Genomic DNA, 121,896 nt, shown 5'->3' on the forward strand with positions numbered 1-121,896 from the left:
TGTCTTACCTTTCCAACACCATAAATTTTGCTTGAATCGGAGTTCTATAACTCCAAATATAGTTAAAAATATGAGGAGAGGTGAGACAGTAACAGTTGGACAGTAACAGTCCAAGTGTTTGTTAATGAGCGATTTTGACTATCTTAGAGGCAGAAATGGGTTCTTCCCGAAACATAGAATTTGTAGCCTTATGTCTTTCCTTTTCAACGTCATAAATTTCGTTTGAATCAGAGTTCTATAACTCCTGATATAGTTAAAAATATGAGGAGAGGTCAGACAGTAATAGTTGGACAGTAACAGTCCAAGTGTTTGTTAATGAGTGATTTTGACTACCTTAGAGGCAGACCTGGGTTCTTCACAAAACATAGAACTTGTAGCCTCATGTCTTACCTTTCCAACACCATAAATTTTGCTTAAATCGGAGTTCTATAACTCCAGATATAGTTAACAATCTGAGGAGAGGTCAGACAGTAACAGTTCAAAAATGAACAGTAACAGTCCAAGTATTTCTTAATGAGAATTTTGACTATTCTAGAGGCAGAACTGGGTTCTTCCCAAAACATAGAACTTGTAGCCTCATGTCTTACCTTTCCAAAACGATAAATTTCGCTTGAGTCGGAGTTTTATAACTCCATATATAGTTAAAAATCTGAGGAGAGGTCAAACAGTAACAGTTCAAAAATGGACAGTAACAGTTGGACAGTAACAGTCCAAATATTTGTTAGTGAGAGATTTTGACTACCTTAGAGGCAGAACTGGGTTCTTCCCAAAACAGAGAACTTGTAGCCTCATGTGTTACCTTTCCAACGTCATAAATTTCGCTTGAATCGGAGTTCTATAACTCCAGATATAGTTAAAAATATGAGGAGAGGTCAGACAGTAACAGTTGGACAATAACAGTCCAAGTGTTTGTTAATGAGCGATTTTGACTACCTTCGAGGCAAACTTGGGTTCTTCACAAAACATAGAACTTGTAGCCTCATGTCTTACCTTTCCAATACCATAAATTTCACTTGAATCGGAGTTCTATAACTCCAGATATAGTTAACAATCTGAGGAGAGGTCAGACAGTAACAGTTCAAAAATGGACAGTAACAGTTGGACAGTAACAGTCCAAGTATTTCTTAATGAGAGATTTTGACTATCCTAAAGGCATAACTGGGTTCTTCCCAAAACATAGAACTTGTAGCCTCATGTCTGACCTTTCCAACACCATAAATTTCTCTTGAGTTGGAGTTCTATAACTCCATATATAGTTAAAAATCTGAGGAGAGGTCAGACAGTAACAATTCAAAAATGGACAGTAACAGTTGGACAGTAACAGTCCAAGTATTTGTTAGTAAGAGATTTTGACTATCTTAGAGGCAGAACTGGGTTCTTCTCAAAACATAGAACTTGTAGCCTCATGTCTTACCTTTCCAACGCCATAAATTTTGCTTAAATCAGAGTTCTATAACTCCAGATATAGTTAAAAATCTGAGGAGAGGTCAGACAGTAACAATTCAAAAACGAGGCAGTAACAGTTGGACAGTGATAGTCCAAATATAAAGAAAGGAATGATAACTAGGATTGAACAAAGAACGACAGTAATAATGAGTGAAATGAAAAAAACATAAAGTACTAAGAAATGACTGAAAGAAAGACTTATTGGTTGTTGATATGGTTATTATAAAACATATCCTTGAGTGAGGAAAATTTATTAGATAAACCTGTGATTTGCAGGAGGCACCACAGACGTGGTGCAACAGCAGCAGCAGGGGAGCACGAGTAGAGCTTCTATTGCAGGTAAATGATTCACACCTATGCTTTCTAGTTAAATTCCATGATTTAATATATTTTAATGTGAAATGTGAATTACTGAAAGTATGTGTATTCAAGGTGAAAAGTTGTTATGTGAATTGCCAAGTGATGAAATTATCATTGACAAAAAAAATATGAGAAGTGTGATTTGAGGCATAAACTAGCATACATTGAGTGTATGTTAGGATCCCGGGTAAGGGGATCACCATGTATTGTCTAGCATACATTGAGTGTATGTTAGGATCCCGGGTAAGGGGATCATCCTGTATTGGCTAGCATACATTTAGTGTATGTTAGGATCTCGGGTAAGGGGATCTCCACATATTGGCTAGCATACATTCAGTGTATGTTAGGATCCCGGGTAAGGGGATCACCATGTAATGGCCAACATACATTTAGTGTATGTTAGGATTTCCGGTAAAGGGATTGCCTTATATCGACTCCTATAGGGTGGTGATGACGATACCAGTGAAAGTGATATCGGTAATGTGATAAGCAAAAGTAATCACGTTGATCTTATAAGGTCTAGAATGAAGGTTGATTGTGGCAGAGGGAACGGTTATTAATAGTTTGAATAAGGAAGAGATTTTATGGGAGAAGTAAATGAAATATGAATGCATGTTACCCTATTGAAATTATTAGATATTCATATTGTTATATTTATGGTGATATTCACCTTGCAATAATATGTATTTTGTTTCAGGATCATCGCATGCACGACAGGAGTAGATCCTAGCTTATGTTCTTTTTTTGAAGTCTAGGTTCTAGGGAGTATACCCTTGTATTTTGTTAACATGAAAATGGTTGTATAACTTAATTTGTATAATAAATGTTTAAACTTGATTGGATGAATTCAACGTTGTAGTTTATATAACCATATTTCATGTATATGTATTTATATTTATTTAAATTATCCATCCATAATGATATTTTTGTTATATCATGCATATCATAAATATTATGGTTGATAGGTGTGAGTATAATTGTGGAATTAAAACCCAAGTTGATTGGGTCGAGAATTAAGTTATGAGATGAGAACTGTTAGAAGTGTAAACAGGTTACATGTCAGTAATTTGGGACCTTCTGGTATAGTGGGGACTCCATCGAAATTCCGGTAGATGTTAACATGAAGACCATGAATATGTATATATATATATATATATATATAAAAAAAATTAACTACTTTGTTTTTCTATTGACATGAGATTGTGGTTTTATCCCAGAAATGGGGGATGTTACATCCTGGGTTTCAATTCCACAAATATTCTCACACCTATCAACCATAATATTTATGATATACATTATATAACAAAATATCATTATGGATGGATAAAAAAATATATAAATACATAGACATGAAATATGGTTATATGAACTACAGAGTTAAATTCATTCAATCAAGTTTAAACATTAATTATACAAATTAAATTACACAAACATTTTCATGTTTACAAAATACAAGGGTATACTCCCTAGAACTCATATTACAAGAAGGGAACATAAGCTATAAACAAATCCTTAAGTGAGGAAAATTTATGAGATAAACCTGTGATTTGCTAGAGAGACCACATGCGTGGTGCAACAGCAGCAGCAGAGGAGCACAAGTAGAGCTTCTATTGCAGGTAGGTGAATTGCACCTATACTTTATAGTTAAATTCCATGATTTAATATATTATCGATGTGAAATGTGAATTACTAGATGTATGTGTATTAAAGGCGAAAGGTTGTTGTGTGAATTGCCAAGTGATGAAATTATCACTAATAAAGAAAATATGAGAAGTGTGATTTGAGGAGTAAATTAGCATACATTTAGTGTATGTTAGGATCCCGGGTAAGGAGATCGCCATGTTTGGACAAACATATATTTAGTGTATGTTAGGATCCCGGGCAAGGGAATCACCATTTATTGGCTAGCATACATTTAATGTATGTTAGGATCCCAGGTAAGGGGATCACCTTGCATCGACTCCTACGGGGTGATCATGATGATACCAGTGAAATTGGTATCGGTAATATGTTAAACAAAAATAATCATGTTTGATCTTATAAAGTCTGGAATTGAGGTTAACAGTGAAAAAAGAAACGATTATTAATAGTTGAATAAAGAAGAGATTTTAATGAAAACTAGAAGGGAAAAGTGAACAAAATATGAATGCATGTTACCATGACATTGAAAATCATCAATAAAAACTAAGTCATTTTGACATTGAAAATCATTAACGAAAACTAAGTCATTCTAACTGTAACGCCCCATACTTTCATATGCGTTTATAGTTATTTTCCTATGATTTGGTACGTAAAAATACGGGTAATTAATTAATTTTTTTTACAATTCTCATATAAAAATCTACCGAAATTTCCACTGAAATTTTGGCAGAGTCTCCTCTATACCGGGAGGTCCCAAGTTATCGACATATATCCTGTTTACACTTCTAATATCTCACATCTCATAACTCAGTCACAACCCAATCATACTGGGTCTCAATCCCACAAGCATCATGATCACAACCATAATATTTATAACACCTACCAGTTCAATTGTTTCTCCTTTCGATTCTTTCACATTGTTTCTCACAATTCATCTTATATTCTTTCCATTTACTTAAAACATACATATGATGGATACACACGCAAACACACACGTACACATAAAAAAAAAAGATACAGTAACCAAATGTTAGAAATATAATCATACCATTTAGTACATTTCAAGGTGAAGTTATTAACACAATTTTAAGTATTCATAGTACATAAAAATAAGTGCCTAACAAAATTATAAATAGTAAAATGACACAAAAAGTGCTGGCCCATTTCATTACATAGACCTCCAACATATATAGCATTATAAGAGTTATGAGTCGTTAAGAAGACTTATGCTCATGATTTTTTTATGAGGGAAATTAATCATTATATCTACTAGCACTTTTAACAATCTTGCTCAAAACATTCAACTAAAGTTTAATAATACATTAACTCATATGACAATACTTGTTCTCATCATTTCAACTAAAATAACATTACAAATTTAACATCTAGCCATAAAATACATGCACGTGGTTTTTCATAAAAAGGAGAACAATATGTTTCTTCAAAATTCTTTTAGCATTGATTGCATCATATACATATTGAATTACACACTAGCTGTTATGTCATCTAAATTCATATTTTTCACTTTCGACATTACCTTCACGACGAGATGAGATGAGATGAGATATGATCCAGGATGAGATGAAGTATAGTTATGTGGAATATTGTATGATGAGATGAGATATGATCCAGGATGGTTGGATCAAAATGAAAGTTTTGAGTATTGTGATTGAATGAAGTATAGTCGATAACTTGGTAACATCAGAAAACAAAGGAAACTCTGCCGAAATTTTCAAAAAAAAAAAAAACAAAATCCCACAATCTTAGACATATTATTCAATACTTAATATTAGTAAAGAAATGGTTGAGATTTCATGACATCATAATTTGAGGGTGTTACAGCTAGCAATTGAATTTGGCAAGGATGCAATTGCATTGATTTTTACAATCAACATTGCAATTGAGGACTCGATTGAACAAATCACAAATTAAGGACCGATGTGAACTTTGACACATTTTTGCCACCTTTTTCTATTAAATGAAACTGTACTTTTTGTCCAAAACAACGTCGTTTCATCCACTGTTCATTAAAAAAAAGCCCGAAACGGTGTCGTTTTGAACGGCACTATGGGTCTTCTTCTTCCCCTAGACACGCAAGGTAGGGGAAGAAGAAGATTTTTTCTCCCCTGCTTTTCTCTCCCTCTTTCTCTAAAATGCTCAGAAAGACGCTGACCAAGGACCCCCACTTGCCCAAAGCTTTTCACGTGTTGGAGAAACGGAGGAGACGTGCCTCCTCGGGCAGTCGTGGGGCGGTAGACAGTGGTCGCTCCATCCATATCTCTCCCTTATTTTTGCCTATAAATACAAGGGAGACGAGGACAGAGAGAAAGAGAGAGAGAGAGAGCACATGAGGGGCTGGAAGATCAAAAGAAAGAAAAAAAAACCCGAAGAGGAAGAAAGAAAGGAAGAACATAAGAAAAAAAAAAGGAAAAAAAAAAAGAGAGAAAGAAAATAAGGGAAGAAACAGGGAGAACCGTCCACCGCCACTGACAGCAGCACCGCTTGGAACCACCGCCACCAGCGAGCACTACCGTGAGCCTCCACAGCAGCCACCGTAGGTCAATTCCCCTGCCTCTCTCTTCTTCCTTCTTCTCCTTCTCTGCTCCATCTCCCTTTGCTTTCATTCGCATGCAGAACGTGAGCAATTCATGTTCTGCAGCAAAATGAAAATAATTAGTGGGTTACTATGTTGTGCACGGTAACCAGCTAATTATAATTTTTGGGCCGGTGATGGCCCATTTTTATGTTGGGCCGGTGATGGCCCATTTTCTTTATGTTAGGTCAGTGTTGGCCCATTCCAATTAAAAATATTTTTAAAAAAAATGTTAGTGATTTTTTATCCATTTTGGTTAATATCGATTTATATTTTTACACCGTAAAGATACAAATCTGGTATTAAAATACTTAATTTTTGTCAAAACTTCCAAAATACAAAAAACATTTGAAAAAAAAATATTTTTATGCGTACGGCCAAGTGTCTCAAAGCTAAAAAAATCATATTTTGTTTTTCATACACCAAAAAATAATGTTTTAGCATGCATTTTGGCTTTAATAACCAGTTTATTAAAGTCAAGACAACATTGGCCAAAATTTCAAAAACAACAAAAATTTTATTTTGTTTGTCTTTTAGTATCTAGGGTACGACATTACACGTAATACGTATTTTGGATATTAAATTATTTTTTTTTCGGACGCTAAAACGGTTAGGTTTAACCTCATTAAGATAAGAACCTCCTTATTGAGGAGAGCTTTTCTTGAATCTTAGACAGACAGGGCGAACAATTAGAAAACGTGACCAAACCTTAGATTTTGATCAAACAAATAAAACAATGCAGTTTACATTAGGTATGGCGTATTTGGGGTGCTAATACCTTCCCTTTAAGCAACCAATCTCCGTGCTCAATCTCTGAGACTAGTTAGGGTTCCTAATGACCAAAATATTAAGTGGCGACTCTCATTCCTTTGTTACTAATAAGAGACAAGAATTCCTTATCTCTCCATATTTTCAAAATAGACCTATACACCATACATGTACCCTGAGATGGTAGACGATCGTCGTGACGCCGCACACGTGCGACACCTAACACAATTTTTGGGTTCCTCTTTGCCTTTTTCTCTCTTTCTCTCCTAAGCTTTCTTTTCTATCCTTTTCTACTCCTATTTTTCTGTCCAACCATCATGTTCTTTGCATTCCAAATACGAAGAACTACTAAATATGTTCAAGGCTCATATTCTTTTCCATAACTTTATCGAGCTCATCATAATGTTGTCAAGTACTATACAATCAAATTCAACATGTACATTCTCAAGGATTCTCCCATCTAAATTTCTATAGGCTGAAACATGGGTATTAACATTAAGTGTTCATTTCATTAATTTGTTCTTACATCAATCCAAGTGTTAGAACCTTTAATCAACAACAAAATCCAAGTAAGGATTAGAGGTTGATTAGTTCTAGCTGATTTAGTCCACCCAACCCCGAACATGGTTTGGTGTTTTAATCATAACTAAAGTTTCAAAACTTTTTTTCTAGTGTGGTTTGTCTCTATGGAAAGCTAATACATAAGGCTACAACTTTCATGGGACACAGCACCCAGTTTTGCCATCTAAATGTCTAAACTCACTCAATATAGTAGTATAAGAAATTTGTCCAGTACTATATCAGTCTAGACCCTTACTCAGTGTTGTTCTAATATCTGGAGTTATACAACTCCATATAAGTCAAGACTAGTTCCATTTCAAATATAACCTCCATACCTACACCTTTTATAAAAATACTAGCTCCAAATTACATCATTTTATGGCTCAAAATTAACAATTATAGTAGCACCCGAAACCTATCAAGTGCTATGTTGGTCTGGACCTTTACTCATTGTTTTTATCATATATGGAGTTATACAATTCCAAATAGGTCGAGACTAATTCAATTGAAAAGATAATATCCATACTTACAATGTTTATAAGACACTAACTCCAAATTACATCGTTTTAAGGCTCAAAATTAACAATAATTATAGCATTCAAAATTTATCTAGTTTTATGTTGGTCTGGACCCTTACTCAGTGTTGTTCTCATATATGGAGTTATACAACTCCAAATAAGTCAAGACTAGTTCCATTTAAAAGGTAACATCCATACCTACAACCTTTATAAAGATACTAACTCCAAATTACATTGTTTTCAAGTTGTAATTTTGACTAGAAGTTAGCTAGTGAAACTGTCAAAATGTTTAATTACATGAGAGATAAATTTGACAAGCACACTAAGTGTTTTCATGCATCACAACATCCATTATCATTACTCGTTCAAAGAAACTCTCATTTCTTACACATTTTTAAAAACCCTAGAATCACAGCATTTGGGGGTTTTTCAATTATCATTTACTAACTATAAAATCAAGGAGGAAAACTAAGGTATAACACTTTTATCAATAATTTTGAGTTCTTACCAATTTCTTCTTCAATTGTTCTTTCTCTTCATCACTCATACTTGTCCCTCAAGTTCCTCTCCTCCAACCAAGCTTTCTAATTTCAACCTAAATGTGTTTCTCTCCTCATAAACCTATTTTCATGCTTCAATCTCATAATTTGAAAAGATTTCTCAAATGATTTATGGAGAGAAGCAAGAGAGAAGCCTCTTCCTCTTTTTTTAGCTATTGTTCCACGTGAGCAGTAGTAGCAAGCATAGTTACATTAGATTTTATGGGTCAATTACTATTATACCCCAACGTATCCCCTCCTAAATCTCGATTTATTGCACTGAATTGACATTATATCTTTATTTTCAAGGCCTTCTTGAACTCTGTCCGACCTCAAATATTATCCAAAGTAAAGCAGTGTGTCTTAAGATCCCATGTAAAATTTCAGCTCGATCCAACAATCAGATTGAGAGATACGTTCAATTATTGTAAAACTGGACAATTGGAAATTTCACACCAAAAATCTGAATTTCATATACCATATAATTTACTTAAATCATCTTAGGTCTTAGACTAATTCTTTAGAGATTCATATTCATAATTATCATAAAAAATTTCTCTGAGTTTCTTACCACTTTCAGTCCTAATAGTGTGATTGTGCATAGAGATTATACTGAAATTTGATGTTTCTCGCGCAAAAGGTCATGCATTGATTTATTTGACATTTCCTTCTATTTTACACATAATATCACCCAATTTACAAAATTTCCTCCTTCAAATTATTATTTTTACCTGGTTAGGGAGTTTTCATGATTTATCTTTAACTAATATTTCGCACACTATTTTATTACTTTAGCTTCTCTAAATTTAAATTAATCTCCCAGAAATGTTCATCCCAATTCATAAGATTTTCTCCCTAATTTATTATTTTTCAATTAATAGTTACCCTTTTTAACCCAAATTTATCTATTTTTGACTGGGGCTTTACAAATGGTATCCATGTTGGATACCCGGAAATGAATGATGAGATTAGCTTTGGCTAATGGTATCCATGTTCAATAGCCAAGAATTAATGATGAGATTAGTTTTGGCTAATGGTATCTATGTTTGATAGTCGGGAATTAAAGATGAGATTAGCTTTGGCTAATGTTATCCATGTTAAATAGCTAGGAATGAATGACGAGATTAGCTTTGGCTAATGGCATCTATATTGGATAGCCGGGAATAAGCATTGAAGATTAGCTTTGGCTAATGGCATCTATATTGGATAGCCGGGAATAAGCATTGAAGATTAGCTTTGGCTAATGATATCCATATTAGATAATCAGGAATAAAGGATGAGGTTAACTCCGGTTAATGAGGTCCATACTGGATTACCGATAATGCGTGTTGTGAACCATCTCATTTGAAAACATTTACTGATATGATGAAATAAAGAGTATAATGTGTTATTGGCAATTAGAATTAATGTTTAAAGAACCACTTACAAAATTGATCATAGTTTGGAATGAATAGTTATACATAAAAGAATTTTATATGTACAAGGATTCCTATGCCATAACACATGTCATCAATTATTTGTTGAATATAGCTTAAATAAAATAATGCAACATAAGGTTGTATGAAGATGTAAAGTAAAATATTAAAGATGGATTTGGTACGAAGTTATTAACAATTAGATTTGTTGGCAATCAAATGGATTTCCTAGAATTATTGGCATTTGCAAGGGGATGACTAGATTATACCTAGTGGTCGCGGTGTCAGTGACTAAAGATAAGAAAGGAATGATACCTAGTAGCCGCGGTGTCGGTGACTAAGGAAAAGATGTGGAATGATTCTTAGTAACCGTAGTATCGATAACTAAGGATAAGAAAGGAACGATACTTAATAACCGTAGTATTGGTGACTAAGGATATGATATAAATTGATAGTTGAAGATCAATTATCGATATCTAAGAATATGACAACTTTTGATGTTTAGTTGCCTAAAAGAATGATGACCAAGGAAGAGAAGTATGATTTGGTTAATCATAGGATGATGATGTAGGTTCTCATTTCCCTATGCTTCTATTTAAGTTGATAAGTCCTTTAAATTAAATCGTGGGCAATGAAAGTTTCTTCTTTGTTGTTCCTAATAAAAAGAGAATTGATGTGATTGTCTTTATTTTTGAATGGAGACCATTGTGTTGTTATGTCCAATGAGTGGAAACCATGGTGTTGTTATTTCCAAATAATTTGAATAATTGAAACTATCCTTGATTGTATAATGGAAACCATCATGTAAGACGATTAACCAATGCTTAAAACTTATGTATATGACATGGGGTTGATTAGCAACTTAAGACTTAATATCATTTGATGTACTACTAAGTCAAAGCAAATGTTAATGGAGTGATAATGTAATAAACGGTTGTGATACCTAGAAAATAGAAAATATGGTAATGTTACAAACAAATTATGTTATGTGGTGATGGTAATGTGTAAACATAAGATTAATATGTATGGTTACTTCAAGGATTGTACCCCAGAAAATCAATGACTAAGGAAATGAAATATTAATTATCAATTAGGAAATCAGAAATCAACAAAATGAGTTGCTACTTAATAATGTATAGTCGGTAACCTTAGATTTGAATGTATTATGTAATTCGTCGTAAAGGCATCATTGAAAGTGACAAATATGAACTTAGATGTCATAGTAGTTAGTGCATAATTCAATATGTATATGATGTAATCGATGTTAAAAGAATTTTGTATAAGCATAATATTTTCTTTCCTTTATGGAAACTATATACATGTATTTTATGGCTAGTTGTTAAATTTATAATGTTATTTTAGTTGCAATGATGAGCATGAGTATTATCATATGAGTTGAGGTATTATTGAACTTGAGTTGAATGTTTTGAGCAATGGTGTTAAAAGTGCTAATAAATATAATGATTCCTTTCTTTCATGAAAAATCATTAGCATAAGTCTTCTTGGCGATTAATAACTCTTCTAATGCTATATATGTTGCAAGTCTATGTCACGAAGTGAGCCAGCACTGATTGTGTTGTTTCATTATTTATAATTTTGTTAGGTACTTAGTTTATGTACTATGAATACTTAAAATTATGTTAATAACTTCACCTTAAAATGTACTAAATGGTATGACTATATTTCTAGTATTTGGTTATTGAATCTCTTTTGTCATGTGTGTGTGTGTGTGTGTGTGTGTGTATACCTATTTCATGTATGTTTTAAGTAAATACAAAATGGAATGAATATAAGATGGATTATGAGAAACAATGTGAAAGAATCAAATGGGGAAATAATTGAATCAGTGGATGGTTGAAGGCTATTACGTGTATGTAATAGAGTTATTTGATATTGTGTTACCTAGGAGGATAAAAAAAAAACTAAGGAAATGTACAAGTTATAGGGGAAACTCTGTTGTAAATTTGGTAAACCAAAGGATCAATAATGGAATGTATTATTAGATAGATTACAAAAAATTTTACCCCATTATACTCAAATATGATGATTAGAAATACAAAAGTTACATGGAAATTTTAAGTCGTTACAACACATATCCACTGAAACGGGCCCTGACAGGCTTGGACAAACAAGGCCCAAAAACCTATGCAAATACACACTGAAACAAGTTGCGATGCTTTCGGACCAACAAGGCCTGAAATCTAAGCAAATACCTACCAAAATTGGCATCCATACACAGAGATCCATTGTGGCTGAAATCCAAGGCAAATACTCATCAAAACATGCCTCAACATACAAGGACAAAACAGGCCTGAAAATAAAGGAAAATAGACATCAATATGGGCCTTGACAAATCAAAACCAACCGGGCCTAAAAGCCATGGAAAATACCCACCAAAACAAACCTTAATGGGAAGGCATAAATCGAGCCAAACACCAAGGTAAAAACTAACTAAAACAGCCTCTGCTGGGTTAGGACCAAAATGGCATGAAAACAAAGTTAAATATTCACTAAATGCCTTTATCAGTCAGGGCACACCATGCACAAAAACCAAGGGAAATAACCATAGAAACAGGCTATGATGGGCCAAGACAAACTAGGCTAAAAAACAAAGACAAATACCTACTGAAATGGGCCCTGATGGGTCAAGACAAACCAATCCCAAAAACAAAGGTAAATATCCAATGAAATAGGCTTTGACTGGTGATTAGTACTTAAAAGTGCATTCTCATTAAGGCTTTATATCATCATATTGCACTTAAGGTATCATTAAATTTCCCTAACTTAAGCATGTTTTATAATATCATGTCTAATACTATAAGATACCTTTAATTTATGATAAATGTTCATCTTAAATGCAGGCCTATCATATAAATAAAAGGATTGATTGATGAGTTTAACTACTGAAATTGAGAAGACAAAGAGAGAGCTAAGCTTAGAAAAGAGATGTTGGTTCAGTCCAAACTAGAACACTGTTCAGTCATTAGGTCATATTTGGAGCTATAGATCTTGGATTTCAGTTTGGTTTATATGGCTAGAAAGATAAGACATAGGCCTAAAACTTTCATGGGAGTCCAAGATTCAAAAAGGCCATTTTCTAGTTCAAATTGTAGCAACAACGGAGAAGTCAGAATCTGTCTGTTCATTGTTCAGCCTATATCTCGAGTTGTAGAAGTCCAAATGCACCGATTCCTTTTTTTTTTTAGAAAGCTAAGACAATTTCCTAGAATTTTCATGAAGACAATCTATTTAAATTCTGACGTTAGCAATGACGTTTTATTCAAACAAGAGGATAAGGATTGTCACCAAGTCAAGATGTGGCCACCCACTCAACAATTAGTATCAAATCAATAGTTTCAAATTTTGGCCTATAAAAGGAGGTATTTGACATGCATTTAGGCATCTTGGTTTTCAAATCAAGATCATGTTCTTGCTCTCTCTCTTTATATTTTTGTAATGCTTAAGTTTTGTTTATATTAATCTCTTGTTTATGTTTTCTTTTCCTTTACTTAGTTAACTTACATCTTATTTATGTTCTTATCTTGTTTATTTATGTTATGTTTAGCTAAGTTTATTATGTCAAGGTAAAAAGGTTACACTAATGGTGTAAGAATAAGTATAGTATAAACTTAACATGGACTTTAACGTTTGATACTAACATATTTTGTATTTGTTATCTTGTTCACTTTTAATACTTTGCTTATTAAATGATTAATCTTGATTTATGTTGTATAACCCTTGGTACAACAAACATTTGGCATTTTCATAGCCCAACCGTATGGTATAACCGACACTCATGCTATGAAAGGAACTTGATTTGTTGTTAATATAAGTTATAATCATGAATACTTGACAACATTTACAAGTATTAGCATTATTCGAATAAGATAACTAATGTAATCATGTTAACAATTTATAATCCGATTAGAACCTCCTTTGTGTGTGGTTTCTAGTTGAGTAATAAAAAGAGTTTATACTATACTTGTTTGAAATACCATTAGTGGATCCTCTAACCTTGACAATTATTTTATCCTTGTTTAATCATTATATCAATATCACATCTCAAAGCTCTCTTTAACTTCTTTTCTGTTATTATCTATTTCTTTATTTATAGTTTATACAGTTAATCTCCCTGTGGTTCGACCCTGGTCTTGCCGGCTTATTAATTACTTGGACACTCCTACACTTGGGAGAAGACATCAACTCTTTGATCGTGTCAACTGGCCAGGAGCAACTAGGCCAGAAAACAAACGTATACACCCACCAAAAATGGCTTTGATGGGTTGGGGCCAACCAGGCCTAAAAACAAAGGTAAATACCCACCAAAACTAGCCCCAATGAACGAGGCATAATGGGCTAGAAAACCAAGGTGAATACCTATTAAAATGGGCCCCGACAAGCAGAGACAAACAGGGCCAAAAAACAATGGCAAATACCCCACCAAAATAGGCCCCAATAGGCCAGGACAAAGATAGCCCGAAAACCAAGGCAAATACCCACCCAAGTGAGCATCGATGGACCAGGACCAACCGTGCATGAAAGCCAAGAAAAATACCTACTGGATCAAGCCCAAAATGGTTAGGGACAAACCATACCTGAAAACCAAGGCAAATAGCCACCGAAATGGGTACCAACAGGTTATGACCAACTGAGCCTGAAAAAAAAAGGTAAATACCCATCGTAACAGGCCCTGACTAGCCGAGACAATTTAGGCCTGAAAACCAAGGTAAATACCCACCAAAACGAGACAAATAAAAGAGCTTTGAGGGCCTTGAAAAATAAGGCATAAAAACTTAGGCAAATACACAATGAAATGGGTTCGGTGGGCCGAGACAAATAAGGCCCAAAAACTAAGGCAACCTAATGAAAAGGTCTTTTATGTGCCAAAACCAATTAGACCCGAAAACCAAGCCAAATACCCAACAAAATAGGCCCTAACAAATCAGGACTAACTTGCATGAAAACCAAGGAAAATAAAGACCAAAATAAGCCCTAACAAGTCTGAACAAATATGGCCTGAAAAACAAAGGCAAATATCCATCAAAACAGGCCCCGATAGGCTAAGACATACCCTGCATGAAAGCTTAGGCATATACCCAATGAACGGTGTGGACAAATTGGGCATGAAAACCAAGGAAAATACACATCAAAATAAGCCTTGACAAGCTGGGACAAACCGAGCTAAAAAACTAAGGCAAATACCCACTAAAACGGTCCTTAAAATGCTAGAACCAACTAGGCCTACAAACCAAGGCAAATACCCACCGAAACAAGCCCCAATAAGCTAGGACAAATTGAACTTGAAAACATAGGTCAATACCCATCAAAATGGGCCTAACTAGAATAGACAAGTTGGGCCGAAAAAAGGCAAATATCCACGAAATAGATCGTGATGGGCCAAGACTAACAAGGCCTAGTACTGGTAGATTTTGGGTGCTACTGTAATTATTAATTTTGAGCCTAACCAATGTAATTGTGATTAATACTTAAAAGTGCATTTTTATCAAGGTTTTATATCATTATTTTGCACTTAAAGTATCAATAACTCTATAACTAGAACATGTTTTATAATAACAAGTATGATAATATAAGATACCTTTAATTTATGGTAAATGTTCATTTTAAATGCAAGCCTGTCACATAAATAAAATGATTGATTGATGAGTTTAACTACTGAAATTAAGAAGATAAAGAGAGGGCTAAGCTTAGAAAAGAGATGCTGGTTGAATTCAAATTAGAACACCATTCGATTATTGGATCCTAACTGGAGTTTTAAAACTTGGATTTAAGTCTGGTTTACATGGATAGAAAGCTAAGACATAGGCCTAAAACTTTCATGAAGAATCCAAGATTCAAAAGGATCGTTTTCAAGTTCAAATTATAGCAACAATAGAGAAGTCAGAATCGGTCTTGCAGCCCAAATATTGTTCAGTGTTTAGCCCATATCTCGAGTTGTAAATGTCCAAATGACCTCATTCTTGTTTTGTTGGAAACCTGAGACAATTTCCCAGAACTTTCATGAAAACTATCTGTTCAAATTGTGATGTTAGCAATGATGTTTTCTATAGATAAGAAGATAAGAATTGTTACCAAGTCAAGAGGTGGCCACTCACTCAACAATTAGTCATCAAATCAATAATTCTGAATTTTGGACTATAAAAGGAGGCATTTGCCATGCATTTAGGCATCTTGGTGTTCAGAGCAAGATCACGCTCTTTCTTTATATTTTGTAATGTTCAAGTTTTATTCCATGTTATATTTTCCTTAATCTCTTGTTTATGTTTTTCATTTCCTTTACTATACTTATATAATTATGTTCTTATCTTGTTTATCTATGTTTCTCTTATTCATAATGTTTAGCTAAGTTTATTATGTCAAGGTGAAAAGGTTACACTAATAGTGTAAGAATAAGTATAGTATAAACTCAACATGGACTTTAATGTTTGATACTAACATGTTTTGTATTTATTATCTTACTCACTTTTAATACCTTGCTTGTTAAATGGTTAATCTAGATTTGTTTTGAATAACCCTTGGTACAACAAATACTTGGCACTTTTATAGCCCAACTGTATAGTATAACTGACACCTGTACTATGAAAGGAACTTGATTTGTTGTTAACATAAGTTATCACCATGAATACTTGACAACATTTACAAGTATTGGCATTACTCAAATAAGATAATTAATATAATCATGTTAATAAATTATAATCCGATTGGAACCTCCTTTGTGTGTGGTTTCTAGTTAAATAATAAAAAGAGTTTATATTATATTTATTTGAAATACCATTAGTGGATCATCTAACCTTGACAACTATTTTATCATTGTTTAATCCTGACATCAATATCACATCTCAAAAGTTCTCTTCAACTTTTTTTTCTTTTTATTATTTATAATTTATATAGTTGACCTCCTTGTGGTTCGACCCGGTCTTGCCAGGTTATTTATTACTTTGACACTCCTGCACTTGGGATAAGACATCAATCTTTTGATCGTGTCAAATTGGAAGTTAGTGTCTTTATACAAGTTGTAGGTATGGATGTTATCTTTCAAATGGAACTTTCTCGACTTATTTGGAGTTGTATAACTCTAGATATGAGAAAAACATTGAGTAAGGGTCCAGACTGACATAGTACTAGACATATTTCTTATGTTATTGTAATGAATGAGTTTAGACATGCAAATAGAAAAATTAGGTGTTTTGTCCTTCATGAAAGTTGTAGCCCTATGTATTAGCTTTCCATAAAGATAAAACATTCTTGAAAAAGAGTTATGATTAAAACACCAAACAATGTTCAGGGTTGGGTGGACTAAACCAGCTAGGACTAATCAAGCTCTAATATTTACTTGGAATTTGTTGTTGATTAAAGGTTCTAACACTTGGAATGATGTAGTAACAAATTGACGAAATGAACACTTAATCTTAATACCCATGTTTTGGCCTATAGAAATTTAGATGGGAGAATCCTTGAGAATGTACATGTTGAACTTGATTGTATACAACATTATGATAAGCTTGATGAGGTTATGGAAAAGAATATGATCCTTGAACATATTTAGTAGTACTTCATAATTGGAAGGCATAGAACACCTTATGTCACACGATAATGAATGAGAATTTGATGTTGCCACATGAAGAACACAAAAATATGCTTGTTTCGGCCACCTTAAAAGAGGATAAAAAAGAAAGATCCTCGTGAAGATAGTAATGAGTGATGGTTCCTCTTTAACAATGTTTGATGAATGTGTGATAGTGTCATGGAATAGAAACATTACATGTCTCCTTGCTTTATAAACTTTAAAAGTGAATTTTATTGTGGTTTATGTCCAAAACTAGGTTGAAGTATGGTTTTTAGGAGGAAAACTTGGTATTGACCATATGCTAGAATTTAGGGAAAAGAAATGTCTCAATGGCTTAATTTTTGTTGATGATTTTCAGTGTTAAAATGACTTAGTTTTCATTGATGATTTTTAGTGTCAGAATGACTTAATTTTCTGTTGATGATTTTTAGTGTTAGGATAACGTAGTTGTTATTGATTATTTTCAGTGTTAGAATGACTTAGCTTTCGCTAACGATTTTCAATGTCAAAATGACTCGTTTTGTTAGCAATTTCAATATCATAATGATATAATTTCTGTAGATGACTTTCATTAAAATTAGAGATGAATATCTTGCTACAATATTATCATTGTACAATTATACAAACATGGAAGATGTTTGAATGAATGTATATGTGTTCTAGAATATGTGTGGAAATGGCCATTGGCATTACCTAAATAAAAATATACTGAGTAATGGTCATTTTGTGTATCAGGAGGCGTGATCGAGATCGGATTTTTAACCGGGCAAGGACACACTACAAGAGGGGCAGGTAGGTGGTTTCCACATTTAACTAATTATTATTATTAAATCCTTGAAGTATTTATACATAATGTTGCTACCCGATTTTAATTGATTAAAATTACTCATGAAACGAAATGAATAATGATGTGATTAGCTTCAGCTAATGGTATCCATATTGGATAATCAGGATTAATTAATGAGATTAGCTTCGGCTAATGGTCTCCGTATAGGATAACCGGATTAAATGATGTGATTAGCTGCAGCTAATGATATCCTTATTGGATAACCGGAATTGATTAATGAGATTAGCTTCGGCTAATGGTTTCCATGTTGGAAAGCCAGGAATGAATGATAAGATTAGCTTTGGTTAATGGTATCCATGTTGGGTAGCCGGGAATGAATAATAAGATTAGATTTGGCTAATGACATCTATGTTGGATAGCCGGGAATAAGCATTAAAGATTAGCTTTAGCTAATGATATCCACGTCGGATAGCCAGGAGTAAAGGATGAGGTTCACTCTAGTTAATGAAGTCCATACTAGGATTACCGGTAATGAGAGTTGTGAATCATCTCAATTGAAAACATTTACTAATATGATGAAATAAAGAGTATGATGTGTTATTCACAATCAAAATTAATGTTTAAAGAACCATATACAAAATTGACCATAGTTAGAAATGAATAATTATGCATTGAAGAATCCTAGATGTACAAGGATTCCTAAAACATAATACATGTCATCAGTTGTTTGTTGAACATAGCTCAAATAAAATAATATGATATAAGGTTGTATGAAGATGTGTAGTAAAATATTAAAGATAGCTCAGTAGGAAGATATTAATAGCCGAATTTATTGGCAATCAAATGGGTTTGCCATAATTATTGGCATCTACAAAGGGATGACCAGATTATACTTAGTGGCCATAGTATCGGCCACTAAGGATGAGATAGGAATGATACTTAGTGGTTGCAATGTCGGTGACTAAGGATAAGAAAGGAACGATACTTAATGTTCACAATATTAGTGAATAAGGACAAGATATATATTGATAGTTGATGATTAATTAACAATATCTATGAATATGACAACTTTTGATGTTTAATTGCCCAAAAAAATGATGACCAAGAAAGCAAAGTACAATTTGGTTAATTATAAGATGATGATGTAGATTCTCTTTTTCCTATGCTTCTATTTAAGTTGAGAAGTCCTTTAAATTAAATCATGAGTAACAAAAGTTACTTCCTAGTTGTCCCTAATAAAAAGGGAAATCATGTGGTTGTCTTTGTTTTGAATGGAGACCATTGTGTTGTTGTTTCCAGTGAGTAGAAACCATGGTATTGTTGTTTCCAAATAATATAAACCATTGAAACTATCCTCGATTGTATAATGAAAACCATTGTGTAAGATCATTAATTGATGCTTAAAAATGTATATAATAGAGGGGGTTGATTGACAACTTAAGATATAATATTGTTTGATGCACTACTAAGTCAGAGTAAATGTTAATGGGGTGATAATGTAACAAATGGTTGTGATACCTAGAAAACAGAAAATATGGTAATGTTACAAACAAATTATGTTAAGTAGTGATGGTGACGAGTAAACATAAGATTAATATGTGTGGTTACTTCATGGATCATACCCAAGGAAATCAGTAATTAAGGAAATCAAATATTAATTATTGATTGAGGAATCAAAAATTAAGAAAATAAGTTGGTACATGGCGACATATAGTCGGCAACTTTGGATTTGAATGTATTACGTAATTCGTCATAACAACAATGTCAAAAGTGATAAATATGAACTTAGACATCATAACAACTAATGCATAATTCAATGTGTATATGATGTAATCGATGCTAAAGAATTATGGATAACCATATTGTTCTCCTTCCTTATGAAAAACCACGTACATGTATTTTATGGCTACATGTTAAATTTGTAATGTTATTTTAGTTGCAATAATAAGCATGAGTATTGTCATATGAGTTGAGGTATTATTGAACTTGAGTTGAATGTTTTGAGCAGGATTGTTAAAAATGCTAATAAACATTGTCGCACGTCCCTACGCGGCGTCAATGGCGATTTTTGTTTGTTTTCTTGGTTGATTGGGTTTTTTGGGAGTCGCCACCTAGTACTTCATTGAAGGGTTACTAGGAAACCCAAGTGTACTGATCTTGTAAGATATTCACTGATAAGGGACTGATTGTGACTAGGGAAGGTATTAGCACCCCTAGTGCAACCTACATGAGGTAAGCTGCTTCGCAATTTGATGTGATTTAAAAGGTTTTGAAAATTATCCTCCTAATGATTTCGTAAAAAAAAAAGTTATCCTCGATAAGGAGATCCTTATCTTATCAAATAAAGAAAACCAAATTGCTCTAGCATCAATAAAAACAAAACAAACTTTTCTATTTAATATCAAGAATACATCTTATGTTTAAGATTATAATCCTGGATACCAAAAGAAACATTGTTTTTTATATTGTTTTGAAATATAAACCAAATTCAATATAAATTAAAACATTTAGTTTTTTTTTTTGTTTTTTTAATTTCTTTTTTTTCTTTTTTAGTTTTATCATAAACAACATATACGTAAAAAAAAATAATAACAAAACACCCACTCGAACACTCTCCTTCTACTATGTTTCTACTATGTTTAAGCACACACCCATTACATGTTTGCAAATCAATCAAAATTCAAAATAACCCAAACAACACATTAAACAATTTTAAATTTACAAAATGAACCCCCAAAAATTCAGGATCAGTGTCGGGAAGCCCTTTAAAACTGCAGAAACAATGGCGGCGCGTTGGTTCATACGCCGTCACCGATGAAGGCAACAAAACCGGTGGATCGGGAACGTCTTCTTCTTCTTTGTCTTCCTACGCCATCGATGAGGGTCACCGCCACCTGCAACAAGGCGAAAAACGCACAAACAACAGTTGATTTTTATTTTTCTTTCTTTTTTTTCAAATCTATTCTCGGTCTTCTTTCTTCTATTCTCAGTTCATTGTTCTTTCCTTCTTCAGGTGGTAGATCTGACGGTTGTAGATCTGGCGGTGGCCATGGCCGTGGGCGGATCTGTCAGTGCTTGAAGGCCTTAGTGTGGAGGAGAAATGAGTGGTTGTCCGGCCGGGGGGAAAGGATACATGGCATCTACGGCTGAAGAGGGAGACTGTGGGTCTGTGGAGACGAGGAACGGCTCTGCCCGTTCTCTTGTTGGGGGAGATGAGGTTGCTCTATGGTGCTGCTTGTGGTCAGTTGCAGAAGATGAAGAAGAGTGGGGGTTGTCTTGGCGGCTGTGGTTGAAAAGAGTGAGGTGTCGAAGATAGCAAAGGGGGAATAGGGGCGGCTGGAAGAGAAAAGGTGAGAGGACCAGGGCCTGGTTTGACAGAGAGGGATGGGAGGAGCTAACGGTTTGTATTGATGAGGGGGGAGAGTGAGAGGCTATGGTTTCGTTTCAAAAGGAGAGGGGCGGTCGGCCTTTGTGAACAGGGAAAGGAAGGCTTGCAGTCGTCCCTGGTTCTCTCAGTTTTTTTTGCTAAAAAAGAGAGGGGGCAGTTCTGATTTGTTTTTGGGTGAGGGGAAGTGAGCGGCAGCTTGGGTTAGGGAGAAGAAAGGGTTATGGTTTTTCGAGTTGTTTATGGTTTAGGGTTTCTTTGTGATTCCCCTTAGTTGTGCAAAATTCCCCCCCTTTTGTGTGTGTTGTGGAGACCAATATTTATAGGTAAAAATATTGCTAGATTTTCAAACTTGGTCCCTCAACTTCTTTATTTTTTGTAAATTTGATTTTTCTTATTTTTTTGTATTTTGAATCAATGTTGACTCGAATGAGAAAAATCATTGATTTTAAAAATAACACGTTAAAAGTCGAACGCGTTTCAAAGATCTTTGAAAATTTATATTCTCTTGAAACGATGTTGAAAATGCTAAAAATGATACAAATATATTAAAAAACGATGCAATTAATCAAAAAGGAGGAATGCATGATTTCAGGTTTCTTAGAAGAAGGGGGCGTTTTTCTCTTCTTGGCTGGCTACCCCTCTTCTCTTCTCTCATTCTTTTTACATCCTAGAAAACCCTAATCTCTATTTTACAAAATAGTCCTCTCTTAAGTAGACAGTTTACATTTAAGTACTTCAATAACTATTTTCCTAAAAAAAAAAGAAATAGCCTTGTATGAAATCTTCAAGCTTTGACTTAGAGGAGCTAAATTGCTGAAATAAAAACTTGGATGTCAGTTTAGATGCTTCGGAACGTAATTTGGACTCGTTTCTTCATGTAACCTATTTGCTGGCAGAATTTAGTTGTCATCTTTGAAAAATCATATATCCCTCATATGACATCGTTTTTTGCTGCAATTTGGAGCATTGATAAGTCTTTGAGTCAGGAATCTAAACAAATTGAGTTTGCATTAATTTGACTTCTGTAGCTACAAATATTTAAGTTGGAATGGCCAAAGGTTAACTCTAGCATATTACAAGATTTGACTTTGAAGGCTTCGATTTCCATTCTCTTCCTTATTTTCTTTTCTTGCCTCAGATTTCCAGAAAGGTATGGATGCTACCTTTTTAATTCCACTAGGATCACTTCATTTTGACCTCTAGAGCTCACACTCTGCACAAAACATCGACTGAAGGTCAAATCTGCTAATTACCTCCAATTTACTTTTTTTTGCATCTTTCATCCAAAAGTGCCTTCAAAACATAAAATAAAGAATATCAAGGCATTTTATATATAAAACATAGGCAAAACACTAGTGAAATATGGGTGAAATTATTGAATAATATGGTTGTATTAAATACCCCCACACTTAGCTCTTGCTCGTCCTCGAGAAAGGATATGTAAAATCAAATTGAAATTAAATTCAATCAAATCACTATGACTAATCTCCTATCAATATCCAAGAATATATGCATTATAAACAAGAATACAATCAATAAGGATAAAGAGTATAAATTTTCATGAATTTATTGATATGCAAACTTCAAAACTCAATTAATCATTGGGATTTAAATGAAATCTATGTCATGCCAAAGTGATAAGTCCTCTCATTGATATACACTCCAACACTCACGTGTTTAGGGCTTATATGTTTAAATCTCTCAAATTTAGTCACTGAATATGTCCTACCATAAACTTGCTCTTCAATCTCATCTCCATTACTAACATATTACAAGCAATGCATGAATCAAAAGGTCTTATTTTCCAGTTGTAATGGGGCTAAGGTTAAGGTGAGGTAAAAGAGAGTAAAAGAAAAGGTTCAAACCAAAAAAAGTAGAGCATTTTGAAAAATGATATTTCAAACAAGATATTCCAACAAAGCACATAAATTTTCCATCTTTAATCACCAATGCTTAACTTCTTTTGATTTCAAGCTCTTTCAACTTAAAATCTCAAGAACATAAAGGAACACTTTTTTTATTTTTTATTTTATTTTTCACCTTTGACAACTTTGCCCATCTTTTCATCAAGCATCACTTCTTCTTTATTTTCATATAATTTCCAACCATAATTCCATGAGATATCACAAGTATATGCTCTACTAATCCTTAGCTAGGGGAAAAGAAAAACATATAAAAAGTTAAGGCTTTTACATGGATAAAGCAAATAAAAGATAAACAAGCTCGAAGGGGGTTCACTAAGGATAATATGCTTTAGGTTGGCTTTTTGGCTCAAGTGGTTAAAATTCCTAATGCCTTTATCATCTTCATGTATATATGTAATGCGAATGTAATCTCAACAAGATATGAAGCAAGTTCTAGAGATACATAACATTGAAAGAATGCACAATCAAATAATATAATGTTGAAGACTCAAAAGCTTGCATTGGTATAACACTATAAAGTCAACATGGCATATTCTCAAAGTCAATCCCTAAACCAATTAAACCTTAAAACTTGCATGCACACTCCTTCATACGATTTATATCTTAATCTATCTCAATTAATTCTCATGTATAATACTCATATTCTCATAAACTAATAGGAGTTCAAAAGATCAAACATAGAAATTTTTTTTTAGAACAAGAAAACCAAAATAAGAAAACCAACATTCTCCCAATACCCCCACACTTAAAGCACGACATTGTCCTCAATGCTGAAATAAAAGAAAAGCAATATAAGAGAATGATAAAAATAAAGTAAAATGCGAAAAATAAAAGATAAGGAAAAAGAAAGCAAATTTGAATTTTGTTTTTGTTGGGTTGCCTCCCAGTAAGCACTTTTATTTTATATCATTGGCTCGACATATGACATGCCCATTCTTCATATATTGGTTCAGCTAACTCCTCAGATGCGATGAGTTCTACCGTCCAACCTTCATAGAAAGGTTTTAAGTGGTGCTCATTGACCTTAAGCACTTTATTTGTTTCTAAACTTGTAATTTTAATTGCACCATAAGGAAAAACATTAGAAACAATAAAGGGTCCAATCCAATGAGAGCACAACTTTCCAGGAAAAAGTTTCAAATGCGAATGATAAAGGACTTTGTCTCCAACATTAAACTCTTTTCTTGTAATCATTCGGTCATGGAGACTCTTAGTCTTTTCTTTATAAATCTTTGCATTCTTATAAGCATCATTTTGTATCTCTTCCAACCTGATTCCAGTCTTTTTAGGCACCAAATGGATAGGTGCCACCCATTCATTGTCCGTGATGGGGTAAATTACTTCTGCATCATGGGGGACAGTTTGCAAAGCTTGCAAAGCCAATGCTGATTGGTGCACATTTTGGGGAGCACATATGTGCCTCTCCATCTCTTATATCTTGGTAAAATCATAGTCATAACTCAAAGCCACGCTTGATTCGTTCTCACAATCAAAATCAAAAACTTGTTGCACACACTTATCAACTTGGTCATAGCATGTGATAGAATAAACATTGCTATAAGGATATTTCATTGCATTATGAAAATTAAATTCCATCTTTTCATCTCCTACTTCCATAAACAATGTATCCTTACCACAATCAATCTTTCTATTGGCAGTTTTCAAGAATGGTCTCCTAAATAATATAAGAGTGTTGTTTGATGAATCACAAGAATCATGTTCCATATCAAAAATATAAAAGTCGAATGGAATGACCAAACTATCAATCTTGACTAAGACATCTTCTATCACACCAAGTGGGTAAACAAAACTAAGATCTGTAAGTTGTATTACAATGCTAGTTTTATTCAAAGGCTCTAAACTAAAAGAATCATAACCATGTTTAGGCATAACACTAATAGATGCACCTAAATCGCATATGGCCCTTTTGAAACTAGCATTACCAATAACACATATGATAGTAAACGCATTTGGATCTTTTTGCTTCAAAGGCATATTCTTCTGGACAACAGCAGATACAACTTCACCCATACTTACCATTTCATGACCTTTCAGTTTGAAAGCTCTCTTAATAGTACACAACTCCTTTAAGAATTTAGCATACTTAGAAATTTGCTTGATAGCATCAAGCAAAGGAATGTTGAGTTCCACGTTCTTGAAAACCTCTAAAATCTCTTTTCATTTGTCCTCTTTCTTAGACCTAGAAGAACTCACAGGAAAGAGTGGAATTGTTTTAAAACTAGAATTTATTGATTGAGGACTTACTTTTAGAGTGTTGGTCGTGGTTTCAATTTGTAAAGGAGGAGGATATTTCTTCTTTTTATTAAATTCAGTTTCTATCTCCTCTTCTTCCTCCATCTTAATTTGTTTTGACCTTTGTTCTTTAAGTTCTTTCCCACTTCGCAGCATGATCGCACTAACATTCTCTTTTGGATTCAATGCCTGGGAGGGCAATTTTCCATTCATTTGTGCTTCCAATTTCCCCATATTTAAAGCTACTTGCCCCATTTGCTTCTTCAAGTTGTGAATACTTGACCTCGTTTCCTATTGAGAAGACATGACATTTTATTGCAAGGTCACAGTGTTAGAAGCCAAAGTTTTCATCATCTCACGAAGATTATCACTAGATGACGACCCCATAACATTGGAGTTTGTGAATGGAGGGGGTTGTCTCACTTGATAATTCTGTTGGGATTGAAATACATGGGGATGGAACTATCAGCCTTGATTGCCTTGTTGAGGTGGGTTTCCATAATGTAAGTTGGGATGATCTCTCCATCTGGGATTGTACATGTTGGAAAATGGATCATATTTACACTGGGGTTGTCCATTGAATCCTCCATCAATTACAAGAGCTTGTTTAATGTAATCTTCTTGCATTATTGGGCACATATATGAGGTATGTTCTTATAATGAGCATATGCTATAAACTTTCACCTGCTGTACGTTGCCACAAGTCAAAGAACGCACAAGAGAAGTAAGATCATTAACTTTATTTTCAAGGTTAGAAATACTTACCTTATTTACTCGTTTGTTTGTGAAGTCTTCATGGGTGCCAAACTCTTTCGAGTCGGATGTCATGTTTGAGATCAATTGGCGTGAAGCCTTGAGTGTCTTATCTACCAATGCCCCTCCACTTGCAGCATCAATGATACTACCGTCAGTAGGCATCAATCCTTCATAGAAATATTGAATGAGTAGTTGGTCGGGTATTTGATGATGAGGGCATTAAATGTATAGTTGGTCAAATCTTTCCCAATACTTGGATAGTGTCTCGCCATGAGATTGCCGAATCCTACATATTTCTTTCCTTATGTTGGCAACTCGAGATGCTAGGAAATACTTCTCAAGAAAAATATTCTTCATCGCATTCCAAGTTCCAATGGAACCTGGGAGAATAGAGAAAACCCACGTCTTTGCTGCCCCTTTTAAAGAGAAAGGAAAAGCTTTCAACTTAACCTGTTCTTCGTCAACCCCATTCAGTTTCATGCCAACGCAAACTATATAGAACTCCTTGAGATGAGTCCTACAAGACCATTGAATATTGGTAGCAAATGTATAAAACCAGATTTGAGCTTGAAGTTTATATTATTGTTGATGTTTATACACAATGGTCGATTTTCCATGTTAGGAGCAGCAAGCTCCTTGAGTGTTTGTTGTCGTGCAACAGCCATGGTGTTGACGCGAGCTTCCTTTCATAACCTACGGAAAGTATTTTCTATTTTGAGATCCATTTGCACTTGACTTTGGTTAGTAGAACGGGTTACAGGTGTTGTTACTCATTTTTGGACCCCACGTGCTGAAGATGGTTATACCCCTTTTGAACCGAGTGCAGGAGTTTAGCTCATGTTTGCTGGAAGATTGACAAAAGTAGAGAAGAAAGAAATGTTTTTCGAACGCTATTTGAGTTGTTTTCTACTCTTTTTATCCTCCCCCTTTGCTGCCAAAATCACCAAGTTTCTTAGACTGATTAAGATTCTTCATAATGCTAAATTCATTCCTTCTTTATCTGGTCTTTAAAGTTGGATAAATCCCTCAGAATTTGCACTAAAAAAACTAACTTTGTTGCTGTCATAATTTTTTGTTCCAACTTAGGCTTTGATTTTGACTTGGTTTCGTGCAATATCTAACCATCCCAACTATATTCTATCACTCATGACATGTTAAAGAATTGACGTACACTTTTATTGGGTCCTGGGGCCCACTATTCTTATGGCAAACTCTCAGTCAAATTGGAATGCTCAGCATTGTCAGTTTCCTGAATCAGATCAGGAGATCATTTTGACCAACTAGATTGCAGCCAAATTCTATTCTTCAAGACAAATTTATGTCACTTTGAATCCTTCATGAAAGTTGTAGACCTGTACGTATAGATGAATTTAGGTTTTTGAATCCCCTGATTTTGATATCAGAAGCTCAAGATATTCCCTTTTGAATATCTAGCGTGAAAGTAGAGAATCCTGCCGCGAGAAGGGTTCTAGCCCAAGTTTTCAGGTCTTGATTCGAGGGACCTGATTTAATGTTTTAAGAATTTATCAGATTAATTAAAGAAAAATTTCAAACTTTGGAAAGTAAATTGATTTCATTGGAGGAATTAAAAAAACAGAGACTAGATTAGAAAACATCAAAATAACATTAGGAACTTCGCAACGTAAAACAGCACCATAGGATTTAATTAGCATGGTATTGTTCATGGTCTTTTTTTAGCACAACTATCCCGTCTGGTTTCTTTCCTTTTCTCCGTAACTTTCTGCTAGTTTTCATGATTCTCTTGCTTGATTTTGAAGTTGCAGCTCATGTTTTTGTTCAGCTTTAATTCATAGGAGACAACATCTTTTGACAGCTACAAAATGACATGAAGAGAGGAACCTCACCATCATCTAATGGCTGGGATTTTATCCCTAACATAGATGGCTGGGATGATGCATTAATATTGGAAACTCAAATAAACACAAAATCATGAGAATACTTTAGTTTCCTCATTTGCATTATTTGATTGTAAATCAGCCGAGATTTACATCCTAGAATTAGTGCATTGAATCTTTACTAAATAGAGTTGTGATTAGGCTATATAAACCTCCTCTTCTAGGAGAAAAAAAGGGGATAGAAAATAAAAAGAGAAAAAAAAGAAAAAAAAAAGAGAAACAAGAGAGAGGCAGGCGACAGTAGGCAGAGAAAGAGAGAAAAAAGAGAAGAAGAAAATTGGGCAACAACAGAAAAGAAAACAGAGGTAGAAGAGAGAATAGATGAGAGGAAGAAGATAGAGAGTGGAAGATAGAAGGAGACAACGAAAGAAGAATAAGGTTTCTTTATATCACCAAAGGCAAAACAAGCAGGGGATGCCTTTCGGACTTTATTCCATTTCCTGCAAACAAGATCTGCATTTCTAAGCCCCAATCTCTCCTCCTTTGTTATTTTCATACTAGGCAGTCATTGGTCATTCAGTTGTCAAACTGTTTCTTCCCTCTGAATATTTTGTTTTTGTTTAGACAAAGCCAACACTTGCCCATTATTCTTTCATGACATTGAGTTCAGTTGTTGTCCATGTCAAAGGGGTTTTCTTCATGTTTAGGAACTTTTAAGTTTAGGGACCTTCACTTTTTTTTTCTTTACGCCCGCTGGAGGAGAGATTAGCCGGCCACGATTTTGTCTTTCTTATTTGTGATATACATTGAATAGAGCATGCTTCCAGTTTTATTTTTCCTTGTTGTCTGCATGAGATGAGTAAGGCGGGTCTTAAGGTTACGAAAGAGTGGGTTTGTGGGGTATGAACACTGTCATTGGATTTTTAGTTCAATTTTGGTTTCATAACTTTTGCTCCCTCGTGCACATGGTTTATTCCTCTCCAGTTATAAAGTTTTTAAGTTGAGGTGGCTTGGAAAAGTCTTTGTTGGGAGTTATTTCAAGTTTTCTCATAAATCTTATAATATATATGATGTTTTGCTACTTTCTATTATGATGTTACGTCTACTTGTGATGTTGGTATTTTGACCAAAACATAAAAAATAAAAATAAAAAGATTTTTGCGTGTTGTATACGGCCAATACCCTAACATATTTTGAATTTTCTCTTAAAAAAAAAACAAATATTCAAAGTTTAAAAGAAAATGTGTTTTAGCATGGATTTCTTAAATACAAAAAAATTATTTTCTTGCATTCTGGATTTTACAACATGCTTGTAAAACTCCAAAGGGTGTTGGCTAATATTTCAAAAAATACAAAAATCTTATTTTTGGAAAAATTCATCTATTATTCACCGTTAATGTTTGGATAAATAAATCTCAAAGGGATGAATATCCCAAATATTATTAGGAATAACTTGTTATTATTCGTTGGTAATGTTTGGATAAAAAAACCCCAAGTGGTTAATATCCAAAATATTTTTCTAGGAATAATAAGTCATCACACATCCTTGAAAGAAGCCTCGATTATAATTGAGGACATTTTAATTTTTTTTTTACTCCATGGTTTACGAGCCGTGAGAGTATGAAATACTAAGGCAAAAATAGGCTTTTAAAGCGCTTTGAATTTCCTTAGATTTCTAAATTTTTATCCCTCTTCCTTGCAATTTACGAGTCGCGAACACTTGAAATACTAAAGGAAAAATGAGTTTTTAAAGCACATTGAATCTCCTTAGATTTCTATCTTAACTATCTTTTAATTCATAGGTTATAAATTCATTTCAAATCAAACACAGATTTCAAGAGATCTGCATCGATTCTTCTTGGCATTCTGTAGACATATCTAAAGGTATGATCTATATTGGTCAAGGGTTCTTGCTTTTAGACTTTAAACCCAAGTTCATTCATGATAGCAAACTTGTCCTAGGAAAACTGATTAGAGAACACCAACACCATAGCAAGGCAAACCAAACACCAAGCAGCTTATCTTAGATAGAGTGTACTACGGGTGCTAATACCTTCCCTTTACGCAACCAGTCCCTTGCCTTAGAATCTCTTAAAGACCGGTTAGATTTCCTAGTGATCATAATACTAGGTGGCGACTCCCTTATTCACAAAACAAAAACCCCGACACCATTTCCCCGCTCGTGGGGAGGGTCATCGCGATGTCGCACTCATGCGAGTTTACGAAAAAAGGCATAAATCATCAAGGAAACTCAAAAGAAACCAACCACACAATAGATCGATAACAATGCAAATTGTACGAAAATCCTACGCTAGAAAAATAAAACTGCTTAAAAACTCTAGAAAACAGCGGAATTTGGCCTCGATAGGGTCGAGCTAGTGGTTTACCACTAGTCCTATTTAGAACGTCGTTTTCCTTCAAAAAACAAAAGGCTAATACCTAACTCCACAAAAAATATGTTTTGAATAGTACCAATTCTGTAAATAAACAGTATCGCTGCAAGTAAAAATTATGTTTCTTTTTTTCAGAAAAATAAATAACAATCGCAGCAAATAAACATAACAGCACAAGAATCAACTAAAATTACTTTCCTGACAATGGCGCCAAAATTTATTGCGATGTCGCGGTCGCACAAATTAACTACCCTAGCTTAAAACACAACACACATGATAGTATAGAGCAAGCAAGGGGTTGATCCCACGAGGAAGGTTAAAGTCAGATTTTTATGCTAGAAGATATGCAATTTGGGGGGGGTTAGGATGTTATCTAGGCTAAAGCAAAAGAAAACAGAAAACTATCAAACGAAATTAAATAAAATCAAAAAATTATCAAGAGAACAAACATTGGTCACAAGTAAACATCCACCTACAGAAATCAGAACTGGTCATGGAAACAAAACATCAACTCATATTCTGAATATTTATCTCTTCTTTACATTATTTAGTTAACAGATCCGTCATATAACCAACCCTAACTATCAAACAACCACAGTGTCCACACTAGTAATTTAATTCAATAATAGCCTTAAAAACTAGATAAGTTGATTAATCAAGAAAACATAACTTATACAAAGAAAATTTTATTAAAATTTAAATTTTAATAATAAATACAAAAATAATACAAAAACAAAAAAAAATAATTATGAAAGACATGAAAGGGTGGCTCAATTCAGGAAAAAGAATGGATATGGGGCTAAAGTGTGATTAAGAAGAAATGGGACTATAGATGCCTCATTTCTTTCTCTCTGGAGTCAACAGCCCATATAAAAAAAAGAGATTTAGGGACCTAAGATGATGCAATCCAAGCACCAAAGGATCCATTAGAGGTTCCGGTTGGTCTAGTTACAAGTCTTAAAGCTAAGAGGTTCAAATAGGCTTTCAATGGACTTCTTTAAATACATGAGCTAAGGTGGACATCAAGAGGATATTAAATAATGACGAGTAAGCCGTGATTAATCTGATTCATGTTCAAAAGGGGCTTGTTGGTGGAACTAACACAATTACACAAGGATTGGGAGAAGACTAGATTTGGTTTGTTTGACCTTTCGCTACCTTTTTTTTTATCATAAATGAAGCTATATGTCGCATTTTGAGATGATTCTAGTTGTTTTGAAAACTAGACTTCCATACCTTTCCAACGGTATATGGTACACCTTCTAATTCTTTAAGATAAGAGAGAACCATACGTTTGAAGTTGGGCTTTGCTCCTGACAGACAAAATGCGGAAATAACCAAAATTGTCTTATTAAATTAGTTGGGCTATTAAACTTTCTTTATTTTGTGAGGAAACACTTTTTTGGGTTTCAGACTTGTTTATTTTATTTATTTTAATTAGTTTGGGCTAGTTTTAGCTTAGGTTAATTATTATTTAAATTGGGTTTATATGTGACTCATTAGAAAAACTAGGGTTTTTGGCTTGGGATATAAATACTCTCGAGAATACTTTTCAGCACACTTTTTTTTGGCTAATAATATTCTAATTTTTGCCGACCTTTGGTTGTCAATCTTTATTCTTGATTAAACTTTCAACTCTTTAAAGAATTGATCAATCTTTGTTTTGAATTTATACTTTGCTCGTCTCTAAGCATAGGCGTTGTGATTGGGTTGGTTTATAGTCTTGTTGCCTTGGAACAGGTCTTTTATTGTGATAAGCTCATCCTATTTTCAACAAACTTGGATTAGATAGATCTTGGGTTTGCGAATTCCATTCAATTTGGCTAGGGTTCACATCATAAGGTAGAAGAACAAATAGAGGGGACTAAATTTAAAAGACAATGAGGGATGAACAAAAAAAAGGAAGAAGAACAAAGCCGCAAGCCCTAGAAGAAGAGGGAGAGTTGATGGTAGAAAAGAGAAAAGGGAGAAGAAGAGACACTCACTTTCTCTCAATAACATACAAGGAGAACCACATGCAATCCACCATGTGAGAGGAAATTGGGAGGGTGAAGGAAGATTTAGACACTCAAAAGACAAGACAAGAGAGGAAAAAGGCCAAGTAGGAGCTAGAGGCAGCAAGGGAAAAGAAGAAGAACAACCAAAACATTTGAGGGAGAAAGGGGTTTCAAGGAGCAGAAAACACAACTAGGACAAACCTAAGACCTTTCTAAAGCAAATTCAAACATTTTAGGTAAGTTTTATGTAAGAAAATAGCAGCTTTAGGTTAAAGTTCTTGAGAAAATTTCTAGGTAACTTAAGGTGAGGATAGAGTGTGGGAGAAGAGGTAGAGAAAGACTAAGTGATATTCTTGACCCAATTAGAGGACAAAGAAACTAGGGGAAGGTCTTCAGACTTTTATCCAAACATGAACAAAGAGGGAGGAGAAATACGTTGATACTAATTAAGCATGCATGTTGAGAGACAATGTTGAATTTCATAAAATTATGATGTGCTGGAACTTGAAAACATATAAACAACCTTGTTGATGTGAAGCCTAGCGAAATTGAATAGAATTCAAGAACCCAAGATCTATCTAACCCAAGTTTGTTGAAATTAAAATGAGTTTATCACGATGGAAAACATGCTCCAAGGCAACAAGACTATAAACTAACCTAATCACTACACCTACACCTGGAGATGAGCAAAAGGAGTATAAATTCACAACAAAGATTGGTCAATTCTTTGAAGAGTTGAAAGTTTAATCAAGAACCAAGATTGACAAGCAAAAGTCAGCAAAAATCAGAATATTATTAGGCAAAAAAGTATGTTGAAAATGATTCTCAAGAGTATTTATACCCCAAGCCAAAAACCCTAGTTTCCCTTATGGTCACTGTTGTTACCCAATTTTTGACCCACTTTTTCGATAAAATTTTTGGAAAATCCAAAAATAGCGAAAAACAACGAAAATCCAAAAAAATATATTTTTAATATATTTGCATCGTTTTTAGCATTTTCAACGTCGTCTAAAAAAGAATTTAAGTTTTCAAAGGTTTTTTGAACGCGTTCGACTTTTCACGCGTCATTTTTAAAATCATTGATTTTCCTCATTTAAGTCGATGTTGATATTGCTCGTTTTAAAAAAATACAAAAAAAATAAGAAAAATCAAAATTTACAAAAAAAAAAAGAGAGAGTTGAGGGACCAATTTTGAGGCCCAAGCAACATTTTGCCTATAAATAGCTGCCTTCAACACAAACCTAGGGGGCAATTTTGAGATTTGGGGGGTGAGGCAACCAAAAAAAAAAGGGAGAAGCCCTAAAAGATTAACTTTTCTTCTCCCTCGCAAAAAAAATCGGCCACTAGCCCCCACCCCCCGTTTTTTATTTTTTTTCTCTTCTCCCTCAACCGGACAGCCGATCTTCCCCACCCTCACAAATCAGCCTCATCGAACCCCACTGACCAGATGATTTTTCTCCTCCCTTGCCCTCTGCCAAACACAAACCAGGCCACACCCTTCTTCTCCTTCACCGCAGCTTCAACAGCCCCAACTCGCCAAGATCAAGCCGGCCGCCCCCTCACTAGACCTTTGCTCCCCCAGCCTTTTCCCTTTGGCTGCTCCTTCTCCCTTAAACCAGCCACTCGAAGATCCCACTCCATCATCCCTCTCCACCGCCAGAAGTCCTCTGCCTGCCTCAACGCCGGCCACAGGAGAAAGAGAGGAGAAAGGAGCCGAAGCTTGAGGTGGTCTCTTCACCTTGCTTAATCCTCTGCCTGCCTCACCGCCAGCCAAAGAAGAAAGAAGGGTCAGCGATCTACTCGATCCATTGGGTAACCGACCGCACGAGTCGCCGGTGAGCCACTCAACACTCCACAACAGATCTGCCAGCTGAGGAAGAAGGAGAGAGAAGCAGATCTAAACAGATCTAAGGAGAGAATCGACTGTGTTGTTGCATTTTTTTTGTTGTTTTGCAGGTCACGGCGTCACCGGCGGTGTAGAAGGGAAGAGGAGAAGAAGCCAATTTCGGCTGGTTGCTTTAGCGGCGGCCCGTGAATCCACGCGCTGCCAGTAGCGGTGGCGCATGGAAGGACGCGCCACCACTGTTCCTGCGCTGGCAGAAGGGCTTCCCTGCAATTTCTGGAGTTTTAGGGACTGTTTTGTAATTTTTAGATTATGTTATTGTAATTTTAATGTAATTTTTTTGTTTATTTGTTTTGAAATTGTATTTTGTATGGTAGGTGTAAAAAAAAAGGAAAAGAAAAGAAAGAGAAAATAATAATAGAAAAAGAGATGTGTGTGTGTTTTGTGTATATTTTTATATATGTTATTGAATCAAAAAAAAATGAATTTAATATTTTAATTTATATGCACAAATATCTAAAGGACAGATAAAAATCATGTTGTATTTTCCATGAAAATGTAGAACATGTATCTACATATATTTTGGGAACTAATAACTGATTTATCAAAGCCTTAGAATTGGGCTAAAATTTTATTCTTTAACACATCAAGTCCACGAAGCAGCTTACCTCAGGTAGGGTGCGTTAGGGGTGCTAATACCTTCCCTAACCACAACCAGTTCCTTACCCATGAATCTCTGACAATACCAGTACATTCGGTTTCCTAGTAGCCCGTAATCAATTACTAGGTGGCGACTCCAACGAACCAATCAAAGCAAAGAAAGAAACGAAAAGAATCGCCAGCCGATGCCGCACGGATTTTTTTGACGTGCGACAGTCACATATAAACTCAAATTAAATAATAAGCAACCCAATCTAAAACTATCGCAAACTAATTAAAATAAATAAAATAAACAAGTCTGAAACCCAAATATGTGTTTCCTTACAACATAAAAAAAGTTTAATAGCCTAACTAATTTAATAAGACATGTTCGGTTATTTTTACATTTTGTCTGGCAGCAGCAAAACCCAACTTCAAATGGATGGTTCTAAAGAATTAGAAGGAAATTTGTAATTGGAGCAACTAGAATCTCCAATGGATCCTTTGGTGCTTGGATCGTATCACTTGTTTCACATATTCTTGTGAAGCCTAATCCCTGAATGAACTATGTTCTTGCGTGTTATTGTTAAATGAGAAAAAGAAGAAAATTATGTGCGTAGTAGTGGATGAAGAAAGGAAAAGAAATGCATGAAAAATAATGGTTTGTGTGTTGAACACCCAAACCAAAAAATCTGGGTTGTTATGTTAATTAACTTGTGCCCAGGAATTGACATAGATAGAGGTATAATCTAGAGTATCGTCCTTCATAGAAGTTATAGTCTAGGATATTAGATGTCCAACAAGTCTAGCCTTGCTTAATTTGGAGCTCTAGAGCTCTAGATATAGGTAAAAATCTGAGGAGAGGTCGAGTTGTCACCCGTGCTGGCAGATTCAGCAAAATTGACAGAATGAGAAAATTTACCCACGTCAAAGGCAAGAACCAGCTTCTTTCCCTTCATAAATTTATAGCATCATGCCTTGACATTTGTAAGGAAATGAACCATACTCAAAATTGAATTTTGTGATGTCTGTTAGGATTTAATAGTAAACCATAATCTTAAGAGGTGTATCGGGAACGTAAATGTAAGAAAAACAATTGTAAAAGAAGAGTAAACATTGTCATTATTACTATTGTTATTTTGCAAAATGTTATTTGAATATGAGATAATGTGGAATACTTGTGGATTCAGAAGGAATCGCAGGAGGGGCACAATAGCAGCAAGAGAGCACAAGTCGAGCTTTTGCAGCAGGTAGGTGTCCTATAACTACACTCTTTACATAATGTTAATTTTACTAACTTGTTAAATTCTTAGTCTTTGTATCTATTGGTGAAATTACAAGAGAAAGGATAAAGGCAAAATAAACAAGAAATAAAAATGGATTTTAATATTTGATTGATATGTTTGTCTTAGGAATAAGGGTGTTACAAATACCCATCAAAACAGACCCTGAAATACATGGACAAACTAGGTCTGAAAGCCATGGCAAATACCTAACAATTAGGGCTTAATAGAAATGGATAAATTGGGCCAGAAAAAAAAAGGCAAATACTCACCAAAACAAAAATTGTTGCATCAGAGCTTTGTTGTGTTGTTGTTTAGCTCTTAGTGGAAAGAACACTGGTTATCTGCTGTTAGCAGCTCAGCCTTTCCCCATAGGTGCTTGTAACAGTGGAGCTTGATGGAGCATGGTATAGTGGCTCCTTTGCTGCTACTACAGAGTTGATATGGTTATAAACAGGATGTGGCTCTCTGTTGATGCTGCCCTCTAGGTTTCTATGAGGGTCTATGGATTTTGGATGTGCTGGGTTTTGGGTGCAGGTTTGGCCCTCAATGGAGCAGTCTTGCTCTTTGTAGCTGGCTGCTGGAACTTATGGTGGCTTTTGCTAGTCTTGTTGTTGTTGTATGCAGGTTGTCTGTTGCGCCTCTTTAAGCTGCAGCTGGGTTCTCTACTCTATCTTTGCTGCTAGAGTAGGGTTGTGATGTTGCCCTCTTGGGGCTGGTATTGGTTACTAGGTTGTATGTCTTGGGACCGCTTGTTATGGTGCTAGCTTTCCTTCTTTGTGCAGGTTAGTTAGCTTGTTGCTGCTATATGCAGCTTGGTATGTTGTGCTTCTTGAAGCTGGCTGGAATTGGGTGTTGCTCTTTGCAGCTTGATTTGTTGGACTCTGTCCTTAATATGATATGGTTTGCAAAGGTACTGCTGTAGTGCTGGTTTGCAGACCTATGTTTTGTTGGTTGGGTCGCTGGATGCTACTGGCTAGCTGCACAGGCTTCCTTTCCCTGGAGTGGGGCATTATTTGGATCTAGGTGAGGTTCTCTCCCCTTGTCCACACATTATGCCTCTTGTTTCATTTTGGTTCTACTGTAGGTCTGATTCGGCTGGGCTCTCTCGATCGCTGCTATGGATCCCAACAGTTTGGGTGAGGCTCTCTCCCCTCATGTATCCTAGTAGCACACTGTTGTGGTGTAGGGTTGGTCTGCTGGTGATGATATGCGGATGGTTTCTCATGTTTGCCTAGTACAGGGATCTGCCTACCACGGGGCATTGTTTGGGGTGTGCTTTGGTGAGGATCTCTCCCCTTGTCCATAATTTCTGGCTCTTGTTCCATTTTAGTTCTTCTGCAGGGTTGGTCTGCTGATGACTGGCCTCATAACATGAAGTTGTTGCTATGTTGCTGTCTGCTGCTTTGTTGGGGTTTTGTCTGTTTGGGTGAGGTTTTCTACCCCCTGTCCAGACTGTTTAGTCTGCTAGAGATGCTGTATGGATGTTTTATTTATTTCCCATATGGTTTTGATGCTTGTTCAAGGGAGTCTGTTCCCTTTGCTTGTTCTATTTCAGCAAGCTTGTCTTGCTTATGGTTTGTTCAAGGGAGCCTGTTCCCTCTGATTTCTGTTCAACAAGCTTGTCTTGCTTATGTTTTGTTCAAGGGACTTTATTCCCTTTTTCTTGTATTGTTGGTCTCCAGCGTATTTTTGATCTATAATATTCTTACATTTGATAAAAAAAAAATTGTTGCATCAAGATCAAAATGGCATGAAAATCAAGGTAAATACTCACTAAAACGAACCCTGACTAGCCAGGACAATTAGGCTTAAAAATAAAGGCAAATACTTACTGAAATGACCCCCGATTAGACAAGACAAAACAAGCTAAAAACCAAGGTAAATACCCACCAAAATAGGCCCTTAAAAGCTGAGAGACCTACTGGCATGAAAACCATGATAAATACCATCGAAACAAGCATTAATAGGACGATTCCAACCGTGCCTAAAATCTAAAGCAAATATCCATTGAAAAAGGCCTTGACAGGTAAAGACAAACCTGACCCGAAAACCAAAGCAAATAGCCAATGAAATGGGTTTTGTTAGGCCAAGACCAACCAAGCTTGGAAACAAAGGCAAATACCCACAAAAATTGGGCCTCGATGGGGCGGGACATATCGGGCCAGAAAACTAAGGTGAATACCCACCAAAATGGGCCCCGACAGGCAAAGACAAATCAATCCCAAAAACAAAGGCAAATATCCATTGAAATGGGCAATGATGGGCTGGGACCAAACAAGCTTAAAAATAAAGACAAAAACCCATAAAAAGAGCCTCGACAGCCGGGATAAAGAAGGCCTGAAAACTAAGGCAAATAGCCACTGAAACAGGCACCTACAAGTTGGGAACAATGTTGCGATGTCGCGGTCGCACAAATTAATTACCCTAGCTTCAAACACAACACACAAGATAGTATAGAGCAAGCAAGGGGTCGATCCCACGAGGAAGATTCAAGTCAGATTTTTATGCTAGATGATATGCAATTTGGGGGGGGGGTTGGAAGTTATCTAGGCTAAAGCAAAAGAAAACAGAAAACTATCAAACTAAATTTAATAAAATCAGAAAATTATCAAGAGAACAAACCTTGGTCACAAGCACACATCCACCTACAGAAATCAGAACTGATCATGGAAACAAAACATCAATTTATCTTCTGAATATTTATCTCTTCTTAACATTGGTTAGTTAACGGATCCGCCGTATAACTAGCCCTAACCATCAAACAACCACAGTGTCCGCACTAGTAATTTAATTCAATGGCAGCCTTAAGAACTAGATAAGTTGATTAATCAAGAAAACATAACTGTCCGCAGTCTATGTTTGATTTGATTGAATGTTCTCCCTAAGATTAATAACGTAGATCCGCCACAATTATTAAACTCAGTTGCTTCACAAGTTCATATACCACAACTCCGGTTTTGATATCAAACTTAACAATAGATTGTCTACAATAATAACTTAGAGTCCGCTCTAGCAATTAAAATAAACAATCATAGGAAAAATAAGCATAGGAGAACAAACATATTCATCATATAAACTGAAAAGAAAAGGTAAAATAAATCTCACAGTTCTTGAAATCCGAAGGTTTCCGTGTCCTTGCAACCAAGAAAAAGTGTTTAGCCTTGCATGTTTGTTGAACAACTAATCAAAAAGAAGAAAGAATGCATAATTTAGGGTTTCTTAGAGGAAGGGGGCGTTTTTCTCTCCTTGGCTCGCTGCTCCCCTTCTCTTCTCTCATTCTTTTTTATATCCTAGGAAACCCTAGGTCTCTATTTTACAAAATAGTCCTCCATTAAGTAGACTGTTTACATTTAAGTACTTCAATAACTATTTTCCTAAAAAGGAGAAATAGCCTTGCATGAAATCTTCAAGCTTTGATTTAGAGGAGCTAAATTGCTGAAATAAAAACTTGGATATCGGTTTAAATGCTTCGGAATGTCATTTGGACTCGTTTCTTCACGAAACCTGTTTGCTGGCAGAATTCAGATGTCATCTTTGAAAAATCATATCTCCCTCATATGATATCGTTTGTGGCTGGAATTTTGAGCGTTTATATAACTTTGAGTCATGAATCCAAAAAAATTGAGTTTGCATCAATTGGACTTCTGTAGCTCCAGATATTCAAGTTGGAATGGCCAAAGGTCAACACTGGCAGATTGCGAGATTTGACTTTGAAGGCTGCGATTTCCATGCTCTTCCTTATTTTATTTTCTTGCCTTAGATGTCCAGAAAGGTATGGATGTTACCTTTTTAATTCCACTGGAATCACTTCATTTCAACCTCTAGAGCTCACGCTCTGCACAAAACATCGACTGAAGGTCAAATCTGCCAATTATCTCCAATTTACTCCTTTTTGCATCTTTCATCCAAAAGTGCCTTCAAAACATAAAACAAAGAATATCAAGGCATTTTATATATAAAACATAGGCAAAACACTAGTTAAATGTGGGTGAAACTATTGAATAATATGGTTGCATCAAATACCCCCACACTTACCTCTTGCTCGTCCTCGAGAAAGGATAGGTAAAACCAAATTGAAGTTAAATTAAATGAAATCACTATGACTAATCTTCTAATCTCCCATCAATATCCAAGAATATATGCATTATAAACAAGAACACAATTAAGAAGGATAAAGAGTATAAATTTTCATGAATTTATTTACATGCAAACTTCAAAACTTAATTAATCGTCGGGATTTAAATGAAATCTATGCCATGCCAAAGTGATAGGTCCTCTCATTGATATACACTCCAACACTCACGTGTTTAGGGCTTATGTGTTTAAATCTCTCAAATTCAATCAATGAATATGTTCTACTATAAGCTTGCTCTTCAATCTCATCTCCATTAATAACATATTACAAACAATGCATGAATCAAAAGGTCTTATTTTCTGGTTGTAATGGGGCTAAGGTAAAGGTGAGGTAAAAGAGAGTAAAAGAAAAAGGTTCAAACCAAAGAAAGTAGAGCATTCTGAAAAATGATATTTCAAACAAGATATTCCATCGAAGCACATAAATTTTCCATCTTTAATCACCAATGCTTAACTTCTTTTGATTTCAAGCTTTTTCAATATAAAATCTTAAGAACATAAAGGAACACTTTTTTCTTTTTCTTTTTCTTTTTTCTGTTTTTTTTTTTTTTTTTACCATTGGCAACTTTGCCCATCTTTTCATCAAACATCACTTCTTCTTTCTTTTCACATAATTTCCAACCATAATTCCATGAAATATCACTAGTATATGCTCTACTAATCCTTGGCCAAGGGAAAAGGAAAACATATATAAAGTTAAGGCTTATACATGGATAAAGCAAAGAAAAGATAAACAAGCTCAAAAGGGGTTTACTAAGGATAATATGCTTTAGGTTGGCTTTTTGGCTCAAATGGTTAAAATTCCTAATGCCTTTATCATCTTCATGTATGTATGTAATATGAATGTAATCTCAACAAGATATGAAGCAAGTTCTAAAGATACATATCATTGAAAGAAGGCACAATCAAAGAATATAATGTTGAAGGCTCAAAAGCTTGCATTGGTATAACACTATAAAGTCAACATGGCATATTCTCAAAGTCAATCCCTAAACCAATTAAACCTTAAAACTTGCATGCACACTCCTTCATTCGATTTATATCTTCATCTATCTCAACTAATTCTCATACATAATACTCATATTCTCAAAAACCAATGGGAGTTCAAAAGATCAAACATAATAATTTTTTTTTATTTTGAAAAATAACAAAGAAAACCAAAATTAGAAAACCAACATTCTCCCAATACCCCCACACTTAAAACATAACATTGTCCTCAATGTTAAAATAAAAGAAAAGGAATATTGGAGAATGACAAAAATAAAGTAAAATGCGAAAAATAAAAGACAAGGGAAAAAGAAAGCAAATCTGTTTTTTTTTGTGCTGGGTTGCCTCCCAGTAAGCGCTTTTGTTTTATGTCATTGGCTCGACATGTTGCATGCTTATTCTTCATAGATTGGTTCAGCTAACTCCGCAGAAGCGGTGAGTTCTGTCGTCCAACCTTCATAGAAAGGTTTCAAGCGATGCCCATTGACCTTGAGTACTTTGTTGGTTTCTAAACTTGTAATTTCAACTGCACCATAAGAAAAAACATTAGAAACAACAAATGGTCCAATCCAACGAGAGCGTAACTTTCCAGGAAAAAGTTTCAAACGCGAATGATAAAGAAGGACTTTGTCTCCAACATTAAACTCTTTTCTTGTAATCATTCGGTCATGGAGACTCTTAGTCTTTTCTTTATAAATCCTTGCATTCTCGTAAGCATCATTTCGAATCTCTTCCAACTCTTGCAATTGCAACTTTCTTGCAATCCCAGCAGCATCATAATCCATGTTACATTTTTTAATGGCCCAAAAGGCTTTGTGTTCAAGCTCCACCGGTAGATGACATGCTTTTCCATAAATCATCCTATAAGGTGACATTCCTATAGGTGATTTGTAAGCAGTCCGATAAGCCCAAAGTGCATCACCAAGTCGTAGACTCCAATCTCGCCGGTTAGGTTGCACTGTCTTCTCCAAAATGGACTTGATTTCTCGATTTGAAATTTCAGCTTGGCCATTCGTTTGAGGATGGTATGCTGTGGAAGTTCGATGAGTCACATGATATTTGCGTAACAATGCTTCCATTGAACGATTGCAAAAATGAGTGCCACGATCACTAATGATAGCTTTAGGGATTCCAAACCTGTCAACTATGTGAGTCCTGACAAAATCTAAAACAACCTTAGCATCGTTAGTTCGTGTGGCTTTCGCCTCAATCCATTTGGACACATAATCAACAGCAAGAAGGATATAAAGATTGCCAAAAGAAGAAGGAAATGGACCCATAAAATCAATACCCCAAACATCAAAAATTTCACTCACAAGAATATTTGTTAAAGGCATTTGATTCTTGTGAGTGATATTACCTGTTTTTTGGCATTTTTCACATGATTTGCAAAAATGATATGCATCCTTAAAAATAGAAGGCCAATAAAAACCACTTTCAAGTACCTTGTGGGCCGTTCTTTTTGCTCCAAAATGCCCACCACAAGAATGAGAATGACAAAAGGTAAGAATGGAATGAAATTCATCTTGTGGTACACATCTCCTAACTACTTGATCCACACAAAATTTCCACAGATAAGGAGTATCCCAAAAATAATATTTAGCATCAGCTCGTAACTTGTCTTTTTGGGATGTAGACAAACCTGGAGGGAATTCTTTGGTGACTAAATAGTTCACCAAATCAGCATACCATGGTCTTGTAGAGGAATGTAACACATACAACTGCTCATCGGGGAATGTCTCTCTTATTGTTTCAGTTTGTATATCCTCAGTCCTTAGTCGGCTCAAGTGATCAGCCACATGATTTTCGGCACCTTTTTTGTCTTTGATCTCAAGATTAAATTCTTGTAAAAGCAAGATCCACCTAATCAATCTTGGTTTGGACTCCTTTTTCTTCAAAAGATACCTTAAAGCTGCATGATCAGTAAAAACAATGACTTTTGTACCAAGTAGATATGACCTAAATTTTTCAAGAGCAAACACCACTGCAAAAAGTTCCTTCTCAGTTGTATGGTAATTGCATTGTGCACCGTCCAACATGCGGGAAGCATAGGCGATAACATGCAAATTCTTCCCAATTCTTTGCCCAAGGACAGCCCCTACCGCATAGTCACTTGCATCACACATTATCTCAAAAGGCTCATCCCAATTTGGTGGTTGGATGATAGGGGCAGATGTGACACGCCTCTTAAGCTCATCATGGGCATCTTTACATGCTTGATCAAACACAAAATCCACTTCTTTGGCTAATAGTTTGCACAAGGGTGCTGTAATCTTTGAGAAATCTTTAATAAAGCGTCGATAGAAACCTGCATGGCCAAGAAAAGAACGAATTTCCCTCACGCAGGAGGGGTAAGGCAATGATGAAATAACGTCTATTTTAGCTTTATCAACCTCTAATCCACGTGAAGACACAACATGCCCAAGAACTATTCCTTGTTCTACCATAAAATAACACTTCTCATAGTTTAAGACAAGGTTAGTTTCAATGCACCTTTTCAAGATCAAAGATAAATTTTCTAGACATTTATCAAAAAAATCACCATACACCGTGAAATCATCCATGAAAACCTCAATTATTCTTTCAACATAGTCAGAAAAAATACTCATCATGCATCTTTGAAAAGTTGCAGGTGCATTACAGAGACCAAAGGGCATTCTCCTATATGCATATGTACCAAATGGACATGTAAATGTAGTCTTTTCTTGATCCTCAGGATTAATAACAATCTGATTGTATCCACTATATCCATCAAGAAAGCAATAAAAAGACTTACCTGCTAGGCGTTCAAGCATTTGATCCATGAATGGTAATGGAAAATGATCTTTGCGTGTAGCAAGATTTAGCTTTCTGTAATCAACACACATTCTCCATCCACTCGAGATGCGAGTAGGAATGAGCTCATCATTTTTGTTTTTCACCAACGTGATTCCGGTCTTTTTAGGCACCACATGGATTGGCGCAACCCATTTACTGTCCGTGATGGGATAAATGACTCCTGCATCTAACAGTTTTAAAATTTCAGCTTCACTACCTCCATCATAGGCGGGTTCAACCTCCTTTGCATTTCCCTTGTTGGTTTCACATTGTCCTCCAATAGTATGTGATGCATACACATTGAGGGACTAATGCCCTTGATGTCAGCTAAAGTCCATCCAATGGCCGTCTTGTGATCACATAACAATTTCACAAGTTTTTCCTCTTGCGTATTTGTCAAACCTGATGCTATAATAACGGGAAGTGTATTGTTGTCGCCAATGAATACATACTTCAAATTATCGGGCAAAGGTTTCAATTCTAACTCGGGTGCCTGTAAAATAGATGGCAAAAGCTTTTTATGTGAGAGTACTAAATCAACAAAGACATTACCATGGGGAACAGTTTGCAATGATTGCAAAGCCAATGCTGATTCGTGCACGTTTTGGGGAACACATATGTGCCTCTCCATCTCTTCTATCTCGGTAAAATCATAGCCATAGCTCAAAGCTACGCTTAATCCATCCTCACAATCAAAATCAAAAACTTGCTGCACACACTTATCAACTTGGTCATAGCATGTGATAGAATAAACATTGCTATAAGGATATTTCATTGTATCATGAAAATTAAATTCAATCTTTTCATCTCCTACTTCCATAGACAAAGTATCCTTACCACAATCTATCCTTGTATTGGCAGTTTTCAAGAATGGTCTCCCAAACAATATAGGAGTGCTGCTTGATGAATCACAAGAATCATGTTCCATATCAAGAATATAAAAGTCGCATGGAATGACCAAACTATCAATCTTAACTAGGACATCTTCTATCACACCAAGTGGGTAAACAAAACTACGATCCGCAAGTTGTATTACAATGCTAGTTTTATTCAAAGGCTCAAGACTAAGAGAATCATAAACATGTTTGGGCATAACACTAATGGATGCACCTAAATCGCATAAAGCTCTTTTAAAACTAGCATTACCAATAACACATGGGATAGTAAACGCACCTGGGTCTTTTTGTTTCAAAGGCAGATTCTTTTGAACAACGGCAGATACAACTTCACCCATACTTACCGTTTCATGACCTTTCAGTTTGAAAGCTCTCTTAGTAGTACACAACTCCTTCAAGAATTTTGCATACTTGGGAATTTGCTTGATAGCATCAAGCAAAGGAATGTTGAGTTCTACTTTCTTGAAAACCTCTAAAATCTCTTTTTCTTTGTCCTCTTTCTTTGACCTAGAAGAACTCACAGGAAAGGGTGGAATTGTTTTAAAACTGGAAGTCATTGATTGAGGACTTACCTTTAGAGTGTTGGTCGTGGTTTCAATTTGTGAAGGAGAAGGATGTTTCTTTTTTGTACTCAATTCAGTTTCTATCTCTTCTTCTTCCTCCATCTCAATTTGTTTCGACCTTTTCTCTTCAAGTTCTTTCCCACTTCGCAGCATGATCGCACTAACATTCTCTTTTGGATTCAATGCTTGGGAGGGCAATTTTCCATTCATTTGTGCTTCCAATTTCCCCACACTTGAAGCTACTTGCCCCATTTGCTTCTCCAAGTTGTGAATACTTGACCTTGTTTCCTGTTGAAAAGACATGACATTTTGTTGCAAGGTCACAGTGTTAGAAGCCAAAGTTTTCATCATCTCACGAAGATCATCACTGGATGACGACCCCATAACATTGGAGTTTGTGAATGAAGGGGGTTGTCTTGCTTGATAATTCTGTTGGGGCTGAAATCTCTGGGGATGGAATTGTCGGCCTTGATTGCCTTGTTGAGGCTGGTTCCCATACCGTAGGTTGGGATGATCTCTCCATCCAGGATTGTACGTGTGGGAAAAAGGATCATACTTACGCTGAGGTTGTCCATTGAATGCTCCATCAACTGCATTAGCTTGTTCAATGTAATCTTCTTGCATTGTTAGGCACATATCTGAAGCATGTCCTTGTAAGGAGCATATGCTACAAACTTTCACCTGCTGTACATTGCCACAAGCCAAAGAACGCACAAGAGAAGTAAGATCATTAACTTTATTCTCAAGGTTAGAAATACTTATCTCATTTACTCGTTTATTTGCAAAGTCTCCACGAGTGCCAAACTGTTTCGAGTTGGCTGCCATGTTTGAGATCAATTGGCGTGCAGCCTCGGGTGTCTTATCTACCAATGCCCCTCCACTTGCAGCATCAATGATACTACGGTCAGTAGGCATCAATCCTTCATAGAAATATTGAATGAGCAGCTGATCGGGTATTTGATGATGAGGGCATTGAATGCACAGTTGCTCAAATCTTTCCCAATACTCGGAAAGTGTCTCTCCATGAGATTGTCGAATCCCACATATTTCTTTCCTTATGTTGGCAACTCGAGATGCTGGGAAATACTTCTCAAGGAAGATCTTCTTCATGCCATTCCACGTTCCAATTGAACCTGGGAGAATGGAGAAAAGCCATACCTTTGCTGCCCCTTTTAAAGAGAAAGGGAAAGCTTTCAACTTAACCTGTTCTTCATCAACTCCATTCAGTTTCATGCCAACGCAAACCATATGGAATTCCTTGAGATGAGTATGAGGATCTTCTCCTGCAAGACCATTGAAAGTTGGTAGCAAATGTATAAAACCAGATTTGAGCTCAAAGTTTACATTATTGTCGATGTTTATGCACAATGGCTGATTTTCCACGTTAGGAGCAGCAAGCTCCTTGAGTGTTTGTTGTCGTGCAACAGCCATGGTGTTAAGGCGAGCTTCCTTTCGTAACCTGCGTAAAGTTTTTTCTATTTCGAGATCCAAATGCACTTGAATTTGATTAGTAGAACGGGTTACTGGCATAAATCATCAAGAAAATTCAAAATAAACCAACCACACAAGAGATCGAAAACAATGCAAATTGTACGAAAATCCTACGGTAGAAAACAAAAACTGCCTAAAAACCCTAGAAAACAGCGGAATTTGGCCTCGATAGGGTGGGGCTAGTGGTTTACCACTAGTCCTGTTTAGAACGTCGTTTCCCTTCAGGAAACAAATGGCCGATACCTAATTCCACCAAAAAATCTGTTTTGAACAGTACCGCTGCCGTAATGAACAGTACCGCAGCAAACAAAAATTCTGTTTTTTTTTTTTCAGAAAAAGAAATAACAATCACAGCAAATAAAAATAATAGCACAAGAATCAACTAAAATTACTTCCCCGGCGCCAAAATTTGTTGCGATGTCGCGGTCGCACAAATTAATTACCCTAACTTCAAACACAACACACAAGATAGTATAGAGCAAGCAAGGGGTCGATCCCACGAGGAAGATTCAAGTCAGATTTTTATGCTAGATGATATGCAATTTGGGGGGGGGTTGGACGTTATCTAGGCTAAAGCAAAAGAAAACAGAAAACTATCAAACTAAATTTAATAAAATCAGAAAATTATCAAGAGAACAAACCTTGGTCACAAGCACACATCCACCTACAGAAATCAGAACTGATCATGGAAATGAAACATCAATTTATATTCTGAATATTTATCTCTTCTTAACATTGGTTAGTTAACGGATCCGCCGTATAACTAGCCCTAACCATCAAACAACCACAGTGTCCGCACTAGTAATTTAATTCAATGGCAGCCTTAAGAACTAGATAAGTTGATTAATCAAGAAAACATAACTGTCCGCAGTCTATGTTTGATTTGATTGAATGTTCTCCCTAAGATTAATAACGTAGATCCGCCACAATTATTAAACTCAGTTGCTTCACAAGTTCATATACCACAACTCCGGTTTTGATATCAAACTTAACAATAGATTGTCTACAATAATAACTTAGAGTCCGCTCTAGCAATTAAAATAAACAATCATAGGAAAAATAAGCATAGGAGAACAAACATATTCATCATATAAACTGAAAAGAAAAGGTAAAATAAATCTCACAGTTCTTGAAATCCGAAGGTTTCCGTGTCCTTGCAACCAAGAAAAAGTGTTTAGCCTTGCATGTTTGTTGAACAACTAATCAAAAAGAAGAAAGAATGCATAATTTAGGGTTTCTTAGAGGAAGGGGGTGTTTTTCTCTCCTTGGCTCGCTGCTCCCCTTCTCTTCTCTCATTCTTTTTTATATCCTAGGAAACCCTAGGTCTCTATTTTACAAAATAGTCCTCCATTAAGTAGACTGTTTACATTTAAGTACTTCAATAACTATTTTCCTAAAAAGGAGAAATAGCCTTGCATGAAATCTTCAAGCTTTGATTTAGAGGAGCTAAATTGCTGAAATAAAAACTTGGATATCGGTTTAAATGTTTCGGAATGTCATTTGGACTCGTTTCTTCACGAAACCTGTTTGCTGGCAGAATTCAGATGTCATCTTTGAAAACTCATATCTCCCTCATATGACATCGTTTTTGGCTGGAATTTTGAGCGTTTATATAACTTTGAGTCATGAATCCAACAAAATTGAGTTTGCATCAATTGGACTTCTGTAGCTCCAGATATTCAAGTTGGAATGGCCAAAGGTCAACACTGGCAGATTGCGAGATTTGACTTTGAAGGCTGCGATTTCCATGCTCTTCCTTATTTTATTTTCTTGCCTTAGATGTCCAGAAAGGTATGGATGTTACCTTTTTAATTCCACTGGAATCACTTCATTTCAACCTCTAGAGCTCACGCTCTGCACAAAACATCGACTGAAGGTCAAATCTGCCAATTATCTCCAATTTACTCCTTTTTGCATCTTTCATCCAAAAGTGCCTTCAAAACATAAAACAAAGAATATCAAGGCATTTTATATATAAAACATAGGCAAAACACTAGTTAAATGTGGGTGAAACTATTGAATAATATGGTTGCATCAAACAACCAGGCAAAAAAAAAGGCAAATATCCTTTGAAATGAGCCCCAACGATCAACTCGACGGGCCTAGACATACGAGGCCTCAAAACCTAGGCAAATACACAATGAAACAAGCCCTGAAAGTCAAAGAAAATGGGGCTTAAAGTCCTAAGAAAATACACATTGAAACGAGGCCGATGGGCTAGGATCAACAAACCCTAAAAACCAAGGCAAAAACTTACCAAAACAAGCGTTGATGAGCTAGAACCAAGCGTGCCTTAAACCTAAGGCAAATACCCACCGAAACAAGTCCTGATGAGAAAGGACAAACATGGCCTGAAAATACCCATCGAAACGGGCTATGATGGGTCTGGACAAATGGAGCCTAAAAACCTAGGCAAATACATAATGAAATGAGCTGGATGGGCTAAGACCAACAGAGCCCAAAAACCAAGGCAAAAACCTACCAAAACAAGCATCGATGGGCCAGGACCAAATGTGTCTTAAAGCCAAGGAAAATACCCACCAAAACAGGCCCTGACAAAAAGGGAAAAACCAAACCTGAAAACCTAGGCAAATACACACCAAAATGAGACCCAATGAGCGGGGACCAACGAGACATGAAAACCAAGGCAAATACTCATCAAAATAGGTGTTGCTAGATCAGAACCAAAATGGCATGAAAACCAAGGCAAAAATACCCACCGAAACAGGCCCTGATGGGTTAAGCCAAACCAAGATCAAAAATCAAGGCAAATACCCACCAAAATAGACATCAATTAGTCGAGCCTAGACAAATAAGGATTAAAAACCTAAACAAATACACACTGAAACGGCCCCTACTTGGTCAGGACCACCAAAGCTTAAAAACCAAGGTAAATACCCAACGAAACGGGCTTTGATGTGCCAAGACCAATCATGCCCGAATGCAAAAGCAAATACCAACCGAAATAGGCCTAGACGATCCTGACCTGAAAACAAAGTCAAATAACCAATGAAATGAGCTTTGATGGGCCAAGACCAACCGGGTCTAAAAACAAAGGCAACCCACCAAAACTAGCCTCGATGGGCTGGGACATATTGGGCCAAAAAATTAAGGTAAATACCCACTGAAATAGGCCTTTATCGACAGGGATCAACCGGACCCAAAAACCAAAGCAAATAGCCACAGAAAGGGTCCCCAACGAGCAGGGACGAACCAAACCCAAAAACCAAATCAAATACCTACTAAAATGGGCCCTAGCAGGTTGGGACCTACCAGGTCTAGAAACCATGACAAATACCCTTCAAAATTGGCAGTGAGAGGCCAAGACAAATAAGGTGTTTTTTATAGGAGGTTTGGAGGTGGAAATAAAGAATCTGGTCAAGATGTTTAAACCCAAAACTCTAAAGCAGGCTTACAACCTTGCTTTTCTGCAAGATAGTACTTTTTCCTACAGAAAACCACACATCAACAACACCACTAATACTCTACCTTTGACATTACTTAAATTGCTCAACTAAAAACCCATGCACCACAAACATATCCTAGAAATACATTTCCCTTAAACACCAACAACTCAAAACCAACTATAAATGACCTATTCCTACACCAATGTACAATCCAACCCTGAAACCTACTAAATCATCAAGAACTCGAGAACTCAAGGAAAAAAGAGTTAAAGGACTATGTTTCTAGTATGATGAGAGGTTTGTACTAGGTCATAAATGCAAGAATAAAAGGTTGCATTCACTATGCATTATGAAAGATGAAGAGGATTATGAAGAAGCAAGGTTATTGTTGGTATTTGTAAGTACTAATAAAGTGAGATAAAATCTTGGATAGAGTTCTCGTGTAGGGAAAACTCTGCTGAAATTTTGTTAAAACCAAAAAATTCCTTTCTAAAAAATTATCTTATTTACACATATAATATTGTGATAAATGAATAAAGATGCATCAGAAATTACAAGGCGTTACATCTTAACCCTGTAATTTTATGCATGGTAGTTCTAAAGTTGGTAGCTCTCAGCCTGTTAGTTCTTGGGTCGGTGGTTCTTGACTTGTTAGTTCTCGAGTTGATAATTCTTGATCCTCAAGTTCTTTGCATGTTAGTGGTTCTCATCCCATTAGTTATCAAGTTAGGAGCTCCAGCTTGTTAGTTTTTAATAATATTAATTATAATAAAAATAATAATATTTATAATACAAATAATATTATTTTTAATAATAACATTATTAATTATAATAAAAATAATAATACTTATAACATAAATAATAATACTTTTTATATTAATACTTTTACTTATAATAAAAATAATAATATTTATAATACAAATAATAATATTTAGAAACCTAAGACCCAAGAATCTTGGGTCTTGACGTAATACCCATCTCTTGGGTCCTGACGCAGGACTCATTAGCCTTAAAGCCTGATGCAGGACTCAAGAGAACTGGGTCAGGCAGGACTGCAAGACCCAAGTGATTTTAGTCTGTGTTCATGCCACACCCAAGCAACTTGGGTTAGGCACCCCTTTCTGGCCTTAATTTTCTTGAGTCTGGAAGGGGATGTCTGACCCAACTTAATAATAATAATAATTGATTTTACTCTTAAAATCAAATCCATGTTTTTTTTTAATTTTTTAATTATTTTATTAATAATATTAATTATAATAAAAATAATAATATTTTTAATACAAATAATAATATTTTTAATAATAACATTATTAATTATACTAAAAATAATAATATATATAACACAAATAATAATATTTTTTATATTAATACTTTTAATTATAATAAAAATAACAATATTTATAATACAAATAATAATATTTGTAAACCGAAGACCCAAGAATATAGGGTCCTGACACCAGGCCCAATAGAAATGGGTCCTAAAGTAATACCCAAGAGTAGTGGGTCCTGACGTAGGACCCATCTCTTAGGTCCTAACGCATGACCGATTAGCCTTGGGTCCTGACGCAAGACCCATTAGCCTTGGTCTTGACCCAGGACCCAAGACAATTGGCTCAGCCCAGGATCCAAGATATGTGATTCCTGAAGCAGGAACCAAAAGACTTAGGTCCTTACGACGGACCCAACAGAATTGGGTCCAGATGCGGGACCCAAGGCCAATGGATGCTGCATCTGGAGCACCCAAGAGAATTATAATAAAAATAATAATATTTATAGCACAAATAATAATATTTTTTATATCAATACTTTGAATTATAATAAAAATAATTATATTTATATCACAAATAATTATATTTTTTATATAAATACTTTAAATTATAATAAAAATAATAATATTTAGAACACAAATTATAATATTTTTTATATGAATACTTTGAATTATAATAGAATTATTATATTTATAACACAAATAATTATATTTTTTAGATGAATACTTTGAATTATAAAAAACAATATTTATAATACATATAATTATATTTATAACACAAATATAATTATATTAATTATATTTTTGAGATGAATACTTTGAATTATAAGAAAAATAATAATATTTCTAACACAAATAATTATATTAATAAACTCAAGACCCAAGAACCTTGGGTCCTGACATAAGACCCAAGAGACTTGGGTCGTGACGCAGGATCCAAGAGTGGTGGGTCCTGACACTGGACTCAACAGAATTGGGTCCTGATGTAGGACCTAAGGCTAAGGCATCCTAAGCGGGTCTTCAGACCTGCTCACCTAAGTCTACAGCCATGCGCGCGGGTCTAAACCTGGCGCCCAGTGCATCCCCAATGCCATATATCTGCAACCTAGGGCCTACAGCCCCACTTGGCGCGCGGGCATCCAGTGATTGTCAACCCCAACGGCAGGTGTCTGCAGCCCCACCAAAACTTAAGCTGACAATTTTATGCCCAACCATACCTTTAATGTCATGTGCATCCTAGTGAAAAGACAACTTTATCCCCCTCCTGATGTCCTTGCAACTCTCTATGACAAGGGCAGCCTTGTCATTATACTGCTTCAATCCACAATGCTTTGTGTCTAGGTAAACAATAACAGGAGCATGGATCCCTTTTAATATATTGTATAATAATATCATCAAGCTGTCCCCTAATAGGCATATAAGGTGTGCAAATCAATCCACTATCTAATTTTTCTTTGATGAAATACTTGTTTACTTCCACATGTTTAGTTCTATCATATTGCACTGGATGGTGTGCTATTCCAATTACAAACTTATTGTCACAGTTCAATCTTATTGGCTCATCCTACTTGATTTTTAAATCTTCTAGGATAATCTTCATCCATAGTAATTCATGGATTCCAAGTGTCATTGATCTTGACACAACATTCTATTTTTTACTTCTTTATGTCATAAGATTTCCTCCTAATAGAGTAAAATAACTTGTTGTTGACCTTCTATCTATTAGGGAACCAGAATAATCAACATCTGTATAGCATTCAAGTTTCAGATTCTTATGTTTTTTATATAGAATTCCTTTGTCAGGAGTAGACTTTAAGTATTTGAGGAGTCTATACATTACCTGTAGGTGTGAATCTTTTGGGCTGTACATGAATTGACTCACCACACTCATTGCATAGGCAATGTCTGGACCAGTGTAAACTAAGTAGATCAGCTTACCAACTAACCTTTGGTATTGACCCTTATCAGTTGTGGCTCTTTCCTCATCGTTGTCAAGCTTGTGCTTTAGATCAATAGGTGTCTCACATGGTTTGGGGTTTACCATTATTGTTTCCTTTAGAAGATTAAGAATATACTTCTGTTGAGAGATAAAAATTACCTTTTTTCTGAATGTGCCATCTCTATGCCAAGAAAGTATTTCAGCTTCCCTAGTTCTTTGATTTCAAATTCTGCAGAACGTGTGATATCCCACATCGGCGAGTGAGGACTTAGGTGAGGGCCTTATATGATCATGCTCATCTTGACTAGTAAGACGTGTTTTGGGGCCATACATGGCTGTCAAGAACAAATCCATGAGGCTCGTGGGCCAAAGCGGACAATATCTTGCTAATGAGGGTGGGGTGTTACAATTTGGTATCAGAGCCCGGCTTGCTGGTTGTCCAATGGTGCCAATGGGATCGTCGGGCTCCTTAACGGGGGTGGATTGTATATCCCACATCAGCAAGTAAGGCGGAAAATACTTCAGTTTAAAAACGAATGTAGTTGCGGATGCTCTCAATCGTAAAAACAAGGAAATTATAGGTGGACCAACAACCTGGAATGAGAAAACCTTAATTGAGCTAAAGGGATTGGGGGAAGTATTAAATGTGAGTCCGAAAGGATCCTTAATGGCTCAACTAAGGGTGAAGTCAGGGTATCGAGAGAGTTATTCAAATCCTAGAGGATTTACTAAGGGCATATGCTTTGGAATTTAATGGAAACTGGGAGGAGCACCTGTTGCTAGTAGAATTCACATACAACAATAGTTATCAGACAATAATTAGAATGGCCCCATTTGAAGCTTTTTATGGCAGAAAGTGTAAGACACCCTTGTGTTGGGGAGAAGTCGGGGACAGAAAGTTGTATGGGGCAAAATTAGTACAAATCACTACTAAAAAAGTGAGGATCATTAAGGATCGAATGAAGGTAGCCCAGGATAGACAGAAAAAGTATGCATCTATTCGAAGGAGAACCCTTGCATTTTGTCTTAGGGATAAAGTATTTCTAAATGTAGCTCCATGGAAACAAATGTTGAGATTTAGCATAAAGGGAAAGTTAGCTCTGAGGTTCAGTGGACCATTTCAAATCTTGAAACATGCCGGACCTGTAGCATATGAAATAAACTTACCCATATAATTGGCCAAGGTTCACAATATATTCCATGTTTCTTTGCTGCAAAAAGCCGACGTAGCCCCTTCGAGAGTCTTACCTCAAGTGCCAGTCAAGGTGGAAGAACGCTTAACATTTAAGGTGAAACTGGTAAAGGTACTCAATTGGGGCGAGAAGGAACTTCGTAATAAGAAAATTCTTATTGTCAGAGTTTTATGGCGAAGCTCGCAAATCAAGAAACATGGGAGAGAGAATCAGAGATGAGGCAAAAATTTCCCAACTTATTTATAGACTCGGATGTGTCACTCTAATTTCGAGGATGAAATTTCTTATGAGAAGAGGAGAATGTAAACCCCGGTTAAAAAATAGGTAGAAAAACAATCTAAGTGCTTATAGAATAGATTTAACAGAAGTACCAAATAAGCATTAGAACGAACCAAATACAAAAAATAATTGAAAAATAAAAAATACATAAATGTGAATAAAATATTACTAGGAGTGAGTTACCTGGAAATAAAATTATCAATATGTAACTTAATGAAATTCAAATTCACTCGGGTAAAAATTTTATATAGATAAATGCCAGGATCCAAGAATTTTACCTCAAGAACATGAAATTTACTATTTGGGATATAAAGGAAATTTGGTAAAAAGTTAGTGTATATATATAAGTGTGCATGTGTGTGCTCGGGCAAGAAAAAAAGAGGGAAAAAAAAAGGGGAAACTACCATTTACATGTGAGAGAGATAGAATTGTAAAGGAAACAAAATCTTGAGAGAAGATCTTGAGGGAACATTAAACAAGCTTAGTGAGCATTAATTGGAAGGAACAAAAACAAGTGTAGGTGAGTAGAAAAGGAGAGAGGAAGTTCGGCCAAAATTAAAGAGGAGGAGTTGGAAGCTTGATTTGGAAAGTGTTTAGAGTTTAATTACTTGCTTGGTAATGCATTCTAAAGACTCTTGATCTAATTTTAATGGCTTAAAGTCCTTAATTGATTGAATTTTTGAAATTGGAAAGTTAGGGTTCTGGAATAAATTTAAGGGAAATAAAAATTTATTATAATTTATCATGGGAAATAATGTGAAAATTAGAGTAAAGTGATTAAATTATTATAAATGAAGTAAAATTTTTGATAATTAAATAGAGTTAGTGGCCGGCCAATAATAGGAGATTTTGGGGAATTTAATTATGAATCAATATTGTTAAGTGATAAATTCATAAGCATGTGGTTGCATTAGAATTGGTTTATTGAAGAAATGATTAATTAGAGAATGAAAGAAAATAAAATAAAATAAAATTCTTCCCTCAATCTATTAAACAATTTTGACCTAAAGAAAAAAACTTAAGGGAGTCTTTCAATCTTGTTTTATGCTACTATATTAATGCTTTGTACTCCATGAAGTGAATTGATGAATAATATAGTAAGTAGAACTATTTTTGAATATCTCTTTACAACTTCTTAAATTTCATTGAGCACTTGTGTTGATTCTTGAAAATGTGTGAAATATTACTACCATGAAAATCAAAGAAGGAGTTGATGTCATGATGAGGAATATAATTAAATTGTTGGTCCCTATTAGATTTTATATGTATTGGAGTCATAAGACGTTAAAAGTTCTTGAGAGATGTTAAATTGGTGGTTAAATCCATGAATTCAAGTCAAGACAATTTTGGTGATTAAAATTACAATTATTGTTAGACAGAAGATGATGGAAATTGTTGTAACTTTTCATATAAAAGTTATAAAGGAATGCGTTAGCTAACATTTAGCACTAGCCTTACCTCAATTAGAGTTATATAACTCTATATATGGGCAAAATACCGTTAAGAGGTCAAGCTATTCAAAACAGGATAGTTTTGGTGATCAGAATTACAACTATTGTTAGACATAGAAGATGATGGAAATTGTTGTAACTTTTCATATAAAAGTTGTAGAGGAATGAGTTAGCTAACATTTAGAACTGGCCTTGCCTCAATTGGAGTTATAGAACTCTAGATATAGGCCAAATATCATTGAGTGGACAAGTTGTTTATAACAGAACAAGTTGTTACAGTTAGCTGTAACACCCCACCCCACTAGTAAGATATTGTCCGCTTTGGCCCACGGGCCTCAAGGATTTGTTCTTGGCAGCCACGCATGGCTCCAAAACACGTCTTAGTAGTCAAGGTGAGCATGCTCATATAAGGCTCTCCCTCAAGTCCTTACCTGCCGATGTGAGATATTACAATTCACTCCCCCTAAGAAGCCCGACGACCCTGTTAGCACTACCGAACAGCCAATAAGCTGAGCTCTGATACCAAACTGTAACACCCTACCCCACTAGCAAGATATTATCCATTTTGGCCCACAGGCCTTACAGATTTGTTATTGGCAGCCACGCATGGTCCCAAAACGCGTCTTACTAGTCAAGGTGAGCATGCTCATATAAGGCCCTCCTCCAAGTCCTCACATGTCGATACGAGATATTACAAAAAGTCTCTTTCTCGATATATGTCTTTCCATAAGATCATCACCTGTTATTATAATTTCATCAACATAAACAATCAGAATAGTAACTCACCCTAAAATGAAGTGTTTGATAAACAAAATATGATCTCCTTGACTTTGTTGATATCCCATTAAAATCATGGTTTTTGTGAAACTTTTGAACCAGGCTCGAGGTGATTATTTTAAGCCATAGATTACCTTCTTTAGCCTGCAGACTTGGTTGGGAAGAAGGGAGTGATTGAATCTTGGTGGTGGATCTGTAAAAACCTCTTCTTCCAACTCTCCATGCAAGAAAGCATTATTTACATCATATTGCTGCATACACCATCCAAGATTAGCAGATAAAGAAAACAAAATTTGAATGGTATTTATGTTAGCAACTAGAGCAAGTGTTTTTTGATAGTCCATCCCAAATGTTTGTGTATATCCTTTTGCAACCAACCTGGCTTTATACCTTTCTAGACTACCATCAGCTTTATATTTCAGGGCATAAACTCACTTACACCCCACTATTTTTTTCTCTTTCAGTAACTCAACTATTTCCCATGTTTGATTCCTTTTTAGTGCATTCATCTCTTCTCTCATGGTAGTTTTCCAATTCTCATTCCTTAGAACCTCATGCAAGGTTTTTGGAATAGGTATGGTATTTATTTTTTAGAGAAAGACTTTGTATGATGGTGAGAACTTTTGGAATGACATGACTTTGTATGATGGTGAGAACTTTTGGAATGACATAAAATTAGCTATAAGATATAAGGGATTTTTAGTGCATTCATTTATCCCTTTTCTAATAGCAATTGGCATATCAAGGTCATTAATATCATAAACAGGTAAAGATGGATGGAAAAATTGATCACGGTTAGATGAAGATGGATGAGAAAGTTCATTACCTTGATCTGGTTTGGATTTTTGAGCTTGCAAGAAAGTATGGCCAGGCTCTATCTTTCTTCTATATACCTGAAGAGGTCGATCAGTATAGTTTCTAACTGTAAAGTTTCTTTTGTAAGATTTTGAGACTCAATGAATGGTGAAATGAAAGATGATTGATGCTAAAATGGGATTTGGAATGAAAAAATATCAAAGTCATTTTTATTCTTATCTTTTGTGTTGTTGTCCTCCCCCTGAAGATAAGAAGATTGGTTTTCATCAAAAGTTACATCCTTCGACACAAGAAATCTCTTTGAAGATGAATGATAACATTTGTAACCTTTTTGTGTGATGGAATATCCTGTGAAAACACACTTGAGGGATCAAGTTTGTCTCATTGATGTTTATAAATGTGAATACAGGTGACACACTTAAAAATCCTTGGGGAAATTTTAGAATAAAAATTAATTTTTAGGAAGAATTTTGACAAATAGTTTAAAGGACTTTTGAAACCAATAACTCTTGAAGTATTTGATTTATCAAATATGTAGAGGTTAAAACAGTTTTTCCCTAATAATTTTTTGGAACTTGCTATTGGAAAAGTAAAGCTCAAGTAGTTTCAAGGAGATGTCTATTTTTTCTTTCTGTTAACTCACTTTGTTGGGGAGTATTAACACAAGATAATTGATGAATAATCCCTTTTTTTATTAAAGTAGTCCCTAACATTATCAATTCTAATGCCTTTAATGCTAACCCCAAATTGATTCTTTATCATATTTGTAAAGTTTGGAAAGATATGACTCACAGTGGCTTTTCTTTTAAGAAGGAAAACCCAAGTCATTTGGGTGCAATCATTAATAAACGTCACAAATCCTTGTGCTCCTGAAATATTAGGAAAGTTATATAGACCCTATATATCAAAGTGAATGATAGTACATAGAGACACAAATCTTGAATCATTTAAAGGAAAAGGCATTCTATAGTGCTTTGCAGATTCAAAAATTTCACAATGAAATTGTTCAACATGAAGATTTTTAAATAAAGATAGAAACATGTTCTTAAGAGTCTTAAAGGAGAGATGTCCTAAACGACGATGATGATTCCACACATCATCTTTATTAGAATTTACTGAAATGAATGATAGAGGAGGAGAGTTCTACTACTGCCTTGCACTCTACGCATATACAGCTCGTCCTTAACTCTTGCCTGTCCAATTGTCCTCCCTGTAGCTAGGTCCTGAAATATACAGTGATCAAGGAAGAAAGTTACAGTACAATTTATGTCTTTGATTAGCTTTCAGATGGATAACAGATTTGCAGTAAGATTAGGAACATGTAGCACTCTTTTAAGAGTCAATGAGGGGTTAAGAGGGATTGTTCCCTGTCCTGAAACTGTGGTTAGAGATCCATCAGCCACTATGATTTTCTTACTACTTGGACAAGGTTGATATGATCTAAAGAAACCTACAGAATAGGTCATGTGGTTTGTTGCACCTGAGTCAATGACCCAAATGTTGGACAGTTCTTGTTTAAGGCACTAAAGTCATGAGAAATTGGAATTTTATCATTTTGAGCAAAAGAGCATGACCCAGATGGTTTCTCCATTGTGTTGAGTAGGGTTCTTAGGCGTTCAATCTTCTCTTTGTTGAACCCTCACAACTCTAGGGTGTTGAACTCACAGGTAGGCTCTTTTGAATTTGTCAGGTATGCTTGTCCTCTTGACTGGTTCCATTTGTATCCTCCATTACGCCCTATCCTTAGTGGTTTTCCATAAAGTTTCTAGCAGGTTTCCTTTGTATGGCTTGTTTTCTTGCATTAGTTAAAAAACTAATCATCTTTAGAGAAATTTTTTTTCCCCTTCAGTCTTCACCATTTCTGCACCATTCATGGCATCACTTAGGTTCCTGTTATTAGTTATCATCATAGCAAACCATTCAATGTTAGGGACATCAAGCATCACAATTCTCCTTCTTTCTTCAGCCCTTATCCATAAGAATACCTCATTAAGTGAGGGTAGAGATTCTTTTCCAAGTATTTGGACTCGCACTTAATCGAACTCTATGTTGAGTCCTGTAAAAAATTCAAAGATCCTCTCTCTTTTCACATAAGTTTTTAGATCTACAGTATTATTATTACACTGCATCTTAAAATCCTGATAATAATCCAATTCCAACCAGAAACTTTTCATAATATTTTAATATTCAATAACCATTATAGTATCTTGTTTGGTCATTGAAAGTTTCATTTTAATCTTTTAGATTAACATAGCATCCTTCACTTTGAAATAGCCCAAATGTTCTTTGTTGTAATCATGAACATGTAAGATCCACAGACTTTGGCATTATAAAGTTTCGTAAACTTTAAATCTTCTAGACTAGGAAGATTGTCTATCAAATGGTTGGTCTTTCCCTATCCTTTTAGAAACATTTTGACTATTTGTGATCACTTTAGATAGTTTCGTTCATTCAACCGATAGAACAACAATAAATTCTATAGTTCCCCTTATATGTGGCTAATTTGAATTTTTTTTATAGTGTTTTTTGAACTGACTAGGTTTACTAGATTAGGTGACTAGGAGTGTCAGGACAAAATAAGTTGTAGAGAAAGTAGGCTTGGTTCAAAGCTCTGATACTACTTGACTTGAAGAATTCTTGATCTTTGTCTTCTCACTTTATTTGAGAATGAAATTTTAAATACATACAACATCTATAAATCTATATGAAAGTATTATTCCTTGATCCTGATTTATAGAAAAAAATATCTGACTTTCTGTTTTTATTTTCTACAATTCAGGTTCAAATCAACCTTAATTACTTAATCTTCAACAAAACCGTTGACAAAAAGAAAGAAAATCGTATGACAGCACTTCTTCCACAGTTACACTATATCAATAAGACAATTTGATCTGTTCATATATCATTGGCCACGAAAAGTACTCACTCAGAAGTATCATGCAAGGTGCTGCTGCTTGTTACATGGCAGGCACGACCAAAAATCCAATACAAACCAGCAAGTCCCAAACCCTTAGGGTCAGATTTTAGGCTGAACATGACAACCTCGCCACTAATTACATAGCTCCGGTCTTTAACTAGTAACCGCCCGTGATGCTATCGTCTCTGTTACTTCCACCATCTCAGAACCAGCTCCATCACGGCCGTTACTTGCAAGTATACTATCATCACTCGGAGAATCACCAGCATTGCTGATGGGTTCAGCGCTCCCCCCCGTCCCTTTCCTCAAAGTGCTCAATCCGGGGGAACTAGAGCCAGAAACACGCTCTTCTAGTTGTTTTGGCTGGTTCAGGGCACGACAATGTGGGCAGTAATATGTAATGTATGGAAAATCCTCCTTCCTAGCAAGCCCTGGAATCGATAATGCTAAAAAGTCATATTTGTCATGTCACAAAACATGTCAACCGCAGCACTACACATGACTATCTTTATGTTCACGTGTGCGTGCAATCACAAGTTGTGGCCGTTAAAATGCTGGTGGCTAGTATTCAAAATGCAGTTCTACAACTATAGCAAGCCCATAAAAAGAAGATTGTTTCAAAATAAACAATAGTCCACTCACCATTGTGCATATGGCAGTTGCCACATATCAGTGCATATGATTGTGTTGGATCCTCACCCACAAGCAATGCTGCAATTCGAGCAACCCATCCCCCATCATATGCAGTACATCCCTGCAGATTGCCATGCTCAACAACAAGCTGACTATGCTCAGATGTCAGAGGACCTTCACTTTGCACAGAAAGTGGCATTTCTTCACCAGAATGCTGCACCAGCGTGCTCCCTGCACTACTGGACCTTGTGTGCACTTGCTTTCTATTTCTGAGTCCACTACCTTGTACAGGCTCAATGTCATTACTCTTCCCTGTAGGAGTAGTAGGCTTAGATTCATCTCCCAGATAAACCTTCATGCCAGAATCCGCACCCAGCTTAGATGCAAGGACAGTTGCAGCAGCTGCCTTAGCTGCTGGGTCAGGATCATATCTCTGCATACAAAAGGGTTTGCACCAATGTAATTAGGGAAAAGAAAAGGTCCATACCAGCTATCAATTTGCAGATACCCAAAAATAATGTTGTACGTTATTCAAGATGTTGTTTATAAAGCTTGTTAATAACACGCCTTCTAAAGTATAACATTTCCAGCCCCCAAAACTCCAGCAACACCCCCAAGGCAACAGACAATCTAGTATCCAGGTTGGAAAGCATAGGAGAGTTAGAGACTCACTGAGTTATATATACAGAGCAACAAGGACCCAACCATGCGAGACACTTTAGGATAAAACCAAAATCCCAAGTGGCCAAAATGGTCTGTTCTCACATGGGCAGGAGTCCATCACTATTAAATGGTATCATAATAAAGCAGTTCAACAAATTAGATATGGAGGCACTGGAGAAGGGATTCAGCAGCGAAAGTCTGGTCAATGTAACACCTAAGGAAAGCAGGATTGTGCTAGTACAAGCATCCTGAGCTGTCCAAACATCAACCCTTGTCTCCTCTGACAATTCAATTCAAGTTCTTTTGGATCAGTTTTGTTTCACTCATTTGCTTCTTTGAGATACACTCCTTATCTGCATTGCAATTACTCAGAAACACGATGCAAGGGATCCAGAAAACTTAGAAACAATATTTATTAACTTATATAGCAAACAAAGCAATTGTTGCTCCATCATCTAAAAATAATTACTGACCTATGGTTTGATCCTGGAACTCTTGACCCTCGAGCAGCACACAATATTAGAAATTTAGAGCTAAGGCTGCTGTTGTTTTTATGTTTTTTTTCCTACATTCAGAACAATGACCATAGGTGTTGTGACCTTTGTGATTTTGCTGAGAGTAACTATCTTAGTACTGTGTTTGGGACCTAACACCTACGGACTTTTGGGGATTAATACATAAGAGAGTCTCGTTGTTACAGCATGACTAAGCAATTCTTATTATATCCAGCCAGAATCTAGCTAATTAATCTTCCTTCGCATTTCCTCATTATCCATATAGCTTTATTGATGCAGGCAAATAAGCATGCAATGAATGAATATTAATGTGTCATTCGTTTGTTCTCTCAGAAAAAGAAAGCAGATTGTTGTCTATTTTTGTTAACACAACTTATCATTTTAAAATCGGAATGTCAAGCAAATGAAATTTGGTGATTTTACTAATAGAGGTTCTTAAGATTTCAATCTCCACTTTGATGTGCCCAGAGAGAAATTTAGGAATTATTCCTTAACATTACATTTCTTAATTCTAAAAAAATATAAAAGAAAAACAACAAGCTTTTCTTGTAATGCTAGCCAGAGTTCTAGGTTAAATACATGAGAATCAAGTTTATTTAGGATACTAGAATATTAGTAGTTTCACTTATTCATGATTTTCTATTTCTATTTCCTAAGTGGTTTAGAACTACAAAGATTTTTGCGACTACAAAAGGAGTGCCTATTCCATGTAATCCTTATGATTCTGATAATTGAGACTAAGGACTGCAAACAAACGTCAAATATTTAACCCTCTCTTTTCAATATTTTCTTCCTTTTCCTTTCTACAATTCCATTCTTGCTAGAGCGCCTAAAGTTGCAATTCACTGGTACGACGACAACCTCAGCTTCTAAAACAAGGACTGAATCCACCTTTATTCTAATAAATCCTTAATTTTCCAAATCCCAGCTAATCATGAAATTTTTATATAATTAAAAGCTGGAATGGAAACTGATGTGATGAACGTTTTAATCCTAGACAATGCAGAGACTACCACCTAGGCTAGTAAAATAGCATTAGAAATTGTGTTAGTGAACCGAGCATTACTCAATAAAAAGATCTAACTCTCATTTTCCGTGAAGGAGAAATTTGACAGACTTTCCAGTTGTTTTTCAATTGAAGAAGCACAAAAGGTGGAAGATTGCCCATATCCTCATCTTCCCAAAGGATTAAGAACATCCCAAGGTAAACCCCAACGATAACATAACAATACAAATACAGCAACAATTTATTATTGTTACCTGAATTAGCTGCTGTGTCGTATAGTAATTTGTCTTCTCTTTAAGTTCATCGATTTTTGCTTGCCTTTCAGCCCGAAGCCTCTCCAGAGTGTTTTGATCTCTGCGATCAACTTCATGAAAGAAACCTAAAATATTACCAATCAAGTTGACAGAAACCTAAACTATGATGATCTGGTTTGACATCACATGGAGAAAGCATCCATAGGAATGCTTTTCTGGAACACATTAATGGATGTTACAATTCAACAAGCCTGGTCTTGCATGTTAAGTTGTAGATAGGGATGGGATTCCTAAAATGAAAAACGAAGAGGGACACACAAGCAACAGGAGGGAAAAATCTGAATGAGTAATGGTCAAATGTAGAGACTGGGACAATGGAAAAAATAAGCAAAGCAAAAGCAATAGTAAAACAAGAGCCCAGCACTAACAAAATCAGAAAGTAATTGACAATAACACCAAAATATCATGATTTCCTTTGACTGACCGACCGCACATAAAAGGACAAGATTTATATTGAATTATTACTGTACAGAGAATGGTTATTTAACTGAAATTACAAATGATTGCGTTATCATCAGTAAACCCTGCTAGCGTATAATATTAAAAAGTAGGGGGAGAGAGTGACTCACACATCCTGGTGAAGCTTACAAAGGCAGAATAAGCAAGGGATGATAAAGCAGGCAGAAGAAACATTGGTAAGACTCGAAAAGCTCTCATTTTCCAATTCAAATCCATTGATCTTGTAGTCATAATAGCATAGCCGACTGCGATGACCTAAAGGGATGGATGGATGGATTGATTTCAACAAATATTAGTACCTAAGAAAACATTAGATAGCTTGGTGGCTCTGGTGCGAATAAATTGAATAAAGACCTCAAAAAGGACAGAGAAAACAATAAGATGGCGAATGATCTTCCTCCGAGTACGGGACCTCCGATTGATTCTAGCCAAAACAGCAGCCTCTTCCTTAGAAATGTGTTGCAGTCTCTTCTCGAAGTCGTCGCCATGCGGTCTAAAGACAGCCTTCCAAAGACGGGATAGGAAACCTCCGGTGCCGCTCCTCCGCGTCATTTTAACAGAATCGCTGTCGGGTATGCCTGCTGTCTCCTTATTGTCCCCCCTGCCCATAGCTCTTCGCTTTGGTCAACTGTCTGTCTGTGGAATACAGTTATTATACTTATTGATAAGATAAAGAAAAGAAGATTAGGGATCTGGAGAGAATTGTAATGGAAATAAAAATAAAAAGCAGAGAGAAAGGGGGTTGGAAAACTACCGGATCTAAAGCTCTTGTTAATTTTGAAACTGGTGATACCCCTTCTCCTCTTACTCTTCTTCTACTGCTGATGGTGTGTGTTCTTATGTGTTGCTCCGTCGCACTCTTCTCTTTCTCTCTAATTTTTTCCAGGGAGAGGAGGGGAGGCCACGACGCGGAAACAATAATAACACTAATTTATTTATATTATAACAAGGAGAAGTTGTAAGTAGTAACAATAACAATATCGGACTCGGGGAGGGGGAGGGGGAGGGGGAGGGGGAGGGTGTTGGTTTTACGATGGATGGTTGTTAGTTGGAGGTGGGACAGGGCGATGACATGAATGAACAGAAAGGAGAAAAGGTTTCTTCCTTCCTTCAAATTTGGGTTTTTCAAATGCTTTACTTTATGCTTTAAACGGAGAGCCAGTGTAGAAAGGAAGGAAGGAAGGACGGAAGGGAGAAGGGCGTTTCTTATTTTCTTTTTCTTGGATCCATCCATTCATGTGCCCAAATTATTATTATTATTATTATCAGTATTCTTATACTAGGCGCTAACATTCATTCATGTGCCCAAATTATTATTATTATTAGTAGTAATAGTAATAGTAATCTTTTACAAGACGAGCTAACATTCATTCATGTGCCCAAATTTTATTTTATTTTTTTTGATTTACGTGGGGTGTTTGGGTTAGTTTGCGCGCACCACGACTATTTTCCACGGCCTACTAGATATCCTGCAAGCTCAGAGGCAAGTTAGGCACCGCGGGGGTGACAGGCGTGCACATAGAGGGTCGAATCCAGGACGGAAACGGAACAAGTCACACGATTGACCACAGCAACTAGACCCTCAAGTGCTATTAGTAGTAGTAGTAGTAGTAGTGTCTTATTTTCTCAACAACTCACTTGGACCTTACGCAATTCCTAAGCCAAAACCCAGTTTTTCCTCTTCTCAATGTTAATATTGAACGATTACTTTCCTTTTTTTCCTCCTCCTTTGATTGTTTCTGAAAAGTAAAAGTGAGTAGTGTGTATTTTATCGAAAGGGATATAAAAATATATATAACTTCAAACTAGGAGAGAAGGGGAGTAAGAACGACTGTTTTCACAGGCCCATTGCATTCTTTGATATGATAAAATGGGTCCGATGGGTCCAGTGAACCATTTATAGTTCCAAGGCCACTTATCTATTAGGTCCAACAATTCAAGGTCAAGTGAAAATTAATATTTTATACTCTTCTCGCCTCTTTTTTTTTAATAATAAATATATTTTCAATACTAGTTTGGGCCTCTGTGTTAAAGCTTGTTTTCCAGTTAAGTTTTATTCCATGTCCAGACTATTGGCTTGATAAATATCAAGGCTTTACAAAAAGTAAGCCATCAATCTTTGTTTTAGACGGTTTCAGCTAGCTAGTTATAATTCAGCACAAGCGCGTCGTCTAACTGATTTTTTTGTCATCGGCTTATATTTTCTTAGAAAAACAACTCCTGTGTAAGCAACAATAAGACAATTTGATCTATTCACGTATCTTTGGCCACGAAAAGAGCTCACTCACAAATATCATGGAAGTTGCTGCTGTTTGTTACATGGCAGGCACGATCAAAAATCCAATACAAACCAGCAAGTCCCAAACCCTTAAAGGTCAGCTTTTAGGCTGAACATGACAAAACCTCGCCTCTAATTACATAGCTCCCGTCTTAACCAGTAACCTCCCTTGATGCTATCGTCTCTGTTACTTCCTCAATCTCAGAACCAGCTCCATCAAGGCTGTTACTTGCGAGTACACTATCATCACTCGGGGAATCACCAGCATTGCTGATGGGTTCAGCGCTGCCCCCCGTCCCTTTCCTCAAAGTGCTCAATCCGGGGGAACTAGAACCAGAAACACGCTCTTCTAGTTGTTTTGGCTGGTTCAGGGCACGACAATGTGGGCAGTAATATGTACTGTATGGAAAATCCTCCTTCCTAGCAAGCCCTGGAATCGATAATGCTAAAAAGTCATATTTGCCATGTCACAAAACACATCAACCGCAGCACTACACATGACTATCTTTATGTTCACGTGTGCATGCAATCACAGGTTGTGGCCGTTTAAATGCTGGTGGCTAGTATTCAAAATGCAGTTCTACAGCTATAGCAAGCCCATAAAAAAGAAGACAGTTTCAAAATAAACAAAAGTCCACTCACCATTGTGCATATGGCAGTTGCCACATATCAGTGCATATGATTGTGTTGGATCCTCACCCACAAGTAATGCCGCAATTCGAGCAACCCATCCCCCATCATATGTGGTATATCCCTGCGGAGTGTAATGCTCAACAACAAGCTGATTATGCTCAGATGTCAGAGGACCTTCACTTTGCACAGAAAGTGGCATTTCTTCATCAGAATGCTGCACCAGAGTGCTCCCTGAACTACTGGATGTTGTGTGCACTTGCTTTCTATTTCTGAGCCCACTAGCTTGCACAAACTCAGCATCATTGCTCTTCCCTGTAGGAAGAGTTGGCTTAGATTCATCTCCAACGTACACTTTCAAGCCAGAATCTGCACCCAGCTTAGATGCAAGGACAGTTGCAGCAGCTGCCTTAGCTGCCGGGTCAGGATCATATCTCTGGATACAAAAAGGTTTGCCCCCATGTAATCAGGAAAGAGAAACGGTCCACACCAAGTAACAATTTGCAGATACTCAAAGATATCACAGCACATTTTCAAAATAATGAAAATGTTCTTTATAAAGCTTGTTAATAACATGCCTTCTAAAGTATAACACAAGTGATTGCATTCACTAACAAATCCTTTCATCTTTAACATTCCACCCCCCAAAACTCCCACAAAGCAGCAAACATTCATAATACCCAATGGGCCAAATTGGACCATTCCCACATGGGATGGAGTCAGTCACTATAAATGGTATCATAATAAACAAGTTCAACAGATCAGATATTGAGGCACTGCAGCAGAGATGCCACTGAAAAAAGTGGGGTCAATGTAACAACTAAGGAAAGGAGGACTCTGCTATTACAAGCATCCTGAGCTGTCAAATCATCAACATTTGTCTGGTCTTATAATTCAATTCATGTTCTTCAGGATCAATTTTGTTTCACTTGTTTGCTTCTCCAATATATCCTCCTTTTCTGCATTGCAATTACTCCGAAAAATGCAATGCCAGCGTTCCCAGCATATTTAATAATGATATTTACCAACTTATATAGCAAACAAAGCAACTATTTCTATGTGATCTAAAAATAATTATTAAAATTAAAATTAAAAAAGGAATATCAATGGTTTACCCTGGAATCAGCATAAAATATTAGAACTATCACTTCTTTTATATCTTATCTCCTACTTTCAGAATGATAACCATAGGTATTCTTGACCTTTATGATTTTGTGGAAAGTAACTATCTTCGTGCTGTGTTTGGGACATAAACACCTAAGAATTTTAGGGGATCAATGCATAAGTCAGTCTCAATGTTACAACATAATCACGCAATTCTCAATATATCTAGCCAAAATCTAGCTAAATAATCTTCACATTGCCTCATTATCCCTAGCTTTGTTGAAGCAGGCAAGTAAGCATACAACGCATGAAAATTAATGTTTCAGTTGTTTGGTCCCTGAGAAAAACAATACAGGTTGTTGTCTATTTTTGTTAAAAAAGACTTACGGTTTTGAAATTGGAATGTCAAGCAAAAGAATAACAGTATTTTTCCTGATAGTGATTCTTAAGAGTTCAATACCAATCTTGATGTACTCAAAGAGAGAGAAATTTAGGGATCATTCCTTTACATGACATTTCTTAGTTAAAAAAAAAGTTTTCCTTATAAAGGTAGTCCATCAAGGAGTTCTAATTTATTTAGGATATTATAATACTAATTAGGAGTTTTCTCTTATTCATGATTTTCTATTTCTATTTCCTATTTGGTTTAGAACTACAAAGGCTTTTGTGCCTATAAAAAGAGTACCTATTACATGTGATCCTTAGGATACTGATACTTGTGGCCAGTGGCTGCAAACCTAGATCAATTGCAATTCTTCTCTTTTCTCTATATGACATTTTCTTCCTTCCCTTTTTATTCGATTTCTTTCTTGCTACGGCACCTAGGGTTACAATTCACAGGTACAACAACAACCTCAACTTCTTCTAAAACAAGCATCCAATCAAACCCGATTGCAGTCCTACATCTAAAATCCTTAATTCTCCAAATCCCACCTCACCATGAAACTTAATTATAGTGATAAAATTTTATATATTGCGAAGATGGGAATGGTAACTGATGTGATAAATGTTTTAATCCTAGATGATGCTGCAACTACCACCTAAGTTAGTACATTAGTGTTAGAAAGCATGTAAGTGAACCAAGCATTTACTCAACAAAAAGATCTTAGTGTCACTTTCCATGAACAAGAAATTTGACAAACTTTTCAATTGCTTTCCAATTTAAGAACCACTAAAGGAGGAGGAAAGTCACCCACATCCTCATCTTTCCAAAGGATTAAAAACATCCCAAGGGAAATCCCATGGAGAACATAACAATACAAGTACGGCATCAACTTATTATTTTTACCTGAATGAGCGACTGAGTCGAATAATAATTTGTCTTCTCTTTAAGTTCATCAATTTTCGCTTGCCTTTCAGCCTGAAGCCTCTCCAGAGTTTTTTGATCTCTGCGATCACCTGCATGGTCATAGGAGCACGTATAAAAATAAAATACCAGTCAAGTTGAAACACAGTTGACAAAACCCTAAACATGATGAGTTGGTTTGGCATTACAGTGGAAAAGCATCAATAGGGGTGCTACCCTAGAACTAATAAATGGATGTCACAATTCAACAAGCCTGGTCTCGCATCTGAAGTTGTAGATAGTGAATGGGTTCCTAAAATGTACAAGGAAAAGAGAGGAGAGTAAATCTCCAATGTAGAGACCAAGAAAAGTAACTAGATTCACAAAGAAACAGTAATAGTAACACAGGATGCTAGTATTATGAAAATCAAGAGTAAATGACAATAGCACCAACACATCATGATTTACGTTGACTGACTGCATTACGGCAACAGACAGAAGGACCTGGATATATTGAGTTATTATTGTAGAGAGAATAGTAATTTAACTGAAATAATTGGTATGAAAAGGATGATAACCAGTAAACCACCCTGGTAAGTAAGCAGAGGAAATAAATAAATAAAGTTTGGGAGGGGGGAGGGAGACTTACACATCCTGGTGAAGCTTACAAAGGCAGAATACGCAAGGGATGATAAAGCAGGCAAAAGAAACATTGGTAAGATTCGAAAAGCCCTCATCTTCCAATTCAAATCCATTGATCTTGTGGTCATGATAGCATAACCGACTGCAATAACCTGGAGGACGGATGGATTTATTAAAACAATAACAGAAATTATTATTATTATTAGTTAGTGCCTAAACCCTAAAAAATATTAGCGAGATAGATAGTGCAAATAAAGAAGTTAGTCAGACCTCAAAAAGGACAGAGAAAACAATGAGATGGCGAGTGATCTTCCTCCGATTGCGGGATCTCCGATTGACTCTAGATAAAACAGCAGCCTCTTCCTTAGAAATGTGTTGCAGTCTCTTCTCGAAATCGTCACCGTGAGGTCTAAAGACAGCCTTCCAAACACGGGATAGAATACCTCCGCCGCTGCGCTTCTTCTTAACGGCAGGTGATGATGAGTCTTGACTATCGGCGGCTGTCTCCTTATTGTCGTCCCCGCCCATATTCCCTGGTGGAGGAGTACAGAAACCCTAAAATTAATATTGAATAGATAGAAAAACAGGAAGATGAGAAGAGGAGATTAGAGATCTAGAAATAGTAATAAATGGGGGGGGGGGGAGATAGAAACCCAACCGATCTGAGGCTCTTTTGGAAAAGATTATATTCTTATTACAATTTCTTCGTCTTCGTCGCGGCCTGCTACTGTTGTGTTGTGTATTATTTGTTATGAATCGCTCCGTCCAACGGTTCTCTGTCTCTAATTTTCTTCTTCTCTCTCTTTCTCTTTCTGTAGAGAGGAGAGGAGAGGAGAGGAGAGGGAGGCCACGACGCGGAAACAAATAAAACAAATGGTAGTAAAAATAGGAGGAGGAGGAGGAGGAGGAGGAGGAACTGCTCTTACCGTGTTTTATTTATTATAAGATAGAACGGGTGGGGATCAAAGCGAGGGAGGAGCGATCAAATGAGTTAAGAAACTCTTCCTTCCAAATTGGGTTTCTTGATTTTATTTTTTATTTTTTAATTTGTTAAGAGAGAGTAGGGACGGAGTGCCAGTGAGAGAGGTATAAAATTTACAAAACCAAGTAAGTCAATTATTATAATTACTACTGCTCTGTAAAAATAACTGTTTCTTCTGCCAGGCCACCACTCCCTTGTAATTCTTTCTTCGATATGATGGCTGCCTGCCTGCCTGCCTGCCTGCATGGGTCCGATCACTCATTTTATTTTTTTATATTTCACTTAACGCTTACCCACCTGTCTATATTTACGTTATAATATCAAGATATTTACCCAAAACTTTTTCAACAACAATTCAAGCTCAGCAATCTCATTAATTCTTATTTTTATGTTCTAATTCTATCCTTTGAGCATTAACTTTTTTTTACTATTAACTTTTATCGAGTAAAATTGTCTTTTTAAATATTTTTTATTTAAAAATAAATTAAAATAATATTTTTTTATTTTTCAAATTTTATTTTTATTATTAGCATATTAAAATAATATAAAAATATTAAAAATCTAATTTAAAATAAAAAATTTTAATTTTTAAAACACCAATAAAAAAACTACTAAAATTTGAAGGGGATGAATATGCCTAAAGGTGAAACGTGAAGTGAGGAAATCAGGGTGGGTGGGGAGTTAAGTTGTTAAAACTTTGTTTCCAAGGGGTTGAATTGTCTACAAGAGACACAAATACACTGGGGCTCAAAATGGGGTTGTTAAAACAAAAACAAACTAGTAGGAGTACTAAAAAGTAATAAGGAGAAGTTTGTTTTCCTTCCTTCTGCTGCTCTTGGTCTCTGGCGCCAACCCAGCAAAGCATTTCCCGCCGCCGCAATTTGATTTTGGGTGGTGAAGGAGGAAATGGAAAAGGAATGCTGGGAAGGTGGCAGTGATGAGTCTCGTCTTCTGATCGCACCTGCGCCTTCGCCCACTGCAAGAGGTAATTACTTAATATTAGTGCTATACTTTTGTTTTATACCGCTCACAAGTAATTGAATGCATTGATTTCTTCTCATGTGAATTTCATTTTTTTGTTTTATTATATCACAGTGAGCTGAATTGATTTCAATGGGTTTTGCCTTAATTATATTTATTACAAATTTACATCAGATGCTGCTGCTGGAATTAATGGATGCTTGTTATTGCTTCGACATCCAAAATCGGGTATGTGTGTGTGTGTGTGTGTGTGTTCATCTTTTGCTAGTTATAGTACCACTACATAAGCACTTATCAAATTTCATCTTCTTTCAGGGAACGCGACAAACTATCTCCTTAGTAATGATAATGAGGGAGCAGTGCTCCAAGAACTTCACTGGTTCAAGCAATCATATACCTCTTGGTTTCTTGGCGATTATGTTTCTCAAGGTACATACATATATATACAGTTCTTTACTCGAAAATGCACAACCTTACCTGCCTAGTATTGCCTGCTGGGTATACTACATGCATGATACAATATAGATTATAGAGATATCACAATTTCCAGATATTGGACTGGATTTAATGTTTATTCTTCATGCTTTCATTAAGGCATTGCATGTGCTTCATCTCTATATATTTTCCATCCACACACTTCCACTCAACCTTTCCAAGGCCTGTGCTTCTCCTCAGCATCAGATCATCAATGGAACATACAAGGAGTTTTTACAGAATCTTTCCTAGGTGGGTTCGGCTGTAGTCTGGCTTTCAACACTCATGTCTGCACACAAAATGAGCAAACTATATATATATATTGGAAAATCTCAACCACTATAGTTGATATTGTATATGAATTGGTTATTTAATAAAATAACATTAAATGTTATTTCATATCCATGATTCTAATACTAACTGGAATCCTGACCTGCTTTGTGTTTGTTTCCTTATCCCTTCATTTGTTCTTTCTTCAAACAGATGGCAGCCTATACACTGCCACTCCTGTCGATCCTGTTTTCATTTTGTTGCCCATTTTTGAGGAAGCTAGAATGAAGGTAAATACAATTGTGTTATCTGGTTCTTGTTCTCATCGTTTGGATCAGAAGCAAGCTTTGTCTTCCATTTTGTCTTCGTCCCTAGTTAAAAAATTTCTTTCAGCATTGTGTCATTCTTCCATCTTTATTTAAATAAAACTATTTTTTCCTTGTATGCAGAAGAGGGATGATCTAGGGAAGTTCAGGCAATTAGATGAGATAATATTTATCAATGACTATCCTGGGTATCAGCATCTAATGTCCATTGCAGAGAACTGTATGGGAGTAGTTTGTGAAATCAAAGGTTGTCTACTAACTGTGTTTTTCTGGTGCAAATTCCAGTGACTAATGTGCTGAAATATATTAAGTAAATCTTGTTATTTTATAGTACAAGGTTTGTTATTTTCATATACAAGCCATATTACTATTCTGATCTGGTAGGACAGAGCCAATGAACCTTTACTAGCTGTTTATTCTTTCTTTTTCTTGTGGAATCCAATCAGGATTTCAGATTGATCTTTTGATCAGTTGATACAGAATGTTTTATTAAGCTATATGCTTGGCTAGATTTTGTTCCATTAGGATGCACGCATGCCTGAGTAATTAGGTCTTATCATCCTTGAACTGTTGGATCCTAATTCCAACAATGCCTGCCTCAGGCGATGTATGACAGCTATCAAGTATGATATTGTCTGCTTATGGCAAGCATGAGATGACTAAATTTTGAATTGGAAAAAATTTAATACTGCAACTTCTATCAAAATATTATCTAGGATATTAAATTGCTTTTGTTTGATAACACTTTCTCTTCTTATTCAGAAATTGGATCTTCCAAGTTTTTTCGGCTGGATGATTCAAAGGTTTTAGCTTGGCTGTACTGCAAGGTCTGTCTTTATCTGTTTAAACTTAATCTTACTACAGGGCTTTAGGCATGTCAGCAATTATCTTTCATCTCTATATGTTTGACTAGCCATGCCTATTTGTGGCACAATTGGACTAATCAGCTACACCACTTAATTACTTGAATATATCTCTCGTGATTATCTGACTGCCAGTTACTTTCCTCTCTGATAATTTTTTTGGAAAATAATTTTCCGTGTTCCTAGAGTTGATTCCTATCAATTTAAGTGAAAATGCATATAGAGGGTCATAAAGAATTTTCTTTCACCTGTAGTTTTTTTATACTCTCTGATGTACAAGATCTGTACATGCAGGTGTTCCAATTAAAAAAGGCTCTATGCTCCTTGGACAAGAACTATGCTGCTCAAGACGAGAAATATACATGTATGTCCTTAACTAGAAATGATATATGACCTTTCATTATATGAATTATTCTTCCTCAACATTAGCAAATACACACACAGACATAAATATGAAGCATGTACAAAGGCCTACTCATGGATTTGGGGGGGTGGTTTTTGGTGCAATTTTCTGTCCAGTCTAACATGGAGTTGTGAAATTTGCAAACTTGCACCAACGCCAAGACATCATAACTGCTGGTGTCAGGTCAAGCGTAAACTAATCCTCCCAAGAAGCAACGTTAAACGAAAAATTGTATCTTTCCAATCATATTTACAGTAGATGAGGAGACCAGAACAAGCTTAGAAAAAATACTTGAATTTTAAGAACCAAAACTTTAAGCCAACATGCAATCAATGAAGCATCACTTATTTACACAATCAAAAAGAAATAAAATTAGGAAATAACATATAACTGGTAGATTTAGCAGAATTAAATTAGGCAAGAATGTACAATTGAAGCATAAAAAGGTTTTAGGATGGCTCAAGAAACTAATTTGGAGTGATGTCTCGAATGGTTCTTGCACAATCCAAGAGAGAAAAAAAAGACATCAAGAAAACCTGTGTAAGATCCAGAGAAATCTTTGCTCATCATTAACTTATCTCTTTGTACTGGTGCAGTAGCTGAGGCGGTTTCAATATTAAGGGAGTACGTGAAGGATGAGCCGTGGTTGATGCTTCTGTTAGATCATTTGAAGTATTTATTCAGATTTAAACTCTTACGGAGATATGATATTTTGTCTTTGTTCAATAAACGAGCTTAGCATAGAAAACAGGATGAAATCCTTGTGTGAAATGGTTTCCTTTATCTGCCTGACCTGGTTAGTTTATGGGATTTGATTGCAGATTAAATTTACTCGAGGTAACTAGTAAGGTACCAGAAGCTGAAAATTTTCCGACCAATGCCGAACATAATCCAGTTTCTTCCAGTTTGGTACAGGTACAGATTACAGCGCATCAGATCCTTCTCTTGCACAAAATAGCTAGCTGGTTGAACATATTTTTTTGCATATCTGGGACTGCTGCAGGCTGTCATACACATTCCGACTTGTATAATTCCCTTAATTCATTACTTTCTTTGAAAAAGTTTTTGATATGTTACAAGTTGAATGTGGAATTTGCCTAGGCCACCTTGTACATTTGCCATGATCACATACCCATTTACTTTTAGTCATAGCAAGCCCAAAATGAACATATGTGTAAATTGTTTATTCTATTTGAGAGTGAAAGTTCTTGGTTGAAAAAAAAAAACATCAATGAGGGCATGATGAGAGTAGAATTTCATGAATATTTGATGAGGATGAGTTGTCTGTGTTGGAAAAGAGCGTTGACACAGCATAGATTGGCAGGATAGCGGGCTGTATAAAAAGGGACATTAGGGAATGTCAGAACTTCACATCTAGGGTTCCTGCTGACTGTTAGACTGATTGTTATGTTTTTTCGTCTGGCAGGAAAAGGGTAGGAGTGAAGATAAAACAAAGAGAAGTGGAAAGCAAGCTAAAAAGGCCAAGGTGGAGACAGAATCAAGGAACATAAGAGAAATGTTTCGCAGGGCTTGCAGGAAAAGCTAAACAGTAGTCTCTTATTAAAAGATTGAAAGGGGAGAAGATAGTGGATTCTAGTTTATTTAGTTTTTGGTTGCGACAAAGCTCACCCAGTCTTGACTAGTGTCTTGGCGTGTGAATGCATCATCCCTGTACAACAGTGCAATGGTTTATCATTTATGCTTAAGCACTAAATCATTTATGCTTAAGCACATAGTGTTGATTCCTGGCGTCCCTCTTACTTCCAGTGGTGCTTCAACCTATTGGCTCAGCACCAGTCTGAATATGTGGCCTATTCTTTTTGCATGTTATCATGCAACCTAGCCGGCCCACACCAAACCCCATCATGAGAAGCCAGCTTACTTGTGCTCATTGAGCTTCGAAAAATGTTAGAAATTACTAGCTATAACCAACCAAGAAAAAAGAGTTGAAATTACTGTAGGTGTAGCCACGCATATGACTCCTGAGGATTGCAAACAACTTTCAAAGATGATTGTCCATGGGATATCAACTCCCGAGGCAGCTTGAATAACAAGGCCGAAGAAAATAAAAGAAGAGAATATTGAGCGCATGACCAGGTGTAGTTTGTTTGTGTAGTCAATTAAAATGATTTGTGAAAACCTCACTTCCCAATCATTATACGCTACATTTTGGCACGGCCTGGTATATTCCATCCACATTTGCGTTAGGGCAGCACACTTTAATTAAAATGGTCTGCATCAAGGCGACCCGCAACTCATCAGACTGACATCCTTCCTGTCCATGGTATTTCAAGGGATTTATTGCATTGCCCTTTCCTTCATGACAATAAATACTCTTCCAGGAGAACTGAGGAACAGGCTAGAGACCAACCTAGTATGAACGACCACTGCTGTTGTGAATAGCTGATAAGTCGGGAGATGTCACACACCATTCATACCAAACCTGCATCATAACAAGTCATTTTCAACCCCACATTTCAAGAATGCGTGCATGCTTGAGCATCAACATGGATCCAGGTTTCACTGATGATTTTCTACGCATTATGTGATGTCAAGAAATTTAAAGAAGCTGTACATAAAATAGTTATGAAACCAACTATGTGTTTTACCTTAGAAGAACCACAACAGCGCCAAAAATGTACTTCTAAAGGAGAGCCCGGCTTTATGCAAACTGGTGTCCTAAGAGGGAAGAACATTGCAAACCTGGAATATATTAAGATAATTTGTGCTGAATCAAGTAAAATTCTTTCAACACTTCTAATGCCAAGCAGATGAAAAGCAGATGGGTATCTTGAAATGAGAGAAAGGAACATGAAAATCAAAATTGCAAGCAGCCAGAGAAAGGAACGCCCAATCCATGCAAATTCACTTAACTCGTAAAATCAAGAAATTAAATGTTATTCCATCTGAACATGTTTGGTGTCGCCGTTGATGGTTCAATGCCAAGGTGAACATCTTTGTAAAGCTTGGCATCAAAATGCCCAGCAAATCCTGCGCCCACCAAAAAGAAATCAAGGCTTTCAAAAAACGATACTCCAAATGCATTCAGCTGAGAAGGTTGCTAGTAACCTTTTTGTTGAAGAGAAGCAACTTTCTATCGGATACCAGAGGATGACTGACCCTTAAATTCAGTGCTATAGTGGAGTTATATGATGGTCTACTGTTTAAATTTTTAAAGTTCAACTGCAACTGCCTGGCTGGTTCTATATCCATGACTTTTTTTAACCAACCTTGTGTTAATTCAATCTTTCCTCGAACTATTTGCATGAGATCTTCACACTATTAAGTAAAATGGAATCACCATTGCAGTTAGTTATTTCCCTAAACACATTTCTATGTCATTAATGCATGTGCCCACTCAAGTATGTATCCGTGTGTTCTTAACTTGGATAAACTTAGGCATAAATCAAAGGAAATTCAGTGTTCAAATTCGATGTCCAATTTCTAACTTGACATGCACTTGAGGGTCTCAAGATCACACTCCAAATAAGATCAAATCAAATTAATAGGAGTAGAAGTCAAGCTTCCAGAAATGGTATCAGCTGATAACATTATCTAACTGTAAAACCTATATGCGCAAAATAGGAACTAGCCTTGGTTACAACATACCATGAACCATAGCTGATCCAGTGTCACATGGTATCTCAAACTGCAACCTTTTGTAGCGTTGATTGCTTTTTTTGGTTGGTTGAGTAATCTGGATGGGTGAACGTAAAGACCTGTACAGGGAAAGATTATGCGAGTAGCTAAAAACGATTGATCTAAATGTTTTCTCAACTGAAAAAAGAATCATAAAGAACAGTGCAGTAAATACATAATTTGCATGATTAACAATAATTCATTAAATGCTAAGAATCATGAACTGATCAGATACAGGACCTACCATGCTAGCAGTGGGTTAGTCACATCAATTTCACAAAGCAATGGACCTAAACATGGCCCATATATCAATTAGCATGCTGTGTTGAAAGTGACTTACAGTTTGGGAAGGAGCGAGCCTTGCTACATCAGGCAGTTTGACAACATATGCAGTCTCAAAGTGTACAAGATCTTTGTGCGACTTAACCTGCCCAAAAAAACACAATCCACTCACATGATTCCAATTGAAACAAGAAAACAACAATGGATAAAAAAGATGCAAAGGCCGTACATCATTATATAGCTTGGCAGCTGTCACCGGTTGGATAAAGCTAGTGTAGCTGGAAAAGAAAACATAAGGAAGAAGAAGAAGAAGAAGAAGAAGAACTAGCGAAGCATTACCCTTCACAGTTCAAATTTAAATTCCCAAAGTAGTCTTAAGGTTGGCTGCTAAAACAAGAATCTAAATATATTTCAAGGATCATTAATGTAGGATGTTTAAGGATGTAACTGTAAGGTATTTAACAGATACAAGGCATTGCTGGCAGAAAAAAGATCTGGCATAGACTAAGAATCCTGTCACGTAATGGTCTGATTTAGACAAGCTCCTTGTCTTTGGCACAATTGATTACAAGGTTCTGGGAGAAAACCTCATGCATGTCCCCATGGCCAACTTACATTTGACACTTTAACTTGGAGATGATCCATTACAAAGGCTCACCGACAGAAAGCCCCTTTCTACACCAAACACATGTTCACCATTGTACATTCATCACAACATATTACAATCTTAGCTCTGAACATTTATGTAGATCCATGTATCATTGTATGCTGCTCAATAAACTGATGATAACGTGTCAAGATAAACATAAAGAGATTGAGTTGGCATCAACGAGACCCATAGGGTTCCAGAGAGAAAGATCACTTATTCAGGCCAATAACTTCCAATTGTTCTATCCAACCATCATATATGCTGAACATAGTCGCTGCACCATAACTTTGTACAATATAATAAAAGAGTAGGCTTTAAAATAGTTCAACAATAAAGAAGATTTTACATTCGATGATGGTATTGAGATTCCATCTTGCTTCAAGAACCTTTGAGCACCATCAAGGCATTCAGGTGATAGCTCATTGTCACCAAAAGAACCCAGTAATTCACTAACCTGGAGAGCAATCAGACAAAGGCAAGTGCGTGAGCTGTTAATCACTAGCATTCAGAAAAATATATCCAGCAGATTAACCACAAAATATAGTCACATACCAAGATATCAGCTTTCTCAGGAGCATCCCAGTAACGCATATCACAAGAAATTATGGTAACAATATCTTCCCATCCTTCTAGCTTAACCAAACTCTGTTGCAACAAATACCATGTTATCTCTGAGATCCAAGCAGATAAATATAATAAAAAACACAAATGTTACACATGTCTGAACAGTAATATAGATTGGATTTGTTGTTTGTTTCTTATGAGGAAAATTCATTTCCAGAGGAATCCTCTAGAGACCCATATGATGAATATCCAAGTTGATACCGTACAAGAAATTCAATGCAGCAATAGTTTTCACATGTAAGCACGATATTTTTGGTAAACACAATCTGAGAAATAATAACTACCATCTGGGACTCACATGAAGTGTGACAACTGCATTGGGATTTTTCTCCACGGCGTAAACTTTCAACTTATGTCCAGTTTCTTCAGCTGCCTATAAACAATTAAAGTGAAGGGTGAAACATAGATATGAATAACCACAGGTTGCTAGTTGCAGAAGGCATAGGAAAAAACCTGCAGTGATGCCCTCACAAGAGGTCTACGTCCTGCTCCAACAACCACCTAACCAAAATTTACAGGTACATATATCTCGCCAACTTAACATTGCATTTACATCATGTCTTATGTAACATCTCACATCGAAAGAAAAGTGTCCACAGCCAGGGCATATTAAGGCAGTTGGTACCTAACATTGTAGGACGCGTTTTGAGGCCTGTGGGCTGCTAGGAACAAAACCGTGAGGTGTGGAAGCCGGGTTTGGCTGAGCCATAGCGGACAATATTCTGCAAGGGGGAGTGGGCCGGGCCTTACATATTAAATGTGGTACAGCAACATAAACACCAACAAAAGTAGAAGGGGGCTGTCAACCAAAATAGGATTTGAAAAGGCAAATGGTAACTTACAGTGACTGCACTTGCTTCTTCATCAGGAACTCTGTCCAGCAAAGCTTTACACTGATTGCCCTTTGGTACTACAAAAATACAAGCATGTTATATAAAATTATCACAACTGATAATCTGTAGATGGATACTAAACTAAAGCTTTATCTTTGGCCCATTTATCAATTGGAGTACTATAACCCACATCAATCTCTAGTTTTTAATATCTGCAATGACAATCAATCCTGTATGGTAAGGTTGTAATTGCCCATGAAAGAAATCCAAATATGGTGAATATTTCATGTATGCATGTCTAACCATATATATGAAAACAAACAGATGGACATTTAATTTTAGACATTCAATATTATGTTAATTTGAATCATACCTGGATATATTTCTTTGAGTTTCTTTCAAAAGTCTCTTATGTTTGGGCTTCTAGATTATCCATGAGAGGATGAATTACAGCAGCAAAAGAACCCAACTTATAATTACTCAAGGACAATGCAAGAAGTCACCAAAAAAGAGAACAATGCGAAGATTTCATTTTGAACAAAATGTTTACATTGAGAAAGAATATTTAGATAAGACTAGATGCTGTTGCCGGGGATAGAAAAGCTCACCTGTAATGGAGACTATAGGAAATCCCTATAACCAAGCTGGCATAAGAGATTGAAGAAGTAAAAAAAAAAAAATAGCACAGGGAGAAAAGGGGAGGGAGAAAAGAAAGCAATCACCCCTTTTCTACCTGGGGAAATGATGCGGAATGGGGTGTGTTAAGAGTGTGTATGTGGAAGCACAGGAGAAAGCAAATTACTTCAAAACATACTTGCTCAGGAATGGGATCCATACTTCGGAAGAGAAAACCAACATAGTCCAAATATGGCCTGAGGGGATGTCTTCGCAGACCTATAAACAAAAGCACGCACCAAGGCTGTCTACTATTGAAAAAATTTAAGTGTTCATGCATGCACACATACAAAAGAGTGATTATTATATACGAAGAGAGCGGCGCAGGAAGTACATGCACAAAGAAAGAAGCATAAGAGCGGCAATTATACATATGAACACTGCTTAAAACATGGACAGTGAACCTTAGAGTAACTTACTGTCACTGTTATTATCAAAATTATTGGCAGTATCTGAACTTGGCCTGGGAATACTGTGTACAGGTTTGCCAGAAATAATAATCTGAAAAGATATTTTTGAGGACCATAGTTATTAAATTTGTATGCTGGTAATTATTTGTAATATCTGTGACCACTAACAACAAATTGAGAGAGGAAAATCAAACAATACCATCAAAATATACTGGACTAAATGTCTGGGGAAGTTTCAACGCTAAAGTTGCTCGTCTATGCAACAAGCAAAATGTATGTAGGTATCCCAATGCCAATCACCTTAGATAAATCATACTAGGTCATCCATTAGCATGACCACAGTAAAGTATCTGAAACTCAATTCAGAGTATGGAAAATTGATGTATAAGAGTAAGAAATAACAAACTACTTGTGAAATATACTGCATAAACTATTTGCGAGATACACTGCTACTCAGCATGGAGGAAAAATATTAAAACTTGTAAAACGAGAGGGAAAAAAATCATATAAGCAATGGAGTCGAGAAAATTGTCAACGTATACCTGTATTGAATGGTAAAAGAACCCAGTAATCAGCTTCTGATGGCACTTTGACAGGCATGGATAACCCCGTCCATTTGTTAGGAAAGACTGGTAAATTAAAAATGGCACCTTTTAAAACCCACATCATCATAGGAGCAGCATGCAATAAATCACATGGAAACCAAAATATACTCACATCCATATTAATTATGGCTGCTGTAACAGGTTCTCCAAACCAACGGCCAAGCGAGTTCACTGAAGGCAGGGAACTCCTAGAGAACATGTAATTCTTATCATAATCAAGTAAAGTTAGAGAAAAATATGGCAACCATGACAACAATAATGCAAGAGAGATTATAACTCACAAAATATCGAGTGCAACGAACAGCTGACTGTGATGTTCGCAGAGAAGACGAAATGCATTCCATAATTCCCAGGAATCAATCTGTGCATGGAAGAAGAAAAGGAAGTTGAGCGCATGGAAGAAGAAAAGGAAGTTGAGCAAAATAAAGTGTTCTTTTAAGTTTTCAGGAAAAATAATCCCCTCAGACCACATGGTATTCCATTAAAATTTATTTCAACTAAGCCAAGTCGTTAGACCCTGATTGCAATTATACAGCAGGGATGTAGACCAGACAGGAAAGGTGCTAGATGGGGAGAGGAGTCAAGAAGCTATTTTTATAAATAAATAAAAAACATGCATATCCTACCATTTAGACCTGTAACGAATATTACAGATCTAACAAAATGAAAGCCAAAAGCAAAATAAAAAGGGATGTCGCTTACAAAGCTAGTAGAATTAGCATCCATAACATCATCATCATCAGTCTTCACCAGCGGAATCCTAAGCCACAACTTTAATAAAGAAGTAATAAGAATAAAGACAGCAACAAAGAAAGAGAACAGAAAGGAAAAAAAAAGTTATTGGGAAATAGATTTGGATTAGGAAAGGTACCTGCATATTGTTGAGGCCCAGCAAAATCTGATTTACACACCTAGCACAATTAGCACAGGATGCACCCTTGGGAGAAGGAAGAATGCATGCCTGCAGCAGACAATGAAAGCTTTAACACCATAGGCTCTTAAAAATGGCCTTTCTGAAAGAACTATATCTAGAGCACGAGAAATCACCACAACACAAACAGTAAAGATGAATGAACACCAGGAATAGGGCTAGATATTGCACAAGGGGGTAAATCAGAAAAGTGCGACAGCTTGTGCCTTTTGTTTACTTTTAGGACAGACAAAAGTGGAAAGAAGACAGCCATTGAAGGTGTGGAACAAAAAAAGTTATCAGCATACAGAATTTGTCTTGTACAAACTAATTTCTGTATGCTGATGCACCTCCAATGACTGCCATCGTATTGACAAGTAACAGGAAAGGGTTTGCTTATAGTAAAAGTTTTTGGTTTCTCCACCACTTGCCAGGCTATATGGAGTTCATGGCAATTGAAATACATTGCAACTTTGAAAGAATGAAGTAAAGAAGCAGTTTAAATTTCAGGATTGAAAATCACCTGTATAGAGAGATGATTAGCCCAAGCTATTTCTTGCTTCAATGTGGTTTCGGAAGCCATCCGAAGAGTTTCATCCTCCGAATCCAAGTCAATCCAAAAACTAATTTTTCCTGAGAAAAATCAAGAATTGAGCACATGAGAGAGAGAGTTAGAAGGGAAGCATGTAAAAATGTGGGGCAGAAGAGTTTATACCAACAACATGACTGCTCCACTGAGAGGGACTCAAAACTAGGTCTGATGCAGCAAATGGAAGAACCCCGTCTTTTTCCAACAAGCTGGGCCGATATGAGGGATTTATCTGTGCCAGCCACCAGGTTGCATAGATATGATCACAGTCACAATTATTATTAACATGCAATACTTTAGAAAACATTGATAGATCAAATTGAAGAATTGGGAGTTAGAATGGTAAATTAACTATATAAAAATAAAATAAAAGGGCAGAAGATGTTATGTCGGCAGCCTAGCCTAGAAGTAGAAGCGGCTATAAGAAGAATGCTGCTTGCAAGTGTGGAAAAGAGCAAAGAGCGGAAGGGAAGGCCACCAAAAGATCAATGTAGGTGAGCCTACTACCATTCACACAAATAAAATGTGAAAGGCTAACTAGCCACCAGAAATCAAATCAGGTCAAATTAGATGTTGTTAAACACAAGAAAAGGACGAACCAGAGGAGCGACAATGAAGTCGAAGGCGCCGGTAGAGAGATTAAAATTGAGAAGCTGAGGCACGTTATCGTTGAACTCTGTCTCCACTCCGCAGTATCGAGATTGACTCTTTTCAAATCCTGCCTTTTCACCCAGCGGCATTTTGCCTCTTCTCCTCCTCCTCCTGCTCTTCACTTGTACTGCTACTGCTACTGCTACTGCCAGTGCTACTGCCACTACCAGGGAGTAGGGAGTAGCTTTTTTGTATTGCAGCTGCGGACCAAAATGAAGGAGACACTTTATTTATTAGTTAGGGGCTCTAGACTTGTAGTAGGGTTTTGTAAATTTTTCATTTCAATGAAGCTGCGAACCGGAAAGGAAAGCAGCCACCAGTACCTGCATCACCACCACCGGAGTTTTATTTCTATTTTTTATTCTTATAATAGTAGATGATTAGACTCGCTGGGCCATCCAGCCCAGCCTAGCCTCTTTCCTTCCGTCTCCACTCCACTCTCCATCCTGTGCTCCAGCCATTTATTAGCAATTAAATAATCAGTATTCAGGTAGACAAATTCTTAAGGAGCAAGGCGAATGCATCTTTCATCCCACCTTCGCGCAAACCTATCCATTCTCTCCTCTTCCCACTTCAACAATAACACGTTAAAAGACTGGTTTGAGTAACAATAAGCATAAGCCGCTGCTGCATGTTATTCTTTCACCACCAGCAGAGTCCTCCAAAACACTGTCGGAGCCTTTAAATTTCATGATTCAACATACCACGTATATAAATGAATTCTCCAAATAATTCCTATCGGTTGCCTCAAATCATATGGCAACCGAAATACATAGTCATCGACAATTCTAGGCGACCCCTTCCTCTTTCATCTCCGCGCATGATTTTCACCAGATATCAGAATATAGGTTGGATAAAGGAACTGCTTATTCGAAGTAGGAAATAGATACAGAAACTTGTAACCTCGATAAATAATATATAAGCTCCTAATTAACAAAGAATTAAAAATTAAAAATTCTGATACACGGTCTAAACTGCAACTTCCCATTTGAAAAAGCATTCGATTCAGAGAAATTATTCAGCATACCAAAGAGTTATGCTCTTCTTCACTCACATAAACATAAGACACATGAGTCTCCAGCGAGCATAACCCCGGGTACACCAAACGATTCCTATAGAATTGAAATCCAAACAATATTCAATATTTACAATCATGAATTCAATGTTGCAGTGTAGCTTCTTCAAGGTGCTAACTGGGAATTATTTGTGTGACATGGAAATGTGTAAAACCCAGAGAGAGTTCCAAGTCATTCTTAACGACACAACAGGCTTTATGCAGTGCCCTTGAGATGTGCAGGCGCATCAAAATCACCCTCAAGCACCTCATCATGATGTCCCCCCTTGACATCCTTTTCCGTTTCATCAAAGTAGTCCTCCCGAGCATTGTCTGCTAACATGAGTGCGACTAACCAGAAAAGAGCTGAATCGAGAGAAACTAAAGCACCGCCACCAAGGAGACCGGTCTTGGCAGTGGGGCATTGATGGTCAGGATCGTGATGAACGGTGTGACTCAAGTGAGAGTGCTCTTGAATTGTTGGCCACAATATCAATGCTGCTGCCAATCCTGCCGTAAACCTGGTTTGAGTTTCACAGGACACGTCATTTTAGAGATAATCATCTAGAGGACCAACAAAAACTCAATATTAAATTTGGTAAATCAAGTTCATAGAACAAAGGAAAAACATTTGCTATAGGAATAGAAAGTAACTAGATAAAAAAATAAAAATAAAAAAGGTAAAAAACAACAATCTAGAGCTACGAGTCTAAGCCTTTAAAATCTAAAAAATTCGAGAGATACAAAGCAATAAATAGGTATTTTACAGGCGAGCAGGCAGCCCAAGCAAGCAAAATACATGTAACTGAGCATTCTTAGCTTATAAAAAAAACAGGGTTAGTTTCAGTGAATTTCCATTGTGCAGTCCTCCAAATATATGAGGAGAATAGCATGAGTTTCATATTACATGCATAACGAGATAGCAACCGAGGGGCAAAAATCCAAAAAACAGGTAAAAAGGATAAGACTTACACAGCAATGTTGAAGAAGATGGAGAAACTGGCGCTCTGAAACAAAGCAGAGTTGGGGACTGATTTTCCTTTATAAGGATAGAAGAGAGATAAATAACCAACGACTGTAGTTGCTACCAGAAATCCAACTGAGAGGAACCCCAAAGGTACTGTGGGATCGGATGAATACTTGCAAATTACAACACCTTTTCCAGGTATTGGAGTTCCAGCAGCAGGCTATATTATTATTATTATTATTTTATTTATAAAAAAATAAGAGTAAACAAGAAATATGTTTGTTTAATATGAAAACAGGATTTGTCTGTAAAAAAATAAATAAATAAAAAGTATAGTACCTTCTTATTTTCAGCGACAATGCCAAAAACAAAAGAGATGAGGCCAAGGGCCGTGACTGCGAGAGCCATCTGCTTCATTGTAACAGCCATTGTTTCGTGTGGGTGCCTGGATTCATTTTATTTTATTTATGAAAAGAAAACGCGAATGAGAAATATTATCAATACTGCTAAATAATTTCAACCAACAGAAACAAAGAGAAAGATCAGAAGTAGCAATCGTACAATCATCAAGGGAAAGGAAAGAGGCAGATTTACCTGAATTGTCAGAGAAGGATTGATGAGAGAGGGGGGGGGTCTCTTAAAAAATTACAGAAACCAGATAGCGATGAAGATGAGGATGATTGTTCAGACGGTAGCGATGCAAATTTATAATAAGAGATCTTTAGTTGCCTCGCTCCTCGCCTCTACTCTCCTCCCGACTCCCGAGTGAATGAATTTTCTCTATGATAAGGTGAGAAGTCAAGTCGTCTTTGTTGTTGTCTCGGATTCTCTATTCCTGCCTGCGGTATCTACTTGTCTTTCGCTCTCTGTCCCCCCCCCCCCTCATTTGTTATTATTATTATTTACTCGGATTAAAAACAAATGTTAAAATCAAGTAACATTATTTTACAATTTGATTTCGACCCAGAACAACTTGTAGATACATTTGTGTTATGTTATATTTGTTTAAAAAAACAAATTCTCGGATATATTAAAATAATATAATTTTTATTATTTAAAATTTATTTTTAATATTAATATAATAAAATAATTAAAAAATTAATTTAAAACACAAACTCTTAATTTTCCACAATCTTAGAAACATGTCTTGTCTGTTTGAAAATATGGTTGCGATAATTTTTTAAAGTATTTTTTATTTATAAATATATTAAAATAATATTTTTTAATTTTTAAAAAATTATTTTTGATATTAATGCATCAAAATAATCTAAAAATATTAAAAAATATTAATTTGAAAAATAAAATAAAAAAAATTAAAATTTTTTAAAAATATTTTTAAAACACAAAATAAATGAGAGTGTTCAATTAAAATTGGCTTTTATAAAAGTTACTTGGCTTTTATAAAAGTTACCTTGACACCTCGTTTGGTAGCAAGTCAAAAATCAATTTAAATGATTAATAAGAAACATGTTTTAGATTTAAGAAAAAATCAAATAATAATGTTTTAAAAAAATAAAGAATATCCTGGTAAATTAATATTTTGTTAATCTATCAATTAAATAATATCTTCATTAATTAGTCATAAGGATATTAACTTATAGAGGTTGGATTGTATTTATTATGTTGTTATTTATCCGTACTGATACTTTCTTTTTTATGGTTTTTAAAAAATGAACCTATATTTTATATTGGATTGACTCAAATAATTTTATAAACGCATTGCGTTTTAGATAACTGCAACCAACATATCTCCATTGTTAAAATAAAATACTCCTTTTATAGCTCCCGCGAGAGGCTCCCATTGTTCTCCAGAAAACCTGAATCACGGGCTAGCATGGCTATTTGAGTTGAATGGTCGATAAAGGGTAAAATCATATATCTAAGAAAAATATTGATTTGTCAATTGAGTATAAAATTAAAAGGACTGGGTTTTTCAGTGGGTATGATCTCGCTATTCAGACAATTTTTTATGATAGGGTAGGATTGAAAGAAAAGAGAACTCAATGAAAAAGACATCAAAGATAGATATTCTACCATAAATCTTGAAAATAATGCACTTTGATTCTCGAAATTAAACAATAACATAAATTATTTAATTTCAGGACCTCAATATTTTTCAAATTTAATTTTGATATAAATTTTTTTTTTTTAATTTGTAGTTCCTGGTTGAGAGAGAAACATGTTATTGACACCGCTATTAAAAATAAATAATATTAGTGTTAAATGGTTCACTTTGAAAAAAATCATATTTGAGCTCGTGTTGATTTTTTTATTTTGGGTTAATTTTAGTTTTGTAGATGGTTTTTTATGTAATGGATAGGTTTATTATTATTTTTAAAGTGTTTTTAATTAAAACAAATTAAAAATAAGTTTTTTTGATAAAATAATTGTGCTTTGATTTTTCAATTATTGCTCTGAGTAAGATCAGACAATACATCATCTATTGAAAAAAAAAATTACCAAGCGACATGTTGTCCCCTTCAGGTGTGGCAAAAGAAAATAAGTTCGGATTTTTTAATTTTGAATTTGTTTTTTCTTATATGTCTTTTATTCTATCTTGGATCCTCGACTAGCTGTAAAAGTTCCCTTTCTCGTGACATGAATATCCTTTCCAGGCTTAGCTAGCTGTTGGAAGAGGAGAGATTAGACCGAAACCTCCTTGAATCTTCTTCTTCTTCTCCTTCTTCTTCTTCTTCTTCTTCTTTCTTGAACCAAACCGATGTCGAGTGCATGAATGCCCGGTCCAGCTAAAAAGTATGAATTGTCGCCGTCGGTCCATTAATCAAGGTATGTCTTCTTGATATATATAATGATCTTATCTATAGCATCTTTCATGGGACAGCTAACAAATATTAAATCTTAAAATAATAACGTATTTATTGAATTTGAGCGTTTGATGGGATAACTATACGGACGGGATGCTATTTTTTTATTTTTTTATCAAGATAAAAAAGCCACTCTTGTATATTTTTTTTAAGGAAAGCCATAAAATGTCAAAAGCCATTTTAAAAACTCTCTCTCTATTTTATGATTTTCCTAAAAGAATATATATAAGAATGCCTTTTTATCTTGATAAAAAAGAAATTAGCATCTCGTGTAGCTATCATATTGGAAAACCTAGAATCAACCTAACGAGCCATTTTCATAATTATTTTTTCTTAGCTCCGTAAAGCTCTCTCATTACAAATATCCTTGGAAAAATGATGCCTTACATCAACATCATTGAAACGAGATCGCATACTCGCATACTGTCGCGGGCTTATAAAATAATATATTTAATAGTATTATAATTATAAACCACCACTAGATAAGTAATAGAAACCAAATATATGATAGAGCCAATATTTCATGACGAAAAAAAAAGTTTTATTGGTGATCAAAAACTTAGAAACTTAACAAACTGATTTGTAGTAATTCACAGTGTTTTATGAAGAAAGATACAGTGTTTTCGCCATATAATTTAGCTTTTCTGTTAATAAAAAGCAAAAAAAATTACAAAGCTAAATTCTCTGCGAACTTAATATTAAAAAAAAACCAACAAATATAATTTTGGAAGGAAAGAACCCATAAGGAAAAACATTGTAGCAATTGATAATGTTTTGTGAGGAAAACTACAGTGTTTTCCCTAATATAATCACAAAAAAAACCATCTAGAGAAATATTATAGCAATCCACAGTGTTTTGTGAGAAAAACTACAACGCTTTCCCTATATGATTTATATTTATTGTAATTATAATTCTTAACCAACTCAATATTAAAAAAATTCGATAGATAATTTTGGAAAAATCATAAAAAAAATCATATGGGAAAACACTGCAACAATTCACAGTGTTTTAAAGAAAAAAATTACAAAGCTAAATTCTCAATCAGCTCAATATTAAAAAAAAAAATCGACAGAGATAATTTTAGAAAAAAAAATAACAAAAAAAACACAAAAAAATAGAAAAAACATATGAGGAAAAACCGTATCAATCCATAGTGTTTTGTGAGAAAAAACTTATATTTACTTATAATTGCAATTCTTAACCAGCTCAATATTTAAAAAATAAAATTAATAAAGATAATTTTAGAAAAAAACATAACAAAACAGAAAAAAACTATGTGGAAAAAAACACTATAGCAATCCACAGTAAATTGCAAGGAAAGTTACAGTGCTTTCCTCGAATATTGTAACTATAATTTTTAATCAGCTCAATATTAAAAAATAAAATCAAAAGGATAATTTCGAAGAAAATCATAAAAAAACAAAAACCATGCGGAAAAACACTGTAGCAATCAACAATGTTTTAAATAAAAAAATTATAAAATTAAATTCTCAATCAGCTCAATATAAAAAAAATTGACAATTATAATTTTGAAAAATAAAAAAATAAAATAGAAAAACCATATGGGAAAACACCGTAGCAATCCACAGTATTTTAAAGGAAAAAAATTACAAATGAAAATTTTTAATCAGCTTAATATTTAAAAAGTAAAATTAACAAAAAAAATTTTGAAAAAAAATAAAAAATAAATGAAAGAAAAAAAGAAAAAAGGAGAAAGTTGGGAAAAAATGAAAAAGTGAAAAAAAAAAGAAAAAGGAATGCACTGTGGATTACTATTATAATCCACAATGCATTGGGTGTGGATGAACAGTGATTTCCCACACCCTTTAGTTTTATGTATAATTAGTATATTGACTCTCACTCTATATAGCAGACAAAATTTTTAAAATATTAAAAGTATAAAAAAAATTAATTTTTTTATTCAACTTGGCTTAATAGATCAATTTTAAAATCTCGCAACCTAACTATTTGTTTAACTTGAGTATCAAACAAAATCACTCAGAAGTTAGCTAAAATTAAATTGATTAATTTCATGGATATAAATGCAATTTTTATAATTGGTAGAAACATGGCTTAACTTTTGACAAAATTTCAATATGATAATTTTTTTAACAAAAATTATTGAGACAATGACATATTGAATTGATCTCAATTCCCTAGCGAAGTATGTCATGGACTCTGTTAAGTTTAATAAATTATTTTTTATAAAATATTTTTTTAATTATTTGATAAAATATATGGTAACAAAATTAAGCATTAATCTAAAAATAAAAACTTATTTGAGACAATGATGACCCTATAAAAAAAATCATGCAGTTTATTTCCCAACTAATCCAACATTAAAAGATAAAATCAAGAAAAAACAATTAACGAATAAAAAATCAACCTAACACCATAGTTATCATACTCGACCCGGGAGTTGACCCGATAAACCCCGGTCAACCTAGAAAAACTAAAGAAAATTAAGGTTTTAAATTCTCACATTAAAATATAAGAAATAATTCATATGAATGTAGGTTATACATGTTGTAAGTAATGAACTTTAAAAGATTTTTTCAAAAGATTTTTTATCTTACATTGAAAAGATATTATTTTCTCCTTTTAAGTTGAAGTATTTAAATAAAAAAAGTATTTTTATCTCATATTGAAAAAACACAACTTTTTCTTATGAATATAAAGTATATATACTAATAGGCTTTCAATCTCACATTGAAAAATTAAAGCTTCTTCTAGTGTATATATAGTGAACTTTGATGAGAGTTGGTAACAAAAAAAAAATGGTAGGATCTCGCGTATATGGTTAAGTCGAGCTATTGAAAAATCATCAATTCTCCCCCTATACGCCCGAGGTAACACTAATGCTAGATGTATATTACCTTTTGTCTTCCTTGATAATTTTTTATATTATGCATGCATGTTATATAAAAGATATGTCCCCCCTAGCTATTCATTGATCATTTTACCTGTTAATTGATTTATTCAAGAGCTGGTATACTTACCTTTTTATAAATTAAACATTAAAAAAATCATCACAATCTAATGAAAACATCAACCTAAAATTTATTTTAAAAAATAACATATCAAATAATGCATTATTATCACGGGAGTTGGTATATTGACCTCTTTAATAATTAAACATTAAAAATATCAACACAATCTAATTAAAACATGAATCCAAAATTTATTTTAAAAAAATAACATATCAAATAATGCATTATTATTAAAAAAATCAAAATTAAAAAAAAAACATTAAAAATGAGAGAAAAGAATGAGGCCAAGCAAGCGCGCAAGCCTGCAAAGTCAGACCTAGTTGTGCGGGCCTTTATTTTTTTTGTAAGATAATGAGGCGGACCTAGATTTCAAAAAAAAACGCATCAGACGATGCGTCATTTGGCATACCTAGATTTTGGCCACCACAACGGCCAAAAAATCTAAGTGGCTGGTTTTTTCTTTTAGAAACTCATTTTCAACCCAAAACACCAAAAAAAATACCCTAATAACCTATTTAAACCAATCTTTAACCTCTAAAAACGCAAAAACTAGTCAAAAACCCAAAATCAACTTAGAAACTAATTTCTTCCTGGTATCATATATGGTTTTTTAGGCACTTTTAAGGTAAAAGAACACTCAAGTCAAACTTCTCTCGTCATATGAAACCATTTGGAACAAAAAACTAACGTTTTGGTGGCCAAATTCGAAGAAATGATATTTTTTCTCTCTAGGCTGGATTCCGACCATTTTCTCTCCCTCATCTCACCCCCTAAAAACTAAAATATGATAAAAATAAAGTTTAGTACTGAAATAAAAGTTTAAAAAATGCAAAGGACCGGTCACTTTATAGCAAAAAACACATGGGATAAAAATATACTTCACAAATAAATTGGAACACGCCACCCATGTTACCCTTGCTTTGCACTCCAGTCCCCTGTCTTTTCATTTGACCCTCACTTATATATATATAAAAAAAACATTCAATTAGGCTCTAATTTAGGCTCAATTATACTAAAACAAAGTTTGAGGATCAAATTTAAAATTTTTAAAAATTGCACTATCATAATCCACAATAAAATATGAGAGGATGAACAGTAGTAATTCATGTACAATAAGAACTCAACATCATTTAGCTTTTTTACATGAGATTTTAGATTTGTTCAATCAAATTACGAAATTGTAATTTCATCCATCCACTATCAAGAAAAGACTTCATGGAGCAAATATAAAAATATTGAAAAAAACATAGCGTTATCAATTCAAAAAACTAGATTTTTCAATTGAAATACATTAATTTTTTATCCAAAAACCAAGAAACTAGTTTTTTGAGCTCTCTAAATTTATACTAAGTTTAAAAAATATATTTGAGAAATTCTTTTTTTCTTAAAGTTTTTGTATTTGACTTTCTTGCAAACATGATTCTTTTGAGTCTAGAATTCCTTGCCTACCTTACTAGCCTTTTCTGCCCTTAAAAACCATAACCATTATCTGCAAATTTTAATTTCCTTTTCTTTTTTGAGCAAGCTACTACACATTTAGCAGTTTAATCTGACTTTTTCATTGTATAATTGTGCTTTTTAGATTGCCAAATATATTTTTTGTTGACCATGTTTTTCATCCAAAACATTTTCTAACGACAAGACTTTAATGTTGTGGCAAATAAAGGTTGTGTTGGTTTGATATAAGAAATGTGAGGCCATTAAATGTAAAGAAAGTTTCTTGATTTTTTGTTTCAAGTTGACTTTACTATTCATATTGTCATGATACCCAAAATGTTTATAATGAAGGGAGTTTTAGAATTTGATGGATCGAGTAAAATGATGGCAGATCAAATGAATTAATCTTTTTATTCTATCCATTTCAAGATTTTGCTTTCTTTTTTTTGCTTTACGAGATCACAAGGTTCACTGATTCATTTCACAAAAGACTTTTTGTCAAAGAACATCTTTACTATATGTTTCCTTTAATCTGAGTTTCAAGACAAATAAATCACTATAATGCTTTAAGTGTGAAATTTACAAGAACACAACAAGAGTCTTGGGTTGTCAACGCTGCCATTATAGCCTTTTTTCACACTTACAATGGCTTAGTTGTTTGATATATTTTTTTACCGTTTCATTTAACACCTAGTACTACAAGTCTAATAGGTTCTGCATTTTCCCCAACAATTACATTTACCACATCAATTGATCACATGATGGCTAACACTTCATTTTTCAATACACTTGGCGGGAAGCTGGACTACAAATTGCTCATATCGACACCATAACTCTTTAATAAAGCACCAATTATTTAAAGTTGTTGTTTCTTTACTGGTTTGCCCAACGTCTTTGAAACTTTGCCTCTTTTATTTGAGCAGGCCTTTTGTCCTTAGACGAGCTTGTCATCAGTGATGTTGATTTACTGTCGTAGTTGCATTTGATTCATTGCCAACATTGCACTTGCTTTCTTTACATTAACAAAGCATGGGATACATATCTAAGTATATAAAGTTAAAAGAGTTTAATGTTTCACTGTGCATTTTGCATAGTGAAATTACTATTTCACCCCCGACGAACATAAATAACTTGCTTTGCTATGAGGGTAGTTCGGTAATTTTGTAATTATGGATCTAAAATGCTTTTATTGTGGTTTCCAACAGTGTTTTCATGGAAAATATATGGAAATATCACATGATCTCACGAGTTAATGAACAAAAAATAGTCATCATTTTTTTCCTTATGGACATGTGTCCTCCTCCACCACATCTCTTTTTTTTTCACTTTTTTGCTCTTAGGTTTTTCAAATCCATGATTTTTTGTGAACAAAAATGGTAGAGAAAAAAGGAAATAGGGAAGGTAAAATAGACATGGGATGAAGGAGAGGAGGAAGACTCGCTAAACAAGGAAAAGGTGCAAAGAGGAGGCCTTGCTTTTGCATCACTAGTTAGGGAGATGACGGTGTTGATAATGTTCATTTTGCATGTTTTTTGTAACCCAAACCAAAAAAAAGGGATAGAGGCACCGAATCGACAAAAAAAAATAGAAAAAAAGCTACGTTTGAGAAGAGAATGGAGCAAAGAAAGAGTTTGCTCTCACATCACCAATGTAGGGGATGGTGGTGTTATTGGTGATGCTTCTATGATGGGGATGAGTCTGTGGAATGAATTTGGTGTAAAAATATAGAGAATTTAAATGATTTTGGTGTTCAACAATTGTTTTTGTCTGGAACCATGACTACTTTCTTTTTAATGTTGAATTTAATGTGTTTGTAAAAAAATACTAAACCAGTAATGTTCTTTTTACTACAAAAGCAACTATAGCTCTATCATCTTTTGGCTTAAGGTGGGAATCAATTTTTTATCTAGACTATAATTTATCTAATACTGGGAGACCCTTATCACATAATTTATTGTGAAATTCTTGCCTTTTTTTTTCACCTGTGTTTAGTTTGACAATTTATTTTCTTTATTTCTCTTTGCAGGATTTTCCACTATTTTCACTTACAATAGAAAAGTTGATTGTCTTGCTCTGTTTGTGTTTTTTGCCTTATCAACCATCGTTGTTGGATTTGTCAATTTTGGTTACTCATCTTTTCCATTTGATTCTCAAATGAGCTGGGGTTTGTTTGCAATACCTTTGTAAAAAGTTATCTTATTGTGGTTTTTTTCATTATTTTTTCTTTTTTAGATATTTTTCTTACCATTTTCTTCGCAGGTTACTTAATGTTTGAACTTATTGCATTAATGCAAGAACTTGATAAGGTGTAGAAATGAATTTGATTCCAGGTTTGCAAAGCTTTGAAGGTTTTATATGAATCTTTTAAACAATATAAGTATCTCATTATAAAATGTTGACCTTACTGCATCAATGCAAGAACTTGAAAGGGTGTAGAAATGAATTTTGATTCTAGGTTTGCAAAGCTCTTAAGGTTTTATAGAAATCTTTTAGACAAGATAGGTATCTCATTATAAAATGATTGGAATGTGAATAATTTCACCGACAATAGAATGATATGAGCTAAAGCATAGAAAACAAAAGAATGTACTACACTTGGAGTTCTTGGTATGCATGAAAATAAACGTATGATGTTGATTTGACTAAGAACATTTTAATTTACAAGTAATTAGATTATATGAAATTGGATCGAAAAAAACTCACTTCCCCTTGGTGTTGTTGATATTCTTAAAAATAAGTTATATTCACAAGAAACTATTAGGTTAATTAATCTCTCCCAAAACCATCCAACTTAACATGGAAGTAGTAATTTCCAACTAATATTTATGTGTCTTCTCAACACAAGATTCATCAATAATACATGTTTTGGTGAACCACCATTCTAACTCTCTGTATTTGGTTAAAGAGAAAGGTTTTTTTTGGTTGAATTTTGATAAATTTAGAGTAAAATGAACAACTTTTCATTGAAGATAGTGATGGAAATGTGATGAAAATGATGAGAGCATTTCATTATTCATGGATTTGTCTTTCTTATCTTGACATGAGAGTTGTATATATTATTAAGATGCTTAAATAAGATTTCAAGCAAATTGTTATGGAATGGAAGTGCCCAAGTTTTTGTAATTAAGCAAATTATTATTTGTAATTAAGTATGCATGCTCAGTCAACTATTGCTCCATGTTTACAAAAGAGTTATAGGTTCTTCAACCAATATTGGTGGAAATCAAATAATAGATCAATATTTGTATTGAACATTGTATTACTCAAACATATTCAATATTATTCTTTATATGAGTGAATCTACTTTTAACGTCCTGTCATCTTTAAAGATTTTAGCCTTAAAGTGGTATATGAAAGGTTTAGAAGAAATATGTGGTGATTGTTGAAATTTGTCATATAAATTTACTGTGATAGTGCTCAATATCTTTATAGTAAATGAAGGTTTAATGTAGCCTAAAATTTTCTTGATTTCAACTAGATGAACCTTATATCCCTCTCAGAACTAGAAAAAAAGATGGCAAAAAAAGCAAAGCATGTTTAACTGAGAACAACCTCCCATACCATAATAAATGTATATTTATTGTTGTTGAGAAGTTTGTTTTGCCATGGGAAGTGATACTCTTAGAGTGGTTCCTTTCTAGGTATATATATAAAAACTTCAAATAATAGCTTTATAGTCCTAAATTCAAGTGTTTTTTTATATTTAATTTGTTTTTTTATATCCAATAGGATCTCAGAGTGTTGATATAATTATGTATATGATGTTGGTGAACCATTTGTACCTAGAAGTTGACCCAGTACTAAACCTTGATCATGTTAAGCACATTAATTTAAAAAAATATTTAACATTCATTAAACTTTGTTTATTATTTACTTTGTTCTTGAATAAGATAATAAAAATCTTTTTGTAATATTAACAACCTCCTGTTTTGTTTTTATCCATTGTAATCATTTAAAAAAAAATTAATTTAGTTGTTTTACTTTTATGACATATTTTTGTCATATAATTAGATAAAACATATGGTTTTTAAAAAAACTAAGTTATTAAGTTCATTTGGATCCATTAACCGAGTGATAAGTTGACAAGTTGGTCCGGATCGGCTCAATGTGTTATTTTTTTAATATAAATTTTTTTTTAATTTTTTTAAATTAAAATTATATTTATACTGGTCATCTAGACTATATTTGATATACCAAATTAATCGAGTCATATTAAAACAAATTTCACAATTTAGTTTGAAATCTTGTTTGGAAATGATTCAGTTTATAAGATTTTAAGGAAGGTTAATTAGTTGAGACAAGTTTTGATTAAAATTTTTACTACTGTTTAAAAATACTTTAAAAATGTATGAATTGTTTTTACATTAAAAGATTTTTTTTATCTGAGTGCAGGCCAATTTAGTAATATATAAATTGCATTAATAATAGATGTGGGCCCGAGCTAAGAACTTGAGGAGCTTACAGCTAACAAACTACTTTCAAACAAAGCCCATCAGTAAATGGACCAAAATAACAACAGTTGGGTCCATCCTTATTATCTTTCTTCAACATGTTCCTTGTAATCGATCTTCCTTTGCTGCTTCCAAATTCCACCCCCTCAAATCAACAAATACAGTCCAAACGCTCGCTCACCGTCTGCTTGTCATAATGCCCAGAAGGACAAGAAACTCAAATAAACTCTCCTCCTCCTCTTCCTCAGCCACCACCCTGAAACCACCCCATAATTCCAGTGCCCGCAAGCCAGACTTTCACAACAATGGCCTTTCCCCGCAAAAACATAATCCCGCTGAAAAAAGATCCCTAGTTTGCGGCATTCCCCGTTCCGGGTCCACTAAATTTCCAATCTCTCGTTACGATAGGGTCCGTGAGGTTTCGACTCCTAGGAGATCCTTAAGGCTTTCTTTGTTGCAGGGCCCAAATGCAAATCAACTTGTCAGCAACAAGATTAGCGATTGCAAGTCCGATGATAGGAGGGTTTTGTCTTCGAATGAAGTAAAAGGTGAAGTGGAAATGAAAAAGGTTTCGACTCGTAGGAGATCTTTAAGGCTTTCTTTGTTGCAGGGCACAAATGCAAATCAACTTGTCAGCAACAAGACTAGTGATTGCAAGTCTGATGATACGAGGGTTTGGTCTTCGAATGAAGTAAAAGGTGAAGTGGAAATGAAAACCAGTAACAGGAGTTGTGTTATTACTTTTGGATTTAAAGCAGCCAAAGCAAGAGTGAGTGCCATTGATGTCTGTGAAACAAATGAACAAGAAATTAATAATAACAACAGGAAGAGAAAGAGAACAGACGAAGCTAATATAAGGGCTGTTCACGAGTGGACAAAGGAGCAAGAAATGGTTTTGCAAAGAGCTTATTTTACCACCAAGCCTACCCCTCATTTCTGGAAGAAGGTTTCTAAGCTGGTAATAAAATTTTATCCTTTTCTATTTTCTGCTTCTGTTCATATTTTTGCACCCCTTCCTTTACTTTGCTGTGCCTCCTTAGAAACACAAGTTCAACTCCAAGATGGGAACTTTCAGATTGGATAGTAATATTTTGTACAACAAAAGTTAAAATTTTGATTTTGGGATGGATGTGTCTTAGGCATTGCCTGTCATTTATTTATTTATTTATTCATTTTCTTAACCTGAAATCTAAGCTGGAATTCTACCTATATTTTTATTTTGATTTCCTTTTCATTTATATTTTTTACAACCAACAATGAATGATGTTCACTTCTTCACCTAGAATGTCAACTATTTCAAGTTACCAACATAAATTATATGCTTATTGTTAATCAAAAGGCAATTCTTCAATGAGTTATGATTTTTGCTGACATGATGTTGTGGTCTGGGAGCTCTGTCCCTTTTAACGCTCCTTTTCTTCTATGCATTGTCATGTGTGCCCGGGCCCGTTCAAATATTTTTTTGTCACTAGCCTGGTAACTTGGGGTTTTTGAAAACGGTAGCATAAAAACAGAATTGCAAAATTTTTTTCTTGAAGGAACTCTTGCATCTTCAGTTCAAATTCCTGTTATTTTAGGTAGTGAGTGTAGTTTGCACGCTTCAATTACAATAGCTTTTGGATGATATGCTGATGGCATGCCAATAGAACTATATAGAACTCCGTTCCCACAAACAATGCCGCACGCCTGCGCACTCCTTTCTAGTTTTTGTATTTTTCTCTTTCCTTTTGGCAACATCCTGGACCCCTATGAAACCTTTTGCGGTGGGCAGCCTCTGCTATTACCCATTATGCTTGCATTTATCAGCTCTCCAGCATCAACAATTATGTTTTGCATTTTATCAGCAGGCAAAACATGCCCTGCAGCAATGCATGGACACTTTTGGTAGTTGTTACTACAGCTTAATTGTGTGCTTCTATTCCCAATGCCAAAGGATAGTCTTCTCTTATATTGATTGGGAGTGCTAATTAGTGCCCTTTTATATTTACAGACAGTTTCTTTCTAGCTTGAAAGAGCACCAATTGTGAGCTTTATACTAACATGTGCATGAAATCAACTGCAGGTTCCTGGAAAGTCTGCACAGGATTGTTTTGAGAAAGTAAACTCTGATCATATGACTCCACCTCAAGCTTTGCGGCGATCAAGGGCTAAGAGAATAAACTCATCACCTCTTGAAAGCTCTTCGCTCTCTGCTAGCAAGATACTTCATCCGTCTGGCCCAAAGAGTAAACGATTGAGATGTGAGCAGAAGGATCAACTCGCACATAAAAATGTTAGAGAGTTATTGCAAAATCAGAATCGAATGGACCGAGATTATGAAGCAGACTTTTTCTCCATTTTTGAACCTGACATGAATCCATCTACTCAAGATTCTCAGCTGGCTGTTAAAATTTCCACCCCCGAGCACTCAAAAGTAAAACAGGGTTTTCTTCACAAGTTCCATGAGAAATCTTCTTCTGGCCATAAAAAGCCCCTTTCAAGATTGAGTTCATGTGGGATAAATATTGTTAGTCCCCCAGTACTGAAGCAGGTGAAAAACAGGGCTTTACATGAAAAATATATTGACCAATTACACTGCAGGGAAGCTAAGAGAAAGGCAGCATATGCACGGGCAGGAAAATCAGCGGGAAAAAAGAACAGGGGGGAGATCAATGTTCAGAAAATAGATGTGGTTAGAGCTGCAAAAAATTCCCTGGTTTCTGATGTACAAGATGCTCTTAATCACATCCATGATCTACAAGCTAATGCCAGCAGCTCTTCTGATTTTGATGATGATGGTGTTGGCAGTGATGATGATGGAGGTGAAAGTGGACTATGAGGTAATTGTTTTACTTTGTTGGTCTTTGTGTTTGATGGTGAAGATGGAAAAATCCCACCAAAACGAAACACACTAACTCCGATGAATTATGACTTCCGTATTCAACAGTTTAGCAATGCTAGTTGGAGCTGCCTTGTAAAAGTGTACTAATTCTTTGGTCCTGTACAGTAGAATAATCTTAGGTTACTCTTGTAGATTTCTTTTTTTTTTTCCTTCTTTTTTATTTCGAAGAAATTGTCAGTCATGCTTCCAGATGCTCATTCTTTTCTAATGTAGAAGTATGCCATTAATTCTAGGATTGTTATGCTTTGGATTGGATTAGTAGCAGTAATAACCAGAGGTCTAACCAGAGTTGATTTAAAAAATAAATAAATAAAAGGATGATGAATTCACTGTTACCTAAATAGATTGCATTGTGGATGGGAATAATGAATTTATTATCTTATCCTTACAAAAAAAAAAGGGTACGCCAATAGTTGAGGGTAAGATCGTTTTTGTAATGGGATCATTTTGGTATTTTGAAATTGATAAGGGACGAGACATAATTTTTTTTTTCAGTTAAATTACATTAATGCTTTTAGAAGAGAATTTGTTTGTTTGTCATAGAGGGGCTTTTTTTATATTTTTGTTTTAATATGCCTAGTTAAATTATCATATTACCCTTGAAATTAAGAAAAATATTAACAAACAATGGGGGTTTATTTTGTTTTTCATTTTTGTAAGTAGTTAAAAGATATCTTACCCTTTGAGCTTATTTTTTTAAGCGGTCAAAGAGTATTTTAGTTATTTCATAATTGATTTTTTGTTGTTTTTAGGGTGGAGTAGTCTAGTTTTTTTTAATAAAAAAAAATTATTAACGCGTGCTTAACATATGTTAGTCGCTTTACGGTCTTTGAACAACGTATGTTGTTGATTCCAACGATCAAAAGGTCATTCCAGGATAGATGCAACATCATCTCGACATCTTTTCCATGAATATGTGGTCCGTGCACTAATAAAAACTCTGGTTTGTCGCCGATAATATTTTTTTTCCTTGATTTCCTTTTCTTTCTTGGTGTTTGCGCCCTACAACTTGATTTTTCAAGTTAGCCCTTGAACTTCCTTTTCTTTTTGATTTAGTCCTTGTTCTTTTTGTTATAATTTTTTTTGAAATAATTAAATTTGATTTTTTTTTTATTTCATCCTTATTTATTTTTTGCTTTGTCAAATTTAGTCATCGTTTTTTTAATTGCTATTTTTTGTAATCTAAGATAATTTTTAGAGTGTTTTTTTTATTTCACCCTCCGTAATTTTTTTTCCTAATAGATTTCATCCTTATTTTTTTTATTGTTGTTTTTTTAGCTTTGCAATATTTTCAAAATTGGTATTTTTTTTTACCTGATTTAATTCTTCAACATTTATTTGATTTAGATTTTAGCTTTTTGACTAAACCCGTGTTTAAGATTTCACAGGGTTGCAAGCTTTAGAAATTAACCTGGGTTCATGAGGTTTGCCTAGGATTGCTTTGGTTTTTTTTTTTAAGCTGATATTTTTCAACTTCATCTTTTGATATTTATTTAATTAGAGAATGAACTATGTTTTTTTCAAGTTTTCTATGACCTTGCTTTTATTATTATTATTTTATTTTATTAAGTTACTTCATGTCTTTTTATTTGTTACTTTTTGTTAAATTTATTTTTTTAAAAAATAAATTTTATTATTGAATAAATAGAATTGATTTATTGAATATAGGTGAATGATCATTTTGTTTTGTTTTGTTCGATTTGCTTTTCTTGCATGTTGGTTTAACAATCCATGCGACCTTTATATGTCATCATCCAGGATTTTGTAGTCAGATTTGAACCGTCTTAACAAGCTCTTTTTGTGATAGACAATGTCTATAATAGAGTGATGATAAGTCTCCAATAATTTTTTTTCTTTTCATTATGGGTATAATATTGATGACTCACTTGTTTTAGTTAATTGTTGTCAAATGTTTTTTTTTATGATTTATCTGCTATCATTGCCTATAGTTTAATAAGAATATTAAACTACTTGATCATATTGGATCTAGTTGAGTTAATGACTATCGAGTATCAAGCTTTTCTTGCTTCTTTTAAAAAAATTATCATTGTTTAAGCATCTCTTATGCGTGCTAAATTTTTTTTAACCGGCTTGCAGCATAACGCGAATCACCAATTTAGTTATAAGCTAATGCAAAAGATTGCAATAGAATAGATATATAAGTTCCCGGGCTATATTAACTAAAAAGACAAAATGCGTGGGCTAAACACTATTGAGCTGGTACTGTTCACACACTCACAAAACACTGTGGATATATTATGCATTTTCAACAATTTATTTTGGCCCTCAAAGTTTTATTTTGGGTGATTTAATTCTAATTGAAGTTCAATTGCTTTTAATTTCTTAAGTGATAATGGAATTGAAAAGAAAGGGACTTAAATGAAAAGGGCACCAAACATGAGTGACCTGCTATAAAGCTTTTGAAAAATACATTAAGTCCTTAAAATTTAAAAATAACATACACTAGACAATATAGATCCCTTTAGATTTCAAAAAAATCAATTTTTGTATAAAAGTTTATTTACGTTATTGTATATTTTCTGATTAGACAGAGAAGACACAGAGGGGTTGCCAAATTTCTAGTAATGAGAGAGGTTGTCGTTTAAGCCATTTTCAATCATTAAAATGGATTTTTTTGGTGTACATGAGTTTCATGAGATGAGAGGGATATGATGGTGGATGTTTAGAACTTTAATGTTGTCTGAAAAAACAAATAGAAGTCAAGAAAGATAAATCTAACTCGATTTGATTTCGTGTTTCTTGATACTTTTTAAGTATTTTGAGTTGATGTATTGGTTTATGGTTGTTTCAAATGTATTAATGAGGTGTTTTTGGATTGAAATAATTTAAAAATTGGACTTTTTGGACAAAAGATGCATTGCCTCAATTTTGCGACCACCACTAGGTGGTCGAAATTTGTGTTACGTCATCTATCTTGGTAGATAATATGTCGTCAGCGTATATTTTTTTTTTAAAAAAAGGTAAACGACAGGTTATTTGCCATTTTAAAATATATATATAATATGCTCAAGCACGACCCTGGGCTCGGAAGCCCACCCACATGCTTGGGCTTTACCATGCAATGGCCCATGCATGTTGGGCCATAAGCCTGGTAGCTTAGGCTGTGTTTTGGCTCTCTTTTAGGGTTTTTTTGAAGGTTAAATATAAATTTTTTTTAAAAAAAGATTATTGAATCTAGTTGAGTTAAACTACAATGTCTGAGCTATTTTTTCTTTCTAATATTGCTTTTTTTAATTGATATATTTTTTGTAATGTCTTTTTTCTTAAATAATTTTTAAATTTATGTTTCAATTAATATTTTTCATTTGTGATTTTTTTCTCCTTATTTAATTTTTTTTAATAGAAATTTTTTTTATGGTGTTGTGTGTATTTGGTTTTTGAAAGATTATTGTGATTTATTTATATTTTTTTGATCTTTTATATAAATGAATTTTATTTTTTTAAAAAAATTAATTTTAGATAATATTTCTAACATGTACGGCCTTGTATAATATTCTTTTATCTTTTATTTTATTTAATTAATTTAATACGTGTCTATTTCTATTATTGTTTTATTGAATAAAAATCTAATTTTAGTAAACAAATTCAGCAAGCACAACCGGATAAATATTCCGTTATGCGAGATTATATATTTTAATCTATATTTGTCTCTTGATTTTTTCAATATTTTTAGTTATCGTTAATGATTTTTTTAGTTATCACTAATGATTTTTTTCCTCGTTTACTAACATACATAATTCTGAATTTATTTAATTACATATATGCATGGACTTTTCTATTTATACAATTTCTTTACATATAAAAACACATAAAAAATATCAGTACATGTATTTGTTTTCTTAGGAAAAAAAATATCTTTCACGTGGTGGAGCGCGGGTGAAGTAGCCATTGAATTCTAAATTGTGTAAAGAAAGATGATATGGGTTATATAAAATAATAAAAAAAATGATGAGGGCACCACGGATAATAATAAATGCAGCTAAGTTACAAGATTATTTAATATGTAGTGGAAAGATTTTGGATTTTCTACTGTTCTTCAAATTCCAAATTGTAAAATTTGAAGGAGAGAAAATGAGGTCTTCATCAGAGAACCTTTATACTCTCTTTCGTGCATATCCATCCCATCATTTCAAAGAAAAATAAATTGAGAATTTAAGTAAAGTTTTCTTCTTATATTCCTTGAAAATGATATTTGATTCTTTGATGTCGAAACGTGAGACTCTCTTAGACAAGTGGCTGGCAGTTTGACTAATAACGCTGACAGCTGTTATGGCTGTAGCTGTTGTTATAAGAAATAATTTATAAGTTTAGTAAACATAACATGGTAAATATCTATTCTTTCAAGATTAAATATCTTGATTTATATGTATTTTTTAATTTTTCAAGTTTTATTTTTATGTATTATTAACAATTTTTTATTTAATTATTCACCTAAATAGTTCTTGATTTATTTAATTAAATTTTTTTATTTAAATTGAGATTTCTCAAACTACAGGAACATGTAAAGAGAACCTTACAGTTTTATCTATAAAAAATAAAAATATCTGCATGTAACGTGACTGAGAAGGTTGGAAAGCTTATTAGCCCGGGCGGTACTCGATGGATCATTCTATTCATACGATAGATTGAAATTTAGCAGATAACAAGGCCGGAACGGGCCATTAGTCAATTTCATAATTAAATTGGAATACATAGGGACAGGGCACCCAACCCTAATTGATTTAAATCCATAATTCCTCGATCAATTGGACGTACAAAAACATGTTCATCAATGTCCACGAACATCGTCTTGCAAGCACTCACCAAAGTTGTTATTCTTACTTTAAGTCTGGGTCTGCTGGGAAGTGTGATGCAATTGGTTAATCAGCACACTGAATTTCACTTTAAAACCTTTAATTAAAAAAGAAAACCTGTAACTTTTTCTTAAACCTGTTTTTTTGAGACCCGAAACACATTCTTCATCTCTCCATTGATTGGTGAAAAATGAAAGAACATTCTTTCCTCCTCATCACGATCCTTATTGCTATATTATGCATTATCATGTAAGCATATGCTATATCTTAAGCATGCACTATACTCTCTTTTTTATTCCCTTGTAATCTCCATCTTCGTCAGCTAGCTTGCTACCTGCTGTTTTGTTGCTCTTGAACCGTCTTTAATTTTCTAGCTGGTTTATTGTATCCAGACCAAACCAAACCAAACCAAACCATAGTAGTTAACTGTAATAACTGTTTTAGAATCCAGAGATAGTTTCATGATCTTGTCTTAATTTCTCAAGTATACAGATATATGTAAAACACTATGGGGGGTTTGATCAAAGGAGTGGTGTCTACAAGGCAAAGGCAACAACCCCTTGTTGTAACCCTGCGCTGCTTATCTATCCTTCAATTGCTGGTGGATTCCGTGAGTGGAATTGGAGTCAACTGGGGAACTCAGGCAACGCATCCTTTGCCGCCTTCCACTGTGGTTAAAATGCTCAGGGACAACGGTTTTCAGAAGGTCAAGCTATTTGATGCTGATTCAGCAACTCTAAATGCTCTCGCTAATTCTGGGATTCAAGTCATGGTGGGTATTCCCAATGATATGCTTTATAATCTGGCCAATAGTGAGCAAGCTGCTGACACCTGGGTGGCCAAGAATGTCTCTTCTCATATCTCTTCTGGTGGTGCAGACATCAGGTAATCCATCAATCCCTTTCCTTGTATCTTTTTCCATTGACATGGATTGATTTGCTTTGCCGATCATTAATTGTAGTTCATGTATTTGACTTGAATTACACAAGCCAAGAGTGTGTCTGGTAAGAAGAAACAAATTAAGGATCATGACTAGGATTATACTATATGAGCTTGCTCTGCTTTTATGGTGTTTAGATGTTCCGCTATATATAGAGCTTGTGTTGTGTTGGGGGGGATTTATTCACCAGTAATTTTGAGTTATTTACAAGGTACGTTGCAGTTGGAAATGAGCCATTCTTGTCATCCTACAATGGAAGCTTTCTGGGAACAACTCTTCCTGCTCTTCGGAATATCCAATCAGCTTTAACAAAAGCCGGACTAAGCACTCGGGTGAAAGTCACCGTTCCCCTCAATGCTGATGTGTATGAGAGTCCAACAAATCTTCCATCCGATGGTGACTTCCGTTCAGACATCCATGATCTCATGCTATCGATTGTCAAGTTCTTGAGCGACAATGGGGCTCCATTCACTGTCAATATCTATCCATTTATAAGCCTTTACAGTGATCCTAATTTCCCCCTTGGCTTTGCATTCTTTGGCAACAAGTCATTTCCCTTGAACGATGGTGGGACAATTTACGACAACGTGTTTGATGCGAACCATGACACCCTTATATGGGCTTTGCAGAAGAATGGTTATGGAAGCTTGCCCGTTGTCATTGGGGAAATTGGGTGGCCTACCGACGGAGACAAAAACGCAAACTTGAACTACGCACAGCAGTTCAACCAAGGGTTTATGGATAGTGTCATTTCCAACAAGGGAACCCCACTGCGTCCTGGTTATGTGGATGCCTATTTATTTAGTCTCATAGACGAAGATGCCAAAAGCATTCAGCCTGGTAATTTTGAGCGCCACTGGGGATTGTTTTACTTGGATGGACAGCCTAAGTATGCAGTTAGCCTGGTGACGGCGAATTCAAAGGGTCTGGTACCGGCAAGGGATGTACATTATTTAGCCAGACAATGGTGTATTATGTCTCCATCAGCAAGCCTTGATGATCCGCAGGTGGGACCGAGTGTGAGCTATGCTTGTGCTAACGCGGACTGTACTAGTCTAGGGTATGGAACTTCTTGTGAAAATCTGGATGCGCGGGGCAACATCTCCTATGCACTTAACAGTTACTACCAGCAGAATAATCAACTTGAAAGTGCTTGTAAGTTCCCAAATAACCTTTCAGTTGTTATAAACAATGACCCCTCTACTGGGACCTGCAAATTCAGGATCATGATTCAAGGTCAAGCAGTCATCTCTGGCGCGGGAGGTGGAAAGGGATTTTCAAGGTCTAGTTTGGCAGTGTTCATCTTGGTGTTTTTTCCCCTGTATTTTTGTGATTTTCTGGGTTTAAAGCTTAAGGTGTATGGTCTAGGGTTTTGTGATTTTTAAGGACTCACTGCGTTGGATTGATTACTTGTATTTCCTTGACATGTAAAGAGGATAATTCGAGCATTTTTAAGCAGCAGTAGTGGATGAGATGAAAGGAATGGTTGAAACTATACATGGCACTCAAGAATATTATTCAAGGATCTTGGTTAATCAAATTTCAATTGTTTTAGAACAACACTTAAAGTGGTATTTTAAACCTTAAAATAAAATCTGGTAAAACATAACTGTACTTTCATAATTAAAAAAATAATTATAGTAAAAGTATGTTTTTCTATATAATTACACCATAATTATGAAATTTAACCTATATTGAAAATACAAAATGAATTCGAGTCTGATAATAAAATTTCTCCTTATTTAACACTTCAATCCTTTTTTTTAGAATTTCTTCTCCTTATTTTATATTTCGATACTCTTTTGTTCCTTTACTTAACAAATCTTAAGAAATTAATTATTAATTCTGACATTGAGAGTTGCAATTAAAAAAAAATTGAAGATAAAATTTTAAAAAACTTTGTGTTGCCGTGAGCTGTTTTAGTATATTTTATAATAATATAATATAATGTATCGTAATTGTAATTATAAGATGGTAGGATTTAAAAATAATTAAATAATTTAGTGTTTGTTTGATATTATGGTAGTTATTATAATTATAGTTTGAAAAAAATATATTTAATAAAAATCATAATCGGTAAGTTTTTTTTTTAATTAAGATTTCAATTTGAGATTTTTTAATGAATTCCATATGATATATATTGATTAACTAAATATAGAAACGCAATCCAAAAAAAAAACGGAACCTTAATTAAATTTTGTTAATTTAATTAAAATAGAAGAAAGGCCCGATAACTATTAGCATAGAACATCAGGCTCTCAAAAAAAGGCCCATTAAGGTCTTAGGAAAAGCGGGTCGGGCTTAAATAGGGTTAGAGCAAAAACGGGTGGGATTCATCGGGAAGTTTCCGCTCCTCTGCACAACACACACGTAACAGAAAGACTGTGTGTGTAATTTAGAAAAACCCACTCCGCCCGCAACCAGCCAGCCAGAGCTGCTAAAAATTATTAGTATTTAGTGTCATCAGCTGCTTCCTTTCTTTTCCCCCAAGCCTAAACCTAAACCTAAACCTAAACCATTCCTCTATTTCTTTCTTTTTAGGGTTTCATTCATTGAATTCAGATAGACGATGGAGGGATCAAATTCTTTGGACGATTCTCCATCGAGGCAAGCCCAAGCCCAAACCCAAACTCATAGCGGAGGAGGAGGCGGAGGAGATGCTCCTTCTAATCCGTCGCAACCGCAACCACAATCACAATCACAATCGCAGAGAGAAGGAGAGGAAGTAGATGAAACGAAGAAGGAAGAAGATGAATTAATCGAGAAAGCGCAGAAATGGATTGATAAAATCACTTCTTCTCCTGATAATCCTAACCCTACTCTTCTCCACGCTCTTTCCTCTCTTCTCGAAACTCAAGAGTCACTGTATGCATACCCCCCCTTTCCCTATTCATTTTTTTATTACATATTTTTGTTTTTATTTTCATCTCTAACTAATACTTATTTATTTCCTTGCACTTGAAAACAATGCACAGAAAGCTTATCACTTCCTAATATTTGCTGCCTGTATAGTATACCTCACACTGTATGCTAATAGGAGGAATTATTGATTTCAGGGGGTAGTGTAGATTTCTAGTTAGTTTGGTTTTTATCCCGGAATGTAATTTTGATTCTTTTTCGTCTATTAGGATAACGTCATTATAGTCTTATATTGGCACTATCATCCTTTATTCAGTTCTGGGCTTGATATTTTAATTTGAAATGCATATGGTATTCGAAAACATGAAAGATGTGCACAAATTATTGTATATGATTTTAGATAGCATTTTCGTGTCGATTGCTGTCAGTTCAAATACAGTATCTGCAGTAGCATAACCAAATGAGGGTTCCCAATAAATGGTCATATGAATCTTGTAGTTTCTTGCCATTGTTTCCTCTACAGCTGCTAATATCTTTTAGGTTGAAAACCTGGTGGTGGTAACATATAACAGGGAAACTCTTATTCAAGTGGTCATATTTTCATGACAGTAAGGATGGATCGTTATGATCAGAAAATATGGTTACGTTACATCTGACAACATTACTAACACACTATCCACTTTTACAGCAGTCTGTGATTAGTGTCTTCTGGGACTCTCAAAAACATCAAAGTATTTAAGGAAAATCTTAAAGTGGAAGAATGGGTTGGGATATACATTACAAAAAAAAATAATGGTGTGAGCCTGTTATTTTGCACATTGACTGTCTGTTGACTTTGAAGTATAGGTCTTGTGTTCAAATCTTATCTTTGCATATCTCCACCTCTGATTCTAGAATGCCTCTGTCAATTTCTTAATAGATTTGAAGATTTTGCTAACTATCTTTTTTCTGAAATTAATTTTTTTTTCCATGCATGTAGGTACATGGCGGAGAATGGTAACTCTTCTTTCAACAATAGTCGTGCTTCTCATAATATTGGACGGCTTGGGAGTTTAGTTCGGGTAACAAATTTTGCTTTCTCTTTTTAATGTGAATTTCATATCCAACTGTTTGTATTCTTTGTGCGTAACAACTTAAATTTTTTGTGTATCTTTAAGTGGCACATTTGCATGCATGTAACTTTGAGTTTTATTGTGTTGTTGGACATGTTCATTATTCAAATTCTTAAAGAATTTCCCTATCTTCCACTTCAGGATAATGATGAATTCTTTGAGTTGATTTCTTCGAGGTTTCTGTCTGAAACTAGATACTCAACCTCCATCCAGGCAGCTGCTGCGAGGCTTCTTATGACCTGTTCTCTAACTTGGATTGTACGTTCACATCTCTTTATTTTCTAATCATTCTGATGTTTAAGTTTATCATATTTGGTGTGACGAGTTGTCAATGGTTCACAGTATCCTCATGTTTTTGAAGACCCTGTTATGGAGAACATAAAAGCCTGGGTGATGGACGAAGCTACCAGATTTCCCAGTGAAGATCGAAACTGGAAGCATGATATGGAGAGAAAGGAGGGTTCAGATTCTGAAATGTTGAAAACCTATTCTACTGGACTTTTAGCTGTAGGTTTGGCAAGGTATGCATTTGCAGAAGAATAATTTTTTCCCATACTCATATGACATTTACATGCTCAATTTGTTTGAAATTGTATTTTTCCTTTATATATATATAGTTTCTTACTGTAAAGTGGTGGCATTGTCTTTGGTCCTGTTAATTCATGTCTTTATCTTTGTATCTGATTTTTTCTTTTCTTTTGCTGAGCTCAGTGGTGGTCAAATAGTTGAAGATGTGTTGACATCTGGATTATCAGCAAAACTTATGCGCTATCTTCGTATTCGTGTCCTTGGGGAGGCAAGTGCAAGCCAAAAAGATGCTAGTTATTTAATAGAGGGCAAGAATGCTTCTTCTGCAACTTGTATAAGAGGTAGAGAAGAAGGTAGGTGCAGGGTGCGGCAGCTTCCAGAGGCAACCCTTGAAAATAATATCAGGGCTGCAGATGAGAGATCTTTAGCTGATTTAGATGAAAGATCTTTAGAATCTGTTGGAGAAGATAATGATGACATAGATGCTGATGGTGGGGAGAGACGGCATGGTCGAGACCTTCGTGATGTAAAAACAAAGTTTGCGGAACTTGATGAAAGTGGAAGAGATGACTTGTTGAGACGCAGGCCTTCCCGTGGATGGACAAGACACAGAGGGAGGGGGAGGGTTAATGAAACAGCACTTGAGAATGAACAGGTTTCAACATCTCCAGATTCTGGTAGTCGATCAGGACCAGGACGGAGTGCTAGAGATAGGAATTCAAAGAATCTTTCAGATGTGAAGAAAGGACCAGATACAAGAAAGTTCCAGGGAAATATGCATTCAGATGGTTTGGCTGTGGAAAGAGACGATAATGATGATTGCTTTCAGGGTTGCAGGATCGGAACCAAAGACATTTCTGATCTGGTGAAGAAAGCAGTTCAAGCTGCTGAAGCGGAAGCTAGAGGAGCAAATGCACCTGCAGGTGCCATCAAAGCTGCTGGTGACGCTGCTGCTGAAGATGTGAAGAGTGCTGCTTTAGAGGTGAGCAAACTATCTTATCTTTTTTATTCATTATTTTACTGGCTTCATGTAAAGTTTGAAACCTTCATAACTTAAATTAATTTTATACACAGGAGTTTAAATCAAGCAACAGTGAAGAAGCTGCAGTTTTGGCTGCTTCCCGAGCTGCAAGTACTGTTATTGATGCTGCCAATGCAATTGAAGTTTCTAGGTTTGTGTTTCATTTTTGTTGGTTTTATCTTCGGAAAATAGATTTTCTTATTAATGCAACTGCTGATACATGTGGGCTGGTGTTAGGAACTCTGGTGGTACCAATGATGATTCAATGAATCTTGGTGGTGTGGAACCAGAAGTAAATGAGGATGCTGAAGAATATTTTATTCCTGACCTTGAATCCCTTGCTCAATTGAGGGAAAAATACTGCATCCAGTGCCTTGAGATATTAGGTGAGTACGTTGAAGTTCTTGGGCCTGTTCTGCATGAAAAGGGGGTAGATGTGTGTCTTGCATTATTACAGCGCAGCTATAAACACAAGGGATCATCTACGGCTGTGACACTCTTACCTGATGTGATGAAACTTATCTGTGCTTTGGCTGCTCATCGGAAATTTGCTGCATTATTTGTGGATCGAAGTGGCATGCAGAAATTGCTTTCAATCCCAAGGGTTGACGAGACATTCTTTGGTCTTTCTTCATGCTTGTTTACTATAGGTTCTCTACAGGTAATTTTTGTGTGTGTTAAAAGTCTGATTTTGCGTGTAGCTGTATCAGCTTATGTTTCATGTTGCATTTCCAATTATACCTGACCTTTTAGAATGTTGTTGCAGGGGATCATGGAACGTGTATGTGCACTCCCCTCAGATGTTGTTCACCAGGTGGTTGAGTTGGCCATTCAACTCCTTGAATGCCCACAAGATCAAGCCAGGAAAAATGCGGCCTTATTTTTTGGTGCTGCATTTGTGTTCAGAGCCGTTATTGATGCTTTTGATGCCCAGGATGGTTTACATAAGTTATTGACTCTTTTAAATGATGCTGCCTCAGTTAGATCTGGTGTTAATTCAGGTGCCTTAAATCTGTCCAACTCAACAGCTCTTCGTAATGATCGTTCCTCAGCGGAAGTACTGACATCATCAGAAAAGCAGATAGCTTATCACACCTGTGTTGCTTTGCGACAGTATTTCAGAGCTCATCTTCTTTTGCTGGTGGATTCCATTCGTCCCAATAAAAACAATCGAAATGTGGCTAGAAATGTTCCAAGTGTTAGGGCTGCATATAAGCCGCTCGACATTAGTAATGAGGCGATGGATGCAGTGTTTCTGCAGTTGCAAAAGGATCGAAAGCTAGGTTCTGCATTTGTTAGAACCCGTTTTCCTGCAGTAGACAAGTTCTTGGGCTTTAATGGGCATGTTACCATGCTGGAATTGTGTCAGGTTAGTGTAATAATTTCCCTTGTTTCTGCTGCCTGCACATCCCTACTAATATCTATTCTGGCTCATGTTTGTAGGCCCCTCCTATTGTTGAGCGATATTTGCATGACTTACTTCAGTATGCATTTGGTGTTCTGCATATCGTTACACTGGTAAACGACAGCCGCAAGATGATTGTAAATGCCACATTAAGCAATAATCGTGTTGGTATTGCCATAATCTTAGACGCAGCAAACATTTCCAGTAATTATGTGGACCCTGAGGTAAGTAGATATTTTTGCAGCCATTTTCTTTGTTTGTACACTACTGTTATTGCTGCTACCACGGCCATCATTGACCTTTTTTCCTGATTGACTTTGTAGCAAATTCTTTAGTAGTTTGCATTTTCATCAATTCTATATTTGCAGATCATACAGCCAGCATTAAATGTGCTAATCAATCTTGTTTGCCCGCCTCCTTCAATAAGCAATAAACCACCTCTAATTGCACCAGGCCAGCAATCTGTTTCCGGTCAATCCTCAAACCCTGTTCAGATGCCTGGCCAGACTGAGCAGAGGAATGGGGAATCGAGTGCTGTTGATCGAAGCATTGCAGTAGGTTCTGCTTCTCGATCTGCCAGTAGCACTTCACAAACACCTGTTCCTACAGCAGCTTCAGGATTGGTTGGAGATCGGAGAATATATTTAGGAACTGGTGCAGGTTGTGCTGGCCTTGCTGCTCAAATGGAACAAGTATATCGTCAAGCAAGGGATGCAGTGCGTGCTAACAATGGTATAAAGGTTCTTCTCCATCTCCTCCAACCACGTGTTTATTCACCTCCTGCTGCTCTTGACTGTATCCGAGCTCTTGCATGCCGAGTTCTGCTTGGTTTGGCCAGAGATGATACAATTGCCCACATATTGACTAAACTTCAGGTAAAAAATTGTTATTATGTAGTGGTATAGTTTTTTGATCTTGAACTTTTTTTTTTTTAATCTTGAACATATATAAGGTTACTTGATCGTCTCTTTTTTTGGTTGTTTGGTGGACACAAGTTGTAGGTTCTGTTTTCTTTGGGACTATACTTAATTAGGTGTAGTTATGTCCCCTTTTCTGATGAAGATATAGACATATACTCGGTCCAGCTTATTATCATCTTATCATGTTTCAATCTTGGAACAATTTTGCTTTCTTTTATACTCTGCTCCTTTGCAGATTTTGTTTTCATTTTGGACAAGTAAACATCATTATAAAATATTAGGGCAATTCAAAATTTAATGATTTTTGTGACAAAGTCATTGTGGTCTTTTAGGTTGGGAAAAAGTTGTCAGAGCTAATTCGTGATTTAGGCAGCCATACACTTGGAACAGAACAAGGCAGGTGGCAAGCTGAACTTGCCCAGATGGCAATTGAGCTAATTGCGGTAAGCATCTTTACATCTCTGTGCTCATACTACATTGAAAAAATTGTCTTTACTTTCATGTCAATACTCCTATATGTATAATTTGACACATGCATCTCTTCTACCTATTGCGACTGTCTCATCCTTCAAGGCATAGGGACATGAAATCTCTGGTGCATGGGGAATTGAACCTTTAGCTGTATACTAAAATAGAATCCGAATGATGGTTATTAAAATGTGTGCTAAGTAGGTAACATGTTCTGATTTTTAAATTTCTTGTTGTGTTTAACCAATTCCTTTTCCCACTAATAGCGGCACAAAACAAAATCCAACAAAAAATATAGTTAAGTTATAAATGCCAGATCAAAATCCAAAATCATGCCAGACAATTTGCACTTCAAGTCATTTATTTAGTGAAGTTCCAACCTAATCAGCTGATTACGATCATGCATTATTTTTATGCAAGAAAAATGCTCAAAAGGCTAATTTAGTTACTGCAGCATGGAGTGCCGAGGGCCCCAGGCAGGTGCATGGTAATGGTTGATATTCTTTCCTTTTTGCTTGAACCTTCATCCAGAGAAAAATGTTTTTTCGGTGGATTCCAATGAACCACCTCAATTATTTTGCCACCCACTTGTGTATCTCTTGTCAATAGTCCATGCCATGTCTTCTCCTCTAGAAGCACAAACTGTTAAATTTGTACCTTGTTTTATGCTGTAATTTTCTTGTTCCATACATGACAATTTCTTACTTTTGTTATTACTGCTATCAACAAATAAAAAAATATTTATTATCCGGAATAATAATGTGCTTTAGTAACTGTAACTATTAGATATTCCTTTCTGGTGGTGGAAAATTTCAAGTAAAACTGTGTTTTTGTTGTCATGTTAGTTTATTGAAATTAGTGATCCATATGATCAACCATTGACTTGTGTTGCAGATTGTAACAAATTCAGGACGTGCTAGTACATTAGCAGCAACTGATGCAGCTACCCCTGCTTTGAAGCGCATAGAAAGAGCTGCAATAGCAGCTGCCACTCCTATCACGTATCATTCCAGGTATATTTAAGAAATCTTAATACAGTAGTTATATGATTCAATAATCACCCACTTCTGACCCCTTCTTTACTTCAGGGAACTTTTGCTCCTTATACATGAACACCTCCAGGCATCTGGTTTGGCTTCTGCAGCTGCTATGCTGCTGAAAGAGGCACAGTTGACACCTCTACCATCACTTGCAGCTGCATCATCTCTTTCACACCAAGCTTCCACACAAGAAACCCCTTCAATACAAATCCATTGGCCCTCTGGTCGAACCCCTAGTGGATTTCTATATGACAAACTAAAAGCAACTGGATGCAGTGACAATTCCAGCTTGAAATGTGAGGCAACAGTGTCTTCAAAGAAGAAGTCACTTGTTTTCTCACCAACTTTTGGTTCGCAGTCCCGAAATCAGTCACAATTCATAGATTCTGAACAACTGCCATTAAAGAAGGTCTTGAGTAGTTTAAAACAATCTACTGCATCTCCAAACCCTTTAGAAGCCCCGCCAGAATCCTTACAGAAAAGCAATCCTGAGACAGAGTCCATTTGTAAGACTCCAATTTTGTTGCCAATGAAACGAAAACTATCAGACCTTAAGGATTTTGGGTTGGCATCATCTGGGAAGCGAATCAACACTGGTGAGCACGGGCTTAGATCTCCAGGTTGTCTGACACCCAATACCGCACGTAAGATGGGTTCACTTATTGATGCTGTTGGATTTTCTACACCTGCTTCAGGTTTGAGGGATATACATGGTCGATCAACACCGAGCACTCTGGCAGATTATGCTGATGACAACCAATATGGCAGCTACATGCAATCTGGGCCTCTAAATGATAACCAGTCCAGCAACTCAGAGCGGTTAACTCTAGACTCTCTTGTTGTTCAATATTTGAAGCACCAGCATCGCCAGTGCCCAGCTCCTATCACCACTCTTCCACCACTCTCTCTTTTACACCCTCATGTTTGTCCTGAACCAAAAAGGAGCCTGGATGCCCCATCAAATGTAACTGCTAGACTTGGTACACGTGAGTTCAGAAGTATATATGGCGGGGTTCATGGGAATCGCAGGGATCGACAATTTGTATACAGCAGATTCAGGCCATGGAGAACTTGCAGGGATGATGCTGGTGCCCTGTTGACGTGCATTACTTTTCTTGGTGATTCCTCTCACATTGCAGTTGGCAGTCATGCTGGAGAGCTTAAGATTTTCGACTCTAATAGCAACAATGTACTAGAGAGCTGCACAAGCCACCAGTCTCCTTTAACACTTGTTCAGTCATATGTTTGTGGTGAAACCCAACTGGTGCTCTCTTCAAGTTCCCAGGATGTGCGTTTATGGGATGCCTCTTCAATCTCAGGTGGGCCAATTCATTCACTCGACGGCTGCAAGGCTGCTACTTTTAGCAACTCTGGTAATGTTTTTGCGGCCCTAACAACAGAGCAGGCCCGGAGAGAGATTATGCTTTATGATGTACAGACCTGTCATGTGGAATCAACCCTTTCAGATACAGTTTCAAGTTCTACAGGTCGGGGACATGTTTATTCCCTTGTACACTTTAGTCCTTCAGATACTATGCTGCTTTGGAATGGGGTCTTATGGGATAGGCGGCAATCTGGTCCTGTCCATCGTTTTGACCAGTTTACAGATTATGGTGGCGGTGGCTTTCATCCTGCTGGGAATGAGGTATGCAAAATGTTGGTGTTTTTGCTAGGTAGACCGCATTGATTTTTGGTGTTTGAAGTCATTTTAATCCCTTCCTTCCAAAGATTTACCTCAGGAAAAAATCTTTTTCCATGAACAGAAGAATATAGGAGCTTGATAGATTTGAGGATCTTTCATAGATGCAGATAATTGGTTTGTGTGTGATTAAATGCTAAATGCATTACTTTTGTTCCATATGGATCACTCTCTCAGATGTCTGGAAGGTTGTAGATTTCTCTATCCAAATTTTTTGTTGCTATTCTTTTGTTAATAGTTATCTCTTCTAAACAGGTGATTATAAACTCTGAGGTCTGGGATCTCCGGAAATTCAGGCTCTTTCGAAGTGTACCTTCATTAGACCAAACAGTAATAACATTTAATGCTCGTGGGGATGTTATTTATGCAATCCTGAGGAGAAATCTTGATGATGTAATGTCAGCAGTTCATACCCGTCGTGTGAAGCATCCCTTATTTGCTGCTTTCCGCACAGTAGATTCCATCAATTATTCTGAAATTGCGACCACACCAGTGGACCGTTGTGTCCTTGATTTTGCAACAGAGGCAACTGATTCATTTGCTGGGCTGATTACAATGGATGACCAGGAAGAGATGTTTTCATCAGCCAGAGTCTATGAGATTGGTCGAAGAAGGCCAACTGATGACGACTCTGATCCTGATGATGCAGAGAGTGAGGAAGATGAGGATGATGATGATGAAGATGATGGTGATTTGGATCCCATACTTGGTCCAGGCCTGGATGGGGATGGTGATAGTGACGCTGATGATATGAGCAATGACGATGATGACGATGATAGTGTGAGTGACCTTGATGACGATGACGATGACGGGGACTCTATGATGGATGATGTAGACTTTGGTGGAGGAACTGGGATCTTGGAGATTGTGACCGATGGAGATGAGGATGATGATGATAGTCAGTTGCTTGAATCTTACAGCAGCGGCGATGACGACGATTTTGTAGGCAATGGTTTCTATTGAATGTTTCAACATTATCAAAATCTTCAAATTGATATTTAAAGTAGTGTAGATCATGTAATTAATGGACAATAGCTGGGTTCATTTTTTTGGCTCAACGTGAGATAAAAGAAGGCTGCATTTAAGTTCATTTTAGATTTGCCCTACTCTCTTCTTTTGCCGGTGCGCACCATAAAGAAATCAAGACCGCAGGTGCAATATTTGTAGACGATGAAGATGGGTATAGGAAGACATGATTCATGAACCGCTCATGGTGGCCCCCCAAAGCCACTCTATCTGAAACTAAAATGCATTAGACAAGGTTTCTAGCCCAGCGGCAGAGGCAAGGTTTTCTTATCTTTGTCACGTGGGTTCGAGTTTTAAAGTGCATGTCTATTATCCCCGCGGTGTTTTACTTGTTTACTGGGCTTGCAGGATGTTCAGTAGATCCGAGGATTAGTTGTGGTGCGTGTAAGCTGGTTCGAACATCCCGAGTAACCCAAAAAAAAAAAAAAGCATTAGACAAGGTAACATTGAACACGTCTCTTCCTGTTTTAACATTCACTTCACGGTATGCTTTCTCGTCTTGTGTTGTGCTGTTTTGTCTAAATAATATTTTATTATTATTTTTCAAAAATCACTCCAAAGAATATCAAAACTATTTAGCAGTAGTGTTTGCAATGCAATTCCAAAATAAAAATAAAAGTAGCTGTGATGTTAAGAAAGGGCAAGGGAGTGACAGTGACCATAATGCAATCAATCAAATTGAACGTCCCTTGTTGTCCTGTCCTATGTAAAATATAAATAAGACGGAGCGGACCAAAACCCCCATTCGCTCACAAACTTCGCAGCCTCCCTCCCCCCTCCCTCCCTCCCTCCCTCGAGCTTACCTGACCTGCAGGGCTAGGTGGCCAATACAACAAGAAGAGGATGAAGATGGCCAAAGCCTTGAATTTATCACCATCACCCTCAACATCCACTCTTTCCCTCTCTTCTTCTTCAAAATACTCTAATCTCCTCAAAACCCCAACTACCCTTTCCTTCCCTTTCTCCCACCACTCCCACTCTCTCACCATCAAATCCTCCGCCGCCGCCGCCGCCGCCGCCACCATCCCAACTCCCACCACTTCTGCCAACCAATTCCGAGTAGATATACTATCAGAATCCCTACCTTACATCCAGAAATTCAGGGGCAAAACCATTGTCGTCAAATACGGCGGCGCTGCCATGAAACAACCTGAACTCAAAGCCTCTGTTGTAAGCGACCTTGTCCTCCTCTCTTGTGTTGGTCTCCGCCCTGTTTTAGTCCACGGTGGTGGCCCAGAAATCAACCACTGGCTAAAACTCCTCAACATTGAGCCTCTCTTCCATGAGGGTCTCCGCGTTACTGATGCCAAGACTATGGAGATTGTTTCTATGGTATTGGTGGGTAAGGTTAATAAAGACCTTGTTTCTTTGATCAATAAGGCTGGTGCCACCGCGGTTGGCCTTTCTGGGATGGATGGCCGCCTTCTTATGGCCAAACCAACTTCCAAATCTGCCCAGTTGGGGTTTGTTGGCGAGGTTGCACGCGTAGACCCCACTATTTTGCAGCCTCTTGTTAATAATGGGCATATACCAGTGATTGCATCCGTGGCGGCGGATGAGTTGGGCCAGTCTTATAACATCAATGCTGACACTGTGGCAGGGGAGGTGGCGGCTGCATTGGGGGCCGAGAAGCTGATATTGTTGACGGATGTGGCCGGGATACTTGAAAACAAGGATGATCCAGGGAGTTTGCTGAAGGAGATTGATATAAAGGGAGTGAAGAAATTGATTGATGAGAAGAAAGTGGCTGGTGGGATGATACCGAAAGTGAATTGTTGTGTGGCATCACTTAGTCAAGGTGTTAGAACTGCTAGTATTATTGATGGAAGAGTACAACATTCTTTGCTTCATGAGATTATGTCTGAAGAAGGCATTGGTACTATGATTACTGGCTAGTTTATTTAACTGTTTTTGTTCTTGCTTGCTTGATTACGGAAGAACAATAACTAAATTTTAAAGCTCTGTACTTTTTGATACTGCTTAATTCAAGCAAGCAAAGCCTTTCGTTGATTTTTACTGTTTTTAGTGGACGGATTTCTATTAAATTTATTTGTGTTTGTCAATGATGATTGATTGATTTGATGACTCCAGCAATTAGCAATCTTGAGTAGTTGATTAAACTTAGAGTCAAGCCAAGGCACATAACTGGATGACTTGCTAGGGTTATTGTCTGCAAAATGACTTGTTCACTTCTGTAAATTCAAATCCATTGCTCTGGTGACTTTGAAGGCCATTCAAAAGGTACCTGTTTGATGTTGAACCATCTGCTTGAATGACCAA

General features: G+C 35.6%; 8 protein-coding genes, 1 long non-coding RNA gene and 1 pseudogene across 15 annotated transcripts; 5 read left to right on the forward strand and 5 right to left on the reverse strand.

Annotated features, from left to right (window-relative positions):
• Positions 1-57,103: 57,103 nt before the first annotated feature.
• On the reverse strand, positions 57,104-58,719 carry LOC133688151 (uncharacterized). The gene is made up of 3 exons (XR_009841112.1): positions 58,577-58,719; positions 57,885-58,001; positions 57,104-57,712 (listed from the first exon to the last, which is right to left on the reverse strand). It is a non-coding gene; the product is annotated as an uncharacterized LOC133688151 (long non-coding RNA).
• A 2,724-nt stretch (positions 58,720-61,443) lies between these two features.
• On the reverse strand, positions 61,444-66,297 carry LOC133689693 (uncharacterized protein At2g24330-like). 2 transcript variants are annotated; one of them, XM_062109683.1, is made up of 6 exons: positions 65,828-66,297; positions 65,428-65,730; positions 65,184-65,328; positions 64,555-64,664; positions 62,126-62,549; positions 61,444-61,914 (listed from the first exon to the last, which is right to left on the reverse strand). In XM_062109683.1, exons 2-6 carry the CDS (start codon positions 65,680-65,682, stop codon positions 61,637-61,639), a joined length of 1,212 nt encoding a protein of 403 aa, XP_061965667.1. In that variant the 5' UTR covers positions 65,683-65,730; positions 65,828-66,297; the 3' UTR covers positions 61,444-61,636. The 2 variants fall into 2 exon arrangements, with proteins under 2 accessions (XP_061965667.1, XP_061965666.1); XM_062109682.1 differs by having other exon boundaries at positions 65,428-65,709; positions 65,828-66,296.
• A 1,001-nt stretch (positions 66,298-67,298) lies between these two features.
• Positions 67,299-72,097, reverse strand: LOC133689794 (uncharacterized protein At2g24330-like). 3 transcript variants are annotated; one of them, XM_062109842.1, is made up of 7 exons: positions 71,939-72,097; positions 71,671-71,824; positions 71,283-71,545; positions 71,020-71,164; positions 70,374-70,483; positions 67,994-68,417; positions 67,299-67,781 (listed from the first exon to the last, which is right to left on the reverse strand). In XM_062109842.1, exons 3-7 carry the CDS (start codon positions 71,538-71,540, stop codon positions 67,504-67,506), a joined length of 1,215 nt encoding a protein of 404 aa, XP_061965826.1. In that variant the 5' UTR covers positions 71,541-71,545; positions 71,671-71,824; positions 71,939-72,097; the 3' UTR covers positions 67,299-67,503. The 3 variants fall into 3 exon arrangements, with proteins under 3 accessions (XP_061965826.1, XP_061965827.1, XP_061965824.1); XM_062109843.1 differs by lacking the exon at positions 71,671-71,824; XM_062109840.1 differs by having other exon boundaries at positions 71,671-72,096.
• A 638-nt stretch (positions 72,098-72,735) lies between these two features.
• LOC133689225 (uncharacterized) lies at positions 72,736-77,039 on the forward strand. Of its 2 annotated transcripts, XM_062109013.1 has the most exons (11): positions 72,736-72,979; positions 73,150-73,203; positions 73,291-73,404; positions 73,570-73,701; positions 73,933-74,009; positions 74,169-74,292; positions 74,808-74,872; positions 75,203-75,272; positions 75,908-75,983; positions 76,133-76,226; positions 76,738-77,039. In XM_062109013.1, exons 1-11 carry the CDS (start codon positions 72,901-72,903, stop codon positions 76,855-76,857), a joined length of 1,005 nt encoding a protein of 334 aa, XP_061964997.1. In that variant the 5' UTR covers positions 72,736-72,900; the 3' UTR covers positions 76,858-77,039. The 2 variants fall into 2 exon arrangements, with proteins under 2 accessions (XP_061964997.1, XP_061964998.1); XM_062109014.1 differs by lacking the exon at positions 73,570-73,701 and having other exon boundaries at positions 72,744-72,979.
• A 248-nt stretch (positions 77,040-77,287) lies between these two features.
• LOC133689227 (protein arginine N-methyltransferase 1.5-like) lies at positions 77,288-86,013 on the reverse strand (annotated as a pseudogene).
• A 126-nt stretch (positions 86,014-86,139) lies between these two features.
• On the reverse strand, positions 86,140-88,078 carry LOC133689226 (uncharacterized). Its single transcript, XM_062109015.1, has 4 exons — positions 87,794-88,078; positions 87,539-87,644; positions 87,205-87,419; positions 86,140-86,753 (listed from the first exon to the last, which is right to left on the reverse strand). Exons 2-4 carry the CDS (start codon positions 87,626-87,628, stop codon positions 86,450-86,452), a joined length of 609 nt encoding a protein of 202 aa, XP_061964999.1. The 5' UTR covers positions 87,629-87,644; positions 87,794-88,078; the 3' UTR covers positions 86,140-86,449.
• A 10,906-nt stretch (positions 88,079-98,984) lies between these two features.
• LOC133688784 (uncharacterized) lies at positions 98,985-102,016 on the forward strand. Its single transcript, XM_062108398.1, has 2 exons — positions 98,985-99,861; positions 100,966-102,016. Exons 1-2 carry the CDS (start codon positions 99,100-99,102, stop codon positions 101,719-101,721), a joined length of 1,518 nt encoding a protein of 505 aa, XP_061964382.1. The 5' UTR covers positions 98,985-99,099; the 3' UTR covers positions 101,722-102,016.
• A 4,855-nt stretch (positions 102,017-106,871) lies between these two features.
• On the forward strand, positions 106,872-108,996 carry LOC133689306 (glucan endo-1,3-beta-glucosidase 5-like). 2 transcript variants are annotated; one of them, XM_062109117.1, is made up of 2 exons: positions 106,872-107,483; positions 107,750-108,996. In XM_062109117.1, the coding sequence occupies exons 1-2, from the start codon at positions 107,107-107,109 to the stop codon at positions 108,921-108,923; spliced, it is 1,551 nt and encodes a 516-aa protein (XP_061965101.1). In that variant the 5' UTR covers positions 106,872-107,106; the 3' UTR covers positions 108,924-108,996. The 2 variants fall into 2 exon arrangements, with proteins under 2 accessions (XP_061965101.1, XP_061965102.1); XM_062109118.1 differs by having other exon boundaries at positions 107,360-107,483; positions 107,761-108,996.
• Positions 108,997-109,859: 863 nt separating this feature from the next.
• Positions 109,860-119,680, forward strand: LOC133689332 (DDB1- and CUL4-associated factor homolog 1). 2 transcript variants are annotated; one of them, XM_062109153.1, is made up of 14 exons: positions 109,860-110,403; positions 111,377-111,458; positions 111,651-111,767; positions 111,852-112,030; positions 112,221-113,019; positions 113,112-113,209; positions 113,296-113,719; positions 113,825-114,427; positions 114,502-114,687; positions 114,832-115,338; positions 115,716-115,826; positions 116,746-116,864; positions 116,940-118,536; positions 118,846-119,680. In XM_062109153.1, exons 1-14 carry the CDS (start codon positions 110,108-110,110, stop codon positions 119,551-119,553), a joined length of 5,826 nt encoding a protein of 1,941 aa, XP_061965137.1. In that variant the 5' UTR covers positions 109,860-110,107; the 3' UTR covers positions 119,554-119,680. The 2 variants fall into 2 exon arrangements, with proteins under 2 accessions (XP_061965137.1, XP_061965138.1); XM_062109154.1 differs by lacking the exons at positions 111,377-111,458; positions 111,651-111,767; positions 111,852-112,030 and having other exon boundaries at positions 112,401-113,019.
• Positions 119,681-120,247: 567 nt separating this feature from the next.
• LOC133689333 (acetylglutamate kinase, chloroplastic-like) lies at positions 120,248-121,626 on the forward strand. Its single transcript, XM_062109155.1, has one exon. It carries the CDS (start codon positions 120,460-120,462, stop codon positions 121,510-121,512), a length of 1,053 nt encoding a protein of 350 aa, XP_061965139.1. The 5' UTR covers positions 120,248-120,459; the 3' UTR covers positions 121,513-121,626.
• The last annotated feature ends 270 nt before the right edge of the window (positions 121,627-121,896 follow it).

This window comes from Populus nigra, chromosome 3 (assembly GCF_951802175.1).
Source record: "Populus nigra chromosome 3, ddPopNigr1.1, whole genome shotgun sequence".
Lineage (NCBI taxonomy): Eukaryota > Viridiplantae > Streptophyta > Magnoliopsida > Malpighiales > Salicaceae > Populus > Populus nigra.

Coding starts and splice junctions, on each gene's coding strand:
- LOC133688784 (XM_062108398.1), top strand. CDS start 99,100: ATGCCCAGAAGGACAAGAAACTCAAATAAACTCTCCTCCTCCTCTTCC. Junction 99,862..100,965: donor GGAAGAAGGTTTCTAAGCTG/GTAATAAAATTT, acceptor AATCAACTGCAG/GTTCCTGGAAAGTCTGCACA.
- LOC133689333 (XM_062109155.1), top strand. CDS start 120,460: ATGAAGATGGCCAAAGCCTTGAATTTATCACCATCACCCTCAACATCC.
- LOC133689226 (XM_062109015.1), bottom strand. CDS start 87,628: ATGGCTGTTACAATGAAGCAGATGGCTCTCGCAGTCACGGCCCTTGGC. Junction 87,420..87,538: donor TTGTCGCTGAAAATAAGAAG/GTACTATACTTT, acceptor ATAATAATATAG/CCTGCTGCTGGAACTCCAAT. Junction 86,754..87,204: donor ATCTTCTTCAACATTGCTGT/GTAAGTCTTATC, acceptor AACTCAAACCAG/GTTTACGGCAGGATTGGCAG.
- LOC133689306 (XM_062109117.1), top strand. CDS start 107,107: ATGGGGGGTTTGATCAAAGGAGTGGTGTCTACAAGGCAAAGGCAACAA. Junction 107,484..107,749: donor TCTGGTGGTGCAGACATCAG/GTAATCCATCAA, acceptor GTTATTTACAAG/GTACGTTGCAGTTGGAAATG.
- LOC133689794 (XM_062109843.1), bottom strand. CDS start 71,540: ATGGGCGGGGACGACAATAAGGAGACAGCCGCCGATAGTCAAGACTCA. Junction 70,484..71,019: donor TGTAAGCTTCACCAGGATGT/GTAAGTCTCCCT, acceptor ATGACCATGCAG/GTGATCGCAGAGATCAAAAA. Junction 68,418..70,373: donor CGACTCAGTCGCTCATTCAG/GTAAAAATAATA, acceptor TTTTGTATCCAG/AGATATGATCCTGACCCGGC.
- LOC133689332 (XM_062109153.1), top strand. CDS start 110,108: ATGGAGGGATCAAATTCTTTGGACGATTCTCCATCGAGGCAAGCCCAA. Junction 110,404..111,376: donor CTCGAAACTCAAGAGTCACT/GTATGCATACCC, acceptor CCATGCATGTAG/GTACATGGCGGAGAATGGTA. Junction 116,865..116,939: donor CCTATCACGTATCATTCCAG/GTATATTTAAGA, acceptor TCTTTACTTCAG/GGAACTTTTGCTCCTTATAC.
- LOC133689693 (XM_062109683.1), bottom strand. CDS start 65,682: ATGGGCAGGGGGGACAATAAGGAGACAGCAGGCATACCCGACAGCGAT. Junction 64,665..65,183: donor TGTAAGCTTCACCAGGATGT/GTGAGTCACTCT, acceptor TCTTTCATGAAG/TTGATCGCAGAGATCAAAAC. Junction 62,550..64,554: donor CGACACAGCAGCTAATTCAG/GTAACAATAATA, acceptor TTTTGTATGCAG/AGATATGATCCTGACCCAGC.
- LOC133689225 (XM_062109013.1), top strand. CDS start 72,901: ATGGAAAAGGAATGCTGGGAAGGTGGCAGTGATGAGTCTCGTCTTCTG. Junction 72,980..73,149: donor GCCTTCGCCCACTGCAAGAG/GTAATTACTTAA, acceptor AATTTACATCAG/ATGCTGCTGCTGGAATTAAT. Junction 75,984..76,132: donor CTTCTGTTAGATCATTTGAA/GTATTTATTCAG, acceptor ATTTGATTGCAG/ATTAAATTTACTCGAGGTAA.